At 39.7% G+C, this 144,179-nt stretch overlaps 7 protein-coding genes across 12 annotated transcripts in view; 1 reads left to right on the top strand and 6 right to left on the bottom strand.

The window, feature by feature from the left end:
- steap4 (STEAP family member 4) overlaps positions 1-11,875 on the bottom strand; it is a 16,366-nt gene extending 4,491 nt beyond the window's left edge. Inside the window, exons 1-7 of the mRNA XM_041792594.1 lie at positions 11,409-11,875; positions 10,779-10,886; positions 8,635-8,705; positions 8,421-8,508; positions 5,832-6,110; positions 5,643-5,737; positions 5,423-5,533 (exon numbers count right to left, since the gene is read on the bottom strand). Of these exons, the coding sequence (XP_041648528.1) occupies positions 5,423-5,533; positions 5,643-5,737; positions 5,832-6,110; positions 8,421-8,508; positions 8,635-8,705; positions 10,779-10,886; positions 11,409-11,609 (953 nt within the window). The 5' untranslated portion in view covers positions 11,610-11,875. The remainder of the gene's footprint in view (positions 1-5,422; positions 5,534-5,642; positions 5,738-5,831; positions 6,111-8,420; positions 8,509-8,634; positions 8,706-10,778; positions 10,887-11,408) is intronic.
- A 35,493-nt stretch (positions 11,876-47,368) lies between these two features.
- glipr2l (GLI pathogenesis-related 2, like) lies at positions 47,369-59,895 on the top strand. The gene is made up of 5 exons (XM_041794221.1): positions 47,369-47,727; positions 50,711-50,819; positions 54,165-54,268; positions 54,705-54,782; positions 56,998-59,895. Exons 1-5 carry the CDS (start codon positions 47,715-47,717, stop codon positions 57,162-57,164), a joined length of 471 nt encoding a protein of 156 aa, XP_041650155.1. The 5' UTR covers positions 47,369-47,714; the 3' UTR covers positions 57,165-59,895.
- A 353-nt stretch (positions 59,896-60,248) lies between these two features.
- On the bottom strand, positions 60,249-80,099 carry nacad (NAC alpha domain containing). Its single transcript, XM_041794479.1, has 10 exons — positions 79,792-80,099; positions 74,598-74,881; positions 69,294-74,505; positions 66,742-66,990; positions 65,840-65,931; positions 61,641-61,709; positions 61,391-61,537; positions 61,171-61,305; positions 60,930-61,052; positions 60,249-60,385 (listed from the first exon to the last, which is right to left on the bottom strand). The coding sequence occupies exons 1-10, from the start codon at positions 79,874-79,876 to the stop codon at positions 60,371-60,373; spliced, it is 6,411 nt and encodes a 2,136-aa protein (XP_041650413.1). The 5' UTR covers positions 79,877-80,099; the 3' UTR covers positions 60,249-60,370.
- A 5,096-nt stretch (positions 80,100-85,195) lies between these two features.
- On the bottom strand, positions 85,196-99,234 carry tbrg4 (transforming growth factor beta regulator 4). Its single transcript, XM_041794380.1, has 11 exons — positions 99,125-99,234; positions 95,769-96,313; positions 95,362-95,682; positions 94,979-95,153; positions 92,993-93,150; positions 92,752-92,862; positions 92,516-92,660; positions 88,888-89,130; positions 86,564-86,675; positions 86,325-86,439; positions 85,196-85,730 (listed from the first exon to the last, which is right to left on the bottom strand). The coding sequence occupies exons 2-11, from the start codon at positions 96,192-96,194 to the stop codon at positions 85,629-85,631; spliced, it is 1,908 nt and encodes a 635-aa protein (XP_041650314.1). The 5' UTR covers positions 96,195-96,313; positions 99,125-99,234; the 3' UTR covers positions 85,196-85,628.
- A 1,237-nt stretch (positions 99,235-100,471) lies between these two features.
- LOC121513054 (DENN domain-containing protein 3-like) lies at positions 100,472-121,084 on the bottom strand. Of its 5 annotated transcripts, XM_041792547.1 has the most exons (28): positions 120,978-121,084; positions 118,385-118,513; positions 117,774-117,963; positions 117,470-117,541; positions 116,018-116,133; positions 115,666-115,790; positions 115,189-115,300; positions 114,383-114,502; positions 114,179-114,277; positions 113,836-113,955; positions 112,559-112,674; positions 112,188-112,343; positions 111,516-111,612; positions 111,273-111,376; positions 110,940-111,127; positions 110,638-110,797; positions 110,343-110,538; positions 110,089-110,257; positions 108,008-108,267; positions 107,731-107,901; positions 107,430-107,559; positions 105,620-105,727; positions 104,553-104,692; positions 103,193-103,353; positions 102,918-103,054; positions 102,533-102,651; positions 102,050-102,187; positions 100,472-100,973 (listed from the first exon to the last, which is right to left on the bottom strand). In XM_041792547.1, the coding sequence occupies exons 2-28, from the start codon at positions 118,469-118,471 to the stop codon at positions 100,755-100,757; spliced, it is 3,810 nt and encodes a 1,269-aa protein (XP_041648481.1). In that variant the 5' UTR covers positions 118,472-118,513; positions 120,978-121,084; the 3' UTR covers positions 100,472-100,754. The 5 variants fall into 5 exon arrangements, 2 of the variants coding, with proteins under 2 accessions (XP_041648481.1, XP_041648482.1); XR_005992166.1 differs by lacking the exon at positions 102,533-102,651 and having other exon boundaries at positions 100,837-100,973; XR_005992168.1 differs by lacking the exons at positions 100,472-100,973; positions 102,533-102,651 and having other exon boundaries at positions 102,093-102,187; positions 102,918-103,050.
- Positions 121,085-122,150: 1,066 nt separating this feature from the next.
- slc45a4b (solute carrier family 45 member 4b) lies at positions 122,151-135,661 on the bottom strand. 2 transcript variants are annotated; one of them, XM_041794416.1, is made up of 13 exons: positions 135,525-135,661; positions 133,662-134,548; positions 130,718-130,906; positions 130,455-130,634; positions 129,661-130,346; positions 129,419-129,535; positions 129,055-129,300; positions 128,763-128,882; positions 128,524-128,623; positions 128,287-128,367; positions 128,083-128,213; positions 125,430-125,498; positions 122,151-124,539 (listed from the first exon to the last, which is right to left on the bottom strand). In XM_041794416.1, the coding sequence occupies exons 2-13, from the start codon at positions 133,909-133,911 to the stop codon at positions 124,240-124,242; spliced, it is 2,469 nt and encodes an 822-aa protein (XP_041650350.1). In that variant the 5' UTR covers positions 133,912-134,548; positions 135,525-135,661; the 3' UTR covers positions 122,151-124,239. The 2 variants fall into 2 exon arrangements, with proteins under 2 accessions (XP_041650350.1, XP_041650349.1); XM_041794415.1 differs by having other exon boundaries at positions 133,662-134,041; positions 135,525-135,653.
- Positions 135,662-138,367: 2,706 nt separating this feature from the next.
- On the bottom strand, positions 138,368-143,058 carry gpr20 (G protein-coupled receptor 20). The gene is made up of 7 exons (XM_041793340.1): positions 143,053-143,058; positions 142,717-142,962; positions 142,363-142,629; positions 142,037-142,281; positions 141,702-141,786; positions 138,736-138,861; positions 138,368-138,571 (listed from the first exon to the last, which is right to left on the bottom strand). Exons 1-7 carry the CDS (start codon positions 143,056-143,058, stop codon positions 138,368-138,370), a joined length of 1,179 nt encoding a protein of 392 aa, XP_041649274.1.
- Positions 143,059-144,179: the final 1,121 nt, after the last annotated feature.

Here is a 144,179-nt window from a genome sequence, read left to right as displayed (position 1 = left end):
TGCTCTTTGAGGGGAAAAACAGCCATTTAAAAAGGAGAAAAACCAAGGCACTCTTCTGGTGAAAGTAAGCCTTTATTCGACCAGCTATTTCATTATAAAGCTAAGTAAACAAAAGGTTGCTATCCAGTCTTTTTAAATGATTTGTTTCATCACAAAATATCTGAAAAAAAAATAAGATGGCCTTGTTTCTTTTTTCGGCTTTTTGAAATACTGCCGAAGTGGTCATATTGCTATTTATCAGTGTCACAAAGTTCTTTACAGAGGAGACAAAAGCAACACGGACAGATGCAGAGACAATTAAAAACAGTCCACAGCACACAAAGCAGATCAATCAAAGGCCAGTCTGAACAAGTAGGTCATCAAGTCCCTGTAAAATTATTTTGAACAAAACCTGTATTTTTTGTTTGTGGGCGTGTCAGTTGAATGAGCTGAAGCCATGCCCACTCATGAGGATCACAGTCCTCTCAGGTCAGAGCGCAGCTGATTAAATATACTGTTTTCTGGTAAAAATCTCTCCATTATGACACTGTTAATGACCCATAGTACAGCGTGACTGATAGATTTGGGAAAATGACATTACACTAAGCAAAAACACAGCATGTAGCTGGCTGTTAACTTTGAATGAAGGAAGTGGCATCAGCTAACAACAGACTGTACTGAGATGAACTGCTCTGTGGTTTTATATCATTGCAGCTTTAGGGGGGCGGGGTCATTCTTCATCCAGACTGGTGATGTCATCGGCTCCTACATTTACCCTGCTCAAATAAAACGAAGTCAGGAAAAAGGTGAATAACTTTCTAATGGCCTAAATCCAAAACTCAGTCACACATAGATCTCAGTGTTTTCACATGTTTACAGCAACCTTATTCCAACATATCTAGTGTGTTAAAATAAACAAAATTTGGATTTCACTTGACAGGGACTTTTACCTGAAAATTTTATCATAATGTCAAAATAAAATCATCCACATATTTAGTTTTAAACTAATAGATCTCCAGCCAAACTTACAGCATTTAGTCATTTCTTTAACACATATCAAATTCTCATCAGTTTAAAGATCCTCTCCACTCCAGATCTACACATAACCGCTTTGTGTCACACACGGCTTTAGTGCTATTTCTTTTACAGTTTTTGTGACAAAAACACTGTTATCAGTTTTTTTTTTAACTCATTACTCACTGAAGCCTTTGCTGATTATCACTGCTTTGAATCATTACCATCACTCTTTATCCTTCAGCAGATAAAAAATCAGACTGTTTGGCCAGGCAAACATACTGGTTTTGCTGCGGTTGCAATGGTGGTATGGAGTAAAGTAAAACAAGCCAATTGTGGATCACACTGAGAAAAAATGCCGTCTATAGAAATCAGAGTCTTATTTTACAATGGTTGCATTTGTTGTGATTTTTCCAAATTTGTGAAAATAATGAAGCTGTTGAAAAAAAATAGAGAGGGATGGGGCCGCACACCATTCATCTGAGCTGCTGTATCTCCAAAAATTTGACAGTACGACTTAATTCAAGTTTTAGATTTTATTTTTGTAAGATTTTGAGTTCAACTTTATTGAAAAGCAAAGTCTGGAAGTTACATTCATGAAACTAGAAAAGCACTCAGAGAGCGCAGACCTCCGCCATTAGCCCTATCTCCCAATAATAAAGAATCCTTATAAAAAAATTCCTGGATCCAGACGGTGATCCGGATCACTCCCAAAATCTAATCAGTTCTCCCTTATTCCATTTCTGACATTTCCTGAAAATTTCATTAAAATCTGTCCATAATGTTTTGAGTTATGTTGCTAACAAACTAACAAACAAACCCTGCCGATCACATATCCTCCTTGGTGGAGGTAATAACCAGATTGCAAACATTACATAGGGGATTAGATTTTGTAATGACCCATTGTACAAGTAGTTATATAAACTGTAGCTTACTTTAGCTTTGTTAGCTTTAGCTAGAGCTAACATAGCTATACTAGCTATGCAATTAATATTAATAAGCCAATGTGGAAATGTTGGCTTTAGCGATATGAGTGTTAGCAAATGCAGTTCAAGCTAATGTAGCTACACAGAAAGTGGATCTACGTAGATTACATAGCTGCTTTGCGAGTATAACTTTGGCTACGTTAGCTATGTAGCAATGTTCTCTACAGCTAACATAGCTTTAGCACTGTGAGCTTCATCAAACATAGGTAAAGCTAGCTTAGCTACAAAGATAGCATAGCTACAAAGCTTACGTAGCTGCTTTGTGAGCTTAGCTTTAGCTAAGTAGCTTTGTTTTCTGCTGCGTTAGAATATTTTCATGGAGTGCAGGCTTTTTTCCTGTAAGCAAACTATTTACTCAACTTTGTTAAATGTTTTGTAATCAGGTTTTGCAGGTTATATTTTAGACTTTTAACTTTTGTTATCCTAACCCTTACCTCAACCCTTACCATAACCCTGAATGGAACTTTGATCCGATTTTATTTCAGAAGTTTAAGCATGTATTCTGTTGAGATATGCAGTGTCTCAGATGAACAGTCTGCAGCCAGACTGTCTTGAAAAATGAAGTGTTAGGCTTCATGGCCTCAGCTAGTAAACCACTAGCCCTCTAGTGATGCTTGCTGGATATGAACCTTGTCTCAGAATTCAACCAACCAGCCAACTAGATGTTTATGGATCAAACCACTCTACCACTTTCAGTTCAACCTAGGCACCTAGCTACCATTCCCAAGAAAACTGGAGCAATCACAAAGTTCAGCAGGGAGAGGCACACCTGAGCCTGGTATCTCTTGTGCTTAAATTTAAGGGCAGCAGCCAATAAGCAGACTTAAGGAGAGACCAATCACAGACCTTAGTTTTGGGTCCTTTGACTTTGACTTTACATCACCCACACCTTATACAACTGACTTTACAGAGTCTTCAGTCCACATGTTATTCTGAGTTTTGATCCATATTCTTGTAAATAAATGACTTTAGTACATAACAAAGCCATGTGTCTCCAGTTTTAGTTGTGGCCTAAAAGCCAGGCTGTGACATCTCCCAGTGCCTCTTTGTCATTCTCATCCATGGCTCTTATGAAGTCCTTTCCTTTGTACTGTTCAAACTCTCACCTACTTAAAAGTTTCTGTGTACCTAGATAAATCACAGTTTGTACCAAGAGTCTCTGTAAGTTTATTTATAGTAAATATTTACAAGGACTGAGGGAAATTTCAATGAGTTTTACAGTAATGTATGCTGTTATCCTCTGTGGGGTCTGACCGCTATTAAGCTGCATAATTACCCTACTGTTTTCAGAGTGTTTACAGCATTCAGTAAGTCGCAAATCTATTGGGTATGCCAAGTGAAAAGTGATGCAGTTTAAACAACAGCTCAGTAAGCCAAGTGTAGACAATATCATCTAATGACCTCTCAGAATACACAGCTTTGAGACTAACACAGCACAAACCACAACATCCAATGAAAACATTAAGAAACATCACTGTCATGGGAAAAACTAAACTTTAAATTTCCTGAAAGTATGGCTAAACCTCTGTTAAATTTGTATCAGCAACCAGGACACATACTTAACTGGCAAATGACTTTACTCTGTTAAAAGTGCTCATATGTTTCATTTTTGAATTTATTCATTTCGGTTTATTTCATTCAATAAAACTAAACAATTCATATCAAATGTAAAATCTTCCACTTTGAATGAAAAGGAACAGAATGAAGAATAATCTTAAAATATCTGCCTCTAAATAATGACCAAACTAAATGTATTATTTAATACCAAGTAGTGCAAAAATATATATATGATGATAATACTTGACATAACTGTGAGTACATTTGGTGTCTGTTATGTATTTGTTAGAAAACTAGGCAGAAACTTTTTGAAAGGGAAATCTGATACTTTTAGGAAAACTTGAAATCTTGATTTTTTTGGTATAATTTGGTGTGAAAACTGAATTCTTTGTTAGAAGAACTTTGTATTATTTGTCTTGAAAACTATTTAGGAAGGGTTTTGAATTCATTAATGCAGCTAGCTTACTCTTGAATTAAAGTTGAGACAACTTTGCAGTTTTAAATTTCTTCCAAGAACTTAAACACTTTTAGAATTGAAGTAGGATTTCAGCCACTACTGGTTTAAAATAATAATGCCAATCTTTCTATTGTTCAGATTGATAAAACACAAGAATGTAATATATATGAATATTTTGGGATTTTATGGAATATTTTGCATTAAATCAAATGCTTTTTAAATTTGATTAAAGGGTTTGTGTTTCATGGGAGTTTTGCTTTTTTAAATATATTTGTATTTAATTCAATTATTTTATGTTATGTTAAAAATTTATGATCCAAGAAATAGTTTTGCATGTTGTTATGCTTATTTATATATTGCTTTATTTTAGCCTTTTTAAATCAATTTTTGTATTGGCAAATTTATTCATTTATCTTTGCACAAACCTATTTTCACTTTTTGTTTTAATTTTTTCATTTTTCATGGCTTTGATTGAATACTTTTGCATGTTGTGAAATGATTTAAAGTTCCTTCCATTTTTGCATTTATTGCATATTTTGTATTAAATGAAATGTTTTTGTTATGAAGTATTGTTGTCACCTGACACGCCAGATGGATGTGTTTCACACACAAAAAACTCAGAGTGTGATTGGATGAACGTTCTGTCTGTCACATCTCTATGGGTCAATAAGAGCAACAAAACACGTGACGTAGCAGCTATTGAGCTGCACGTGCACAGCTACCAAGGAATGACACGAAAACATGGCGACTATAGACATGTAAGTACGCCCAGCTCTTCTGCCATAATTGCACTGGCCTCTTGTTGCTGCTTGTTTACGTCACGACTGCCCGTGCCTGAAAGTACTGCCCCTTGTCGCTGATTGGTCCTGTCACTTTCTAACTAGGCCCAAACGGTTCAGATGGGAGCTTTGCAAGATGGATTCGCGAAACAAGGAAATGGCCGTATCCATCTGCTTTGCAAGGTTAGTATTGTTGCATTTTATCTTAAATGCTGTTTTGAGGTGAAATGTTTTGGCTTTTTTAAATAGGAAGTATTTTTGCATTTCATCTTATAAGTTTTCTGTGAAATGTTTTTGCTTTTATATTTTTTGCATTCTCTAAAATTTTTAATTTATTTATCTATTGATATATTTATTAATCTATTTGTTTATATTATTTATTAGTTTATTCACTTACTTATTTATTCAATTATTTAATTGTATCAGTGATTTTTTTATCTTAATTTTTATACAACAGATATATATTCATTTTAATTAATGATTTTTTTTTTTCTTTTTGCATTTGACCTTCAGGGTCACAGTACTGTGTAGCTGGTGCAGCAGTTTTGATAACTAAAGCTATCATTATTTGTTTTGTTGAAAATAAATAGAAATGACTTGCACATTTACAATCATATTTAGGAGGGAGCATAAGTTTGTGTGTTACTAACCTTATGGGGATGAGGAGCGTGTAGAGCACATGTAGTGATGCAAAGCCCAGTGCTAAGAGTCCCAGTTGTTTCCTACACAACATCCAGCGATCCAACCAGTCAGGGAAACGCCTAAAACATCAGTAGTTTCACTTTCATGATGCAATATTTAGAACATGATGGAAACTGTAAACCTCTGTGCAGTCACTAAATATCAGTCCTTCATGTTTTGATGTCTGACCTGTATTTGGTCCCTCTGTAGAGCTGAAGGAAAGCAGCTATAACTCCAGGCAGGTAACACAGAGCCAACATGATGAGGGACACAATGGGGAACACCTTAAAGACAGAAGACAAACACGAAATGTGAGTGTGCGTTTTTTTCTATAAATCCCACCTGGAGGCAAATGAACAAAAGTGCTTGTTTGAAAACCTTGTTGGCCAGTGACACCATAATTCTGAAGGAGATGTTTTTCCCTTGGTCGACATAAGCATAGATGACATCTCTGATGAGGACATAGAAGAAGAAGAAGGCAGTGAGGCCAACAGCAATGCGTAGCGGCAGCCTCCACTCAGGGAACAGACGCAAGGGGAAGTCCTCCAGCTCTCGGGCTGCTGACAGAGACCCTCTATCCAGAACAGAGAAGCATAGTTTGGTTGCTGCCTCAGCTACAGCCTGCTTGGCCTCTGCATTGTTTCCACAGAGAAACACCTGGATGATGGAAGATATACAGCCTTAATCAGCCTTTAATTACTGCATTTTTACTGAAAGCTTACAGCTCCAGTGAGAAACTTTTGAATTGGGATACTTACCAAAGCCTACGTTGTTAAAACTAACTTGGCTACATTGGCTTAAGTAGTAATGTAGCTATGTTAGTTTTAGCTAAAGCTAACAAAGCTAAAGTGAGACACTGTTTATGTATCTACTTCTAAAACAGGTCTGTACGTAATTTACCCCCAGGTTAGATCAGGGCCCTTTTTTTTCTGTTTAATATATGAAATGTCGCTTAGTTTGTGATGTTAACAATGTAATTATTTCATGAATTTAACTGCCAGATCTCAGGTATATTGGGAGTTGTGGAGCACAACACTGTGTAGGCTGCAGAATTCATGTATTAATGTTTATATTTGCATTTATGGACTTACAAATAAACTGAAATTTATGGAAATGCTATTGAGATAAACCCGGGGTGGTTTACTGTTACTTCTGTACGCTAACATGTCTGTTTAACACATTGTCCAGTGAGCCAGCTACTGTGCGAAGTTCATGTGCTAACCTTTTGTTGTGTGCTGTGTGTGAACTGCTGAAACAGGCCAACTGTATGACAGACCAGTACGTACTTTGTTCATGTTCTATTATCAAACAGTAGCATAGATAGACAAACAGAAATACCTGTCTGCGGTGAAAAGACGTCAGGATGACAGAGAAAAAGGTAGAAGAAACTGTGCCAACTTCAGTGAAAAATAAGTGATCAATTATGTAATGATGCAAAAATAGTCAATAAGTAGCAAAAAGAGGTCAGCTGTGCAAAGTGGTGGAAATGAGTTGCAAAAAAGTGGTGATAATGGGTTAAAATTGGCAATAAGTGATCAAAATTGGTTACAAGTAGCAAACCCTATAATCATGTGGTACACTCTTCAGCGCCAAAATGATGTAACTGTTAGCCAGGATGCTAGCAGTAATGCTACTGATCCAACACATATGCATTGACATTGTGAATAAATCATAACTGCAAGGTCTAATTCACTGGGTTTTTCAGGGGCGAAGTCAATTTGGATGTAAATACACAAGTAAACCTTACCACCAAAACAAAAAGGCATAAGAATTGACTTGAGGCGTCATATACAAAGCACAAATTAATTCAAAAAAATACAGAATTATCAGGAATTACCACAAAAAAAGTGTGGCTTCACATCAGGACAGTTAATAGGAGATGTGCTCAGACCTGCTGGGCCTAGAGAAACTCCAGTGACTCTGGAGGTCAGAAAACTTTAAGAATAAATACAGCTGTATGGTTAACTAATTCTTGAAACTAAAGCAACAGAATAAGTGAGCTTGAGTCACATTTACTAGGTATTTTGTGGACAAATGTGTTTGAATTTCTTAAGTGCTTAATTAACAGCTGCAGAAACTATTCAGAAGTGCATGGCTCTGAAACTGTTGGAATTCTCTTGAAAACTGTGTAAGTGGTTTCAAGCAGAATTCTTTTTAAAGCCTTGGTGAATAAAGGCACATATGAGTTGTAAACATCGTCTTTTTTTTGTATTTGCATTATGTTAAATCAGTGCAACAGTACAATGGATTGTATACCAGAGGAATGCATGTAAAAGTACATGAAGATCCTGAATGAGAAATTGATTTAGTAAAAAACAGTGTTCAGTTTTCTCTGCTATGATACCAACTTTGTTCTAAATGCACCAATACACCACAATACATAAGCAAATGACCTCAACAGTACTCTCTCTCTCTCCCTTCCTCTATCTCTCTCTGTCTCCTGTGTGGATTTTACCGTCCCCTGGGATGGTAAAAACGAGTTCCAAAGAAAACCGAAAAACCCACATATGCTGCAGCTTTGCAGTACAGAGCGAGAGAGCAAAGCACGTGATGGAAGCTGGGATCTAAGGGAGACTGTGGAGTTAATTGATTCAAGGATACATCAAAGATGGCACTCACAGTAAAGACAAGGCCGACTCCTCCGATTTGGCTTCTTTTACATGGATAGGGTTTGATCAAAACTTCAAAATGAGATAATAATATAGCTTGGACTGAAATGCTTTCCTCTCTGAAAGGGACTATTATTTTTAACTTGTTGGTCAACACCCTGCTGTGTGAACACAATGGGGAATCGTAAAAAGCTTGTAGTGCTGCAGTGGAAAAAGAATAGACACAGAATGAATTCTAAAATAAGATATGTCCCCATTAGGAAAAAGTCCTAAATAGCAGACAGAGAAGAACGAAGGTTTTGATATTTTTAGACACATTTGACTGGAAATACACTCACAAACTTGACACATTTATTACCTGTCTGTTGGCATCCGAGGGTCCGTTCTGCAGAGCCCAGGCAGACAAAGTGTTAAAAGCTTTAACCACGTATGCTCCAGGGACCAGCCTGCACAGTAAACAACAAACCCTGTTTTGCTTCTTGTACCATCAGTCGTTGGTGATTCAAACCACATGATCTATCAGACCCCCCAGAGAGTTAAGGTAATCATGTTACTGCCCCATTTCCTCTAACCTCTGGAGATACTCTGCATTGGCCTCTGGGTAGAGATTCTTCTTCAGGTTGTTGCTGACGTCCACCAGCACCTTCAAATCAACAGAATCAGAGGAGTGGATAAAAAACTTACAAGGTTTACAAGATCTAACTGCACAAACAGCAGAGCAAAAAATCAAGTCTTAGCAAGTCTGATTTCTCTTCAAAATATCTCTTTACATTTTTTTTAAAGGTGCAATATGTGTAGTTTCTTTTATAAGTTTTCAACCAGTCTTCAAAGCCAGAGAATTTCTTATCTTTTATAGCTGTATCATCAGTGTCAACATTGTTTTGGGGCCCACTTTTTGCCAAAGGAAACTGTATGCATCTTTTACTCTGTATAACCAAACTTCCTGACCAATTCAACCAGTGAGTCATTCTTAAAGAAGCAATGCTCACTGAAATCACTAGAGGCTAATACCACTACTAGGTACCTCACATGACCCAACATCAAAAATACTGCCATATCCCTTTCATGGCGGCCTAAGACTTTTGTATCTTATACATAAACCTCCATAATGTGGCGGTTTTTACTTGAAATGAGACGTTACATCTTAATTCAAGAAACTTAACAAACTAGTTTATCTCATTGTTGAATATTTAACTCATAACAAGCGGCGCAAGCTTTTTTTTTTTTAAACTGAGCTGTGATAATGTATTGATTTACCTGAATTATTATCACTCTTGTCATAGCTACATATATTTTATTATTTATTTATGTTTTAATATATAGTCTTCTACAAAATGTAAACCCCTTTCTTAAAACATACCACACCCATTAAAATGGGTTAAAAAGTGGTGTAAGGCTTTACTATTCAGGGAGTTATAAGCACTATTTTTAAGTAATCTTAACTATAGCTATAGATCTGAACCACAAACAAAAGTGGGCTATACATCTTAAGGTAATAATGATGCACTTTCATCTTAGAAAAGCATCTGTTACAGTCATCATTTATTTAAAGAGCAATTGTTCTCAAAGTGTGCCCATAAATATCAATAATTTTTATGTCTTCTGCCTTAAAAGGGCAAAAACTGTTAAATGTTTATTTTTTTAAACACACACAACGTGGAAAAGGTATGAATTAAGTTCTTAAAAAATAACATATAAAGCAAAATGTGGGGTTCTGGATTTAGAGATATTTTTGAGATACAGAAAATGCTATCTAATACTTGAAACTATTTTTTAATATTATGGTATAAACTCTTATAAGCTAAAAGACAGTTTGATTTTATACAGTTTGCCTACAAAAATAAAATTTCCACATCCATTTGTAAACTGTAAAAAATGTATTTTTGTATTTGTTGATCATAACACTAAGCAGAAGAAATACTTTTCACCATACTAAGGATTCAGGGCTTTTAAGAAGACAAGAAGACATTAGGGGCTAAAGCCCTGTAAGTCATCCCCATGCTCTGCCTATGAGAAGAGGCAAAAAAGTGGTGAAAATGGGATACAAGTGAGAAAAAAACAGTTTGAAGTGGTTGACAGTGGCAAAATGTGTTAAGAGAGGATCAAACTGGCAGAAAAAGAGGAAGAAAGGTTTTCAAGTTGCAAAAATGGGATTATATGTTGCACAGATGTGTTAACAGAGGCAAAAATGAGTTGAAAAGGGGAAACAAAAGAAAGTGGCAAAAAACAGGCAGAAAAAGTGATGAAATACGGTTTAAAAGTGGCAACGGTATCGAAATGAGACTGTGAAAGAAGCAAAAACGGATTATATGTGGCAAAAATGGGCAAAAAAAGTGAGCAAAATGGATGAAAAGTGCAAATACAAGTGGCAAAAAGGTGGGGAAAAGTGGTTAAAAGAGGTTAAAAAGGGTGGCACAAAAAAATTACAACATCAGAACCCAATAATAGCTTAGCCAATTTTTCAGCTCCAAAATGAAGTAACCATAAGCCAGGACACGCTACCAGAAATGCTACTGATTCAACACACACGTGCATTGATATCATCACTAAATCACAACTGGGTAGGGCTCATTCTCTGGGTTTTTCAGGGGCCCAGCCAATTCTGTGGGCAGAGCTGTCTGCACTTCACAGATAAATATGGCTTAAAATATACATAAATAGATATTTTTAAAAGAAATTAGTCAAACCTGCATCATTAGATTTGCAGTGAACGTACCTTCCCCTTGAGTTGAAGAGCTAATTCTTCTAAGAAGTCATAGTGCTCTCTGTGAACACACAGAAAAACCACACTGGCTGACTGGGCTGCTGCTGCATGGCTCATCACCTGAATGACACACAAAAACACAGAACTATTTTTATGCATTCATCACATTTGACTCAACACTACACTCTCTTATAAATGGCTCACTGTGCTGGTTGATGGATCAGTGGTTAAGCACATATTGCATTAAGGAAAACATAGCAAAGTAAATACAGAATCACGTGCAGACAAACCTCAGTGGCCTCGTTTAACTCGGTCAACTTTCAAAGCGTGATAAAGGGAGCTCTATAGGCAAGCCCTAAGGGGACATATATCTTTATTTTTTGCTTTTTATTTTCCTGGGATGTCAACCTTATTTTAAGGGATAATAATGTATATGGGGTGGTAACGACTCAATTTTAGTTGTTATTTAAACATATAAAACATACTTGCATTATAGAACAACAGGTAAAATAAGAACCCCTCACAATCATGTTTTTTTCATGCAGCACATTTCAAATGTATTAAGAATAGAAACATCTCAAAAGGCTGTAGGAAAAGTTACATTTGCACAGAGGAAGATGTCATGCATGCTGTGAGTTGTACCTGAGCTCCCTGAGGCAGAGGGCCACAGCTGTGTGGTCTGCGGCTGCCGTACACCACCTTGTATCCAGACTGGAGCAGACGTTGGCCCAGGGAGCGCCCCATGTCCCCCGTCCCAAAAATGCACAGCAGCCCCTGTTCTGGGGCAGCTGCTGCACCCAGGGGATCCAGCGACACGCTCTCTGTCTTCACCTCTTTTGACATGCTTCTCAGTCTATCCGTCCACAAGTCTGAAGCAAACAGTGAAGATAGGTCCTATTATCACAACAGTCCTTCACAATCCTCTGTCAAGGCTAGGCAGCTGCTCTGAAATATGACAGACTAATGTGTCCAGATCCAAGGCAGATGTAACAAAATAATAGCCTTTAAAGTAAAAGCTCTTGTGGAAATAAAAATGTCAGAAATTGAAGCCCAAGAGTCTGTTCTACTAACCCATTGCTCTTCAGACTGACAGATCTTTCAGTCTTGAATGAGTTTTTGTACTGGCTCACCCCTCCCAGACTGAAATCTGGCCAAACTTGGGAAACTCCATATGCAAAGGTGGGTAGCATGTGTGTTCCTGCTGGCTGGATTACCGGAAAGTGACAATGTTTTCTCTGTGTACACTCTGTGCCTGTCTAAGCTGCTGTGTATCTATTTTGTGGCAACACTTCAAGCATTAACCATCTTCTGGGAAAGCCTCTGATCATCTGTAACAGATTGTGCAACACTGGAAACACGTTTCATGTAGGCTGCCAAAAAAGCTGCGGGTTTTCTGGTTTTACCAAATCATTGCTTGGGCTGAGCAAACATGCAGGGAGGAAGGCAGAAAGTGAAAGTTTATTTAAGGGCACAAGGAATGTGTGCTTTAAAAACACAGTAAACCTTTTCAGACTGAATTACACTGCGATTTCAAATATCAGCAAGTGATTCAGTGTGATTTTCTGCCAAAAATATGTCTTTACACTTACTGTGACCCTGGTAAAAGTCTTATTTCAAGTAATTAAAAGCAAAAAAATCAGGCCTTGATTGCTTTAAAAGAGTAAAAATGTCAATAGGGTAAGTAAATCTTCCCCTTCAGCTGTCAGAAAAAGAGAGATACTTACTAGTTTGGATAGAACACTATAGTTGGTCCCTTGCAGCTATAACTGCTTGCTCTCTTTCCAGAAGACTTTCCACGAGATTTTGGAGTGTTTTTGTGGGAATTTGAGCCCATTCATTCTGTAGAGCATTTATAAGGTCAGGCACTGATGGTGGGCGTGAAGGCCTGGCTCGCAATCTCTATTCCTGTTCATCCCAAAGTCACTCAGTGGGGTTGTGGTCCAGACTCTGTGCAGGTCAGTCAAGTTCTTCCACACGGAACTCATCAGACCATGTCTTTATAGTCCTGGCAGGCCTTCCACAAATTGTTGCCACAAAGTTGGAAGCACAGCATTGTCCGAAATGTCTTGGTGTGCAAAAGCATTATGATTGCCCTTCGCTAGAGATAAGGGACTTATCTCCAGCCCCATACCATTATTTTTTCTTCACCAAACTTCACACTCAGGCAGGTGACCTTTCCCCCGGCATCTGCCAAACCAAGGCTCATCCATCTGACTGCCAAACAAGGTAACATAACTTGTCATTCCATAGCACATGTTTTTACGCATTGAGCCTGCTCTGTGACTTTGCGAGGTCTTCCCCTTAAGGCTGAATTGCTGTTGTTCCTGAACGTTTCCTCTTTCAGGTAATATCACTACAGTCAATTATGGGATATCCATCAGGGATGGAACTTCACTAACTGTCCAAAAGCAAAAGTGGCATCCATACAGTTTTTTTTAAAACTTAGCAACACATACTTGCTAAGTTTTGTGTTCTGCTTTGTATTGCAGGTGTTTGCCAGCTGCCTAAAGAAAGGAATGTCTGGGCAGGCTTAGACACTGACATAAAAATTAAGCAAAGAAGTGGGGACAAAACTGAATTCTTAACTAGAAGCCTAGATTAAATGTAGGTTAGACATTTTTTGGACCAGACTGAGATTAGGTAGCCACATGTGGCACTCATCTGAGTCATGGTATGCAAACACAATATGCTGGAATGCTCCCACCCCCTCCTCTCCTCCCCTGCATAATATCCATTATATTGACCATAAACCTCACACACCCTACAAAGGCCATAATTACTTTGACATGTGTGCAAAACAAATAACTGGCACTTTTATTTGCAGCACTTCATTCGTTATGCACTCTGAGTGAAAGAACCCAATCCTTATAATCATTCACTGATACGGTGGTCAGTAGAGGCTCATGGTGATTCATGTGAGCAGGCAAACCCACCAATTACAGTCTAATCTGCACTCAAGAGTTGCCCTGGTGAGTAATTAATGTTCATAGCCCAGTAACTGAAAGTTAGCCTCTGAATGTGGCCCTTGTTATTTTCCCTGAGGACCAGAATAGCTGCAGTGTTCAGGGTTGAGGTGAACCACAGACCTTGTGACCTGTCCTCCACTGTAATTACTCCCTCTGCTCTGCTCTGCTGCTTCACTTACTGGCCTCTCTGTGTTTGTGTAAGTGTTTGAGTTCATACATGTCATAAGAATGTAATCTTATTTTACTGGCACATAAACACTCTCAGAAGTTAAGGACAGACGGAAGATAAAGTGGTTGAATTTGTCACTGTAATTATTCCGGGATCTCAAAAACAGTGATTCTGCATTTTTATTTGTTTGTTTAAACATTTTTAAGACTATTTTGGGAGGAATTTCTGGCCTTTATCATGTAGGACAGCTTCAGAGAGAAAGGAAATGGAGGGAGAAGGAATGGGGAAAGACATGCACCAAGCAGCATCAGATGTCAAACATGCCAACAGTTAGACAGGGACTATAACACCTATAAAGGGAGTACTTGCTCTTCCAGATATGCTAAACCGGTGCCATGCCTCAGTCCCCTTTCACACATGCACTCTTACTAAATGTTCATAAAAATTCCAGGCATTCAGGTTGAGACATTTAATGGACTTGCCTTGTCACAACAGGAGACTGATGGTGCTGTTTGGGTTCTTACACCCAGAAAAAACAGTTTTGCAGAGCATGCAGAGGGAAGAGGAGTCTCCAGTTATCACAACAATGGATATGTGAATGTACCTGCAAACACAAATACAGGTAGAAGATATAATACTGTAAAAAAAAATCAAAGTTTCGCATTACTGCTTCCAACTCTACCCAGCGTCCTCCTCTCTAGATAAAAGCATAAAAAGACCAATCTTAAAAAAGCAAAATAACATCAGCTAAGTCAAACTCCATGCAGACATTGTTCAAAGGGGCATGGCACTGAAAGACTATGAATCAGCAAAAATATGTATTTTCATTTTACTGTACAACAGATGACTGTGTTTCTGACCACCAGGCTGAATTTTGGCAATGAAAATAATCTCTCAGAGTATAAAATCAAGCTTCAAAATCATGAAAACTAAGCAGTATTGTCTGTTCTGTATTACCACTGGCACGTCAGTTCAATGTGCCAAAATCAAGTCCACTTGTGAGAAAGATGCTTCTCTCTCAACTGTCAAAACCTAAAATCAAAATTCTTCTGATTCTAGCATCCAGGGGGGAGGCACTTGATTTGCAGATTAAGGCATTGCTAGCAAAGCCTGCATACTGTTATTCATAAACATGAAGTGATTCATGATAAATAAGAACCAAAGTTAAGTGCTTAGCTCTTTTGTATCATTGGAGTTCTTGAGAGAGAGATTATGCGAAGGAACCTCAGGCTGTCATCAAGTCTCTGCATTTGGCCAACTCTATACAAATTCTTTAAATGGAAAGTAAAAAGGAAACTTTCATATTTGCATAAAGTTTTTTTTCCCAACATCAGTATATTTAGAGAATGTGTGATTTTGCTTCACATAGACTTTTAAAAGTTTGTTGTAATCTTATATTTAAAGTTGGGGCTGATCAATTCAGAAGTTCACATCTGCAGAGGGCTGAAGTGGGTAACTCTGGGTAAACTTCACCAACTTCCAAGGTGCATGGAGGATGAAGAAAGTCTTGAAGAGAACAGGAGTTCACATCCGCACAAGACAGACTGGCTGTAGACCATAGATCTTAGAGCACAGCTGTGAGACGCCACATCTGTCAGAATGGAATACACGCCAAAACTTTCAAAGTAAAATCAGATTAAACTTCCAGTTAGGGTCAATGTTATGGTAACGATACCAAAAATCAAAAACCTGACCTGCAAAACCTAAATACAAAGTGAGTAATAAAAGGGTGACCAGACATCCAATGAAGATTATTATTATTATCATAAAATTACTTTTCCTTGCAGAAAAAGCATGGGAAGGTTGACAGCTGAAATGTAGTAGAAAAACTGCAGACAGAACTGAAACATTTAAATACAAGCTGAAAATAACATAAAATGTGAAGACTTTCTAGCCTTAAGAACATGTCACAGTGCAGATCAACGAAATCTTTTAAGTAGCAAAATGAACATGTTGTTACATGCAACACAATCCTGTTGCATTGTTTACTGGAGTTAATGTAATTTTAAAAAGTTTTGATTGATCATGGGGGATGCTTTAACAACTGCTGAGACATTTTCTATGGTGTTAAAAGATACAATAAAAAACGTATTGTACCATGACTTCATAAATGTGGGCTTGTACTGAAAATTTAAGAATCTCTATTTTGAGGATTGAAAGTATGTTCACCCTACACTAAAAAAAAAATTTTGTTGATCCTACTTAATTTTATTAATCTTAACAGTTGCACACAATATGTTTATCTAGATCTAGATATATATTTTTTTGTTGGCTGAACTTAATGTTTTTACGTAATCTCAGATGAATAATGCAGGTAAGTGTAACTTAATAATTTTATGTAGCAGGTGCCAAAAATTTTTAAGAAAAGTCAACTAAACCTGGGTTATACAGACTTGAATGAACAGAGTTGAATTAACTCAATTTTATTAATTTTAGCAGTTCCACAAAAGAAATTTGTCTAGATTGCACGTGTTTTTTTTAAGTTAACTCAATTTATTATTTTTAAGTAATTACAAATTACAGGTATATTTGCTCAAATTAAGTACACAGTAAAACAAGATGAGTATATTGTAGGTAACTGCTTACCTTGAAGTGTCAAATACTAATCACTGATGATGTTTTTTTGTGTTATCATTTCCCCCAAGGTGGACTAACTTGTGCAATCATTTAAGGTAATGACTGTAGGTCTTTCACTGAGCCAGTAGTTGTAAAATCAACAGTGTCAATCTGTCATACCTCAGTCATTGACGTTTGCTGCAGTAACATTGGCACCTATAGGTGGGACCTCTTTAAGTGAGACAGCAACTTCACTCATGGTGCATTTTATTGTATTATTTTATTTAACCTCTAAGTAACCAGGAGAAAACCTCTTTGAGATTAAAAATCTGTTTTTCAAGGGTGTCCTTGCCAAGACAGCAGGAGTAAACTGAGTGCATAAAGGTTTAGTGCCAAAAGGCATTCTGGGAAAACTCCAGATTTGTCATGCACATGCTCAGACAGGGCAGTATGTGGTCCTCATTTGAACACAATTTTTTTATGTTCTTGGCACGCAAGTAAAATCATATAGCCTGAACACATTTTTAAATTAAAATCACTTTAGTTTAACACATTTTTTTATGTTATTTTAACACATTTCAAACCAACTTATTTTAACACAGTTTTATTATGTTTCTTTTGCACAATTAAAATCAACTCATTTGAAATGGAGACAGCACATTTTGAGATTATTCAAAAAATATAAGAAGGATTGAATTACACATTTAAATCAGTGAAACAAACTTAATAATTATACGTTACAAATACTAAGGGTCAAAATCTGTTTTTACAGTGTAGTAAAAAAGCCAAGAAAACAGTCTGCTTACATGAGAAAAGCTCATCCTCTATGAAAACACTATGATGCAAATAAAATAGCTGAGGCCAAAGTTACGGAAGATGCTTTGTTAGTTACTTTGATTTCATAGCTACATAGAAAACATAGCTGTTCTGCCCCACACCCTGTGTGTCATTTAAAGACAAAATGTACTGCACTTAAGTTGTTGTTGCTTGCCATCGGTTCAGTTTCACTTTCTGTTGAGAGCACATGCAGCAGTTGCCTACCACCTTTTTGACCTTTTCTCATGTGAAGGTCAAAGTCTGTAAGCACTTTTGTGTATATTATGTAACTCTTTACTGCTTTGTAGATTTTGTGAAGGTTAATCTTTGTCTTGAGTTCTTTGTGTACATTTGTTTTGGATGCTAACTGCATTTACCGTTTAAAAACTGTGCTAAGATTAGCTCAGATGCTAACTAGTGTAACCCTCCTTTCCTGAATAGTTCCCTTTTCCAGTCTCTTCTGGGAGTAGGTGATAAACGGGCTACAGGGTTATTCCACAGTGGTCTTTATTTGGCTCCAATAGACACCAAAACGGCATAACAGTACAGCGTTCCCTTGTCAGTACGTGCTCACAGATACCTGAGTAACAACTCACACCGTCCCACTGTTTTTACGTCCCTCCTGAAACTACGACCGGTAGGAACTAATCTTTACAACAATAGAAAGGGGACTTATACAGTAACTTACATATTACACGTGTAAACATAAATAATATTTAGAGTACAGTGAATGCAAATAAGATAATAGTTGTTAATAATTATAAACTTAATTCTGTAACCCATAAATAATAAGAATAGGACAGAATCACTCCTGCAGTAATAAACTAAATACAATGCAGTGCACAAACTGCTATAATAACCACCAGGAGATTTATGAAGTCAAGTAATATTAATTAACTAAACAAATGTACTCTGTGTAGCAATAATGGTTACAGTCTTCCCTTACTACAAATAGAAATGTCCCCATTTCAACCAAAATCACAAAAGCATGGCCAGAAGCACAGTATGAAACCAGCACTGAAAACAAACAGGTAGGGCCAACACAGGCACAAAACCAATTGAGAGAGAAGTTACCTAAGGCAGGCAAAAAGAGGGACCTGACCACGAACATGTCAAAGAGCAAACAAAACTACAGCATCTAACAATAAAGAAAACAACCTGTAGGGTCTGCAACAAGTCAACCTAAAGCAAATTAAGTGACAAAGTCTCTGTGCCACTGTGGCCGCCTAACCTGACGTCCACAGCGAGATGTGATCTGAGGGGACTCCTGAGAAGATGGGGAAAGCGTCCCAGCATGGCCAGTCAATGAAGAAAGGGGAGAGAGGGAGCGACTGCGGGAATGAGGGGGAGGAGGGGCACTAACTGCAGTGGAAGGCGGCTTCCTTCCAGCTCTGGCAGGCATATAAGGGGGAGTAGGAGGGCAAAAAGGTAGGGCCCCTGACAAGGCATTGAGAGGAGGGGCCGAAGTCACTGAGGTGCTTGCATCAGCCACTCCAGCTGGGGTCTGGCTGACAACTGTGGCAGCTGGCAAAGTCCCTTTGTAGGCTTTCAATCTATCGTGGTGAACAACCCACGTCCGTGAGTCTGTGTTCCTTGGATCCGTGATCTCATAAGTGACACCAGGTTGTCCATTTCTGCACAACCTATGCAGGACCACAAATGGACCCTTCCACCTAGGGGCAAGCTTGTTCCACTTCCGAGCAGGATCATCCAGGAGAACAAGATCACCTGGCTGGTGAGGATGAAACACCATCTTTTTGTCGTAATATGTTTTTTGTTGTTGTTTGGCAGCAGCAGAGATTTTAGATGCATCCCTAAAAGCACGTGACAAACGTGTAGAGAGGTCCTGAGCATAAGCTGCTGGTGTACCTGGTGTAGGAGAGGTCACAGAGGGACTACAGTTTAACATGACATCCAGTGGTAGGTTTGGTTCCCTCCCATGTACCAGGAAGAAAGGGGAGAACCCAGTACTTGAATGAACACTGGAATTGTAGGCCAGCTCAAACTGAGGCAGATACTGGTCCCATTCACCTCCACTCTGTGATATGTACTTGGCAAGTTGATCTTTTAGTGACCGATTCAGTCTCTCAACCATACCATCTGACTGGGCCCGGTATGGCGATGTGCGTGTTTTGTTGATCCCAAGCATGTTGCAAAGGTGCTTAATTAGATCTGATTCAAACTGGCGGCCTTGATCAGTGTGAATTGACTCTGGTAAGCCATGTTGCCTAATATAATCCTCAAAGATGCACTTAGCAACAGTAGTAGCACGCTGGTCCTTCAGAGGATAAAGGTTAACATAGCGTGTGAAATAGTCCATCACTACCAAAGCATACCTGTTTCCTTGTTGAGTGATGGGAAGCTCAGTGATATCTGCAGCAATCTTCTGAAACGGCCTTTCTGCATGGATTGGCTGAAGAGGGGCTCTCTCGTGCGGAGTTGGGGAACCCCGAATCTGGCACGGCAAGCACTCTGTACAAAACTTTTTTATATCGCGCATCATGTATGGCCAATAACAGATACGCCGTGCTCTCTGTAGAGTGCGCTCTGCACTGAGATGACCACTGAAGTGATTGCCATGCAAACCTGACAAAGCTGTGGGGATGAGTGTTGTTGGCAGTAGAACTTGGAAGGTTGTAGGGGTGTGAAGGTGAGGTCTTGTTTTCCTGCAGAGTATTCCCTGATGCAGAGTCAGTTTTGGGAATTCATGCCAGAGTTTCCTCAATGTGGGTGAGGACTTTTTGAGGCGACCTAGAGGCGGTCTTTGGGCATTGTCCTCCAGCCAAGCGATGACCTGGCTAAGACAATCGTCATTGTTTTGTTGTCTACAAAGTTCGTCTTGGTCAACAGACAGCGTGTGACTGAAATCAGGAATATTCGAGGTATCCTCAGCAACATGCCTGTCTGAGGAGGTAATGGTAGAGATGATACACTGAACAGCTTGGTTGCAAGTCTCCGAGGTGGGGCGCCTAGACATTGCATCTGCATTGGCATGTTGTTTACCTTCTCTGTGCAGTATTTTGTAGTCATAAACATCCAGCTCTAGAATCCACCGACTACGTCGACCTGTGGGATCATTGTCCACTGGAGCCTTCCTCAGGCTCAAAAGGGGCTTATGATCTGTGATCACTGTGAATGGGCTACCAGATAGAAAATGTTTAAAATGTCTTACAGACCAAACAATTGCCCAGAGCTCGCGGTCGAAGGTAGACCATTTTCTCTCAGAAGGCTTGAGTGTGTGACTGGCATAGGCGATAACACGTTCTGCCTTGTCCTGTTGTTGAGCCAGCACAGAGCCAACACTGTCCTGAGAAGCATCAGTGTACAACAAGAATGGTTGTGAGAAGACAGGATGTGCCACAATCGGAGGGTGAGTGAGAGAATGTTTTAGTGACTGAAAGGCGTCGTCACATTCATCAGTCCACTTGAAAATCGCTCCCTTTTGGGTAAGAGCGTGAAGTGGTGCAGCAATGACAGAAAAGTTCTTGACAAACCTACGATAGTAGGAGCAAAGGCCAACAAATGATCTAACCTCGGTTGTTGTTCTGGGTGTAGGCCATCCACGAACTTTCTCAAGGTTCCTTGCATCTGGCTGAAGTCCAGCATTTGAGACCACATGTCCTAGAAAGGTCACTTGTGTCCGTGCTAGCTGGCACTTCTTGGCTTTCAACTTGAGACCAGCTGAGCGGAAACGACTGAAAACCTCTTCAAGGCTCTGTAGGTGATCCGCAAAAGAGCGACTGAACACAAGGACATCATCCAAGTAAATTAAGCATTCCTTCCAGTGCAAGCCATGAAGCACAAGTTCCATTAACCTCTGGAAAGTTGGCGGAGCGTTGGTTAACCCCATGGGCATAACTTTGAACTGGTAGAGAGCTCTGCCAGTGTTGAATGCTGTTTTCTCTTTGTCACGAGGGTCAAGCTCAACCTGCCAATATCCGCTGGATAAGTCCATCGTGCTGAACCAGCATGCACCTGACAAGCTGTCAAGGGCATCTGAGGGATGTGGTAGGGGGTATGAGTCTTTAATGGTGGCTGCATTTAACTTCCGATAGTCAATACAGAATCTGTAGCTGCCATCTTTCTTCCGCACAAGAACCACTGGAGAGGACCAGGGGCTACAGCTTTCCTCAATGACATCTTGTGAAAGGAGCTGCTGAACCTGCCTGTCTATCTCTGCTCTGATGTTGGGTGAGGTGCGGTATGCTCTCTGTTTGATAGGTGGAACATCTGATGTGTTGATACTATGTCTGACCATGTCAGTGCGTCCATAGTCTTGGTCATGAGCACTGAAAACATCACTATAAGTCAGCAACAGAGCTTCAAGTTTTTGCCGTTGCTCCTCTGTTAGTGCTAATCCTTCAAGATCAACATCTGGCAGTGTCTGCTGTGGGGTCGAGTCTGTTACCATAGCTACTGTGGCTGCCTCAGCATCAGCTATGAAATAGTCATCCTTGCTGTCTCTGCCTAGGGGATGAAAGTCTCCTAACCTAGTGTCGCAAGGAATCTGCATGTCTGTGTTAGTTGGGTTCATAACTCTGACATAAGTTAGCCCTGCCTGAACAGTGGCTAGCGTGCGTGCTGCCAAAAGACCAGGGAAACCAGGTGGGCCTGGCTCCAATACACCTGTGTAGTCAGTCTGAATATCTGGGATGCCAGTAGTGGGCTGTACTTTAGCTAAAACAGTCATCTGTGACATGGCAGGAACTACAACTGGAGATAAGGTGACAGCGTTACAGCATAAGGGAGCAGTCTCAGTAGCACACAGAAGAGGAACGGAGGCACAAGTGCCTACTTTGAAAATCTGTACCCTCAAGTCCAAGACTGCCCGGTGTGCGAGTAGGAAGTCCCAACCCAATATCACTGGTTCTGTAACATTTCTGACTACTTGAACAGAGTGGGTGAAAACTTCGCTGCCTACCCTGATGGTAATAGAAAGTGTGCCCAAAATGTCTAAATAGTCACCAGTCACTGACTTAGGAAAAAGCTCTGAATGTTGCATGGCTTTCGTTCTTAGAGAGGGGATAGACATTCTAAAGGCCTCACTTATGAGTGATATATCTGACCCTGAATCTATGTAAACTTTGGTAGCAATGTTTTCAATGACAGCCATCACATAGCGTGTGGGGTGCTTGTATGGGGGTGGCTGCACCTGTTGTGGGGCCTCAGAAGCAGTAGCAGCAGACACTTGGCCCTCAGAATCTGCTACCATTCGTTTCCCTGGGTAGAGAGGTCATCATTAAAGCTCACATGATGGATTCTCTCCTTTTGTGATGGGCGTCTGTCCCTGGCAGGATATGCTTGGTGTGAGACATGCTTGGATTGAACAGAATCACGTGGGGGAGAGCAGGACTTATGTCTGCAGGAGTCATGTCTGTGAGTAAATCCCTCAGTGAAGTTGTCAAAGGGCCGGCGCCTATCCGGGCTGTAGCGTCTGACGTGATCCTGACTGCTGGCAGAAGGGCGATCATACTGATGACATGGAGAACATGGAGGAGTAGGAGAGTAGCGTCTATCACGGGGACCAGGAGAGTATCTGCGATGATGCTCATCACTGCGTGCCCTGCTTGATCTGTGAGGGTTGAAGTAGTCACCACGGTCAGGTGACATGGATGGAGACCGACGGTATCTGTCCCTGCCACGTTCACCGTGCCATACACCAGGAGAGTCATACTGATGTGTTGAGTGATAAGCAGGAGAAGCATGGTGACTAGCCAAGCGACCATATTTCTTTTCTAACTGTGTTACTTCAAGCCGGAGTGTCTGAACATCCTGTGAAAGCTGTCTGACGGCATCACAAAGTCCAGCAGAGGGGTCTGGGTGAGGCTTTTCTCGTTTTGTGGAAACCATGGCTGAGAGTGTTGAATCATGTGGAGCAGGAGGAGTGGCTACATGCTGATAAACTGATGGGGGAAGGAGTTTTAATGCTTCCTGAGCACGTTCCCACTTACATGCAATAGCTAAGGCCTCCTCTAGGGTGGTAGCACCATGCTCATGACATTTAGCCTGAAGAACAGGGTCTAACCCAGCAACAAATCTTCTAAAGCGTTCCATGTCAATAGCTGACTGTCCATAGTTAGGGAAAGCCTCCAGCACTAGACGTGTGATTTCAGCAGCATAAACCTCCAAAGGCTCCTTAGGTAAACGCTGACGGGCATTGACAAACGTTTGGAAGTGAAGCATGAATTCTTTCCTCCCAAAAACTTCATTTAGCTTAGCTGCACACTGTTCATAGTCTTTCTGCACTTCTGGTGATAAAGACACCCAGTATGCTAAAGCATCTCCACTGAGGCGAGTAGGGAGTATTGTGGCAATGTCTAGCTGCTGTCCATCCGAACAGGCCTTAACAGCTAATTCAAGTCTTATTTTCCACAGTGAAAAACTCTCCTTGTCCTTACCATCTCCGTGAAAATATGGCGGTAGTTCCACTCTGTAGTGAAGCACGGTCCTAGTATCCCTTTGATAGTTGCCGTGCGCGCCATCCTGATCAGAGAGAGCTCCGTCGTCCTCTGGTACATCCACGAGCGACTCTTGCGACATGCCGAAAACACTGTCCAACTTAAACAACCAGGAGCCAACCGGCGGCTGCTCGTACCGGTTTCCACCGTCCACACGATTGTTAAAAGTCCAACGACTTAAACAAAGTCACAGAAAGGCACCGAGGTCCGCAGCCGCTGTCCGGAATGTCCACTGATGTAGATAGTTGAATGCCTTGGCTAATCGGAGCTAAACACCGCTGCCACCAGTCTGTAACCCTCCTTTCCTGAATAGTTCCCTTTTCCAGTCTCTTCTGGGAGTAGGTGATAAACGGGCTACAGGGTTATTCCACAGTGGTCTTTATTTGGCTCCAATAGACACCAAAACGGCATAACAGTACAGCGTTCCCTTGTCAGTACGTGCTCACAGATACCTGAGTAACAACTCACACCGTCCCACTGTTTTTACGTCCCTCCTGAAACTACGACCGGTAGGAACTAATCTTTACAACAATAGAAAGGGGACTTATACAGTAACTTACATATTACACGTGTAAACATAAATAATATTTAGAGTACAGTGAATGCAAATAAGATAATAGTTGTTAATAATTATAAACTTAATTCTGTAACCCATAAATAATAAGAATAGGACAGAATCACTCCTGCAGTAATAAACTAAATACAATGCAGTGCACAAACTGCTATAATAACCACCAGGAGATTTATGAAGTCAAGTAATATTAATTAACTAAACAAATGTACTCTGTGTAGCAATAATGGTTACACTAGGTCTGTATGTCTGTTAGTTAAGGTTGTTTATCTTCTTAGGTGACAGCTACCTGCTATATTGAGTTATTTTACCATGTGTATGTGCATAAACAATTTGTAATGTCATTATTTCATGTTTTTTACAGTTTAAAAAAAATTTTAAGTGAAGAATCCATACTAAAGCCCTTAACTCAACTCCGGTTTCTTGGGTCTTTATTCTATTGATAAGATGATGTTTGCTACCTGCTAAGCTGTCCAGTTAAGCAAGAGCAGAATAATAGCCAAAGCTAATGAAGCTGCATTAACTATGTTAGCTTCTTAAACTTCATAGATAACACAGTTACATAGCTAAGATCACTAAATCTAAAGCTAAAAAAGAATTTCCTTGAAGGGGATAATCACAATCTAAAACATGTTGAGCAACAACTTTGATTTTTATCCATTATTATTATTATTTTTAATTTTGTAAACAATAGGGCCCCTACAGGAAACCAGGAAAAAAGGCATGCAGTTTCCCCTCATGTCAAATATGGGAAAATGGCTGTGTTTGGTGACAAACAGGAAAACCTGCTAATTTGAAGCAATGACTCAAGAATGAAGGCCTAATATCCTTAAATGCATTTTCTTCTTTTATTGCAATGTCTGGGTGTATACAGAGCTTGCTATTGACATTACAAGTTCAGCTATAAAAAATCAATTGCAACAAAAAGTACCCTCATACGTTTATGTTATTAGCAATAACACAATCAAAATAATAAGAAAAAAAAAAAAAAAATGACCCAAAAAGGCACAAAAAGGCTTGAATGGGATTGAAAAGCGTTCCTGAGACTGGCACAAGAAGCTGTTCTATTGAGGTGCCCTGAGGGGTCTTTGCTGTCTTGTTATTTACCAGTCAGCCTCCACTAAACTGACTTTAGCTCATATGGTGTTGCCAGTGCAAGCCAGCAGTGATATTCTGGCCTCACAGGGAAGATGTGTCCTTTACTTTCCTTCAATGGCTCTCACATATACAGCCCACTCATGTATTGTCTGTTATTTCAAGGGTACAATGCACGTGTGGAAGTAGCTTTTGTCTTCCTCTTGATTCTAAAGCAATGAGCAAAGTGATTTCATGACATGAGGGGTCAAACTAAAAAAGAAAAAATCAAATCAGATTTTTTCATTGGTAGAAAGGAACAAAAGAAAAGGCTTGAAGAAAGACTGCAGGTCGGAGCTATTTATGCACTGGTGAGAGCTGGTTTTATTTTTTCCACTATTGAGTGGTCAGTTATAACTGAACTCAAGTTCCTTGCCCTCTGAAGCCAAACGCAGTGATCAAAGAGTAACAGCCCAGGCAGAGCTTGACCTCGCTGAGCACTGGGGTTGTAGTCAAGTACTTGCGGGCAACAAACAATCAAGGCTCCAACAGCGTGGGTGTTTTTCTGATGATCAAAACAAAACTAAATGGACGCTGCAATCACATATCAAATGTCAAGCCCAGGAAAAAAGGCACTCTGAGGTAAGGTGATGACTGGAGCGTCCAATATTCCCAGGCTGCAGCCATTACCATGATTGGCTTTACACTACACAATATCTGATTGCCTAAGCAGAAACCAGGGTGAATTAGAACCACAAGTCTATGCTAATGAATTCTGGTTCATGAAATGAGGCACGGTGATACAGTAACATCCTGCTCTCTACATCATTGTATAAAAATGGTAGACTTTTTTGAATGTAAAATCTTGTTTGGTTGGATTTTGTGCTATTTCAAAGCAGCTAGCTTGGGTGTGTAATTGTAAACATTTTATGATAGCTGAAGAAATGGAAGGGAGAAGTTATGTAGGCTTTCTACGAAGATGGGGTTATAACTGCAGATGCTCCCCAGGTGATGGATTACCAGATACATGAATAACTGAAGCAATTATTCAGTGGCAAGCATGGCAAGGGGGGTAAATTATTAATAATCTACAGTGGAAAGATTTGTTTCAGAGTGTGATTTCATGTCAGGAAGACAGAGGAAGCTGGGATTAAGGGGGTTGGGTGTGTTAGAAGTCCTGCCAGATAATAGTCCCACAGTCCTGTAGGGGGGGTTTCAGTAGGTAGATGTTGTTGGATCTAAGGTGTGACCAAGCCAAGGATGAGCCACGCCGCAGGGCAGAAACAGAAGAGTGAGAAACATCCAGGTCGTAGGCCGGGGTTTGGTAGAGTGACTTTTCCCTCTTTTCGCTTCACCTCCCCTACACAACACATCTGATGTTTGTGTTTTCCTTGAGGCACAGAGTGTCCCCATATGAGAGCCCTCAGCTATCTTTTTGAGGTTATGTTTGGAGTTTGCAGTGCATGACCTAACACTGCCAGAAAGGCCGCATCTAAAAACAGCTTCTCTTACGGCAGGAATTTGAGAGGGGCCTGGTTGAAAAACATCCCAAATTTTACTCTCATCATGTGCTCAGATAACAGCCAAGTCGTCAGAGCTCTTTATGTTTTTTTGTACAGCGTTTAAATAAATGAGTAACAGGAGAAAATAAAGTCCAGCTGGCTGGTTGGCAGGAGATGATATCCTCAGTGAAACTTAGCTTGGCTTTGGACAGAGTCAGGAACAGTGTAGCAAGCTGTGCCTCTCTCTTTCTCTTACTATCTCTCTCTCTCTCTCTTGGTTGTGTCTGAAATCACAAAAGCAGTCCCTACTCCCTATATCCATAAGGATCTGTCTTTAGTGGGCTATGTAGTAAACACATAGGAACAATAAAAAAACACTTATCTGGACTTCAGCAGTGACATCATAATGATACATAAAATCTAAAAAAAAAGTAAATCTCCCTATAGGCTACCAGGTTCATTGTATAGCCTAACCGAGCCAGGAATAAATCAGAATAGAAGCATTCTGTACAAGCAAGACTTTACTTCAAAAAGCACAAACCACAAGTGTAATCACAGCAACAGTTGAAGTTCATGAACGTATTATTTTGGCTTTTATCAAAAGGGGTCTGGCTACAGAAATACACTCAAAAACTTTCAAAAAAAAATATCATGTTTAAATTCTGTTTTTTGGTTAGGATGAGGGTTAAGGTAAAGGTTACCAAAAATTTACATCCTGATCTGCAAAACCTGATTAAAAAACATTTGATAAAAACAAGTTGACAGTCTGGAAAAAGATGGTCCTCCGTGAACACATTCTAACGCAGCAAGCATAGCTCTTGTAGCTCTCTTAGCTCCATAGATAATAGAGCTATGTAGATAACATAGCTACGTTGATAACATAGCTAAAGCTAAGCTCTTGTAGCAAAAGTTATGCTCACAAGGCAGCTACATAAAGTACATATGTTATCTAAAATAATGATAATAATAATGATAATAATAATACATTTTATATATAAAGCGCTTTTCAAACAAACTCAAAGACACTGCACAACAGCTGAAAATGTAAACTATGTAAATTAGCTACGTTTTCTAAAGCTCATGTCGCTAAAGCTAACTTAGCTGCATTGACTTACTGTATATAGTAGGTAGTAGGTATGCTAGGTACGTAGTAGCCAGCGTAACAACAGTATGTCAGCTAAAGCGAATGCTAACAAAGCTAAAGTAAGCCACCATTTATAAAAATACATATTGTATGCGGCGCATGTATTAGGTGCTCACTCAGGCTTTCTAAAGGACCTGACTTGTAAAGGTACAAGCCAGATGAAAACCAAGCAGTGATGCTGCTGCAACACAGCCGCCATGCACCCAGATGGAAACGGCTGTAAGGTTTAACAATGCTCACTTAGAATTCAGGCACTATGCAAAATACTGTATCGATTATGTAATGCACCATATAGTAAATATGGTCTGATGGCTGTGACGTTACATTTAGTTTAAATAGTGTGAAAATAAGCAGTATCAGACACAGCTTCCCTCTCTAGTTCTATCTCATTCTCTTCCTCTAGTCTATCATTGTGATCGTTGTAGAGATTTACAGTGGAATCTCCCTACTGACCCCTACTGCTCTGGTGCTCAATGAGTGGCCTGTAAAGTTAATGGGTCAGATCCAATCTTTCCTTGTAACACACTTCACTCCACACACACGTACTCATACACACATCCATGCACTACCTTCCTCTCTCTCTCCCTCCGACTCAGGCGACACACACATCCTACTGTCTCTCTTTCTGTCTTGTACAATTCGGAGCAGCGTCAGGACATGGTCTCAGCTTTATAGGGACTCTAATCACAGTGGTTATAAAAGCTGACAGAATGGGCGAGCAGTAGCTCTGTGTTAACAATGATGTACGCAATATTACCGGGACCCTGAGGAATTGAGGCCCTTGATATTGGATCCACTCAGTATACCTACCTGGGCCTTTTTGTTTCTTAAAACTAAAGGCAAGATGATATGGAGTTGTTCAAACAGCTAATCCACCCCCACACACACACACACACACACCCCCACACACACCCACACACACACACACGGACACTTTTCTTACATTTATGATGCTCTGCTGGACCTCATCTGTCAGCCCTATAGCAATCTAGATGGAGTGAGAAACAGCGAGAGCGCACAGCTGAGTGAATTAAAGACGCAGCAGGAGACAAAGAGGGGCAGTGCAGTGCTGGGCAATCCAGGTAGACAGAAACACACAAAGATTATTCAGATTATTTAACAGCACTCATGTTCAAAGTAACTGAGAAACAACACATCCTCAACTCGATAAGTAGATGCAGGCTGTTTATGTTAGAGTGGCGCCGCTCTCCCCTTCCTCACAGCATCAACTCCCCAGGCTTGTATAATTCACTGGTCAGCAAATGTGTTGTATTGAGTCCCTTTATCTTAAATAAATATCCCTCTATCTTAGCATTAAGGCCTTTGCACAGTGATTCTGTTTTCACATTTGAAATTTTTGCATAATATAAATAAAACTAATAAAATTAAATTTTTGTTTACTGTGTAGTATATACTTTACGGGGTTCAGTTTTAATGTAAAGAAACCTTAATTTTAAAAGAACGAATGTCCAAGAGCCCATACATTTGTGGATGCTTATGTACTGTCTGCAGCCAGGCTCTTATGGGCCTTTCTGCTTTAACTTATTTGATCCCCTTATATGTCTGCAAGTTAACAAATATAGCAGAACTGATATTTGTTTTGGCCTCGTCACTCATAGAATCGCATTAAAGGCCATGAAAATCTGTGATTGCAATGAGCTTTTTACTTTGAGCAATGGCCTGCCATTATGCCATCCAGTTATTCCCTGTGACATATACAGTATCTGCTTTTTTTCTTTCCAGGATGTGAAGTTGGTTAAAGGTTGCATGCTTGATGCAATGATCAGGATATTGCAGCATTTTGCTGCTGAATTGTTTGTCCAAAGTCAAATCAGGTTAAACCAAAGACACACGTAGATCTAGTGCATGTAAGGGGTGTGAGGTTCACTGATTCAGCTGCTCAGGGCAATAGATACAAAGGTATCAGGTACATTATGCTTTTGTGATCTTTTATGAAATGTAGCAGCAGCCATAACTTTGGCAGCACTAGTCACAAAATGAGCCATAAAGCAGACAAGAGAGTAATTAGGGCTTTTAACACTTTAAATTCATCTTCTCATTGCAAAAGCTCTTTGGCTGTTTCATTGAGTAGCGTAACGTGTGATTGTGGGAGATCAACTGGAGCTGTCTGCTTGGATTAGCTCTGCAGGCTTTGCTCCATATATGTCATTAAGGATTTATGTTTCATCTTACACAATGCCTGCTGAAAACAGTTACAACAGAGCTATTAAGTAATGTTTAAATATCTTTAGATTATTCATAATAGAAAACCACACTAAATAAGGAACTGAAACTAAATTTAATGGAAGCAGCAAGCCCTGTTCAGCACTTTTTCACTGAGGGTGTGGATGATTCATTGCCTTCCGCAGAGTCATCCATTTCTGTCAGATTACAGGACAGAAAATATCAACTAAAACCATCGAGGGTCACAGTAAAATTCAACCTAAAATTTTGTTAATACACAGTGTGATGGAAACTTTTCATTCCTCAGGCTGTATGGCAGCAGTGCCTGGCGTGCATCTCGTAACCACCTGGGGACATTTCAGACTCCAGTGATCTGTAGAAGTTAAACTTCGCTTCCTCCATGTCTAATGTAATCTGCCTCCCCTTTTCCTCTTTAATCACTCCATTCACTGTCGATCCTGTGTCTTTTTTTTCCTCCGTTGTACTCCCCTCTCTGCCCTTACAACATCAAATCCCACTCTGGAACAGAGGTCCTGATGGTACTGAATTTATAATTCATCTGCATGGCCACACATTGCTGAATATTTTACTTTGACGGTCATGTATAATTAGAGTTGACTCTGTGTCAAACTGTCACTCCAGTGCCCCTCTCTGGTAGTTTTTCCACACAAGCCTTCAGGCCTAAAAATAACACTTTCCTCATCAGAGTGGGCTTCCTTTTCTTTTCTTTTTTCTCTCTAATTGTTTAATTTCTGTCAATTTTTGCCTTTATTTGCACCTGGCCCCACCTCTGATACAACTCACAACTTAAATCAGGCCTACCAACGGAATTTGCTGGGCCCCTGATAAAACCTAGATAATGGGCCCTCCCCAGTTGTGATTGATTAGCTCCGCTAAGGAGGCTATGTGATTGGGTGGGTTTGTTCGTTTGTTAGCAACATAACTCAAAAAGTTGTGGACAGATTTTGATAAAAATTTTCAGGAAATGTCAGAAATGGCATAAAGAAGAACTGATTAGATTTTGGGAGTGATCTTCTGGAGGCAGGAATTTTTTTAAGGATTCTGTACTATTGGGAGGTAGGGCTAATGGCAGAGGTCTGTGATGTTCCCACTTTACACCGGGAGACGGTGGACATGAGTAACTTCAATCCCAGCAGCAGTTTTTGGATGTATTTCTATTCAAAGTTTTGGAGTTTATAGAGTTTGAAAGATGCACGCCTGGTAGAGGAGACGAGTCAGAGCATAACAGAGAGAAAGACAGCGAATTTAGCGAGAATACACACAATGCTGGGAGGAATAGAGCAATATTCACCCTCTGCCATGACTTCCAGTCGTCCGGTGAGACCATGGTTGCATCTCTACATTTCTGTCACTTCTTCTTAAACCACTTTTTGGCCAATCTTTTTTTCTCCACATTTTTGTCCCTTTTAACCCATCAGCCAACTGTGCACCACTTTAAACCTCTTTTTGCTAATTTTCACCTCTTTTTTGCAACTATAAAACCCATTTTTACCACATTTATGCCACATTTTGTCCCTTGCTACTGATCTTTCTCACTTTCTGTTACCATTCACACCACTTTTTGCCTATTTTTGCCACTTTTAACATTTTAGTCAATTTTAACCCAATTTTCCCACTCTCTGCCAAAATTCTCACCACTATTTTGCCACTATTAGCCAACCTTTTGCCATGTTTAATTGCTTTCACATTTCCACCACTTCTTTTTTCTGCCATTTTTAACCCATTTTGTAATTTTGTTTGCCACATTTGCCACTGTTCGCCTATATAGCTTTTTTTTCTTTCTCTCATAAGAAAGATGATTATTTATGTTGAAATGAAACATTTTTATCACAGCCGCACTGTACAATGGACCATGATTTTGCTGACCTCCATGTTTGCTGACCTCCATGTCCCCCCATTTATCCCAGAAAGCTCTCCCTTTTATCCCCTCTTATGCCCGGCCTTGACTAGAATTGTGTTGTAGTGTGCAGACATCCAAGGAATGCATAGCGTGGTGTTTAGGAAATGAGATAAAGCAAGCGGTAACGATCCTCACGAGGGTGGTAATGAGACTTAATGGGAGTTAATGGGGTTACAGTGATCAGGAGAGCAGAGAGACCCCAGGTTAATACAGCTACTAACGGGACAGAGACTGAGCATAGGGGGGATGTATGCACACGCACACTTCTGGACACACGAAAAGCCAATAACAGACCTTTCTCTGTGCTTGTGCAGCCAGAAATCATTAGATCTTTATAACTATCTTCAGTACAAGAATTAAACATGAGCTTTCTGGAAGGTTCCCGTCTTTGATTCCCTTGTCCTATCCTACTGTTAGGGTTATAAAAGCAGTGTGTGCGTGCATGGCTGAGACGGTGTGTTCTTTCAAGTCTTCTGTGCTTAGCAGCAGTTAATGAGATCAGGGTGAGTGTTACCTGTGAGGAGACCTTTGATGAAATATGTTCAGAAAGAGACTGAGAGGGGAGGGGGTCGCAGAGAATGAGATGGGAGGAGAAAGCCAGGAGGAGGGGAGAAAAGTGGAGTGTGTATGTGTGGGGTGATATATAGAGATGGCTTGAAGAAAATAGAGAGGATATAGCGGGGATAACGGTGAAAAAGAGAGGGAGCAGACGCAGGCAGAGCGAGGGAATGTGACAGAGAGCAGAAGGGGAGACATTCATTTTTAATCGAGAGGAAAAGTCAGCTTCACTGCAAAGAGAGAGGCAGATAGACGACGCCGGTTTGCACCCACAGACCCACAATACAGACACACCTAAGAGCTGAACATGAACACACAAGCTCTGAGCAAACATACAGCATCACACTGTTAACAGCAAAACATATTTAGTCTTTCTTAGCTTTGTTTATTTGACTGGAGTGCATAGAATTTGTATAAAGCCCATGAGGGAATATTTGGATTATAGTTTTTTCCTTCATCATAATCAGACTCAAATCCTCCTTTTTAACGCTAATACTTTAATTCTAATTACTCCACACAGGCTTCAGTGAGCTAAAGACTGGGAGGGTCTTTATCCCTTGGGAGAGAAGAGAAGGGGAGAGACTGGAGAAGACAAAGGCAGACAGACCGAACCAGAAAACAGCGGAAAAGAAAGGCAGAGTGTAAGAAACAAGGGAGTTGAAAGGGGGAAAAAAAGAACTTAGTGGGGAAAAGCACAGCCTTGCTCAACACTAAATGACAGGAAATGACAAGCACACAGAGCAGAAATGTTTGAGTCAGAGGCACATTTGATTTCATGTGGTACATGGTGACAAAATTACAAACATGCCTCTTAAAAACCAGCAGGACGTGGCAGGCTGTGGAGGAAAGCATAGAAGGAAAATTTGCTTTTGCAATCTTTCCACAAAACAATATGCTGTAGCTCTCAGACACTAAACCGATGCATGAATGATTAATATTAGAGAAAGGATATTGGCATGAATTTGATTATTTGGAACTGAATGTCAGCGTAAAAGCAAGGCTGGAAGACATTTTTCTAGTACTTCTGCTTTGAGGTTTGTGCATTTTGTCGCAGTTGTAGCTGCTCATTTGAAGGCTTTGTGATGGCACTGATTTATACTGAATCATGTAACAGAATGTCAGCATTAGTCCAAAACGACAAAACAAGGAACCTAATTTGCCTCATTAAGAGATTTTATCTCTGAAGTGGTGGACACTTAGACCTGCCCACAGAATTAGCTGGGCCTCTAAAAAAACGGAACAAATAGGCCCACCCAAGATGTGATTTATTGATGATACCAATAGAAGTGTTGGATCAGTAGCATTGGAGCTAGCATCCTCTATAACAGTGTCCTTATCTTGGAGCTGAAAAGTGTGTCAAACTTCAATTGGATTCTAATGTTAACAATATTTATTCACGATAACTTTAACCCCCTTTTATCACTACCGCCTGCTTTTGATACTTTATGGACACTTTTAGCCTATTTTTGCCTCTTTCAATCCATTTTGACACTTTTCGCCACTTTTTGCCTCCTTAAACCCATTTCTGGGACTTTAAATTTATTTTATTTTTTTTCCTGATTTAACTTTGTTTGCCTCTTTTATTATTTGCCATTTTTAATCCGTTTTTGCAACTTTCAACCCCTTTTAACACTTTTTCTGCTCCTATTTGCCACTTCTTAACCCACTCTCACCATTTCACTGTCATTTTTTCCCTTTCGCTCTTTTATTCTTTTTTGCCATTTTAACAATATTTACCCATTTTCACCCATTTTTACCTTCATTTTCTTCATTGCTGTAACTTTATACATTGATTCTTCTTTGTGTTGTCCACATCTACATTTTGCTGTGGATTTAAGACATTCAAATTCAGAGTATACAAGTATTTACACGTCATGTGAAACTCAATTAAAACCTGTTATTATAAATTCCTCTCGTTATCATCCTGTATGCATAAAATCGATTACTCAGGTATAGCTGTACAGATGTTTTTGACACCCTGCTTTCATGTGATCCCTCTGCAACAACCTTAACCATTACAGCTGTACCACATTCTGAGAAAATACCCAATAGCCAGCTCTCTTTGGATAACACTGCAGCCTGAGACCAGAAAAGCCTAATTTAACACATTCAAAATTATTTTGAAAATTTCAATTTAACTTAAGATTACATTATTTTTTATTGATTAAAAAAAATCTCTAAATATTAATGTTTACATCTTTTAAGCCCTATAAAAACATTGTAAATATGTTAGCCAATAAAAAACCCAACAAATAAGTAGCTACATGATGAAAAATTAGTTGTACCTACATTTGCCATTTTATAAAATTGTTTCCTAACAAAAAAGCTATTTTGAAATAAAAAATATTCAATTTCCTGTTATTTTTGTATATTATTCACATTTTACTGTTAAGGTGGTAGAGAGAAGGTATGTGCCCACCAGTATTGATACCACTCATTCAAACAGGATTTTCTAGATATGAGAGGACAAAATGGAGAAAATAATAGCTGAACATGTTCACACAGGACACAATTAACGTGTTTTTATGCATCACAATATTGAGAAAACCTTGGGCATGAATGGGTTAAGGAGCAGTGGTGGACATGTTTTACATCAGTGTTGTTGGCGGGAGATGCTTCAGTGGCTTTACAAAGGCATACTAAGAAGGGCTATAAAGCATGTGATAAATTGTGATGTTAAAATAAATAAAGGCACTAATTATAGAGCTTCATTAATCACAATAATGCATTATTGCTGACAATCCTGTTTGTTTGTGGTGTCTTTTTAGGAAAGGGCAAAACAAATTAGCTCAAATGCTAATGTCGGTTGCAAAGCATAAGTGTATGTTTCTAACATGCTCCTGTGCAGCTTAACTTTAGATAGATACATTCAGTCTACACGGGTTTAGTAATATTGGAGCATATTTTCCTCTATTTTTCTATTCTTCAAAAACATTCCTATGCTGGTCCAACTGATGCCAGCAATATAAAAACATTTGCTACTAACACATCCCATTTGCAGGTACATACAATTCTCCAACCTGTAGCTGCTGCAGCATTTAAAATAACCGCCCTAAGCTACTGCCAACCTGTACAGACTACAGACAGATGCTCTGTGGGATCTAATTAACACTTTACTGACCATCGGCCCAATGGGATTCCAGTTCAAAACCAGTTCTAAACATAAAACATGAAACAGGATGTTTCGTTTTCCCCGGGGGACTCTCTCTCTCTCTCTCTCTCTCTCTCTCTCTCTCTCTCCCTTTCACCCATTCCCAAGTGTTATCTCTATCTTTTTCCACACTGGCCGCTTTCATCCAGCTCCCAGAGCTGAGGAGATACACAACACAAGAGGGAGAAACACACACACACAGAAAATAAAGGAGGAAGACCATACAAAAGAGGAGTGCACACCCAGGCACGCGCACACACAGGTATATATATACAGTCACAGTGGGCCCTATTTCAGGATTCTGTCAGCAGGGGGACAGAGGCTAGAGGAAACACAGGATGAATTCTCCTCTGCCTCATTCCATCACACTGCCATGACACCCCTATTTACCTCCCCCATCTATCTCCACACAGACTGTCTACCACCTTGTCCTGCCGGTGTATGTGTCCAGTACTGTTTGTGTGCATGGTGCACATGTGCAGCGTGGGTGTGCCAGTGCATGTGCGGGCCTAAGTGTATCAGCACATTCACAGAGGTGGACACTGTGGAACATACTGCACAGGCCGTCACAGTTTGACACAAGGTTTTTGTGTGTGTGGTTTTTTTGGGGGGGCGTGTGGTGGAAACAATCAGTCCCACAGGACAGACTTGGGAAGTTTCTTCATTAGAATTTGTACTGGTACCAGTCCTGAGGTTTCCCAAGCAATCACTCTGCTTGATTCCCTCTTAACTCAGTTTCAATTTTATTTTTCTTGTCATATCTTCAGCCTTGCGAGCCCCCCCCCAATTCGGCTTCACACCCCATATGTCCTGCCTGCAAATATGAGAGAGAGACACTTTCATTGGGGGGAACGAAAAGTGTTCTATCCAATTCCCCAACCTCATTTTGGCTTTGAGAGAAATGGTCCTTTTCTTTATATCCCTCACATGTGCACACACACACACACACAAAATGGTCCCTACCATGCTGTCCTTCTATTCCCCAAGGCTATGGTCATGCATTTTTGCTTCATATTGCTTTTTTTTGTTTGTTCGCCCCTGCTTTCAATGATCCATGACCAGGAGTAGAGCAGGAACGCACAGTGTGAGGAAATAAAATTGATATTAGCAGAACAGATATGCAGAATTGACATCGCCCATGTTTCTGTTCCTCACAGTAATTCCAGGTAGCACTTCACAAAGCAAATAAAAAATGTTGAATTTATGCTTTTTAATGCATGAGCTGTATCCTTCCAGACCGGCATTCTTACTCTAAAGCTTCAATTTCTTTAACAAATACCCACTCCCACTCAGGGACACAGTGTGAATTAGATTTTTTTTAATGCAAACTGAACACTTACATTGAAACCTCGCCTGTTCTCTTTACAACAAGTGTCTCTCAACTGGTTTAGCCTCAGTAGCCACCACCAGGCCTTCCAGCAGATATCCCTGAGCCCCTGACAAAACCAGAGCATGGACCCTCTCCAGCTGTGATTGAATGATGATGTTGACGCATTGGTGCTAGCGTCCTAGCTGACACTTCATTTTGGAGCTGAAAAGTATGTAAAACTAAAATTGGGTTCTGATGTTGAAATTATTGATTTGTGCCCACTTTTTTAAAAACACTTTCTCTGCCCATTTTTGCCACTATTCCTTTCAATTATTTATAACATTTGTGCAACTTTCCTCCATGTTTGCCTTCTTTTTACCCATTTTTGCCACTTTAAACCAATTTGTGCCTCATTTTAACTGCTTTTCATCAGTTCTTTCACCCATTTTTGAAAATGTTTCCTCCACCATTAAGCCAGTTTGCCCCTTTTCATCTGTCTTTGCAGCTGTTGACCCAATTATGGCATTACTACTCTCTTTATACCCTGCTCTTCACCCATTTTTGCCAATTTCAACTTCATTTCACTATTTTGCATGCCCATTTTGTCACTTTCTGTCTCTTTTTAACCACTTTTGCCACTTTGAAACCACATATTTTAACACCTTTTCATCACTTTTTCCTCCCACCCATTTTTGGCTCTGTTGACCCCTTCTCCCCGCTCTCTTCAGCCATTTTATTTTTACCAATTTCAACCAAATTTCACTATTTGCCACCCCCATTTTTTCCAATTGTAACCCATTTTCAAGAGTTTTCCTTCAGGATTTGGCCACCCTGAACCCATATTTGCCACTTTCTATCTATTTTTGCCCCAGTCAACCCATTTCTTCCAACTTCTTTTTTGCTCAACTCAACACACCCACACTTGGATCCAGTGAATTTCTAGAATAATAATTTCCAGCTGTAGTTGAACTTTTTTGTTGCTCACCCACCCTTGTACAGGACTCTAGGGTTGGGAATAAAAATTGGTTATTGGCAGAGAAGAAAAAGACTAAAATGTGTGGTCCCAGATGTAGATTAATTTATGAAAATTTAGAAATTGTTGTGGTGCAGATGGCCTTGTGGTTAGGTCGCACTCCATGTACACGGGTAGTCCAGGTTCAAGTCCAGCCTGTGACTCTTTTCCTGCATGTCTCTCTCTCCCTGTTTCCAACTCTATCCACTGGCCTATTCTATTAAAAAAAATCATAAAAAGCCCCAAAATATACAGCTTTCAAAAAGAACATTTTTAAACAGTTGATAAAGTACACTGCATACTTTTTACCAACACATGGAAAAACTTTCAGGGCTTTAGCCCTAAGCCACCCCCCGGCTCTGCCTATGCTTTTAGACCCCCCTTTTGTTTAGGCACACATTTATGACCCACTGACAACTGCTTCGGCCCCCTTTTTTTTCCCAATCCACCAGTTAGGAACCTCTAATTCTGGTCTTAACTACACCCTGAATGAGTCATGGATATTGCATGGAGTCTTACACAATAAATCTCTATTGAGAAGACAGCACTCAGATCCCTTTAACTCCAGTCATCAGTTAGAGAACACTCTGCTCCATTTATTCATTCAATTCCTCTAATTCTCCTCAGTGCTCCGAGGAGGCTGTCAATTCACAGCATTCAGCAGTTACAGTTACACACAATGCATAAAACCATCACCTCCTTCCACTTTAACACACTCAGATATTTCCCTAAATGTGCGTTGATGCATGTGCAAAACTCAGAGGTTACTATTTTCACCATTAAATATTCATTAACACGTGATATTCAAATACCTCAAGGACATGCGTACGAATTTCCAAAAGTGCTTACTTATGCTGTAATGTGGTTTAAGATGTAATTCCTGCCGGGTTTGCAGCAGTCGAGTTGATTAAATTCAGCCCACAAACTCGCTTCATAATATTCACAGTCTGTTCATCATGACAGCTTAAACACTACGGGGTGACAAATTGTTGTGCACAGGACAGGGCTTACATGAGGGGGTATTGATGTGCATAATGCATGCATGAATATGCATTTGAACAGATTGCCAGTGCTGACCACTGGCAAAAAATACCTTTGCTATCCGTGTCTTTGTATTAGCAAAGCAGGTGATGGCTGTAATTTATTCTTGTGTGTGCAGAAATGTGTGTATGTGTGTGAGGTTGACAGGCTGATGATGGGCTAACATGTTTTTCCCAGACAGCCTATCCTACTGTTTCGTCTCGCCAGAGCAATGGAGTCATCCTCAGCATTGTTCAAGAAGCACCTCATCATAGACACACATAAAACACGAACACGCGCATCGGCAATTCTTATTTAACTGACGGCTTTGTTAAGCTGACCCAGAGCAGCTTAGCATTCCCAAGGCAAGGTCAGAAAATATAACTTATCAATGAAAATACAGCCAAAGAGGCACAATCGAGAAATACTAAATTAGCTGTCTGCCCAGTCCAGCCACAGAAGCTGCCCCAGATGCAGAGGAAAAAGCGCCGTGGGGAGCCCATGCATGAAGCTCGAGGGTGCTTAGTTATTTTCAGAAACAATAATTAGCCTCCGTGGTGTCAAGATTCCTCCCTGGCTTCGGAAATAACAATTTGTATGACAACTATTAAAAGGCATTAAATCAGCTTGAAGAGCTTGTTAGTTATACAGCTTGGACGTAGCTATTTAAATGTGAATATCCATAATACAGAGTGAGGACAAGGAAAAAGAGGAGAAGGCACAGGGAAGCAGATGTTAATGTACGCCAGGGTTATAAGGAGAGGGAGAGGGCACAAGTATTCAGACCCCCCTCCCTTTATTTAGTTTTATGTTGCAGCCTGATGGTTCAGCGGAAAAAACAATTTTAACCTCATTAATCTAAACTCGATCGTGACAAAGTGAAAACAGATTTTAATAATTTTTTGTAAGTTTATTAAAAAACCAAAATATCAGATAAGTATTCAGATCCTTTGCAAAAACACTTGAAATTAATCTCAGGTCCAATTCTCTGGATCTCTATAGAAGCCCTCACAGCCATGAGGTTAGTGGAGCTGCCTGCAGAGTTTAGAGAAAGATTGTTGGAAAGCACGGATCTGAGGAAGGCAGCAAGAAACATAACAATGCACTGAAGGTTCCCAAGAGCACAAAGGGTATTTCCTATTTGATACCAGCCTCATAAATTAGAAGAAAGTCCTGTTGTTCAGGGTTTTTTTGTTTGTTTTTGACAGACAATGGGGAAAAAAGCAAAAACAGCCATTTTCCCACTTTAACGTTGCTGAAAAAATAACAGCAAAATATTTTTTTTTCCTTTTTTTTGTTTCAGTCATGAAAACTGAAAAACAGAAAACCAAATTTTAAAAGTTGGTCTATTTGTTTTTCAATTCAGTTACTGTGTTTTCTTGTTTTAATGTGATACTTGAAGAAAAGGTGAACATGTGAACCAATAGGAAAGGTGAACATTTTAAAATAACAGTCCTCATGTCAAAATCTAAGCCTACCTAGCCATTCACTGTGTTTAACAGTATAATAATATAGCCTATTTGCTCAATAGAATGTTATTAAAAATAATGTCAGTGGTGATTTTATGGACTGCATTTATATTAGGAGGAAAATAAATTAATATGATAAATAAGCCAGGAGTGCTTGAAGTATTCATCCATTTAAACAGCAGGAGTCAAATTTGCAATTCATGTTTGTTTTATTTGGTTGAAAGGTTTATTTATTTTTGTGCGTACAAAATAAATAGGCCTGTTACTCTACTGTGAAACACAGTGGATTGCTGAGAAGGCTAAGAAAGGCCAAGAACCTGACGGTCACTCTGACTGAGCTCCAGAGATCCTGCACTGCAAAAAAAATGAATCTGGGCAAAAGTAAATTTAACTTAAACTAATCTTCAATATCAACAATAAAAATCCAAGTTTCTAGCTTGACATAAGTACATCTAATTTTGTAGTCAGTTTCTTTTGTTAAAAATACAAGACAGTGTGAATTTTTTCCTAAACAAGAATAATTTAGGTAATGTAAGCCAGTCTTCCAAAGTTTATCCACATAACTAAGCCTGACTTTGTTACCTTTACTCATTTTCATTCTTTGTTTCAAAATTCCAAAAAAGCTACATTATCCATGAATAAATGCTCCCTGTGATGCATTGTGGGTATTTCAAATGAGTAATAAATTGCTTTTCTAACAATCAGGAAAAGATGAACTGCTAACTGAAGACATGGCAGTGATGATAGATCAGATTGGTGGGAAACAAATCTGGGGATATGTAGGCAGAATTTTCCTATGATTCCCTGGGCCAGAGTGTTTATATGTGGTTAGATATGTTTAAATGTGATCAAGTGAGTTTAGATGTTGAATGTTGTACAGAGATAACTGCTGGGATTCCTTTTGTTCATCTGTCTGATGGACTATTGTTGATTTTGATGATCAAAACTTTTATACCATGAGTGACAAGAGGACTTCCTGAAAATGAGTTTGACTGCCTGACTTACATTTGTGGACAAAAGATTTAACCGTTCTCTGTTAATTTCACTGATGAGGGAAAATCAAGAAGGCGTGGAAAGAAATGTAGATACTTCCTTTGCAAGCATTGTTGCAGGTGTTTCTAATGAATGCCACTAGTGGGAGGGAATCATAAATTATATTATCCATATTATTTTGTTAGACTGTGTCGAAAGCATGAGTCAGTTTTACAAGCTGAGAGTAATTGAAATTACATTTATTTCAAAGAAAAAATTAAGTTAAACAAAGATTAGTCTTGTTGAATCTACTTAAAAATGTAAGCAAATTTCACTTTGATTTTTTTTTTGTTTGAGAACTAAAACAGATTTTATAATTTTAATCTTTACAAAGATTAATTTGGCTTATCTACAGAAAAATGACGCAAAAAGTTGCCTAGGTTTGGGCTGAATATTTTTATCGGTGTGTGGAGATGGGACAAAGTTCCAGACAGAACAAAATCACTGCAGCCCTCCACTGGTTTGGGCTCATGGCAGAGCAGCTACATGGAAGCCTCTCCTCTGTGAAAACATATGAAAGCCTGCTTGAAGTTTGAAAAACTCTGGGTGACCAGCTCTTGGAAGAGTCCTGATTGTACCGAACTTCTTGAGAATCATGGCGGCCTTTGTGCTCTTGGGAAACTTCAGTGCAATAGAACTTTTTTGTAGCCTTCCCCAGATCCGTGCTTTGCAACAATCCTGTCTCTAAGTTCCTTTGACCTCATGGCTGTGAGCTATAGAGAGGTGTGTACCTTTCCAGACCATGTCTAATCAATTTAATTTACCACAGGTGGACTCCAAACAAGGTGTAGAAACTTCTCAGCAATGGTTGATAGAAATAGGAGGCACCTGAGCTAAATTTCAAGTGTTTGTGTATCACTGTGATTTTTCAATTTTTAATTTTTAATAAATTAGCTTTTGTTTTTAACTGAATCACCTATTGATACAAGTTCAGCATCCTTGATTTTCCCATGAATTGGTACAAAAATGCCCTTTCCTTTCTGGTAGGCTCTGCCTGACTTTGTGATTGCATAATCCAACAATTGTGTGTTGAAAATTTTTTTTTGCTGAAGATGGAGAGATTTTTGACACTGAGAGAGAGCTGCTTTTTCTCTTTGGATGGATGCGTTGAAACCTCCAGCGTGTTATGAGCCATCAAAACACAACATGTCAATCAAAGCCAAGGTCAAACAATCCCCAAACTGTTACACGCATCGCCGTCATCAATCTTTCACTTCCACTCTTGCTCTTGTTTTCTCTCTTCTCTTGTCAGGTCAGGATATGGTTCAGCACACTCTTTATGTGAACATGCATAAATGCATGCTTGCATGTGTGTGTGTATTTGAATGAGGATGTGAGGATAATTTAATTATGGAGCAGATAGAGCGGGTTACCGAGGTTAATATCCTGCATGCACTCCGCTCCTCTCCGGACACAGTAATTGCTTTAAGCACATTAGAAACTTTATTGACTGCGATGGCCTTTTAAGACATTACATTTCTGCTGCTTAGTGTCAGACAAGAGTCGTCCAGCCCTGCACTGTTTCTGTCTCTCTCTATCTCTGTCTTCCTTCCTCTCCTTAGCCTCCCAGCATGCCCTCTGCTCACCCTGTCACTCCCTCCTCTCTGCATGCATCTCCCTGCTTAATTGAAGGCTCCGTAAATATGATGAGATTTGTATAGTGCCTCATCCGTAGAGGCAGCCTGATGAGGTTTGATTGGCAGGTGATTAACTCCTCTTAACCCGCAGAATCATTTGTCCTCGGAGGAACAGTTACACTAATGACACCATAAAAGGCTTCTTGATGTGTCAAACTCCGGAGCGGGGGAGCTTCCAACAACTCCTTGGAAAAAAGTACAGCCCACTCACTTCTCTTTCTCTCAGCTGAGATCAATCCTCTCAGCACTCCATCTGTAGATCTCACCACTTTTAGTCAACTAAACCCTTTAATGAGGATGGAGGTGAATGGAAGGAGTTATTAAAAAGTCCTCACCTTCCTCCTGGGAGTGCTAAAGAGAAATTATATGCAACTAAGTGCACTTGCAGCCCCAGTAAGAGTTATTTCACATTTCTGGTGCCATAAATCCACAATCACTTCAGTCACGACACCAGTGGAAAATTATTCCTAGCCTTGGAATTTGGTGTTCCTTTCTTTTTATATGCGATTCGTAGGAAGACTTTCATTAAGGGCTTCAGGTGAGGGGGGAAAAAAAGGAAAATGACAGATTTGAAGGGAAAAGGGAGGGGATGGGAGACAGAGCGAGAGAGTAATGGGGAGGAGAGGAGAAGAGAAGAACGATGTTGCAGCTGACAGGGAGGGGAGCCAAGCAATAAGTACAGCATATATAGCCAATGTGCAGAGATAAATGATGTAATATCTGCATGGATCGATGTCTGTACTGTCCCTCTAAAAGGGGCTCTCTCTATAAATTACTACACCATCCCTTGCTTTAAAGTGCACGTGTATGCGCACGCACACATGCATTTACACCACAGATGCACACAAATCCACACACTCCACAGCTATCTCAATTAGTAAGAATGAAGATGTATAGCTGTGAAGTCTCAGTGTCTCACAACCACTATGTAAATGTCTTTTTGCAGCTGTCCGGTCCCATCACTGTGCAGATGGTAGGAGGAGGCAGGGAGGGAATCAATTTGTTAAGATAGCACTAGCCAGCTAATGAGAAATCAAGTGGCTTGACTTTTCACATGAATCCCATCATGTCCACTCATATTATGAAACTAAGATGTCATTAGTTGCACTTAGTGTGACTAATAGTCCAGCAGCCTACTTGTTCAGTATCTTTGCTAACAGTCCCACCTTGTGGTGTATATGGTAGTTACACTTAATAAAATCAGACATAGGGGTACCATGCTTTAAGGACAATTTTCAGCATTTCTGGCGGTTCTTTTGACCTCATGGCTTGGTTTTGCTCTGATAAACATCGTCAGCCATGAGGCCTTCTATAGAGAGGTGTGTGTCCAATCCCAAAGGTGGACTCCAGTGTGTAGAAACATTTCAGCAAAGCTTGGTAGAAATAAGAGGCACCTGAGATACATTTCAAGTGTATTTTGCAGGGTACACAGTGTGAAACCCACAAAGACAGACACACTTGTATGACTGTGTTAATAATAACAAACATCAAGTAAGGTCACCAAAAGTGTGAACTTCTGTTTCTGAACAAAAAAACACAAGAGTGACACCACCTTTAAAGCCTTCAATCCAATGGAACTTCAAGCAATTTAAACCCATATCTGTGTGAGCAATGTAACCTACACTCTCACAAACACTGCATGTTTAGACAGCCTTTCAGTCAATGTGAGCGTCTGCTTGTGACCACAGTGTGTTTCTCTGTGAGACTTTCAGTCAGTGATTATTCGTCTTTTTTTCAGGCTGATTAATTTTATTTTAAGTAAATCTTTTGTAAATAAAGAAGTCGCAAAAATGTGATTATTAGATCTCTTTTGAAGTTCAGTCTCAAAGCAGCATTCAGCTAAATGTGACTCACTTGTCAAGCTGTAGGGAATCATAATTTATTGAATTCACAGTCACATGTCAGCTGCCAAGGCAGTAAACATTGAGAAATGTGGAAAAGACAGATGACTCAACATGAGACAGCTCATAGTCATGCTAGTCAATCTGTGAGGCCAAACAGCAGCGGTTAAGCTAGACGCTTAATGGCATGACTGATATGAACTAAGATACAGATATTTAGCAAGTATGATATGTGAGTTAAAATCTGAATCTCCAAACACAAAAGTACAACGGAAGCTGGTGCTTACGTGAATAACTTTTTTTATTTTAATTCACTGTTTTATGTGTATGTCTAGTTTCTATTTTTTTTAAGTTTATTTTATTCTGTTTTTTCATTTGATTTAGTTTTTTATGTTTATTCTATTTGATTTCATTTTACTTTTTTTTTTATTATTTTGATATATTTTAAAATCTTATTTTATTTGTTTGTTTTTATTTTTTTTACATTATGTTTATTTAATTGATCTCTATTTTGTTTTATGTTTATTAAATATTATTTAATTTAATATCTATTCATTTGATCCAATTTTATTTTATTTCATGTGAATTTTATTTAGTTTGTTTGATTTTATTTCAGTTTTTATTTAATGTTATTTTGTTCTATTTTATTTCATTTTTATTTTATTTGATCTAATTCTATTTTTTATTTTCTTTATTTTGTTTATGTATTTATTTGAATCTTTATTGTATTTTGTATATTTTTTTAGTTTGTTTATTGTGTTTTATTTTATTTAATTTCATGTTTGTTTGACTTCCTTTCATTTTATTCTATGCTTATTTTATTTCATTCTTTTTGTTGTTTGTTTTGTTTGTTTGTTTTGTTTTGTTAAGTTTAACTTATTCTTTTTGTTTATTTATGTATTCATTCCTTTTTTTTCTTTTAATTATCTAATTTTATCTGTTTTCCTAAATGTTAATTTAAAGCACAGTTTTGGTGAAAAGTTACATGTATATTTTCGACCAGTGGTTCGTAACTCTTTTACCTTCAAGCCCTTCTACTTGTGTCAAATCGAATTTGTCCCTCTCCAGAATCTACATGAGTGATCCACTACTGTTACAAATTAATATAAGTTTTAATTGTTATAATTGATTAAGTCCTAACAGACTAGGTTTACACACATTTTCTCATCAAAAGACATTTGTATTAACTATTCATAAGAGTTTTAGCTCCCAGCAGACAAGGCCTCACCCCCCCTTAGATCCCCCCCTTTAGACCCCCCCCCCCCAGTCCCGGTCCCGGTCCAATGGTGTAGACTACAATTTAAGAAAGATCAAAGTAGAATTTATCCTCTGGGGGATCATGGATGTATATAAGTATTGAATTGTGTATTGACCTTTATTCATTCCTCCAATAGTGTGAAAAGAGTGGCATTTACCACTCAGAGATTAGATACCTCAGTATTCTGCTGAATCATAGTAAACAACTTCATCAGAACACAAAGGTGCTGACACAATGAAATTTTATTGATTTACCGTGTGTAACAAAAGGTCATTTTTCTCATTCTTCGTACAAGCTGTAGCCTGCACAAGACATGGAGAGAAAATCTCTGCTGAATTATGGGATGCACAGTAAAATATGAGGTAATCCATTTTGAGGCTCTGCTGCATATCATTCCTCCAATTGTTAAAAAAGGTGTCACATATTTTTTTGAATTGATAAATATCCCTGAAGGGAAGTACCAATAAAGCTCAGAGTGAGGTACATCTCACACAGACTAAACAAATAGCAGAAATCTTCTCTGCAGCATGATGATGATTCTGTTTCTACCTGGGTGTCAGCTGCAGTTGGCAAACAGTTCAATCATTGCATTTTCATCCTGGGTGGAGGTAAAGGAATCACCCTGGTGTAATTGTCTGGCTAACTTATTGATTAGGAAGGTATTTACTTAAACAGAGAAATCTGCTATTAATTTTACTATGAGTGAAGCTTAAGTGAAAGTGAAAGGAAAGTAGCTCAGAAATAGCAGCAGGTGTCATGTATAGTGAGCTCTTGGTGATCAGCAGTTTTAAGGTTGTTAATATCCTCAAAATGCTGCATCATGACCACATGGTTTGTAAGGAAGGTGGCCAAGTATCCACATCAGGGCCATATAAGGACATGTGTCTCACAAAGATGATGTCACCAACAACTGCATGGGGCTCCCCTTTCATTTGTAGGAATGTACTGTTAAGACTTAGTGGGTGTGTGCACATGCAGACAGACAGATAGTAGGGTGTGTGGCCTCCAGCGACAGAGGCAGGTTAGCTTAAATGAAGAGAAAGGAAACTAGAGGAAGAAGAAGGTTGCGCAACATCCAGATAAATTGCTAAAGAGGAACTTTGCACAGTTCAATGTAGAATGAAAGAAAGTGGTGTAAACAGAGGCATTTAGCAGCTGTTTGAAAGCCTCAGAGCCACACAGACGGTGCTAACAGAGAGAGGGAGAGACGGAGAGAAAGAGGGCAGGAACAGCAAACAAGAAAGAGGAGAGGCAGCTTTGGTGAGTGCTGATCTAACTGAAGGCTTCCTGTGTCAGCACCATGGGAAAGTCAGGTAAGTGGAAACTACACGCTGAATCTTTTCACTTTGATTTGAACAGTTTGACCTGAGTTACAGCTCTCCCATTAAATGTTGTGTGAGTGTGTGCTCTTTATCTAGTATGCCTGTGAGCTTTACTATCTTTGAAACAAGGCTTGAGAAAGCACAAAAATGGCTTAGATTAAGCTTTTTAAAAAATCTTTTCACTGATTCTTAGCTAAAATTCAACTTGCAGTATGCTGGGTAGTGCCTGCCAGCTTTGGCAACTGTATTGTGTCTGTGTGGCTGTTTCAATGTGCCTATTGTTTGTACGCTCAAGAGACTGTCAGACGTATGAAAAAGGCCAGTGAGTGATAGGCACCACTCAGGAGGGGGGTTGCGTGAATGACGTTTTCTACTATATCATGTGTCAATGAGTTGTGCTTCTGTGCTGAGGTCAGTGTGTCTTCAGGTGCTGTCAAGTTCTTGTGGGTTTTAGCTGTTTCAACATCTGTGGAAGTTTAGAAAAAAACTATGGAAACAAGAGATGACATAGATAACTCAATCTACCCTCTCTAAATTCTTTCTGTCTTTGTGTTGATAGTAGGTTTATAATTTATGAAAAGCATTTCAACATTTTCACCTTAGTAGGTTGTTAACCTTGATGTGAAGAACAAAATGGACAGAAAGCAACAAGTTAAGTACTACTGTTCTTAGAAAAAAGACACTTGCTTTAGTTTAACTCAAGACAAAATAGAGAAAAAATCTCATCTAGAAAAAGTCATGTGGTTCTTTGCAATTTTAAGACACAAACAAATTTGCAGATGCACTGAAGCATTGTTATTCAACTTAAATTCTTTTCATTTAACATCAAATTGGGTGGGTTAGCAATTTGACATCATAAGTTGAAGAAATTTGAATAAAACTTGAAATTAAAAATACCAACAACTCTAATTAGAAAATGTACAGAACACAATTTTATCTGTTTTTGTGCTAATCACATTAACTGTAATGAATCTATTTAATTCTGTTTGCTTGGAAATACATTCAAAGTTATAAGTGTAATATGAAAATTTTAAATAATCTTAGAAAACTGCCATCAGTTCTACTTAAAATGAATAAAAGTAATAGGTACGATATGTAGAATCATTTCACTACATTTATCAAAAAAATGACTATTCCATTGTATTTATTTTTGGCTGATTTCTTGTATAACTTCAAATAAAGAGCCTATAACAAGTATTAACCCCCTTGGGTGTTTTACCCTTTTATTGATTTCATAATTGTTTCATGGTAAATACATTTGGGCATTTCTTTAATGTCAAGGTGAAAACCAATTTCTATATAGTAATATCAATTAAACAAAACAAAACAAAAAAGTAACGTAAAAGAAGTGACTGCATAAATATTCACTTCCTTTAAAGTAACTGACCTAATTCAACAGACATCCAGCCAACTGCTGCTAGTAGTCTCACAATTAGTGGAATGGGGATCTCCTAGTGCAGTGAACGTCTCTCAAGCGATTGTAGTATAGACACCTGTGTCTGGAAGGTCCATTCACTGGTTAATCCATATTCCTGGCTACCATTGCACCATGAAAACAAAAGAACACTCCAAGCAATTTTGAGTCAGGGGATGGATACAAAATAAATTACAAGGCTCTGAATGTCTCCTGGAGTTTACTTAAAACATCATTGAGAAATGCAAGGAATATGGTACATGTGTAAATCTGCCTAGACCAGGCTGTCCTCACAAACTGCAAGTAGGAGACTAGTGAGAGAGGCCACCAAGACACCTACAACTACTCTGAAGGAGTTACAAGCTTCAGCAGCTGAGATGGAAAAGATTCTGCATACAAAACAACTGTTGCCCAGGTTCTTCACCAGTCAAAGCTTTATGGGAGAGTGGAAAAGAAAAAGCCACTGTTGAAGAAAACTTATATCACATCTCCAATAAAGTTCACCAGTGGCATGTGAGAGACTCCATGGTCAAGTGAATCGAAAGTTCTGTAGTCTGATGGGACAAAAGTTGTGCTTTTGGCCATCAGACACCAAACATTGCACATCACCACAAACACACCATCCCCACTGTGAAGTACAATGGTGTCAGCATCATGATGTGGGGATGCTTCTCAGCAGGCAGCCCTGGAAGGCTTGTAAAGACAGAGGGTAAAATTAATGTAGCAAAATACAGGAAATCCTGAAGGACAATCTCATTCAGTCTGCAAGAGAACTACAGCAGGACAATGAGATGAAGCATACAGCAAAAGGCACACAGAAATGGTTTAAATAAAACACAGTAAGTGTTCTAGAGTGGGTGAGTCAAAGCCCAGACTTCAATCCAATAGGGCATTTGTGGCTGGACTTGAAAAGGGCTGTTCACGCTTGATCCCTGTGCAACCTGACAGAGCTTGAGCAGTTTTGCAAAGAAGAATGGAGTAAAATTGTAGTGTCCAGATGTGCAAGCCTGATTGAGATCTATCCACACAGATTCAGTGCTGTGACTGCAGTCAAAGGGGCAGCTACTAAATACCTGAAAGGGGTGAATATTTATGCAGTCACTTATTTTACCTTACATATTTTTATTTTATTGACATAACTTTGTTGAAATCTTTGTTTTATTGTATTTTTTATGTCCAAAAAGCTCAATGACATTGACCATGATTAAATCATAAAATCAATAAAAAGGTAAAACATCAAAGGGGGTGAATACTTTTTATAGACACCGTAGGAGAGTATGTCATCCTTGGGTTTTTTCTTGGCACACATCTTCCAACCACTGAAACCAGCTCCCTGACACACCCTTGGGGTCCCAACCCACTGATAACCACTGGTAACACCCTCATACTCAAGCCAAACACCGGCATTAATAAGGCAAACAACAAAAAATGAGACTCTACCTCATGCACAGTACTAGCTCCAGTTTTTGCTCTGTATCCTCATGTTGCATCATTATGTCTTTTTCTCTTTTTGCCTGTCTCACCTCTCCTTCCGCTGTCCTGTCTTTCTCTCTCTCTCAGCCTCCAAGCAGTTTGCAGAAGAGGTGCTGCAGTGCCACAACGAGTTCAGGAGGAAGCATCAGGCTCCTCCACTGAAGCTGAACAGCAAGCTGAGCAGAGAGGCAGCCCGGTGGGTTAATGCACGCATGGATCAAATTAGAAAGCTAATTAGCGAGGACTCTGCATACCAGTCATTGTCAAAGTGCTTAGGATAACAATGACAGCTCCAGCATGGCCTGTCAAATCAAATAAGTACAAAATATAATGCTGCATTGAGGGTGGTGGTTTGTTTCATTGTGATGCCCGGTTGTGATAACTATTTATTTGCACTAATTGCAGCTACATGATTAATACCACACAAAGACATTTGTTTTGCTAGGTGAATGGAGTAACTGTCTTAGATGATTTTCAGTCTGTGTCCTACAGTATGGCCAAGTAAAGCAGCAGCATTGCACACAAATCACCCGAAATTTAATTAGACCTGACACCAAGGCATGCTGTCATATTGAGACCTGAATAGATTATGGGTCAAGAATAGTAATTTTTTTCTTTAATGGATTTAAATATGATTAAACTGTATTTAAGGGTTGGGCTTCTTCCTGTACTTTGTTGCAATTCTGCAGTGTAATTTAGCAGAAGCTTTGGTCCGAAGTGACACAGGTGTAAGAGTAAGTACAACACAAGCAGATATCTAAACTGAAAGTAACATCAGGAAGTGCCACAAAGTGCTTAAGTTCAGGCATTGCACATAGTGAACAGACACCAGGGTTTTTTGCATGTCCTAATAAACTTGGCAAGAAAAGTAAGGAAATTTGTGTTTGATAGATTATTTCTTTGTTGTAAAAATGCTTCTTGGTAATACATCTTATACAGCTGGAAAGCCTTTTTAATTCTCATTAAAATTTTGCCACATTTGTAAGGAACATGCTTTTTTGGGATGAGCAGCAGAGCTGAACATGGGGGTGGGACCCATGAAAAATTTGCCAAATCTTCTCTGCCAGTGCCAAAAAGCTTATTCTGCTGTGGGTTATGACTCTTTATGTGCTGGTGATCATGTGCCTCATTGGCACTTGATTGTCAACACCTGTAAGTCAAACTCTGGTCTCATAGGGCTCCCAAGAGCTCTGCCATGACTGCTCTTCACCATCAGGCTCATTTGCGCTGGTGTCAGCAACACACGTCCTGAACCTGAACATGCATAGGAATGTTACATTCAGTGATGAGTTAAGATTCTGCCTAAGGTAGTTGGATCATAGGGTCATATTGTGGCAAAGATGCAAAGAATGCACTGATAGAGTAACAGTTTTTTTCGCAGAGGCAGTGTGGTGGTGTGGGGAGACATCTTCCTTACTAGAAATACAAGGTTTGGCATCATTGGAGGCAATCTCAATGTCGAGAGATATCAAGATGAGATTCTGCAACCAGTGGTAATCTACATCTCCACAGTCTGGGACCGAACTCTATCCTCCACTCGCCCCCACAGAGCGGGGTTTATCAGAGACTACCTCCAGAATTTGGGAGTGGAGAGGATGGAATGACCTGCCAGTCCTGACTTTAACCCCATTGAACACTTGAGGGATCAGCTTGGGCCTGCTGTTCATGCCAGAGTGACCAACACAACCACATCAGCTTACCTGCGACAAATGCTGGTTGAAGAATGGGATGCCATCCCACAGCAGTGTTTGACCAGGCTGGTGACCAGCATGAGGAGGAGGTGCCAGGCTGTTGTGGCTGTGTATGGTTCTTCCACACGCTACTGAGGTTCCTGTTTGTTAAATGGATAAATTGTTAAATTGCGAATGTGTCTTGTTCCCTCAGACTTCAATCATCCAATCCACCAAACACCAAACAAGAGTCAATGGCAGAATCAGCTGTTTGGCTCTAGCAGAGAAGATTTGGCAAATTTTTCATGGGAGCCACCTACATATTCAGCTCTGCTGCTGATCCCACAAATGCATGTTCCTTACAAATTTGGCAGCATTTAAAAGGGAAAGACTTTCCAATAATCAATCAATCAATCATTGGTTGTATAGTGAGAATGATTCATAACCCAAGTTATCTCAAGACACTTTACAAAGAGAGCATAATCTCTGATGTGGCCTATTATAATAGACCAGCACTAATCATTAATATTATAATAAAGACTAAAGCCTATCATAAGAAGACCAGCATTAATTTATGATAGCAGTGAAGTATTGCTCTTAGATTCAAAGAAACTGTTTTACTAATGATTATAGATTTAAGAATGATCTTAAAAGAGGAAGCAATGATCGCTGTTACACTAGCATTCGCAAAAGTACTGGTGCTGAAGAGGAAGGTGTATAGCATAAAGGTGTTAATAGAAATGCAATTTTAGCCATTTTCAAATTCACTTTAAGATATGAGATAATTACAGTTGCTACAATCATAATAATAATGAGATTGATATTTTTTTATAATAATAAGAAGAAGACAAGGAAGAAGAAGAGGAAGATGGAAAGGAGGATGAAGAAAAAGGAAGAAGAGGAAAAGTAAGAGAAAGAGGAAAAAGGAAGAAGAAAAGCAAATATTTTTTGCCAAGAGGCATTGTTACAGCAAAGATATTATCTTCCAAAAATAAATTTCCTCACTTTTTTTGCTAAGTTTATCATCATTTAACAACCAACACCTCTGATTATATGACTTTTATATTGTTCACTGTTATTACTAATGCTGATGAGTACTGGATTGGAGTTGTTTTAATGGTGCTGTTAGCTCTACCTCTGCACAAACAAGTTTATTTTCCATGGCTCAGGAGGCTTTATTTGGTAATTCATTTCCTTTTTGTGGTCAAATTAATCAAAAGTTTAGTTTTAAACATAATCCAAAGGAATTGAAGCAAAGATCACCAGGCGTATGAAGAAGCTAAAATCTGTCTTGTCTAGTCTTACAAAATGCAACAGTACCTCTTGAGATAAAGGACACACCTAGCCTGAGTTTCAAGTATTGACATGGTTTTCACAAATAAGTCTACAAAGGACAGGCAATGATCTGTCTCTTTAAGGCCAAGATGTTGGCCCTTGCAGATATACGTATGGCTATTAATGTACGTTAACAATGCAACTGCACTGCAACAGTTTTAATCAAACCAACACATAAGAAAATACCTTGTTGTCTTTATGATTAACCCTTTGCTTCATCTTCTGTACATTTGCATATAGAATTACAGCATAAGCCCTAGATGGTTGTTTAACCAGTTCTAATATCAGCACTAATGCCAAAAGCTGCTAGATAAACTGTTATCGCTGCCTTCACCAAATATTTACACAAAATACAAGGTCTAGGTTGATTTTTCACTGTGTACATGGAGGGCGGAGGCTTCTGGGAAGCTAAATCTTAAGACATGATGAGCTTTAAAGTTTACACAACCACTCAAGGCAGCAATCTCTCCAGTGTAGGAGTGGATTTTCTAGGAGTATTAAAAATGAAGAAGCTGTTTCATTTTCTCTCTCCCTAGTTATGCTGAAAGTCTGGCCAGCACACGGATCCTGAAACACAGTGTGGAGTCCAGCAGGGGGAGCTGTGGAGAGAACCTGGCATGGGCCTCTTATGACCAATCAGGTACAGTATATTCACACATTCTCTAAACTTGAATGATATTCTACAAGCCTGTGTATATGAACCTATTAAGAGAGTTAATAATTGATTTAAGATCTAATAAGAAACATCCCTGCCTGAATATAGTATCATACAGTCTTTAAGGCTTGAAGCCCCTGTAAGTGAACAGCTGGGATCTATTTCCCCTCCGCTTTCCCACTGTGTTGAGACACAATGACTCACTGCAGAAATATGTCAGCTAGGACGACGTGATTCATAAAAGATCTACAGTGCAGCACTGGGTGATGAGAAGTGCACCAATGTTCAGATGTGCTCAGAGGGATTAAATCTCCAGGGTGCAGTCTGTTTTACACTGCTGCCATTCTTATTAACATGTATGAACATGAGACCGATCTAATTTCCCATGATGCAAAGTTGACACTGTTATGTGCTCGTGCAGGAAAGGATGTGGCAGACCGCTGGTATGATGAAGTGAAGCAGTACAACTTCAACCGACCTGGATTCTCTTCTGGCACTGGTAACATTCACACCAGAGAGTCTGTCTCTTTCACTTTGTCTCATATTTTGGTTGGTGATCAATCTCCTCTGGCCTGCAGCATAATTACTACAAAACAATCTGGTATAAATAAGGGAATTATATTTTTGGATCTTTCTGCAGCTCAGAGTTCTTTTCTTCCTACTTTCACTTGGCAAAATGTTGCCTTGTGCTGCACTTATTGATGATTAGGTTGGGCGTCCCTAATTATAATAAAAAAGTATGATCAAGTCTTGTGACAACATTAATATTCAATAAATAGGTTACATGCAAAATGATTAAGAGCTGAACCAAACAGTGGATTGGTCAGTCTGGTAATAGGATGAAAACTATAGTCATTCATGCATTTTAAAGAAAAAACTCAAAGTTCAGCAACAATCAGGGTCGTACATAAGGGGGGATAAAGAGGAGAGCTTTCTAGGGCCCAGCCAAAGTTAAAGAGGCAAAAATGGGCTAAAAGAGGCTAAATATAAGCAGAAAGTTACAAAAATTGGTTTGTTTGATTCAGATGTTTCCAAAATCCAAATACCACCTACAATTATAAACCTGAAAATAAAACTTTTGTGAATTTTGAATGCCCTTGTATTTTGAAAATTGATTTACAGGAACTCTGTGACAGGAAGTAGAGTTATAGCTTTAAACTTGTTGGCAAAATGACTGTCACCAAACACTGTTGTGGGAATGTGTTCAGGACTTGTACACATAAAGCTTGGGTCAGACTGGAGCATTGAAAGCTGAGATAAAAACTACTTCCTGATTCATATCAAATCATGCTAATTAGATGGTTGTCATGACCACACTTTGAGTTTTGTACCCAAACAAAATTAACTTTCTGCATCAAGTTCTCTTGCTCTGTTGGAGCAGAATTGGATTAACATGTGGGAGGGGTTCATATAGTGCTTTCAGACAGAAAGCCATCTCTTTCACAAGTTTGGCATGAAAATTGCTCTTTCTTGTACTACTCTCCAGTTCCACCTGGAACTCTGACAATGCCCAGATCACAACCAACATTTTGTCTCCTCAGCAGACCACTTTTTCTCCGTCTCCATCATCTTCATGACCTAGAATATGACATGCCGACTGACGATGTCATAGTTCATGCGGAAGAATCAACTATCTTTTGGTTCCAGCTGAAAACCAACTTTTCAGGTTCTGAACCAATTTTTTTTTCAGTCTGAAGGCGTCGGCTAGTTCAAAATTAGGTCAGGCAACTGGCCTGACAGGCCTAATAGAGGATCTCTGGAAACATTTTTCTTAGAATTTAAAATGACTGACTCCACTGGAGATAGGGTTTGGGTCCAAGAGTCTTTTTTTGTATATCTCATTTGGCTGCGTATGTTCACCAAATTTCATACAAGTAGGTGAAAGGAGCCTGTACAGGGACCTCTGTTTTGACAATTGCAAATGGGCATGAGCCATTTCCCAGAAGTCCTCTGCACAGCCACCAAGTTTTCTTATTTTTCACCAGGCCTAAAAAAATATGACTAGTTTGGCAATTTTTGGCACATGTTCAGGCCTTCAAATGTTCAGTTATTTCAACAAAATAATGTGATCCTAAGGGTTTTAATAGTGTCCTTTCACCCTCAGTGCTCAGGCCCTGATAATTCTTTGATGAAGAATCACAGGGTTACCCATGGATTAAAGTTCTCTGTTTGGCTAAAATGTGCAAACTTTAGACATCTGTGTCACATGCAAAATATTAGTGATTTTACCCTGTCACATTATATCAAACTCTATTTTTGCTTATTACTGTTATTTCCTTTTATTTCTTGACATTTTATGTCTACATAGGAAGGTTGCTGTTTTTACTGAGCAGCTCTCATACCTTAGATTGCAGAAGGACTCAGTGACTGGTCATGGGGAAACTGGGAGAATCACAGTCCTCTGTGTCACTCCTCATATCATGACATTTCCAGCCTGCTCTCAATCCTCCAGATGGTTTTGTGGTTTGCAGTAACCTCAAAGTCTGATTATGTTAATCCTACTGACTGATTATATAAAGTTTCCTTGACAGAGAAATAAAGAGAGAAGTTGGCGGCATTTAAGACTAAGTGAGAGAGAGGAATTACAACTACTAAACTTTAAATATTTAGAGGAGCTCAAATCTGTGTGCACTCAGCTTCAACCATGCCCTCTATATCTCTCTCTCTCTCTACTCTGCTTTTAAATCCACTCTATTTGTGTTTCATCATCCTAGGCCACTTCACAGCAATGGTGTGGAAAAGCAGCACAAAGCTTGGTGTGGGTAAAGCCATAGCATCAGACGGCTCTTCCTTTGTGGTGGCTAGATACTTCCCAGCCGGGAACATCACTAACCAGGGACACTTTGAGAATAATGTCCTTCCTGCCAAAACCACCACCTAAAGATGTCTAAATCCCCGACACTTGCCTGAAGGCATGTATTCAATTTTTCAGGAGAGTCTGAGGTTATGGAGGATACTCAGGAGATCACCACTTCTTACCCTACAGAAAGAACGATGTTGTTTGGATTTTGTACGAAGAAATGCACTCTGGCTTAGAGTCTGAAATTATGTCTAAAATGAAGGATTACTGACTTTGACATTGTTAACTAAACCTTTTCAGATTACCTTACCATGCCTTGAATGGACATTTTAATTACCTATGACAGTATTTTAATCATTAACACCTAATGATTCCTCATTCATACACTGTAAACATCACACACATCTGTATTTGTATGAGACGGGGAACGTAAAGAGTGAAATCGGATAGTTATCACTTATGAATTACAAATGTGTTCATATTAGATTCTGTTATCACAACAATCTGTCCAAGTAGAACCAAGCAGTCAGTGTGATATGTTTTATGCTCCTAATATTTTTGTACTATGAAGATAATGGATTTTTTGGTGTCTGCTGGCAATCCCTTGTATTTTCTATATTGTGTGACATAATAAGAGTACAAGGAATAGAAGAAAATTAGTGTTTGATTTCATAATGGCACTTTTCATTTTGATTCTTTATTTAAAATCTGTCTGATTTGTAATTAAGTCAGATCAGACTACATCTACATTAGATCAGGTTTTGGTCTGATTGCATCATCACAGCCCATTGTCAAATACTGGGTCTGAATCTAAATATCGGGACAAAAGCTCTTATAGTGTGATATAATCAACAATGAGTCCCGGACTGAACTTTTCTTACAGCTTCTTTCTAGTTTGACCCTTACTTGATGTCATCAATGTGTAGCCCAACAACAGCCTATTTTTGTATTGTCATGTAGCGTACGCTCTTTTCTCTCCCCATATATCTTCTAAGAGAAAAGTTAGAATAGCTAGCGCACAGGCTAATTCTTGTGACGTTACCACATTTGTACCTCAAGTTCTATTTGAAGGACAGCCAGTCTATATTGTGCTATTCATGACACAAAGGGACGAGTCCACAATCAGTTATTTGTAGTTTTATTCTTTTCAGAGAGCAAGACCACGAGTCTCATACAGAGAACTTCTTTTGTAGATTCTTTAAGAGGGGTCTGGCTGCAGACGGTAGATCTTACGCCCCCACTCACAGACTACTAGTGTGAGACACTGCATCTGTCAGAATGGTAATACACATTAAAACGTTCAAAATAAAATTGGATTAAAATGTGTTAGAGTAAGGGTTAAAGTAAGGGGTTAGCATACCAAAAGTCAAAAGTTAAAAACCTGCCCTGCATAACCTGACTACAAAATGATTAATAAAGCCAAGTGAACAGTCTGCTTATAGGAACAAAGCTGATCCATGACATGACTCTAATGCAGTAAATGCAGCCTACATAGCTCCATCGGCTGTGTAAGCTACATAGATAATGTAGCTAAAGCTGCAAAACTCATTGATATCTATTCTAACAAGGCTACATAACTGCTGTTAGCTATGTAAGCTACGAACTTACGTTAGCTACGTAGGCTTTAACCACATTTGCTGGGGCTAAAATGGCTACATTGGCTGATATAGTGATGTTTACTATGTGGCTTGAGAAGCTATGTCAGTTTTAGCTAAAGATGACAAAGGTAAAGCAAGCCATTGTTGGTGTCTATTACTTAAACCATTTTTTATCAACCAATTTTTGTTACTTTTAATCTTTTTGCATTTTGTCAATTATTTCATTAATTTTCCCTTGAAGTTCTTTCAAATTCTTCTGCTTTATTTTCTGCTGTCCTGATGTTTGTGAAGATCATGGCTATGATGTTACTTTCCAAACTGGTGTATACATGATTTACCCCATTGATTTTTCTTCTCTGTTTTATTTTAAAATGTTGCTTGGTCTTTAATGTTTTCATTGTGGTTATTTTTATGAATGTAATTGCCAGAGTTTGTTCATGAATAAAGTTGACTTTTTTAAAACAAAAAATTCTAAAACTTGAAATTCGTTGTACAGAAAAATTACGGCACTTCCATTATGACAGCGACAGCATCTCACAGAACCTGTCTGCAGCTAGACTGTTTTAGCTGGTTGACACTCCTTGACCCACCTCCAAGTTGACCTATGAACTTGTGTCACCAAGACAGTCATGACATTAGCATGTGATGACTGGTTGGGCTCATGACAATTCTTTTACCAACCCATTTTGCCCTTTTTAACCCATTTTTAAACCTTTTTTTTTTTTTTACAGTTATTACCTTTTTTTCCTCTGTTACAACTTTACACCACTTTTTGCTGGGCAATTTTTGCAACTTTTGAACTGTTTTTCACCATTTCCTCACCCATTACTGCCTTTCTCAACCCATTTTTGCAGCTATAATCCCATTTTTTTTCCATTTTTAACCTATATTGCCTCTCTGTAGCCACTTTTTATCAACCAATTTTTGTTACTTTTAATCTTTTTGCATTTTTGGAACTATTACATTAATTTTCCCTTGAAGGTCTTTCAGATTCTTCCACTTTATTTTCTGCCATCCTGATGTTTGTGCAGATCATGGTTTAGCTATGATGTTACTTTCCAAATGTCGATGTCCCCATCCACCCTGTTAACATGACCTATAAAAAGGTAATTCTGTCATAAGAAAAGGGGGTTACATTTTGAAAAAGGCTGTATTGTGCATTTTTGTTGTTTTTATTGGAATGGTTATTGTTCAGGTTAAAAATAAAATTTGGTTATGGCATCTTAACTTTACAATGGCTCATGACTTTTCCCCATTTGACCGGACCCCAGAAAGCTCTCTTCTTTACCCCCCTTTATGGGTGACTTCGGTTTTGGTTACACTTGAATCATGTGGAGTTAATTGGTTCAAAACATTTAAAAATTGCTTCTTTTATTTTGTGAGGACTTACCATAAGGGGAGATAAGTATAATGACCTGGTAAATAGGTTGACAAATTCTAAAAAGGATAAGCAGAAAGAGGCTTGTGCATCTGCAGAATATTGCAGATCAATCATAAGACTGTGCTGGTCAAATGTTGATGACTCTGCAACCTTTTCAGTAACAAAGCAGTCACGGCCCATGTTGGAACAGACTTTATTTAGCAGATACAGGGGATGCAACATACAGTAGCAGCGATACAGAAGAGTCAGTGGAGTTTAGGCTTCATAGGCTGTGGGAGGGGGGTCAATGGTCAAATCCTCCTCGCCACTTACATGGTCAGCTCCTACATGAGAGAGAGAGACAGAGAGGAGATCGATAGGAAATAGATTTAGTAAGCACGCTACAGTATATAATCAGAGAAACTGCAAAAAGAGAAAATTAAACAAATCTGATCAAAATTATATACTACAGTTAATCTATCTTATTGTAACCTTAAAGAATACCAAACACTGTTTTTTGTGTTTGAAAAGGGCACAAACTACTCTATGAAGCTGCAGTTTTTCCATAAGTCAGTTTAGATTTAAAGTTTTCATGATCTCAACAGTTCCCTCTTGCCTTCTACCCAGTCAAGCCAAATTAATCTGCGTCACTAAAACAACTCCATTATCTCAGTGCGATGCTGCCACCTAGTGGTTATCTAATCACACCGATGACCTAGAGAAGTGTAGAGGTTGCTCAGTTACTGGGGAGAAATTCTTCTTGTCATTTGTCCTCCACTCTTTCTCCTTTACTCTCCCCCTCTGTGCACTGTTCCCTTGCCATGACTCATTATTTTGTTCACCATCTGCCCTCCCTCCACCTCCTCTTTACACCCCCCTCCTCCTCACCATGATTGCATTCACAATGTCATTCTTGTTGTGTTTCAGTGCACGGACGGCTTTGGCTCGAGACACGTTGGCTTGAGCCATCACCAACTCAATGTCCCTCTGCTCCAGACCCCCTTCATCCACCTGATGATCAGAAAAGACAGGAAAAATATTAACAAAAGAATGAGCTGTTAACTACATTTTTTAAATAATTACATTGGCAGTAGTGTGAGGGTTATTCAGAAACAATATTTAAGAGTACCTCTTCCTCCTCCTCTTCACTCTCCTCTTTGATGGTGAGGCTGGGTGGAACAGGTGGGGCCAAAGGAGACGAGGTCACAGGCACCTTGAATTTCTCTGCAGCCGCTTTGTGTGCCTGCTGTGATAGGTCCTCGATCTGAGAGGAGAGGAGAAGAGAGAGTGAGAAACAATAAGGTGTTACTGAAAGAAAGAAAGAAAGAAAGAAAGAAAGAAAGAAGTACCTTTGCCTCTCCAAATACAATATAGATGTCTGATGCAGGGCTTTTGAACACGTCTGGTCTGTTGATGACAAACAGGATACTCTTGGACTTCCTGATGGTGATTCTGGTAACACCATGGACTGGCTTCAGACCCAGTTTGGACATGGCCTATGTGCACATACAGCAGCAGAGAAAAGAAGAAATTAATGAAGAAAACTGGAAAAATATCAGCTTTCTAAACTTTATTCATTAAATCTGATAGAGGTCAGACCTTGCGCGCCTTCTTTTCACTGCGACTCTGTTTTGGTCTGTTAAGCCCTTCATCTGCAGAGGAGATAGACTGAAGAAAAAATATACAGGATCAATTAGTTTACCTCATTTACTCATATATTCTATTAGATGCAAATTTGCCATATGTAAATGTTGCAGGTAAAACTGGATCAGCCAGGCAGGTGCTCGGTGTAATGAGAGGCACTATGGCTTAATAAAGAAAAAGTAAGATCCTTAAACTTGTGTAACATATCCAAAGTTTAAAAGATAAGTTTAGAGTAGATTGACTGTGGGAAATGTAGGAACAAAATCAAACATATATGATATAACTACCTATATGTGGGGAAGAATTTGTAAAAAAAAAGAAAAGAAAAAAAAAGAAAAAAAAAATATTACACCAAATAATTAATTAAAAACCTAGTTTAATTGGACCATAGACTGTATAAAAAGATGGTAAACATCCCAGTTCCCCATGATTGAAATCTGAACATTTTCAGCTCTCCTGCACGCTGGCTGCATGCAGGTCATGAGCTCCACCACTTAACCAATCCCAGTGAGCACTGGTTATGATTTAAGCACTGAATTTATTTATTCATTTAAAGGTCAAAATCAGGTCTAGACATCTGAGACCTAGTGTCAACCGTTTTACAACCGGCTAAATGTGTCTATAACGTCAGCGTGTAACAAAAACTAAGTTTCCTTTATTTCCATTTGGATAAACTGTTCATGTGAGTGTTGAAATGAGGGTGGTGTATAATGTTTAAAATAACATTTCTCCTAAACCAGTACTTCCCAAATACCAGCCATTAAATCTTTTAAAAAGGTAATCCCTTTTCAAATAATCCAGAGGTGGAAAAAGTACAGGGCTACTGTACTCAGTTAAAGCACATTTATGGTGGTGAAAATGTATTTAGTAGAAGGAAAAGTACTTGGCAATTACAAAAGGAGAATAGATCTCCACCAGGTTGTTCAGTTAAAGTCACACCTCTATAATATAGTCAAAAACACAGCAAAATTAAAAGTGTTTATTAAACGCATATAGTTTTATTTAACACTTTAAAAATGTGTGTTAGTTAACACTACATATTGTTAAAGTACACTTTTGAAAGTGTTAAATATATTTAGGGGTGTAACGGTTTACAGGGGTCATGGTTTCGTACGGGTTTGGTTCATCGATAAAAAAGAAAAAGTTCCAGATTTTTAATCCTGGATTTTTTTCTCTTACTAATGTTAGTGCAGCTAATATTTTATTTAAATTAGATGTTCAAAATATAAATATGAATCAATCAATCAATATTTAGTTCCATCCAGTGCTATTAAGAACTATCAGTGACAGTTGGTACAGCCTGTGACGTATTAAACATGAGACAAAAAAAGAGGAAAACAAAAATCTGCAAAACGGAGAGCAAACCTGGAAACAGCCCAATATCTCCTGGTTTACAAAAGTAAAATAAATACATTTGCAAATTAAAATATGTTTTTTTTTTTAGAACAATGCGTCATATTGATAATATTTTAAGAGTGCTGTCTCACCGTTTTGAATAAAAATAAAAAATAAAAAAACAAGCCAGTGTAGTTATTCCTCATGCAAAATCCTGACTTATGTGTGTCAGTGAAGGATCCCAGACTAGCTCATGTAAACACAGGATGGGACGTTACAGCAGAGTCTGAGCAGAGCGCTTAAATAAACATTTGCAGTCCCTGTTCTCTTCTTCTACTGGTCTGTGTATAGTCTTTAAAATGTATTAGCAGTGGTTATATCTTCGACCCTCTCTGCTTTCATATCTGGAGGTTCTTTAAAAACAGCGAGGAGACGAGGAGAAAGAGAAAAGGGCAGCAGGTCTTTTGCCTGAACTTTGCCTGAACAAACTTGTGAGTGCACAAATGTGCAGATATTTGTTTTTGATAAACACTTTTTGCCATTTTCTTCTTAGCTTTGAAATTGTGATGGAAATGATGATTTGTAGGGATTTCTTTTGAATCAAATTACACAGCTGCATTAAATTCTGTCTACACAAAAATGTAACTTCTAAACATTTTAATTTTAAACAAAAATCATGAAACAGCTCCTTTTAAGCTGTGTGATCATAAGATTAAGGTTAAAAGACACTGTAAAAAGAACAGTAACATTATTGGGAGAGAAAGAGAGAGTATACACTGCCTGAAAAGGTACTTAGGCTGTACTGCTCTGACTGATGCTGACATAGCTGATTAATATCTGACAGGTTCATCTGACCAAAGCAGATTTGTGGCCAACAGGGTTAAGCAAAGGTTTAGAGAGCAAGAAACAGCAGGAGTGACAGTGATACTGTCTCAATAACTGTGATACACTCAATAACACAAGTATTTGGCCACACTTGTAAATTATTGAAATCGGGTGTTTTAATCACACCTGTTTCCACGGGTGTATATAAAAAGCACCTAGCCATGCAGTCTCATCTGCAAACATTTTGATACAAAATGGGTCGTTCTGAAGAGCTCAATGACTTCAAGTGTGTTATGTGTTGGATGCCACCTTTGCAATAAGACAATTTGTGAAACTTTATTCCAGCTGGATATTCCACAGTAAACTGTAAGTGGTGTTATTAGAAAGTGGAAGTGTTTAGGAACAACAGCAACTCAGCCACGAAGCAGAACACCACATAAAATTACAAAACAGAGTCAACATCTGCATAAAACGTCTGCATAAAAGTCACTCTGCTGAAGAGTTCTGAACTTCCACTGGGATTAATGTAAGCATAAAAAATCTGTGTGCTGGGAGCTAAATGGAATGAGCTTCCTTGGCCGGGCAGAGCATGCAAGCCTCACATCACCACGTCCAATGCCAGGCATTGGATGGAGCGGAGTAAAGCACACTAACACTGGACTGTGAAGCAGTCATGTCCTGTAGAGCGACGAATAATGCTTCTCTGTTTGGCAGACAGATGGACAAGGCTGGTGGATGTCAGAAGAACATTGCCTGCATGACTGCAATGTGCCTACTGTGAAGTTTGGTGGAGGAGGGTTAATGGTCTGGGGCTGTTATTTAGGGTTCAGGCAAGGCCCCTAATCTCCAGTAAAGGCCAGTCTTAATGCTTCAGCATACTTAGGCATTAAGGACACTGCTGTGCTTCTAACTTTGTGGCAACAGTTTGGGGAAGGCCCTTTTCTATTCCAACATGACTGTGCCCCAGTGCACAAAGCAAGAACTATAAAGACATGGTTTGATGAGTTTGGTGTGGAAGATGTAGACTGGCTCGCACAGAGCCCTGACCTCAACCCCATCGAGCAGCTTTAGGTTAAACTGGAACAGAGATTGTGAGCCAGGCCTTCACGTCAAACATCAGTGCCTGACCTCATAAATGCTCTACAGAATGGATGGGCACAAATTCCCACAGCAATACTCCAAAATCTTGTGGAAAGCCTTCAGAGAGTGGAGGCTGGTAGAGCTGCAAAGGGGGACAAACTCCATATTAAAGTACACTTATTTGAATACAATGTCATTACAGTCCATGTTGGTGTGATGGTCAGGTGACCATACTTTTGTCAATAGTATATGGTAGATAAGACTTGAGATTTACTGTTAATATGTGATTAATCTTTTGATTGAAACAGATTCACAGTCCACAGACAGACATTGAAAAAATGCTTTTTAAACCAGTTTTGAATGTGTTTTCAGTCTTTTAAATGTCATAATTCAACCAAGAAATTCTCACTGGGATCGCACATAGGTGAATTTATAAAACTAAAACACCTGTCCAAAATGTTTCTGTCAAACACACAGATGGAAGGGATAGAAAGTTACAGACTAACACAAGAGTCAATCAACAGTCCAAGCCAAAAACAAAAAAACAAGAACCTGCTCCGCTAAGAGCCTTATGGCTCTTTGTCAGCTAACTGAAACATAAAAAGTTTGTTTTTGTTGAAGGAATTGATCAGATGTCAAAATCATGGAAGAGTCTAGCGCCTCAGTCTGGCTTTAAATAACCATCACAATACGCCAGCATACATTGTGGGGGTATTCTGGCTTCACTTTCACACAGTAGGGAAAGCAAAGATGTGTGGTCCATCTTTTTAACAGTCAGTGATTTGGACAGAAGAAATCCACTTCATAAATTTTAACATGGCGAAGGAATAAGAGGTTCTTTCTATTTATTCATGGCTGTAAATGATCTGGGTCACTGTGCACAGAGAAATGTGTTTCAGCATAAACAGACTGACCTGAGGCTCAGACGGTCTCAGTGGCTCTGGCTCTTCCAGCTCAGGTACTGATCCCTCGCTTTCTGACTCGTTACATGAAGTCAGCACGGAGCCTACAGATGCACATATTGAGGAACATGTAAGTGAAGTGTATCGCACTGATATTGCCATAGAAACTAATCATCATAGTATCAGTAATGGAGGCATTACGGGGATCTGTCTCATTAGTGATATGCTGATGAGGAGTCTTAATTTACAACACAAAAGCTCATCTAATCAACACCAGGGAATTTAATTAGCCCGTAAAAATAGATGTAATGAAACCTCTATACTATGTGATTTTCACATTACACACAATGTGCCATTGAGCGGGCTGCATGGTGGTGCAGGGGTTAGAGCTGTTGCCTCACAGTAAGAAGGTCCCTGGTTCTCTCCAGGTACTCCGGCTTCCTCCCACCACCAAATACATACTCATTGGGTTAACTGGGGACTCTAAATTGGCCATAGGAGTGAATGTGAGCATGCCTGATTGTCTGTCTCTATATGTCAGCCCTGCAATTGACTGGCAACCAGTCCAGGACCCTGCCCCTTGCCCAGTGACAGCTGGGATAGGCTCCAGCCCCCCCACCCCCACCCCGTGACCCCCAATGGGCTAATCAGTATAGAAAATGGATGGATGAGATGTTATTGAGCACAAGACACCCTTCATTCATTATTCAAACTATGATTTTACAATGCAGATAATTTACATTTCTTGTGATGTTGTTAGTCATGAAAGCAGAGCTAGTTTAAGCTGTTTCTTCTTATGTCATTGATACTGAAATGTAGGACTGAATGATAAGAATTATGTATGCTTTTTACAAAAAGAAAGAGGCATGAAGAAAGGCAATACACTTAATTACAAAAGGTCAGAGACAACTCACAGTTATTTTTGAAGGAGAGGTTGATCTCTTCAGAAATTGTGTGTCCATGGTTGATAGGACATCCTGACTGTCTGTCTGTGATTTGGTGGGTGGAGAAAGGTTGTAATTCCCGCTGATTAGATGAGCCACACTCGTTCTGCATGGATCCATTTTTGTTTCCTGTAACTCCTCTGGGCTGGGATCTGTGACCACGTGGCAGCAGTCCACTATCATCCTCACTGTCTGTCTCTTCCTCAGCCAAACTGGGACCTTACAGAGCAGACATTGATGCGATTTGTACAAGGAAGCTCATGTTTGACAGTATACCTGACTTATGTCCTCACAAAAAGCAAAAATATTAACAAATGCATGCACACAAAGCAGAAACAGCCACAACACAAACTCATAACACTGATATTGTAAGACCTTGAACAGTTCTCCACACACAAGCACAAGATTATGAACACACACCTACACATTTAAAAACATTTACTACTCTTTCATACATAAACACACAGCAGCGATCAGCATTTCCTCATGTTTTTGTTTTGTTTGTTTTTCAACTTTTCTTGTTAACCAGATCATCAACTTGACATTCTAGGTATACTGACTATTTCATTCACAGTTGTTAAGTAAATGACTTAGTTAAAGTTGTATGAACTGAGTCTTATTTAATTAAACTCTAATGAACTGAACTTTTTCTATTTGATTTGAATCCAATTGAATTCAATTAAACTGAGCTGTGCTGAAATGAACTGAACCAAATTGAACTGAACTGAATTAAACTACATTAACTGCATTGGTTTGAACTGAATTTAGTATAACAGTACTGAATTAATATTTATTTTTCTGAATGTAATAGACTTGAATTGATTTAGATTGAACTGAATTTATTTGAAATAAACTGAACTGAAACTGAACTCAGAAAATCTATGCTAAACTGAAATCAGATTGAAATTAACTGACCTGAATTCAATCTAGCAGCATGAACTGCATTGAGCTTGACTGATTTTGACTGACTTAAACTGACCTTCAGAGAACTGAACAGAATTGTACTGTGATAAATAGTGTGCAGGCCCACCCATAGAAATGGCTAGACCCCTGAAAGCCCAGTAAATGAGGCCCTTCCAGGATGACTTAATAATTTTAATGTATCAAAATTGGTCATGTCAGCACTAGGGATACTATATTTTCCAGACCAAGTATAAAAATTTAAGTACCGTACTTAATAATAGAATAAATATTCTTGAAATTATTTTGAGAGTTTGTTTTATTTTCATCAGATGTTCTTCACTTCGCATCTTGAAATTTATCATTGCATAGTTTTTATTCTCCTCTACTTTTGTCCTCTTAATTCATGTTTAAATATCATCAAACTGCAAACATGGCTCCAACTTAGACTGCATACTCACACAATGAAAGACTACAGTAACATCATGCTTTAAAATGATACTGAGTACAGTATCTGCAATGTTTTATGAGTATGAGTATGTGTACTTAGACTTGGTATCGGCACCGATACCCAATGCTGATATGGGTTTGTGCATCCCTAGTTGGCACTAGCCTCCTAACTAGCATTTAACACTTCAGCCTGTCTCTGATCAGGTTTTAGAGCTAGAAGAAAACATGTTTGAAAGAGTATACTTTGGGGTCAAACTCCTTAGCCAGGCATTTTATTTTATTTTCTTTCTTGGCATTCCTGACGTTTTGTGAAATTCCTGGCAAGGTTTATAACTGGACATTAATGGACTAACAATTACCTGCAATCAGTGCACCCAGTATTTAGATAAATATGAACTCTTATCATTTTAAGAAGAAGAGAAGTGGTTTACTTTGTAAAACAGGCAACAAATACATGTATTTTGTTGCTCTGTAAGAAATGGTAAATATTTAAGTTTTGTAATAAAATTCGGTGGTCATTGCTTTAATTTAGGATGGATTGAACTGAACTGAACTGAAATTGAATTCAACTAAATTACATTAAATTAAATTAAATTACATTAAATGGACTGAACACAATTGAATATAACTGAATTTATAAAACTGAACTGAACTGAATTGAACCAAATTAAATCAAATTGGAATTAAAAGAATTGAACTGAATTGGATATAACTTAACTGAACTGGAATAAAACAAACTGACCTGTACTGAACTGAATTAAACTGAATGTACTGAACTGATCTGAGCTGGACCAAATTGAACTGATTTGAACTGTACAGAATTTAATCGAATTAATCTGAACTAAACTGAACTGAATTTCACTGAATTGAATTGAATTAAACTAAAGTGAATTGAACTAAACTGAACTGAAGTGAACTGAACTGAATTCAAATGAAATGAAATGAAATCAAATTAAACTGAACTGAACTGGAATGAACTGAATTGAAATAAGCTAAAGTGAACATAACGGAATTGAACTGAATTAAATAAAACTGAACTGAACCAAACTGAATGGAACTGAATTGACCTGAACTAAACTGAACTAAACTTAAATGAATTAAATCAAAATCAATTTAATCGCACTTTGATAAATCACATCTAAATGTACGGGCATTCTCATGTCCATACTCACCTCTGCATCTGCCTTGTGTACTGGATTTGTGACCCTGCTTGATTTGTTTCTGAATGTTGAGATTAGGCTGAGACTCTTGACAGGCCTGAGATTTGGTTGGGGATAAAGAGTCTGGAACCCATTCTGAATCAAAAGTCCCAGACCCAGGTGAAGAGGACTCCTGGGTGGGCAGAGAGGGGCTCAGTGGCAAGGCAGTGGAGAGTGAGGGTGAAGAGACACTTGTGGTAGATGTAGTTGATGTATAAAGGACAACAGTGACCTCTTGGAGGTTGCTGTTAGGAAGAAATTTGGAATTGGCTTGTGTTGTGGGGGAGGTTGAGAGAAATGTAGGGGTGATGTGGCACACTGGCAGTGAAGACTGCTGCTGGGCTGAAAGGACAGGTTGGGACTCCTGCACAGGTGTGGGAAGATCATCTTCAGGGTCTGCTGAATTTAAGTGCAGAGGAGAGGAGGAGGAAACAGGAGATGCTGAGGAAGAGAGTGGAGTCAGAGAACATGATAAGATATCCTGGGTTGAAGGGACAGTATCTATGTTGTTGTCATTAATGTCTACTGTAATTCCTCTCTGATTATCAGTCAGTGGTCTGTTATCAAGAACCTCCGGTTTCTGATGTAATTCATGGTTTGTTGTCGTCCCAGCATTGAGGTTGTGTGAGGTATGTGAAGATAATTTGCAATATCCTGGGGTAGGATTTTTGACATCAGGAATGGGACTGGTATCCCTGTGCATCTGTGAACCAGATTGAGCTTTGTCTGCCTCGGTTGTACTAAGATGACAATCAGAGGCTGAATCTCTGCTGTTAGCCTTTTGGCCTTTCTCAGTTTTAGAATCGTCTGTGATTCCCTTTGACCATCCATCTGCTGTGGTTTTCAGGGGAACAGATGGTTCCTTTGGATCTTCAACAAAGTCAAGGATAGGGTCAGCATGACTGCCCTTCTGGGATGTCCTGTGTTTGTTTTGCTTCCCTCTCCTGCTTTTCTTAGAAACATTTGGTTTATCTGTACAAAGCCCCTCGTGCTCTGGGTTTTTGTGTGCAGAAGAGGTTTCTATTTCCTTTGTGTTCGTCATAACTTTCAGTTGTCCGCTCTCTTCTGCTGTCTCCTCTTCTTTTTCCTTCTCATCTTCGTCCCCTGAGTTACAAACAACACACTGCTCTCCTCTAAAGGCATCTGTTGTCTTTGGTTCATCAACAAGTCTGTCAGCCACAGGAAAGACAACATCTTTTTGGTGACAAACAGTCTGAGGCTTCGCCATCTCTGACTGAGAATTATCATTTTCCATCTTGTCTTGACAGGCCATACTTGGTTTGGATTGATTAGTTTTACACTTTGGAGAAAAGGAGCCAAAGGACCCTTGTAGCAAAGGAAACGGTTCATTACTCTCTTGAGTGACTGCTTGGACCTCTGGGCTGATTTTGATGTCAATCAGTGGCATTATTGATCTACCAGTTGGGTCTTCATCTCCAGAAATGGATGAAGAGATCTGAGGTGGTATCTCTTCAAGTGGAATATTGGACACAGATTCTCTAACACTGGCACTGGCACTCTGTGGTCTCACTTCCTCCGATAGAGCATTCAAACCTCCACATAAGGCTACTTCAAAGGAGTCAAAAGCAGGGTCACTGATATTGTCAGAATGTTTCCAAGTGTCTTGTATTTGTATGTCTGTGTTATCTTTATCTTGGTCAGGATTCAGATTACTGACATCATCCTCTGGGAATCTGGAGCTTCCATCTTCTCCTCCTCCTGCTTCTGATATCTCCTCAATGGACTTCCATTGAACTAAGTTGGACTCACAAGTTCCCTTTTCTACCAATTCTTCATCTGCCATCATGTCTCTCTCTCCACACAGACTGTTATCGTCGTCATCCAAAACAGAACCCAGAGCATTGTCATTATTGTGGCATAATTCACTGCTCATGGTAGGAGACATGGCAGTCTGTGTGCTTTGGCCCTCTGCATCACACATCAGCAGACTTTCTGCTTCCAACTCATACCTCTTCCCCAACGAGAGAGAGAGAGAGTCCCCTGCTCCCCAGACACCTAATTCAGGCCCTGACCCAAATCCCTGAAGTAGTCCCAACCCAATCCTGTTGTCACACCATGCTGTAGCCCCAGAGTCTATTTTTCTGTTTGTGTCTGTTTCTGAGTTTTCCCTTTTCGGGGAAATGGCAAGTGGAGAATGTGGGGATCCAACAGCACCCAGCACACCATCATCAGTACTTAGAGTGTTTTCCCTCAAGTTCTCCTGGGTGGAGTCACTGGGGCAGTGTTCAGGGGTCATCGGCAGATTGTCAGCATGTTCTGGGATAATCTCTGGAGATGCAGACACAGGGATGTTACTGGGGTTTTGACATGGGTTGGGACTAGAGCAGGAGAGAAGAAGAACGCCTTTATTCAAGTCATTGGTTGCAGTAGCCACATTCATAGAGGACCCCAAATCAATGTTTGTACAGTCCGCACTCATTAGCTCTGTTGAAGCATTCTCCTGCTCAAGTTCAGTGTCAGATTCCCTTTGTAAAGTTGACCTACACATAGCCGCTGCCCCTCCAGAAAAATCATACTTGTTGGAGAAGGACTTTGATAATGCAAGTCTACTTGCTCCTACAGTCTTTTGACTCTCTGGCTGATTGTGGCGGGGCTTGATGAGCAACTTAAAAGAGTCTCTTTCTGGTTCCTCCTCTTTCTTCTCTGAGCTTTCCTCAGCTGTCTTTTCTAGCACAACTGATCTGAAAATGTCTGTGGTCTCCTGTGAGAAAGTGGCAATAGGAGGAAGAGACTGAGTGACATCCGGAGCTGTGGAGTGATTAAAGTGAAGGTCGTCATTTTGCTGCTGAGCAGGTTTGGAAGAAACAGAGATATCTATCTCCCCTTCACTCCCACCTTCACCCAAATTGCTTGAGGACTTGGGTCGACAAGAAGTTACTACTGCATGACTGGACAGTTTATCTTGCTCCATTGGTTTATCTGTGAGCAAAGGTGTCATCTGATCTATTTCACAAGTAGATTCCAGTTCAGGGTCTGACTTTGATTCAAGCAGTTTAGGTTCATCCAGAGGTTTGGGTGGTACTTCATTGCCCTCTTGATGGGCTGCATCAGATTCAGGAATACCAGCAGTTTCAGAGTGATCTACATGTTCAGACTGACACATTCCAGTGGACTCCTGTTCAAGTTCTGGCTGGATTTCAATCTGTTCAAATGCATCCATCGCCGTGGGTTCTAGTGACTGTGCATGCCTCTCGGTGCTGTATAACCGCTCATCTTCCTCCCCATTATAGGAGGCAGAATCTAATGAGTCATCTGTATCGTCTTGGAAACAGAAGGATTCATCCAACCCCTCATTTATAGATGTTTCTGAAAGTGAGTGAAGGAAGGATGCTGAGCTATCCTCGTCTGAATTATCTTCCACTGCTTTGCTATCACAATCCTCCTCATCTTCTTCCAGCTCTTCTTCCTCCTCTTCAACCACTTTTACCTCTACCTTAGCTTCCTCATCTGCATCTTCCTGATTGTCACTGTCATTATATTCGTCATTGTCTCCATTACTGTCAGCAGTACTGTTAGCATTGCCATCACCATTGTCATCAAAATCAAAGTCATCATCATCTTCTTCATCTTCATCCTCATCTTCAACATCTGCCTCCTCCTCACCTGCTGCATATGCGTTCACGTCTCCTTCTTTATGTCCATCATTGACTTCTTCTATTTCATTCTCTTCTTCAGTGGGGAAGAGGGTGATTTCCATTGAATCAGCCTTAAAGATGAGGCTAGTGTGGAGGGGGAAGGAGATGAGGGAGGCAGGGATCATTCTTTCATCATCTGGTATGTCATCAGAACAGGCTGCCTGAGAGAGCAAGAAAGAGCGTGGGTCCAGCCTTCCAAAGGCTCCCGGGCAGAAGGCATCCAAGGGGATGACAGGTGAGTCAGGACCAAGGCTAGAAGAGGCCATACTCATGTTCTCTGTGTCAGGAGTCAAGGCAGTGGAGGGTAAGTCTGGGTCGTCATCCATTTGTCCGTAATGCTCTTCTGATATACATGTCTCCAGCTGCAGTTTAAGGCCTGTCTGCATGGGGTTCACAAATTCTGCTCCCCTTGAACCAGACTCTTCCAGTGGGCAAAGAGAGGTTTCAGATTCCACCCCATCCTCCTGAGAATCACTGCTACGGCTGCTGCTGCTTCTCAGCGGGGAAGTATCTTCAGTTACCCAGCAAGGACGACAACTTTCTCTGGATATCTTCACCTCCTCACCTTTAAGAGCTTCCTCTTCCTCAAGTATCACTGTTCCTGTTATGCCCATCCTTGAATTCATGACAAAATCAGGAGAATGATAAACACAGAAGTCCCCTGCTCTCTCTTCCTCCCGCTCTGGACCTCCTCGGCCTTTGTCTTCCCCAACTTCATCTCCAATCTCTGACAAGGAGCCCACGAAGCAAGCAGGGGCTTCCTGCGCCTCTTCAGTGAGGAGAAGGTTGGGGGAGGTGGAGGGGGAGGTGGAAGAGGTGTACGAGGAGGCCCAGCTGCCACCCTCTGCTGTGATATAGGAGCCAGAAGGAGAGGTGAGAGGAGAGCAAAGATCCTCACTGTCTGAGGGAGAGCCAGGGGAGAGTGGGCATGCTGGAGAACCAGGATATGAATGGTGTTTGAGGTGCGAGGAACGGGAAGCCATCTTGATTGGGGTAGAAGGTGCTGTATAATACAAGTCGGGGTCAAGAGATGAGGGCACACCCACTCGTAGTGGGTCAACTGTGTAGGCCGGCTCAGAAAAGGACAAAGCAACTGGACAGGCCAGGTCAGAGAAAGACTCGGAAGGCACTTCATTGTCAGAAAGGTTTTGATCTTCTTCCTCGTTTTCAACCACATTGCCATCAATTACGATTGGCTCCAGAGAGGATGAAGAAGAGCATAAGGTGCTGTGAAAAGGAAGGGAACTTGGAGGTTGCACAGGCTCTTTTTGCTGCTCCTGCTGCTTCTGAGGGCTTTGGGCTTGGCTTTGCTCTTTGCTGAGTTCCAGCTCAGTTTCTTTTGCTTGTGAATGTGGATCTGAAAAGCTCGGAATAGCTGGCAAGGGGATAGCCAGGGCCCTTGGCTCAAGAAGAGGTCTCCCTTTCTGGATTTCCATAGTTTTGAGCAGTGTCTCTTGACCCATCACCACCCTTGTGTCAATGGCCTGGGGTTCTTGATAGTCGCTCTCTATCTCTGAACCAGTCAGAACCTACAAAACACACATGGAACATACATATCAAAGTTAATGTCAGAAAGAAGCTACATCAGCTTGAAATATACTCATCAATGCATAACTCACACCTTAATTCTCTCCATTTTGACAGGGATGTGGCGGCCACATGGTCCATGACCACCAAGCTTTCCAGACAATCTGGGTGTGTTGATGCGATGATCAGAGCCTTCGGGTTGAGGTCTCGGAGTGCCAGAAGAGCTTGGTGTTGCATGATATAGGCGTGGTCCAAATGGAGAGTTGCATGCTGGGAGTAGCTTCTGAGGAGTACTAGGAGAGGGACTGGAACCACTGTCGCTTGGGGAGGAGCCACTGTCACTAGGGGTGGAGTCAGTAGATGGATGTCTTGTCATATCTGAGGAAACAAAAAATTGAAAATTTGAAACATCACTTTAAGTGAAGAGAATAAAACTTCAAAAAGGAGGAGACTGGGATTTTTTGCCAATCATCATGGGCAAAGAAATGAAAGATGAAACAAAAACAGGGAAATGAGAACAATCATGCTGCTGGACACTGGACACTGTGTGCAAGGTGACACCTCCTTTAGTATAAAATAAACGACTTTCTAACCCTTGGATGAACATTAATATCCTCTTGCATATGAGCTATGGCTATTTAATAATGAGTTTTTTATATGGATGTCCAAAACAATGAATGTTCTGGGCACCCATGCACATCAAAAACATCTGAAAAACTGTTCAAAATGACCAGCAACACAGTATAAGAATGATAGCATAAATGGTCTTCATTGATGAAGAGATAGTTCGGCAAATTTAGCATGAAAATTGGAACGTGACAACAGTGTGTGCCAAAGTTGTCCCAAAACTTCTGACTCCTGATCAAAAGGAAAAATGCAAGCAAATTTGTAAAGACATTTTGGAACAACGCTATGAAATAATAACGTATAGTTATGTAACATTACGACACATGAAGCAAATGCTCGGAACTACTTTCTTGAGTAAACCACTGGGTAGAGTGACACAGTGCGCACCTCAGGCAGTACCGTAGTTACTTGGTAGTTCCAGCTTTGCATTTGCCTTTAAAACAACTCTGTCTCGTAATGTTCCATAATTATTTCATAGCGTGGTGAATGTGCAGGCCACAACTTGTCCACGAGAGCGTTTTGGAGTTGTTGGATTGTGTATTTGATGAGTTTGATGAGGGAAAGCCGGAATACCATAAGACTCCATAGCATTGGCAGAGCAGCTCGTATCTCAGCCCCGCCGATCTAAAAATAGCTTGCACCGACAACAAAAGGTAACAAACCTATTACTAAGACTTTAGAGATTATGGCAACGGGCGAATTTGCCAAAATGTTGAAGTATCCCTTCAAGGGTATCAATTTGAGGGAGTAGGTTCAAGAAGGATCAACAGTGAATCAACACTATTACGCAAAGATTCTAGGAAAACTGTGAGGAAGGAAATGTTTTTAGTCTGTGACAGAAGTTAAGAAAAGAATGACAGAGGTTCTGACACAACTGTCCAAAGAAGACCTGCTGTACTGACTTTAACAGTGGAACACCTGAATGAAGTGGTGTGCTGATGCAGAAGGGGAGTATATTGAAGAAGAAAGACACTGAAAAATGTTTGTGTTCAATAAAACTGTATTACAGCATTAGTCTTGTTCTTTAGGCATACCTCTAATTCTTAGCAAGGTTTAGAGGTAATTCATATCTCTAATCCTTGGTTCTTTACTTGTAGGTGGGGACCCAAAAGTGGGTTGTGGTGCCTGGGAAAAAATCTGTCAAGAATTCTATGTTGTGCTTTTATTTTGAAGGCTATATCTCCATCTCTTTGTTCCAACACATCGTTTGTTCCAACTGCCTCATTTTCCACTGGAAACATTAGGTTGTGATTGGAAAAGTGAAGGAATATGGGCCGCAATTTGTCTTTAACGTGGGTGATGGGTCCCGAAGCTAGACCAGTTGAGAACAAATGATATAAGCAGTGGTTCCCAACCTTTATTCCCCGGACTGGACCCCCCTCTACTTGTATCCAAGAAAAGCTGAGCACCACCCCAGACTCACACACACAATAAAAAGTGATAAATTGCTTTTAAAAAATTAACATCAGTTGTTATTGTTTCGTAGACTAAACCAGTGGTTCTCACCTGGTAGGTCGGGACCCAAAAGTGGGTCGCAGAGCTATTTTCAGTGGGTCACGAAATTGTCTTGTCAGTGCCTTTGTTCCTTTGTTTAAGTTTTCAAAAATGGGAAGGAAATAATAATAATTGTTTTCTAGATTTTTTCTCCTGAATTCTGCAAGAAGTTTCATTGTGAAATGTAGAGTAGTTTTCTCAGAAAGGTTAGGGATTTTTTCCTGGATTCTAAAAAAGCTTTCTTTAGGCATTTTCCCTGAAACTTCTGATACTCATCTTGGGAACTTTTCCTCTAAATTCTAAGAATATTTCACATGGAACAAGGGACTTTAAGGACTTGCCCAAAAACTTTTAGCAATTTCTCCAGTTATATTTCAGAATTTTTTAATGGAAACACTAGGGATATCTGGGGATTTTTTTCTTGGAAGTGCCTTGGATTTTATCTGGGATGTTTCCCCAGTAGCCTTTAGAAATTCTCTTTGATACTTTACTGGAAATTTAATTCTTAATATTATGTCTTATTTTCTTTCGTCTTTCTGTTGTGTACCATTTCTAACTGGGGTCTGAATAGCACTAAGTTTTACTAAAAAAAAATCCAATTAATTGACAAATATATCAGCAATTTGGGTCACAATTTGTCATAATGGAAGTTGTGGTGGGTCCCAAGGCTAGACCAGCTGAGAACCATTGGACTAAACCATATGAAAATTGGTCTACATATGTTTACCATACTAAGGGTGAGTAGAGTTTTGCCATGATCTTAGTTAATATATGCCACTGTACCAATGATGCATATGCTTTCTCCTCCTCTTTTTCCCAAGTAATTAAATTAAGCCATTATTAAATGTTTTTTTTAAGTATTAGCTGAAAACCCCTGCTTGAAGTGATTAACATAAGAAAACAATGCTTTTTCCGGATTCTATGGTATCGTGCATTTGCTTCAAATGAAATTTAGTCTTTCTGAATCAACATGCCCAGTTATTATGCTAGCCAAAGGCAAGAGGTCCTGTTATTGAGTAGTGTACTATTTTTCCACCAGACTCAGAACAGTCACTAGTAAAGGGGAGATCACTGAGGGGAAATGACAGAATATATGAAGGAAATGGGGTCAGAGTTGAGTGATGGGATTCTTGTGTATGTGCAAGCAAGGGAGAGTGATAGAAATAAACAGCCAGTTCCACTTTGTAATAATTCCAGTATGAAGAATTGATTACCATAATATAAAGCCATACATTTACTGAAATCCCCCTAAAGGGGGTGATGTACTCTCGGATCTCTGTATCCCCCAGAGAAGGAACAGAACCTTCATTCGCTCTCTTATCTGGGACATTGCCACAGTGACCTCAATCCACATGATGATTGGTCATTAGAACACACAATTGGCTCAGCTCAGTGCCAGCCACAAACGCACACACAGCCTAACACATGAATAGACACACTCGCTCTGCCAGGAACCCAGATATCACTTACTAGCTAATTCACTCTCTGTTCTTTGTCTCCTGAAAAATGTTCCTATCATCCTTCTCTCTTTCTTCCTGCCTTCGTTTGACATTGTGACTTTTTGCCTCTGCTTCTCGCCTTCATGTGTTTTTTTCTACAAACTATTTCTGATGTGCTTCTCCTCCCTCACCGCTTTCCTGTGCTGCCTGTGGTGGATGCAGCCATCAGCACATCACAGACCTGCATGATCAGAGCCCCAATAATAAGCTCTAGGTGTGTTAGTGTGTGCTGAGTCATGCCTCTGGGGCTAGAATCTGCCACTAATCAGAACGATGCGCAGTTAATCATGCACCAAGAGCAGACTCCTGCTCCATATGTGTGCAACTGAGTCAATGGGTAATGGATAGCATAAGGGATTTAGCACAATAAAACACAATTTAGCTTTGTCTTACTTACAGGAAAAAAAATGCAACTACATGGAGCAAAGGAGGGAGGCATCAGCATCACATGTAAGACCTGCATATTTTTAAACCACTGCTTAGCTAGGCTGCTAAGTAACCCAGTGCATATCTTATTTCTGCTAGCATCACTACCAGTGTGTGTTCAGTGCAGCATTCAGAGCTTTCATTTTCCTTTCCTGAGAGTCTCCTCTGGGGGAATACACTGAAATCAAGCACCAGGCTTGCTGTAACAGGAACAGGCCGCATTAAAGCTCAGCAGACTGGAGCTGCGTCACAGAGGCTGCAGCGTTGGCCTGTCAGCCTAAAGGGGAGCTTCTATTTCAGCTAGGTTTAGCCAACCCACCTAGAGTTGTATTTTACATTTACAGACAATTTCTGTTATATTTCATCATTCCTCATCATGCTAGTGCCAGAATAGAAGTTAGGAGTCTGAGCTTTCCTCCTAGCCCTTATTATAGCAGCCATGACTGTTCCAGGAGTACTGTACTGTGCTTCTTAAAGGCTATATTATGAGCTATAACTGTCAGTGACAACTTTCTTACTCTGTTACTTATTGCCTGACTATATCAAGAGGACATAAAATATCTTACAACTTTGGGTATAAAGCAGAAATATTGACAGAAAATAATGGACACGATCTTAAATAGCAGGATGTGTTTGTGTGTTTCTCCAGCCATGCTGCTGTGTCATGTTCCTGCTCAGGCTGGGGGAAGGGAGGACACACTCCACGCTGCTTTCGCATCTAGCAAAAAAGGCTAAAAGGATGTGGACAACACTGGGTGGCAACAGGGCCGAAGACTGGGCAAGAGTGAAAAGGGGTAAGGAGGTCAGGGTTAGGGTGGGGTAAGAAAGGGTGGGGGTAGCTACACAAAGGATTTAGAAGTCACTTCAGTGATTCAGAATTGGGGGCTCTGGCACGAGGAGAGCACAAGGGTTTGAGTTGGAAGTTTGGGGGAGGCAGTGTAAATTTGAAGCAGGAACGGGGAGTCAGCATGCAGTTAAGTAAGGATGCTAGCATGCAGCTGAATCACAGCTTACTCAGCTTGCACATGTCAACAGAAATGACAGACAGGAATGACCCTGCACTAAATCCACTTGGGAGTTTCAAGCAGATCGTCTCACACTTTTGTTCTTTTCCAGTCTTTATATCCTAACTCCCTTCATGCGCTAAACAATCAACCTGCTCTACATTCATCCTCTTTCCTTGAATATTTCCTGCTCTGTCATCCATCCCATTCTTCCATCCCCAAACCCCAGAGGTCCTACCTGGTCCAGGGAGCCCTGTCTCCTCAGCCCCCTGCTCAGGATGCTTGTCGGTGGGGACAGATCTGTGAGTGCTCTCCCCCGGCATGCTTCTCGCTGGCTCTCTTTGGCTCTGACGCAACAATAAACCATACAGCCGGAACAGACAAGGTGAACAGGGAGAGAGGGAGAGTGGAGAAGGAGAAGAAGTAGGGGACGGGAGGGGGGGACTTGAATGCTCAGCGACCCAACGCTCAGATCTTCCCTGCAGCACGTGTGTCTGTATGTGTGTGTGTTTGTATGAGACAGAAAGGAAAAGAGATTGGAGTACACTCTCTCCTGTCCCTCTCTGTGGTGCGGCGCAGTGATGCTGCTGCTGTGGGTGTGTGTTTTCAGAGCCTCATGATCCACTTCATCTGCATATGTGTGTCTCTGTGTGAGGGTAGAATCTGAGCTGCAGTAGCGTCTCTTGATGCCCAGTTCCTGCTCTCCTCCTCCTTCATGCCCCTCCCTTCCTTTCCCTCCTCCTCTGTCCCCCTCCTCTATCTCTATCTCTCTCTCATCCAAGCTATGACTGGATCCTGGGAGATGATGTCAGCAAATTTCCTCAGTTGTCTCAGTGCTGCCATCAACCTTGAAGGAAAGGAGCAGTACTGCAATAACAAGAAGAGGACAGAGAAATTAAGCAAATGGGGATTTCAAGGACAACGAAACAAACAGGAAAACATCAGCTGATCGAAAGGGCAGAAATGAAACCTTAAGGTAAATCTATGCCTCTGGCTTTAATTGCATCCACAGGTACCTGGAAACATTCCACCTATGGAAGGCATAAATCACACCTGTTTGCTCTCTCTTTGGCACTCTTTCCTTTCACTTCTTAACTTTCAACACAACAAAAGGGAAAATCAGAAAGAAAGAGAAGGACATGGAGGGGGCGGCAGCATAGAGCCAAGTGATCAGCAAGGGTAGTTTCCATGGCAACCCAAAACTTCCCCCCCGATGGATGTGCCAGCTCAGCAGAAGTGATTGCCACTTTACTGGATAATGCCCTAATAGCCTCAGTGCAATCCGGGTGACCTCAACAGATAAAGCTGCTGATAAACCCACAGCTTAAACCTGATTCTAGCTGCCCTTTGCACCCCTTAGACTTTTCAGCTATCAGGCAGAGGTAGAGCTGGAATGATACGTTTTCACAATACTGTCTGTTTTCCAACTAAATCCTGTTTTATATATTTGGACTGAGGCAAGCATCGCTGTTTGAAATGGGCTATACGATTTCTACAACGTAATATCAATTAAATAGAAATATGTAATGTAAAATAAGTGACTGAATTAAAATTCTCTCAGGTTGTGAACAGCCCTAAAGTCTCTATTGGATTGAGGTCTGGGTTTTGACTCAGCCACTCCTGAACGTTCACCTTGTTGTCTTTAAACCATCTCTGTGTAGTTTTGGCTGTATGCTTCGAGTCATTAACCTTGCAAAGCAGATGGATACGCCAGTTTCCTTGTTTTTCACAGGCGAATCCATCTTGCAAAGCTCCCATCTGAACCGTTTGGGCCCGGTTAGAAAGTGACAGGACCAGGACTGCTGGCGCAGTTATGGCGCAAGAGATTAGCGTGGATGCTGCTAAAGCGCCAGTTTTATCAGAATTTGACGACATTTCTTCGTTAAAAGAAGAACAAAGAACAGCAGTGAGTTGTTTTCTTTTCAAAACGACAAAAGTCGAATACTTACATGTCTATAGTCGCCATGTTTCGCGTTAGTCCTCAGTAGCTGCGCACGCGCAGCTCAATAGCGGCTACGTCACGTGTTTTGTTGCTCTTATTGGCCCGCAGACAGAACGTTCAACCCCTGAGTTTTTTTCAAAACCTCTGCCTTTTCCTCAAACGTTTCCTGTTGAAGCTTTTCCAGATGGATGTGTGAAACAAGTCGGGTCGGGTCGGGTTTTTGTTTTCCTGGAAATACATCTTCTCCCAGGTCATATTTCTCTTGCAGACAGAAAAAGCTCATCCTCCAGGATTTTCCCATATTTTTGCTACTTTCATTTTACCCGCTACCTTTACAAGCATTCCAGGGCTGGCTGCTGAGAAGCATCCCCAGAACATGATGCTGCCACCATTGGTCGCACAGTGGGGAGTGTGTGTATGTGATGATGTGCAGTGTTTGTTGTCCACCAACTATATCTTCTTATCAAACATTTTGGTCATAAGAACTCTCCCCCATTTGACCATGGAGTCTCCCACATTCCGGTGAACTCAAGTAGAGATTTAATGTGATTTTCTTTAACAGTGGCTTTCTTTTTGCTGCTCTCCTGGACTCGTGAGGAACTCAGGCAACAGTTGTTGTATGCAGAATCTCTCCCATCTGAGCTGCTGAAGCTTGTAACTCTGATTGTAACTGATTGATTCTGAGTACCAGTGGTTCTCAAGTGGTGTGGCAAGACACGCTGGTGTGCCTTGAGCCAAGTCTTGTTGTGCCGTAGCAATTTCTACAACCATACATTATTACTGCAACTCTTCAGTAACTTAAGTTTAGTCACTTAGTCAAGACACACACATGATTTGCGGTTATAAATAGTTTTTCTTTATTAGCAGTTGTTGCAGTTATGCTTATGTGGGTGTTCTAGGAAGGAGGAGCTGGGTGGAGGTAGGTTGTAAAAAGAGGTTTTCAGGGGGGAGCAGCAAAGCATTGCCTGGCTAGAGCAGTTTAAATATGGCAGAATGAGTATGACTAGCCAATAGTGTGCTTAAAAGTGAATCAGCTGGCCATTGGCTGATGAGGGCTTGCGTGAGATCAGCTGATCTTAATTATATAGCAGTGCTGGACTCCGTGGCCTGCCTGAACTAACACTATACGCAAATTTTACAGCAACATATTTTTAATAGGCAGTTTTATATCGACATGGACTTGGTGTGCCTTGAGGTTTTGGCTTCTTAGGTGTTCCATGGGCAAAAAATGGTTGAAAGCCACTGCTGTACATCATGGGCCACTGAGGTTAATAACAAATCTAAAGTCCTGAACTCATCGTTTGCATTCATTATGATCAAGTTGGTTAGCCTTCATTAAGCACACAAAGGCTAAGTCATTGGAATATCCTTATTGATAGGGTGATACTCAATGTTCCTCATGCTTGTGTGGTTTTATTCATGTGGAAAGTTCTGGGAGCTACAGCCTTCACTCTGTGACTCAGTCACTAAATTTACTTTTGCTTTCTTTTCCCAAAGTGTGTGTTGAAATGGGTAAAAGGAGTTTCAGGAATGCTGCTTCTGCAGCCTGGAATCTGCTACAGGTGACCTCATGTCTCTTGGAGCTGGTCTCTTTAAATTTTTTTAAAGGTAGACTGAAGGTGTTGAAGGAAGATGCATCAGGTTGAAAATGTTTCCACTGATGACTTTCTGCTCTGTGACTCAGGATTTATTTTTTTCCTATAATCATAACCACTCTAGTTTTTTGTCTATGCCATGTTAAATGTGCTGCTGCCTGTGTTGGCCAAGAAACTCTTGTAACTGAGATTCTTAATCTCAGTGAGATTTTCCTTATTAAATAAATACAATGCATGTTGAGGAACATGTTCATAAATAGTTCGAATGTTTGTCTAGACATTATTTTCCAGTCTTTTCTTGCTCTTGTCCCACCTTTTTTAGAACATGTTGCAGGCATTAAAATCAGAATGTATGACTAGCTAAGAAAATGTTGAAATGTTGAAAGAAGTGAAAATGAGTTTGAGTTTCAATATCTTTGTCTTTTTGGCTGTATTCAATTTGAAAAGTATTTGCAAACCACTGCATTAGGTTTTATTCACATTGTACAAAATCTCCCAACTATTTCGAACTGGGGTTTGTACTTTTTGTGAAAATTTTAAAAATAAATGTACATGTAGGTTGGTATTGTTGTGCAATGAGCTCTGGGTAGCAATGTCATGTTGTTGCATTGTTCTTCCCACATCTTTCACTAAAACTGCTCTTGGGTTAAAATGATAGAAAAAACTTGAAGAGTGAAACGCCAAGAACAATGTAACCATTTGACATCACGACCATAAGTGCAATGAACAACAACAGCAGCCAAAATGTTAATGTAACTTTGTAGATTTTCAAAGTGAAGAAATCTAGGATGTTTGTGCAGCAAACATATAAAAGATACTAATGTCTTAAATGCAGGGTTCATTTTAAGAAGTGAACGTCCATCAGTGTACTTCATTTTCTTTTCATTCGCCTGGATACAATGGTTGCACACTGCAAACACATCATGCAGCAGATACTATGACCAATGAGTTCAATACTTTTAGTGCAATCTGGGCTCTTTGTCAAGTCCATCAATCGATCAATCCATTAAGCCTTAAAATATTGGAGAGACTGACGTAAGCAGCATGATTCTACATTGTTGCATTATCAGAGCTACAATTCATTGCTATGTGTAATTCCCAATTGCCTTACTCGCTACTGTGGATCTGTTTCATCCTTTGCCCTCTGCTCAGTTTGTCTCCTTTGCTCGGCTCTTGCCTGCAGTCTTGAGTTTTTCTTCGCTCTGACACTTAACAGTGTCTGATGTCAGAATGCTGCTGCTGCTGCCCTTGGTGTTGTGTAAGCAGTCCTAGGTCAGCAATGTGTGCATCTGAGAGTCCTTCACTTGCAACGTCCTTAAAAGAATGCTGTTGATGTTCAACAAGGCAATTGATGCATAGATTCATTAGGGACCAACACATCTGTGACATCTTTTACACACCTTACCACTATATTTTATTTATGTTTTAAATAAACTTTTAATACTGGTCCAGCCACTGGTTGATCAGTATTCCTGGCTACCATTACACCATAAAGAAAAAGGAACACTCCAGCAAAGAAAAGGGTAAGTGAAACGTATAAGACAGGACACGGATACAGAAAAATCCAAGGCACTGAACATCATCCAAGAGTTCAGTTAAATTAATCATGAAGAAATGGAAGCAATATGGCACATTAATAAATCTGCCTGAATCAGGCTGTCCTCCCAAACTGAGTGACCATGCAAGGAGACTAGTGAGAGAGGCCACCAAGACACCTGTAACTACTCTGAGGGAGTAACAAGCCTCAGGAGCTGAGATGGGAGAGACTCTAAATGATGTCACCATTTGGTAGACATATTATCAAGTGATTTTTTTTTCTGAAGACTCCTCTGAAAATCTTCCATAGTCTGATCCAATAGGTATCTAAAAATACTGATGCACCCACAAACATCAGTATGCCAGAGGAGAATGTCATTAGCTGATAGATGTGAAATGAAACATGTTCTTTCTGAATACCACACCACTGATACTCTAATACAGCACAGTCTGATGTTCAAGCCCTATTAAAAGTTGCACAGCATGTATAAACCCAAAATGTCTTCAGTATCCTAAAAGGCATATTCTGCATCTTCTGAAGATTAAAATAAAAACAGAAATAGTAAAAATAGCATTAAAACTGTTTATTCCATCACAAGTTGACACACATTCACAGAGATAATTTAGTTATTTTAATGTTTCCACATTCTGATATTAAACAATTGGATCTAGTTCTTCTGTTTTGACAAGTCACTCTTTCTGGTGGATCATATCATTCCTGCAGATGGGCTCGTCGATGTGTTTATTTCTGTCTTTCTGTGTGCCTCCAAAACCCTCGCTAGTCATCACCATGGAAACAGGGAAAGCCCCATACGTTGCCAAGGGAACCAGAGCAAAAATATGATTTTTTTTTTCCTGACAAAGTACGGGAGAGCTTTTCTGCAATGCCGCTCCACTCTGAGTGTGAGTGTGGGCGTACGTGTGTATTCCCTGTCGTCCAATTTGGGCTGGAAAGCTCTAATTTAGCTGAGTCTGCAGTTTTTGTTGCTCAGACTGATGGGCTCATTTGGCCATGTCCTCCGCCACAGCCTTCCCGATTTTATCCTTCAGGTATGCCACTTTCTGCCAGTCTGTCTTCAGCTCTAGCCACTCATAATACGGTACCTGGAAGAGGACAGAAAGTGTGCATTTGTGAAAATTTCACCCCCTTATTGGCAAATACATACTCATTTAAAGCATCTCAGGACAAAAACAATTCTAAATCCATTTATGATCATATGTTTAAAGAGAGGTGATGATTTTTTTTTCTTCCTGTAGAACCTGAGAGGAAAGTGATGCTACAATAGGCGAAAAAATTTGTCCTAGATGAGGGAATGAGAGTTTGGATTGGCCTAGATGAGGCAGAGCTGTGGCTGGAGCTCTATTTATACCGCAGTCTGCAGAGAGGCCCACCTGACTCTACAGTATAAGGTTCATTGTTTGCATAGCCTCACTGTCAGATAGAGGAGCAGCACTGCTACCTTGGTTTGTTGAAAAATTACTGCCAGTAAACACAATGCAGAATGCTCCTTTCACACTGGCTTCAGTGAGTGTGAAAGAAAAACTGCAATGCAGAGCAAAAATGTGCAATTTAACCTATTAGCAGAGATGGAGAAAATAACTTGGTAACTGTTTAAAAAGGCTTTTACTTTGAAGCAACTACAACACAGTCAATCACTGCTACAAAGCTAGGTAATCCCATCTCCTCCTGTTCACTACCTCCACTGTGATGAAGCCAGCCAGCTGGAGATGTCTCTTCATCATGGTGAAGCGTCCCAGAAGGTCTTTACTCTTCGAGCCAAAGTTTGGAAACTCCCAAGCCAAGAAAGCAAGCCTAACAAAAATGCACAGAGATGAGTGGAACAGAGTGAAAAATAACTCCAGACAACTGGAGCAAAAAAGTGCAGTAAAAAAATCTTCAACAACCCGAGCCTGGATGAATCCCCTGTATGACTCACCGCCGGGCCCCTGCAGGTAAAGCCTGGTTTCCTCCTCCACTGGGTAGATGAGGGGCTTTCAGATGTGACATGTCGACTGGTTTGTTGTCACAATCCACTACCAGCTCACCCTCTGATAAGAGAAGGGCATGCCAGGTGGAAAAAAGGTTTGACTGAATGACACAACAAAACACTTCTTCATCTTTAAGCTTACAAAGAGATTGGCAGGATGCTGTTGACTGTTTAAGCACAGTTTCCTCTAGCAAAACACCCAGGGAAAGTAAAAAATTCTCAGTTTTGTTCATTAAACTTTGTTTGAAACAAGATGGAGCCAAGCGTGTCATATTTATGTTTTAAAAGTTACAGAGAAAAAGAGAATAGCATTCATCATTTTTTAACAATGTAAAAATACAATTGGTTTCACTTATGTTCCTCTATAGCCAATGCACTTAGCAGAACTATCAAACTTAAATAACAGGGGACCTTGGCTTCTTTTTTTTTTTTTTTTACTAAGTTATGGAATTCAAACTGCTGTATAAACTGCTTTTGTGTAGTACAGGGATCTTTAATGTACCTCCCCATGATATGATTTGCTTTACTGAAAGGTAATGTACAGCATCTGTACAGAAACACCTGAATGAGCCAATCACGGACTATGTCTCTGGTAAGAGTATTAACCTGTTAGCAAACAGATATGGCTTCTTGACCTGAAAATCCTCAGGACTCAATTCATAGCTTTCAGTCACATGACCATCATAAAGACCTGGAGAGCACAAAGTGCTTAAGACAGTTGCAGCTGTTCATTGTTCTGGTACATCAGACAAGAACGGAACAACATTCCTCTCCTAAAACTCCAGCGACTGGTCTCCTCACATCCAAGATGTTTACAGACTTGTTAAAAGAGGAGGGGATGCTACATAACAGCAAACTTGAATTCTTGAATTTCCTTCGGGATCAGTAAAGTATCTATCTAAACATCGCCCTGTCCCGAGATGTGTTGCTGCCATAAAATTCAAATTGAGCTAAAATTTTTTCTGGAATGGTAAAATATCTCAGATTCAACATCTGACATGTTGTTTATGTTCTACTGTGAATAAAATATGGGTTTAAGAGATTTTAAAATCACTGCATTCTGTTATTATTTACATTTTACACAGTGCCCCAACTTTTTTTGGAATTGGGGTTGTATTAATTATGATGCACTACATTTATTTACATTTTTTATGGCCATAGGGCATGTGGTTATAGATGGTTATAGATGTGGGCTATAAGAAAAGGCAAAATATGCAACCAATAATACTAACTTTATTTTATTTTTTTTTTGCTTGTTTTGTATTTTATTACATTGGTTTGATGTTTTATCAACATTTTGCTAACTGTCCTTATAACTGAACAATCCTTTAGAAATAAAAGTAATGACAACTGATGCTGTTATAATGTAGCTATTAAGGCTAGAGGCACTGTTGGAGGTGATGAGGGAAAGACTGATGTCAGTTGTAGTGATGATGTATACCCAGTGATACAGTTTTCTTTCACTGTTTGTAAACCTTGTTCATGTACATATAAGTAAATAGCTTTTAGGTGAGTGATTATACCTCAGTTTTTTAGGCATAATTCTGCTGGTGACACCCTCTCTAGGCTGTCACTTGTATGCCTGAGTGGCATGTTCCTATTGGTAGAATACCACTTCAAAAGAATCTACTGCTTCCTAGCTTATGTTTTTTTTTGACTTCTTGATGAAGATTTGAAGCTGAAACCCGACAAAGTGGGTTTTTAACGGTACTCCAAGAAAATAAAGGTATTTTAATGTCTGAAGAGAGTGCCTTGGAGTTTTGACTTGTTAATTCATTAATCACTGTCTCTCATTTAAACAATTTAAAGAATGGTTAAATCACATGAGTGGCTGTCAACTTCTCCCTCATGTATAGCAGTGGAAAGCCATTCTTGCCCACCAGAGGGTGTTTCTGTAAGTGTGAGAGGTCACATGAAAGCTATGAATACTTCTTACTGAACTAAGGCTGAAAAATAAATGACCTTGCCACTGGAAGACTGATGACTTTAAAAAAAAGGAAATGCACATTTTATTCCCTCCTCTCTTAGTGATTTGTTTCCCTTGATGGACCATAGCTGTGTTTAATTTCTTCATATGCAAGGGTCTTATTCATGCTACATGTTGGTTAACTCCCATGTTTAAAAAAGGGACCCTATGACTCTCTGTAAAACCGTTTACAGGGGAAAATTGGATAAATGATGCTTTAAGTCTTATGAACCTCTAGTGATAAAAAACAGCAAACGGTGTTAAATAAGTATAATTTCAGCATTAAGGACCACCTTGGCCATCTTACCAATAGTCCATCCATACACAGTGTCGACCCCGGTGCGAAGTGTCTCTGCTCTCCCACCTACTAAACTCTGTAGAGTCTCCCTCAGACCGCTCTGCAAGGGGGAGAGCGGGGAGCTTCTGGACGGGACCGAGAGTGCACTCAGGGAGGAGTGAGAATCGGAGACATCTGGATGCTCTAAGAGGAGTGTAGCAGCAATGTGGAGGATCTTTAGCTGATAGTTCTCCACTCGAGCTGCACTGCCCTCTACAGAAAGAAAATATCACAGAGAGAAATGAGTATTAACACTCCAAATAGTTATTAATAGCTAATTGTTCCTTTCAAAACATTTACAGGAATGTGTCAGTATTTCATTCCGTGTTTCAATTTTGTAACAGAGCTGGATTTATATGACCATCTGCCTGGAAACTTACTGGTGTTGCACTGCCCCCTACTGAGTAAAAATATTTTGACAGGCAGCCCTCAACCTGCAATATAGCCGATCAGAATTTTCAACTAGAATGAACATATTATTTTTGTATACCACAGCAAATCACTCAAGTTTTAAATCTGCCCAGGGGCTAGGGGTAAACCTGCATGGTAAAGAATTTGAAAAACACTAATATTCACTTTAATAAACAAGATTGTTTTTTTCTCTCATTTCTTTTACCTCTATACCATTTTCTCTTTTTGTTTATTTCTCTAATTATGTAAACTTATTTTATAATCTCTTTCTAAAACCCCCAGCACCATGTTTTACATGGTTTTTATGTGGTGGCACTCGACTCGTTGCATTTTCCTTTAAAAATAAGGGAAATTATAAATGAAAACATGAACCTGAACTAAATTAGAAGTACGTTCTGGCTATTATTCGGAAGTATACACAACTACCGAACAGTGACAATATGGTGGTGGGCAAGGCTGCCCATAAGATGGGATGAAGGGGAGAACTTTCTGCGAGATTAGGGGGTTCATGATCCATTGTAAAATGGATCAATAAAGCCTTTTTGAAGATGTAAACCCCTTTTCTTATAATAGGATCGCAAAAATGGTGGAAATGGTTTAAAAGCTGCAAAAAATGGAAAACATGGGGCAAACAGGCTAATAATGGCAAAAAAACAGGCAAAAAGGTTAAAAATGGAAAAAAAATGTGCAAATATTAGACCTTAAGTGACAGAAAAAGGTTACATGCATTAAAAGTGTAAATATTAGCATAAAGATGTTTAAAGTAGCAAAATGCTAATAGTGGCAAAAAATGGCAAAAACAAGGTTAAGAGTGGTAAAAAAAAAAACATGGAAAAATGAGTTAAACGTGGCAAAAGAAGTGTTTAAAATGGTTGAAATATGTTAAGATTGGCAAGAAGACACATAGTGGCAAACAAGTGTCATAAGTCAGCTAACAGTGACAAAAAAGTGGCAAAATTGGGTTAAACATGGCACAAATTGGCAAATTTGGTTAAAAAGGCAAAAATGGGTGTAAAAATTGAAGTAAAGGTGTTAAAAAGTGGCACAATTAAACTGTTAACATTTGACCCAATAAAATCTTTTATCATCTTCAAACAAAGGAAGCTGTTAGCCATGATGTTAGCACCAATGCTGCTGATCCAATACACAGGTATTGACATAGTAAAGAAATTTTTACTGGGGAGGGCCCCTTCACCTCAATGACCATTGACTTCTGAAATGTAATCCATCCATCCATGTGTCAAAGCGGATGTTTGAGCAAAGTTTGAAGAAAATACCTCAAAGTGTTAAGATATAAGGTTCAGCAATAAGGGGTAGAAAAGGAGGCAGTGACCATGCCCTCTCACCTCTAAATCTAATCAGTTCATTTAAGAGTAGAAATTTTTGCAAACCCAACAAAAGATTCTTTAGACATCACATTCACAAGAATAACCTGAATGGATTAAGGTATGGAAAACACAAAGGTGCACTATCACCAGTAATTAACATGTCCCTTTTTTTGTGACTGACATAATACCAGAAGATACAGTCATGGATGAAAGTACTGGCACCCCTGGAATTTTTCCAGAAAATACACCATTTCTCCCAGAAATTGTTGCAATTACAAATGTTTTTGGTATACATGTGTTTACTGCCTTTATGTGCATTGGAACAACTCAAAAATCTGAAGAAAAAAGACAAAATTGACATAATTTTACACAAAACTCAAAAAATGGGCTGGACAAAATCATGGGCACCTTTTTAAAACTGTGGGTAAATCATTTTATTTCAAGCATGTGATGCTCATTTAAACTCACCTGTGGCAGTAACAGGTGCAGGCACTATAAAAATCACACCTGAAGCCAGTTAGAGTGTATAAAAGTTGACTCAACCTTTGTGTTGTGTGCCTGTGTGTGTCACACCAAGCATGGAGAAGAGCCGAGAATTGTCTGAGGACTTAAGAAGCCAAATTGTAGAAAAATATGAAGAATCTCAAGGTTTCAAGACCATCTCCAGAGATCTTGAAAGTCCTTTGTCCACTGTGCGTAATATAATCAAGAAGTTTATAACCCATGGAACTGTGGCTAATCTCCCTGGACAAGGATGGAAGAGAAAAATTGACAAAAGAATGCAACGCAGGATAGCTGGAATGGTGGATAAACATCCTCAGCCAACTTCCACACAAATTCAGGCTGTCCTGCAGACTGAGGGAGCAAAAGTGTCAGATTGGACCATACGTCGTAATCTGAATGAGATGAAGTGCTATGGCAGGAGACCCAAGGAGAACCCCACTGCTGACAAAGAGACATAAGAAAGCCAGACTGGAGTTTGCAAAAATGTACCCGAGTAAGCCTCAATCCTTCTGGGAGAACATTTTGAGGACAGATGAGACTATCAAAAAATTTTTGGCCGCAATGTAGGGCCTAGTGTCAGAAAGCTGGGTCTGCGTCAGAGGTCATGGGTGTTCCAGCAGGACAATGACCCCAAACATACCTCAAAAAGCACCAAGAAATGGCTGGAGACAAAGCGCTGGAGAGTTCTGAAGTGGCCAGCAATGAGTCTGGATCTAAATCCCATTGAACACCTATGAAGAGATCTCAAAACTGCAGTTGCAAGAAGCACCCTTCAAATCTGAGAGACCTGGAGCAGTTGGCAAAAGAAGAGTGGTCCAAAATTCCAGCTGAGAGGTGTAAGAAGCTTGTTGATGGTTCAAGGAAGCAATTGGTTTCAGTTATTTTTTCCAAGGGTGTGCAACCAAATATTAAGTTGAGGGTGCCAATAATTTTGTCCATTTTTTGAGTTTTGTGTAAAATTATGTCAATTTTGTCATTTTTCTTCAGATTTTTTGTGTTGTTCCAGTGCACATAAAGGCAGTAAACAAATGTATACCAAAAACATTTGTAATTGCAACAATTTCTGGGAGAAATGGTGTATTTTCTGGAAAAATTCCAGGGGTGCCAATACTTTCGTCCATGACTGTATCTGTCGAAAACCTTTCGCTCTCTGTCTCTTTGCTAAGAATGTGATGGTCAGTGGACTCCCTTCAGTTAAGGGGACTTTTTAAAGGTTTTCTATTGAGGCCTCACTCACATTTTCTTTTTGCCTCAGGAAAACCATGGGAAAACACCTCAGAGGAGGCTATTCTTACCAAATACTGGAACCAGCAGTTTACTGGAAGAGAATGAATGCTAACAGCACTGTCTCTTACCTGATAGTTTAGTAAGGTGGCTCTGCTGAGTAAGTGGAATGAGGTAATGAGGCTTAGCCTGCTGTAGCACACACAGAGCCCAAACTACATCTGTCTGCAAGAAGGGCTCCAGGCCTGAGAGAGAGTCCTCCAGCACAGAGTGAACCTTTGCAAAAAGGCAAGCATTGAGAATACTTTTAGAATAGAAGTAAAAGCCACATATAAAGTCAACAGACGACCTTTGGTGCCATCAGTACCTTAGTATAAAACTCTTCTCCTTTGCTGGGCTGAAAGTTAAGTCTGGCGAATGTCATGAGTAGATTACAAAGCTGAAGAGTGCTGTACTCCTTACTGTTGACTGTGTAGTGCTGGGGGAAAAAAATACAAAGTTACACAATGGAAGAGGAAAATATGATACTAAGTTACGATTAAAGGGAAATTAAGCATTTTTTTAATTCACTGAAGTTACACCTAAAAAAAAAAAACTGTGCGACTGACCTCGGCAAAGGCCTCAAAAAGAGGCAAGTGGAGCCACTTGAGGAAGCCGAATGACTTAGCACAGCGTGTGACATCAAGAGAGATGAGCTCAGGAACTCTAGGTAATAACTCTGCTGCCATTCGCTGAAAAACCTGAGTCTGGTTGAAGTTCAACTTCCCTGGAGAGGAGTTAAGACAAATTTGTCACAGTTAGCAGTATGCATCAAGTTACCCGTCCATTCTTGACCTTAGTTGGCCAGTAATGAGAGCGTGACATTGACGAGCATGGTGCTACTCCAAAAGTTAGCTTTTTCAAATGAGAGTGCTGTTAGTGCAACTAATGGCAAAGGGTGTGTATGAGCAAAAAATAGCAACCATGGACTCAGGCCTTAATCTGTTGCAACCTTTCATAAGAAATGTAATGCTCATAAGGACTGAGTATGGAAAACAGTGTGATCAAGTAAATAAATATTCCTTTTAGAAAAACATTAAATATGTTAAAAGATGAGAAAAAAGCAAGTTCTCACATAAGGGAGTTAAACGTCTGTACAAATGGAAATTGACTAACTTTCTGTGGACTAGTTTATTTTTCTCTGATTCTCTGGGGTGTATTTCCACTCTGGACTTTAAAGACTAAGATAATCTTATATGAAAAGTTCAAAATGTAGGATAACTACAAAAATAAAACAGTCTGTGAACAGTCAGAGTTTCTCTGATGACCACTCAACTAGGAACAGGCGGTAATACAGTAATATCATATCCTGGGGTATTAAAAAATAGCCACGGTATGCATTAATTACCGTCATGACGACGGCGATGAGTAATATGCGCACATTTATAACAAAAGCCTTAAGAAAATGTGTCTTTTTAACCAGCAGCACCACTGTCTGTGAGTGAAGATGCTGTAACAGTAATGAAAGAACTCCTCTTAATGATGTTGGGCCAATTTGGGAAAAAAAAAAACGTGCACATATGTACCAGTGCATAGATACTTATACGCCATAGCTTAGTACAGCTCTGGCACCACGATGCTATTCTCTAAAATCAAAATTATTAAACTTGTGCCGTTTACTTTAATGTGCTCCACCACAGTGTGAGTTTAAAAACATTTGAATTCTTCTTTCTGGGTGTAGATAAGTAATGAGAAACTGTGAAGTATATTAATATCCACAGGTGCAGCACCTGTAACCTGCAGCAGCCACACCAGGCACAATTAAAATCATCGAAGGTTTTAAAAAATGTTTAAACTTACTTTTGCCTATTTTTATGTGACATATAGATGGCGTTTATCAGTGCTTTTTGCTTAATTTAGCCATTAAATTATTCTATAACAGATAGTGAGCTTGTGGCAGGACGAAATAAATAGCCTGATATTTACGAACTAAATAGGCTGATATTTAAGTCCAATCTTTATCTCTTTACAAACAGATGGAACATGACTTCACATTCCAAGATCCTATATGAGACAGTTGATTATCATTTCTCATATAACTTCTGGGAGGAAGGGAAGGAAGAGGGAGGAAAAGAGCACATGTACTGTATGAGCCTCAGATGAGAGAGGAAAGAGGGTGAAACTTCATCTGCTCTTCTGTCCTGATGGAACTTATGTCTTCAAGTTTAATTAAAGCATAAGAGCAAAGCTTCAACTACACATCACTTTCAGTGCTCCTGTAAACATTGCCTTATAATCGTGGGTTTTTTTTAGACTCAAAGCATTTTGATAAAATGGATTAAAAGAAGCACTATAGAGGTGCACGTTCGTCTCACTGTGCTTGCACATGCACGCCAACGAGTGCTGGTATGACGTGGCTTTTAAACACCTGGCGGTGGTACCATATACCCCGGTAAAATTTAGGGAAAGTAGGACAGCATCAAGAAAAGAATACTGCACAATCCTACATTCAACAATCACAGAGTGTCGGAAAATAAGACTTTAATTTAACAAGCACCTTAGCCCTGCTTAATGTAAATATCCTAGCAGTATAAAGACATAATAAGTGCAAATACCATATACAAAGGCCATATCCAGGATCAGAGAGGTGGTGAAGTCTGCTGAAGGTTTCTGCAGTAGGTAGTAGGACAGAGCTCTCAGCAGCGGGACAGATCTGTGTTTCTGAGAGGCCAGAGATAGACAAACTTTACGAATATCATCCACTGAGAAGCTCTCAGCCAGCTCCAAAGCCTGAAAGATAGAAGGATAAATAGGTGGTACAATAGTTTAAATTCACATTCGCTTTATATTGTTTAACACACTTCAAAAGGTCTTGTGTTATTATCTGTCAATTCTGCCTTCAGAAGGAAATAGTTTTCAGTTTGTGATTAAGTCCTGACATGTTTACTGCTATTCTTACTTTGTTTCACATGCTAACATGCATTTTTGATTCCCTTACCTTGTCCTCCAGTTTTTCTAACAGGGTAGGTGACATTCGATGTCCTTTCATGATGAGACTAGTGACAGTTTTAGTGTCATCGATTTCAGTCCAGCGCAGTTCCAACTGTTTCAATGCAGTGTTCACTATGTTCACATCCTGCACAGCTTTCCTGTTTGCTCCCCATTCTACAAGGAAGGTCAGGTGTTTGCAGGATAGCCTGCGGATTCTCCACAGGACCTCATTCTGGACAGAACTGAGCACTGGCTCAGTGCTGGGGGTATGTATGATCCAGAGAGCTCGCAAGACAGACACTAGGCTGCTGTTCCACACTTTATTCACCTGGAAGTTAAACACATGAAATACATTAGGAATGCTATGGATATTAGGTGGGCACAGATACTCTCCTCTGGGTCTGGCTTCCTTACCGCCTGAGCGACAGTGTTGATTATGTTCAGTAGCCTTGGATCTGTCATCATGTCTGGTGCTTGTTTCTTAAAATCTCTATTTGTCTTTTGTACCAACTGAGCCCATTTTACTAGAGCATTAGCAGCCTGTTGACTACTTCCTCCATACTCCGCCCATGCCAGCAGGATGCTTTCTGGATCTTCTGCCTTTTCCACCAACTCATCCAGCTGCGTGCGTGCAGGCGTGTCTAGGTGTTTTTCGTCCTTAGGAACTGTCCTTCCTTCACACATTAACCTCTCTGTGACCCATGGCCAGCCCTGAGCTCTCTGCACCTCTGCAGGCTCAACCACAGCTAGAGGCAGGCGGGCAGCAGCAGTAGCAGCTGGAGCCTGGGAGGAGGCCCTGCAGAACAGACGGGCATACCTGCCTAAGAGGCGGCTGGCCATCAGGCCTCAGAGACAAGACAGAGCCCACAGGTAGGGGAGGAAAGAAAAAGGTTCTCACAACTGGGTAGTCAGGGTCACCATCTCATGTTCAACTTGCAGAGGGGCAGTAGAGAGTTCAGCTGAAGGTTAGAAAGACAGTGTCAGGTTTAAAGAAACATTTCAGCAATGAACTAAGACTGACATGATAGCAGAATGTCAAACTTGCGTTGCTTAGTGTCAAAGCTTTGCAGTTACAAGTGCATTAACCAGATGTCAAACCAGGTGCTGTTCTAGGCCACCATGGTCAATAGTGTGTGTCTGAATTAACAGTTTTGTATGACTGAAAGTGTTTGAAACACTGCCAGGTAACACTGATCTGATGGGAGACTTGAATGCAACTGAATGCCACAGGACTGTCTGCTAGAGGCAAGCGTAAATACTTTGGCATAAAATAACAGAAATACTGCAACAAGTCCAGAGTAGTGTCTGGCACTAAATTGTGACAGAGGAGCTTAAGTAAGGAATGCACGATATAATCAGCATGGTGTTATTGGTATCACAAGATAAAACTTAAAATAGTTCATTATTGGAATCATGGGAGTGGAATGTTTCTGCCAATATTGACATCTGATAGAGAGAATGAAACTGATTGAGTTTATGCAGCTACCATAGACCTTCTTCAGCTAAAGATCTTTATTTCATCCTCATTCATTAAAGTTTACTGTCAGACTTTAGTTTAAGTCTGAAATAAAGTTAGAGTCATTTCTTCTTGAGAGGATTTAGCTCTTTGTCAGATTTGTTTCAATGATCCACCCTACAAACCTGTAATGCAAACAATAAATCAATTGTTTGAAAGTATAAGCTCCATTAAAAAGGGCACCATTTTATTTAGGTTTCCAGAGCTTAATGTATGTCAGCAGGTTGTTACAGTGTTTGGAGCTCTAAAAACGGCACAATAACACTTGGTTAAACGGCTACTATACAACAAGAACAAAATGTATTTTTTAACAATAATGTAAAAATGCATTTTGCATATAATGTGCATATAATCTAACGTAATCAATTAAGTTTTCATTATTGAATGTCTGTATTTAAAGAAAAAGGATTACATCTATCATTTAGAGTAGAATCAAACATTTTTTTTTCTGGTTTTCATATTGGATAAAAAGGTTTTTTGAGCATATTGGATATTGAAAAAAAAAAAAAAAAAAGACATTTTCCCTCCCAGGCCAAGATCACCAAAATATTTAGAACTTTAGGCAGGTCATTGGTAGAGGAAAATCTTTTTTTCCCAAAATATAACAATGACAAAATTTCAAAGACAACTTTTTAGTCAAATGTGTTTCAGAGGTAAATGGTTTGATATCAGTGTCACTAGAGGTTGTTTTTCACTTCCTGTCACAAGAATTCAAGCTATCGAACTGTTAAGTATAGAGGTATGAGAATAAGGACTGTTTTTTAGTCAGATATCGCAAATTTAACAAGTAAACTGTTTTTGACATGAAATGTCGCAGAAACTCTCCCAATAGGTTTTTGCTCAAACAATTCCAATAAAGAAAAGTAGAATATCTTGGTTATCTTAGTAAGCCTTTATGTTAGTGGTTCTCAAGTGGTGATTTGGGACCCAAACATGGGCTTCAAAGCTGTTTCCAGTGAGTTGTGAATACGTGTCAGGAAATTAGATGTGTCAAAAATGTCTATGATGTGCCTAGCCCCAAGAGGACACTGCATCCATCCTTTTTTTTAGGTTTTCCTGTGATGGTGAGTAATTTTGGGTTTTTCTTTCCAGAAGACCAACTTATTTATATCCTTTTCCACGTATAACAAAGAAAGTTTTTCCAAGGCATTTATGACATTCCTAAAAAAGACAACTAAACTATCTTGGGAAATTGCAACGTTTGCATGCGTGTTCTTCTGTAATGATGTACTTTTTAAACATGCTTGATCGATCCTTTACTTTTTTCAGGTTTTGTTCCATTTAGTGTTCAAACTGCAATAATCTGAATCACATATTTGAGTGATTGATGTTTCTTTTTCCATCGTGATTCCTCATAAGGAGGTAATGGGGAGTCCTGATGTCTGACCAGTAGAGTGCATCTGTGTTATGCTATCGATAATTCACTGTTTGCATGGTTTAAAACCAAACATTAATACTCATTGTTATATCGAACTGTATTTTAAAGATTAGATAGATAATGTGAGGGAATTTGAGAAATAATCTTTGCAGTTATTTTATCTTTGTCTTCATGGTTTGTATTTTAGCTGTCATTATGTTTTATCATTCCTGTTGCTTTAACAATGATTTTCCATTTCCATGGCCCTTTGATACTGTTATTTGTGTTGAATTTTGTTTGTATGTGCTTAACCCGGGAAGAGCAGTTGCTACTTTAATAGAGGCATACAGATTAAAAAAACAATAAAATAATTAGAAAATCGTTAAAATAAAGGAGGGTGTGTCGTTATAAATCCGTCGTGTTGTAAACAACGTTTCACAATTTTGACATACCTATATGAACTGAATCTCCATTTTACAAATGTAATTCAATATTCAACTCTAGAACTTTAATGAAACATAATACTAAGGTATTTGTGAGAGTACAGTTATAAAAGGGGGTACTGATTGTGTAACCATAACGCAGGCACAGTAGCTATCATGCACCAAGGTTATGTCACACAGTATTATTAGCCATATCTGCAGCGTTGACTGTCACATAACTAACATAATAATCACGTTGTGATTATAAAAACTGAAAGAAACCGGAGCAGCAAAGCAGATCTTAGGCTGTCATGTAACATGTCAATCCTGACCTTGTCGCGGTGAACAAGAGTAAAAATGAAACACCGCTAAACAACAGAGCCTCGCTCCTCCTCCTGTCTACAGTTTTATTTGCAGAGGTAACAGGTAAATGGATTCATGACAACAAAAACAATCAAGAGGACAAATAACTCACCGATATTTAACGATAACTTTGGTTAAAACCTGTTCACATGGACCATTCTGTCAAAGACCGTCGCAAGATGATGACATAACGAAGCGGTATCATATGACCCGCGGACACGGCTCTGATTGGCTGAAAGTGTATGACTCTGCTGTGGTCTGTTCCAGAGCCTTTTAATATTTGCGTTTAATTGTCTTGTCAATGGCACTGGTCTGGACTCTACAGAGGAACTAACAAGCTCACATTTGGACCGTATATTTCTGTTTTCTAACGCCTGTGGGTCGGCCCCGTTTTCTGTCACAACTGGCGCTACAGACATCACATTTAAAAAATAAACTGAGACTAGATATCCCACAAATTGCGCAGTTTATCAGGCTAGCTTTAGAGAGGACCTTACATTTTGGCTTTCCTACAACATAGCGATAAATTCAGCAATGAAATTTCTGCAGTTTTTGGTGTATCTTTGTATAGTTTAAGAGTTTGATTCGAACATTTGATGGGGGGTTGTGCTGAAATTTTCAGGTAATTTCATTGAAATTTGGGGAACTGAAAATGACATGGAGCAAAAGAGCCACAGGACAGATTTAAAGGTCACATATTTTACCCCTTTAAGACAAGTTTATAATGTTCTCAGAGATCCCAGAAAATATTCCTGTAAAGTTTGTTGCTGAAAAAACACTCCAGTATTGGATTTTTGCATGTTTATAAACTCCTCTGTTTCAGCCCTGCTCAGAATAGCTGTTTCTGTATCTGTGGCTTTAAATGTTCACGAGCTATCTGACTCCACCCCTCTCCAGAAAATGGATGTGGCTCTTCTGATCTTCCTCTCACCTCACAGCTGAAAGGAGGATCAGGAGAGGAGGGCAGAACTTTCTTGCAAGCAGGGAGGGCCAATCGAACCTGGGGGTGGGTCTAAATCCCCACATGATATCATGAGGGGTAAAATCTTAAAACAGCTTGGTTCAGCATAAATTTTCTGAAAGGTGGAGAAAGGGTTGAAGGGAATGGATTTTTCTGATTCTTGAGGGGATTGTGGACAGGCCAGGGGTGCATATTTTTGTTAAAAAAGCCTGAAAAAGTGTATTTTGCATAATATGTGACCTTTAAACCCCAGGCACCCTCATACATAGTACATGACCTAACCACTCAGCCATCACCATCCCACATTTTTGTGAATTTTAATGGAATTCTTGGGAAAAGTTTACTTTAACTCTTTAGGTTATTTCAGCATCTTTGGAATAATAATAACAGCATTATCCTTTATATCAGTTCCCATAAGACAATTAAATCATTAGGCTAAATCCCAGTGGAGATGACAAATGAGACAATCACAGAACAACAGGACACTAACACACATAATTTTACTTAAAACTTTATTGATATTAAGTGTTGTGTATATATGTTTATAAAACAGAACCCACAGAAGTTTTGACACAAGTCCAAGTGTGTTCCAAAAAAGTCTCAAGAATTAACCTTAAGGCTGCCTTTACCACTTTTTTGTTCCAAGTATTTGATGATTGACTTCAATTACCATTTAAATATTACTACCACCTTCATGAGCATGTCTCATTATCATGTACAAATATCTAGCATTTCTTGTGCTTGTCCTTTAAAGTGCTACTTCTGCTCTTTATCTTGTTTTCTACTCAACTTTCCAGATGGCAATCTTTCCATCACGGTATGTGGAACCACTCAGGACATAACGATCCTCAGCAGAGCAAAGTGTCTGAATGCTGTCTGAATGGGCCTGCAGCTCCTTTGACACAGTTTGGCTTTCTGGATCCATCACCAACACTTGACTCCTCAGCTGACCATCACAGTGACCTCCAACAGTGCTCCAACCACGACAGCCCACCCAGATCTGAGGGGAGGAGAGAGGATCAAGTAGAAACAGCAGTGGATCAGTGATGATCAGAGAGGAGGGGAGCAGGAAAAAATAGCAAACAAAAACAGATTGAAAATTGTGTCAGGCACTAAATTTACCATCAACACTTCAAAAACATGAGCGGTCAAGGGCAGCTACTAAGGGTGTAACGGTACAGAAAAATTTTGGTTCGGTATGTACCTCGGTTTTGAAGGCACAGTTCGATCATTTTTGGTTCAGTATTTAAAGCCAATAAATAATAGATTTTTTAAAAATTAAATTATATTAAAATAAATAGGCTGAATAAATTACATTTAAAATATAAATAATGCTACAACTACCTTCCAAAAGGCCTTCAATGAATAAAAATATTGATAAATAAATACATTTTTGAATTACCAGTTCATTTTAATTGATTAATTAATTGAATATTTTATTGACATATTTATACTGGTTCTTTAAACACTAAAATTTCCCAGTCAACTTGAACACATCATCATACTATCATAAGTTAGCTTGTTAAGTATGCTAATTAGCGTCTATCCTGCCGATTTCAACACAGACCTCCACACTGGATTACTTTTTTTAACCAGTGGGACCTACTACAAAGTATGGGGGAACTTTTCACAGCCCATTTTGGCGAATAAAAAGGTTAGAGCCATGTGAAATCTGAGGATAACTTTACCAATGACGCAGCTGCAGACATGATGGAGTCCCTCTCCCCTTCCTCCGAGGGTGACGGTTGAAGGTACAAGTTTAGAATGAATTTGATTCACAAAACCAGAGCACCGGTGTTATAATAAAAGATCTTAAATCATGAGAAATTCATGGCCGGCTGGTGAGACTTTTTGTTTTTCGTCCTTGTAACAGTGACGTTCTTGTTTGAGTGAAGCCTTTTCAAATGCTTTAATTGATCCGCTGGACGATGTGCTGTCAGCAACACACCTGCTGAATAATATCAGCGCCAATGTACTACCAGTGTCTACTTTGCATTCCCATGAGTCTTTAGCCAAAATAAAAATTACTCAACAAGCATTACAATTTTACATTGTTAACAGCTGTTTGTTCTTCACCTTGTCCTTAACTGGTATCATACAGGTGACTCCTGAACAGCCTGGTAGCCAGATCCTCTTTGTAGGATGCCTGGGGTTGTTAAGTTGCCAAAGACACAGATCGCCAGAGTCTGCACAGCCCGTCCACAACTCCCCTCGCTGGAACACACACATTTAAAAAGCACTTAACCCCTAAAGAAATACCCCTAAACACATTGTTACCATGGCTAACAAGTTGTAACACAAACCAACACCAACATCTTCAGCAACCAAATTACAATGATGGTTTGTCTGCAAGTTTGTTAATGCATGGAAAGTTGTTTCAGCTCTCAAAGTCAAAATCAGGACCGTATTTGTCGATAAATTCTTAATTGTACTGCCAGCTTGCATTACTGTTTTATCAACTAATTGTTTGAAAAATATGTCACTGACTAAACAGCTGATTCTGTGAGTACAACTGTTATTTAAGTGTTGAAGGGTGGGACAAGTTATTAGCATATTTACCTCTTGGATGACGACAAAGCAGCTAAATCTACTAGGCATGCTCCGTATGTCATCAGGAATTTCATATCTTCTTTGTGGAGTCCCACTCTTTTTCAGTTCCATAATGCTGTCACCACAACCTTTACACACACAGACACTTCTGATCAATTAACTATTCTAAAGGGTTCATGTTAGAGTATTGAGCTGAGATCAGAGAGGTTTGTGTATGAAAAATGAGGATTGCTGTGAACTTCAAGTGGAAAATAAGGAGCTATTGACTGAATATGGTACATTTAGCCAGCGAGCAGCAAATCTTTCAAAGAAAGTAGTGAAATGCCACTGTTTGTGAAACAATAAAACACAATGTTAAGAAAACAACAGAATAAGTAGAAATGTGAGCACTCACAGCACCATAATGTTCCACCGTAGATCTGTACGGAAAAGAGACGGTCACAGCTGAGGTGGAGTTGTCGCTTTACTTTAAGACTGGTAGAGTCCCACTGCAGAATTGTCCCATCACTGCTGCATGAGTATGTCTGCTGACTGACAAAGAGTCAAGCATCTTAATGCCTTTGAACAGTCCTGCATCATACCCATGTACACATTTAGATTCATAGGTACAGCTGTTTTCACATGTTTATTCTAATAAAAGCCATAACTCAACAGTATGATACCTCTCACCTGTTGTGCTGATCTCTGGTCTCCGCTGTGAGTCCAGTCACCTCATGTCTGTGCTCAGTCAGCTGTTTGTTGCATAACATGCTGTGAGTGTCGATGATGTAGATCACAGAGTCCTGAGAGCCAATCCAAACCTGTTCCTGATCTAATCCCAGCATGCAGTTCTACACAGAAGAAGATGAACACAGGAGCTCAACTTTACTTGGTTTAATAAATGACAGGCTTAAGCATCTTTCACATATTTCACAGCCCTGGAATTTTACTTTCAGGCAATCTGTCCCGACTTCCTTGTGCACATTTTCATCAGAGCAGGAAGTTTTCCTGCAGCTTCCTCATTTCTCTTGACTGTTGCCAAGATGTTTCTATGCCTTGGTTGGCATCCACCTGTGGTTTTAAAGAACTGCTGCTACACTGAAGGTTCCCCAGAACACAGTGGCCTTCATAACTCACAAATGGAAGTTTGGCACAACCAGCACTCTTCCAAGAGCTGGTTGTCTGGCAAAACCAGGTGATCAGGGGAGAAGGACCATAGTAGGAGAGGTAACAGTGAACCATGGTCACTCTGAGCTTCATCCCTGCAGCCCTCCACTGATCTGGGCTTATGGCCAAGTGGCTGGACAAAGCCTCTCCCCTGTGCAAAACACATGAAAGCCCACTTGGTGTCTGCAAAAAGCAAAAGATTTAAGAAAAAAGACTCTCACACTGAGAAACAAGATTCTCTGGTCTCATGAAATCAATCAAGGCCTCAGTTCTTAGCACTATTTCTGGAGGAAACCAGGTACTGCCCATCACCTGCCTAATACCATCTCAACAGTGAAGCATGGTGGTGGCAGCATCATGCTGTGGGGTGGTTTTCAGTAGGAGGGAGACTGGACAGAGTTGGGGGAAAGCTGGATGGAGCAACGTACAGAGATATCCTTGATGCAAAAACCTGTTCCGCAGCACTCAAGACCTCAGACTGGGCCGAAGGTTCACCCTCCAACATGACAAAACAGCCAAGACAACACGAGTGGCTTAGGGGACAACTAGGACTGGGAATGTCCTACAGTGGCCAAGCCAGAGCCCTGACTTTAACCCTATGAAACATCTTTGGAGAGACTCAAGAATCAAGGCTGCTTTTGCTGCCAAATGCGTTCAACTAAGTACTGAGGAGAGGGTCTGAATATATATGTCAATGTGATATTTCAGTTTTGTCTTAACTATAAATTTGCAAAAACAATAAAAAAAATCTGTTTTCACTTTGTCATTAAGGGGTGCTGATTGTACATTAATCAGAGAAAAAATGAGCTGAAACGATGGTAGCATCGAGCTGCAACATAACAAAGTTGAAAAATGTGGGAGATCATTGCATGTCTGCTCTTACCAGCTGTGACTCTCCGACCTGGATGCAGTCCTGAAGCATGGACCAGCTCGCTGCATCAAACACAACCACTCTGCCCCCACTGAGAGCAACCCACAGCTTTGGGTTCATCCCACCCATGGAGTCACTGCAGGTCAACTGACCTGAAAAGAAGTGAGGAAGAAAAGGTAAGAGAGCAGAGGATCATTGATTGGATGAGTAAATGTGGGAGCCTACTGTAGTAAAAGCACATTCCCCAACTGATGGTTTTGTGTGCTCACATGAAATATTTCTGTTACAAGGCTAAAGTATTTATAAATGTCTCAAGCAGAACTAGAAATAAGAACACTCTTTATTTTGATTTTTTTCAATGCCCTGATAAACGAGCTATAAATAGATAAAGATTCATCACGCTCTTTATCAGGGCATACTTCTGCTTCTATTTTGATTTTTTGTCTGTGACCTCTACCACTCATAAAATCTTTTTCTGCGTTGTTTACCTCTTTGAACTCTGTTATCTTTTTACATCAGAAGCCTTAGGATGTTTTTATTTTTCAGTGCCACAATGTCAGAGACTAACAAGGTAGCTATTATGCACCCTGCTTCTACAAAGCAACAAAGGACACAACTCCTGTGAAAATGTTTGACTGGAGGTACTACTGTGACACAAATACAAAGTTTAGAATGACTGGTTAAATTTAGATAAACCATGGGGACACATGGAAACATTTTGTTTTATATTCATTGTTGTACTTTCTAGTATTTGTGTAGAACAACTTAATGCAACTGAATTTCCCAGTTGGTGTCTTGTGACTTTAACATGAAGTTTACAGCAGACATACTACATCTAGACAGAAAATTAATCATAGAGAATAAAGCTGAAAGAAAATGTAAAGCACATGATAAATTCTCTGCTCACACAGGGTGTCGTTATTCATCACTGGTAACTATTACACACATAACTAGATTATGACTAAACAGATGTTTCTTTGGTGATTTGAGCTGTAAAGGACATACTATATGACAAGGAGGTAATGTATCGTGTAAAACTGGGGCATTTGAAGAACACTCTCACTTTTTTAACTCTGTACCTGGTGTGTAAAGAAGGACATGCACAGTCTGAGGTTCAGCCAGGGCCAGTGATGGGTTGATCTTGTGTTTTAGAGTCTCCAATGTCGTTTCAGACACCATCATGGGTGCTGGTCAGAGAAAAATATGATGATGAATATGAAATAGATTGTGAAGATTATTATAAAGAGAGACACAGGCAAATAAGAAAATCACAGAAGATCATCTAGAAGCTACTGGATTACTCATAAATCCATTAATTGAGCAATATATAAAGCCAAAAGGCAAAATATTTATCAGCTTGCACCAGTGGGGATTTGATGCAGGATTTGTATTTTCAAATTGTAAACATGATGATTTTTTAACTTGATAAATTTTGTTCATGAACAGGAACAGAAGCAGTGGGAGAAAATGCATTCATAAGTTAGATTTTGGTTGTTTCCTTAATATCTTGAATTATTTATCTTGAGTATACTTATTTCTAGATTTAAAAAAATAGTATAACAAATGGAAACCAGTATAGATGAGATAGGGTAATGCTGGGAATCAGCCATGTGGTGGACCACAGAAAACAAAGACTCAGCCTCCATGGCAGTCCTGAACTGCCATGGAGGCAGTTTTTGTAGTTTGGAGAGAAACAGCAATCAAGTGATGCAGAAAGCCCGCTAATATCCAAAGAAAGATACACAACTCTTCTCCTGCCTCAGAAGGATGATAGGAGCCCTGTTCCCATCCCATTTACTTGCTGAACCAGTGGAAGGAACACGAATGGACTGCCCTTTGCTCACCTCTGGATCTTCTGAACATCAGACTCTAATCACATGCCATGGTTACAAGAAATAGACTTTCATCTGGGCAGAAACAACTTGGGAAGCATTTGATTTGCATTTATTGAAAACTACATCTGTTGTCTTGTTGTGTCACCTTATGTGTTGTTGATTTACTTTGCTGTGTCCATTTATGTCCTGTACAGGGCCTTCACCTACACAAAAACCAGTGTGACTGCCATTAAAATCACAATCTGGCCGCTTGGTTTCTGTGTGATGAAGTTGTTGTGCTGATATTGTAGCTGAAAGCTAAAGTTTCTTTCTCCGTCTTCTGTTTGAGGTCCACCATCTTTTAAGTGCAAAACCAAATGTGACTTTAAAGACCATCAGCCATCTTGTTTCTCTACCTCTCTCTGGCATCTTCAGTATGCTTTGCTTGTAAATATTTTGTTTGTTGTAGTTTAGTAGTTATAATAGTTATTTATTGAATTCATTGTCATTGATAACAATTGCTGCTGCTTTGTTTAATAAATTCTATTACAGATTCAAAGATAAGTTATCTATAATTATTGTGCACGAATACTGTTATAATTTGCTAGTTCAGAGGGTCAGCCAGGATTTTAGATATTCTATTTAGTATAATACCAATATTTATAAAATAATAATATTATTAATTAAATATTAACTCCAAGACTTTTGCTCCTTTTCATTGTTGTTCCTTGTTTTCAGGATGGTGCTGTATTTTTAGTCTTGATAAATATTTTTATTTATTAATTTTAGTGATTATAATCATTATTATTAATACTTTGATAAGAACTAAAATATAGCATTAAAACCACAACAGTAGGTCAAAATTTGAGGAAACAAATTAGACTGACTTGTTATCACAGCAAAAAAGAGTGAAGATAAAAATAAAGATGCATCCCTCATAGAAAAGGTTTTGGTCCGTTGATATTTGTTAAAAATTTCTGCCAATATTCTTGCAATTTAAATACATTTTTCCTTCAATAACATCAAAATAACTCAGAAAAAAAACATCTTTAAAACAAGGTGCATTAGCCAATACCTTCTTGTTTGAGCTTATCAAAATAGGCCAGTTTTGAAGCAGCAATGATGGACCTCTGGGTGTGCAGACAGCCCACTACTGCATCCATTAAGAGGACATTAGTCAGGGCTTGAGTCATGTACTGAGGGTCCTAAAGAGAAGATGAATAAAGCAAGTGTTAAATCTAAGTACAATGCCTGTTATTCACAGAATATGTTGCACACAATTTTCTGTGATTTGTTAACTTCATATAATTCTGAATTGTTGAACTGTGTCTAGCAACAACAGCCATAATTTTACATGGACTGTGACTTTGTTAAACCTTGTGCTGGTCGGCCATCCTGCGTCCAGCCCACATTTCTTTAACAACAAGGTTCCAGAGTTCAGCCTCTGTCTTCAGGTTGGCCTCAAACACCTCAGGCCTGCTTTTGGTCTTAATACGAAGGGAAGGGATACGAACAAGAAGCACAGGAGCTGAGGCAATCTTCACCTCCTGCACATAACAAGAAGAGTTTATACTTAATTTTTGTTTTAAATAAGAGGGCAAGGTTGATAAGTAAAGTTTAAATGAAACAACATTGAAGAGAAAGGAATTTAACCTCTATGTCTCTGAAGTTTGTGATATCCAAAAATCCTGGTTTTCCCTCTGTAAGTAAGAACAGACGCTTCTGTGTCATGGCTATTTTACCAACACCATGGGAGGTCTTGACACACGATGACAACTTGTATACACACTCGCTATTGTCCAGACAGTCTATGACCTCAGGGGGCAGGTTGACATCTTGTGCCTCTGCTTCCATGTCTTTCCAGAAGGTGTAAAAGTGTTTGAAGAGTCCAGGCTCCACCTGCTTTGGCTGACCTGGGAAATAAAAATACATATTACTATGAGATGTTAGCAGACTGACGAGCTATTCTAATCATACAGATTGGTGTTTAATCCTGTTTTAGTTTTAGTGGTTGTTCCTACATTTTGCCATGCTTGGCCGTCTTCTACGTGTTTAAAAAATGTAAACAATGTCTGCTTGTCTGTCTGTGTGGAGTTGAAGCCTCATCACAACTTAGTCTCGATCAGCTTTTTGACCTCTCTCACAGAATATCACCTTTATTTATTATTCAGAGTTGCTTAATATGAATTTGTGGCATTTGATTTACCACCAAAGATTAATGAAAAAGGTGCACTCCTTATGTTATATCGCATGATCTAGCTTTTGTCAGAATGAAGTACATAAAATAATGCAAGAGATTGATACATTTTGCCCATCGGTTGTTCTCAGAACATAGAAAGTCCAACTTACCAGTATGCCTACTGATATCCTTGCCTATTGAACCAACCATGCATTCATTTGAAGATTTGCCTCTAATTTTCCAGTGAATCCAGTATCAACTCTTCTTTTAGCTCAGTTGTGGTCTCAACCACCTTCCGAGAGAAGTCTCAGGTTCATTTTCTAGATGCTCTGCTGTGATCAGTAGCTTGAAACCAGCAGAGCTTGTTAGCTCTCTGTAGCAAGGTAGATAGCATTCACAGTTTTAGGTTTTCAATTTTGATTTTTTTTGTCACTGAAGTTCTTTCCAATCGCGTGTGTGCTACACAGATGATGGCAATGAGGCCGAACCAAACCAATACAACTATCATCAGTGGACTGCAAATTTCAAATAATGGTTCACGAACCTCATTAATGCTGAGGATTTTTGCTCTTTCAATGCAGCTTCAACCAACACATACAAGAAGTAAGCTGTCCAGGAAAAATTGAGATGGTTGAATTTTTCTTCAAATGACAAAGGCTGGTGTGCACGATAAAGATTGTTAAACTACTGGAGGCAAATTTATATTTGTTTCAAAATGGTAATCTGATTTATTCACTAGGGTTATTTTGAGGCCCAAGGGTTACAAAAATACATAACGCTTTATTTTTTACAGTCAAGCCATGTTAAAGTAAATGAAACCAATGAATAGCCTGGACTAAAGAAAGCATGCTGTAAAGACTGTATTTAATGTGTATAGATCATTAATGGACTGAAACAAATCAACTGAAGCTGCTTGATCCCATAATGTCACCATTAATTGAAGATATCAATCAAAATTCCTCATGTAAAACGGTGGTGTAAAGTAAGGACTTTCCACTGAGAGCGAGCTTTCTCAGACCACCATTTTTATGAAACGTTTTACTGATTTACTTTGTAAATGGTGTATTTTTGTGGTTTTATAATAGGTATTTTTTGACTGAATGTCAATGATTCTGACTGATGCTTTGTTAAATAAATGTTTTTACAGATTTAAAGAGAGGTTGTCTGTGTTTGTCAATGCACACTATAACAATCTGAAACAGAGAGAAAAGTCCATCTCACACCTTCTATTTTTTAAATACCAATAAAATAACTATAGTATTATTTGAATTTTAATCTTAATTTTTGAGACTGATATTTGCTCCATTATGGTTGCTGTTCCCTGTCTTCAAGGTGGTGCCCCGATATTATTTAATCTTGATTAATAATTGTATTTATTTACATTAATAATTATTATAATTAATAAAATTCAAACAATGACCAAAATCTAGCATTACAAATACCAACACCCAATACAGTATTCAATACTGCAAGGCCCTATACAATGAATGAATTATCAGATTCAATAAGTCAGTTTTGAATTGAATACATCAGTATTACTCTTGTCCTTACCTACCGTCACTGAGAGCATCAAATAACCGGTGTATCGTGGCTACATCCTTTATAATCCCACACTCCTGAATACATCGCACAAACTCCTCCTGATGCAGATTCTTTCGGGGGAGCTCAAACTTCTTGACATGGTCATCAGGCTGCACGGATGGCTTCTCATTCTCTGTCTGCACCTAACAAAACAGGTTCACATCCATCACTATCAAATGGGGAAGGCTGTCATACCTCTTTAGAGACAGGGCTAAACTTTTGACAGACTTTGAGGATGAGTCTTTTGAGCTCAGGTCGTCTGTCGGCTTGATGTCTCTCATCTGTGTTTAGTGAGTCCACAAGCCATGAGACTAGCTGAGTGGGGAAGATGGCGGTGTCTGTCTTGTAGAGGTTCTGGAAATCACTGAGAGCATCCAGCCGCCGAAAACACAATGTGTTGATAAAACCACGCAGGTAGTAGAATCTGCAAAGAGCAAATAATTACACTTAAATCATATGGGTTTGGGGTAAAAAAGATACACATATGAAAGAAAAAAGTAGCCAATAATAATAAGGGTAATACCTGGCCAGTAGAGTAGGATTCTCCTTTTGGGCAGTGAAGATGGCTTTGCCAAGCTGCTGGATCAGCTCACTGTAGTAGCTTTGGACTGAGTGAAAAGATAGGGAGTTTGGGAAATCTGGGAGTTTAAACACCTTTACCAGCGTAGGAGGAGTTCTCATCACTAGAAATTAAAAGATAGGAAGAGCAAAAGCAGGAAATATTAGAATGCGATATATATATATATCTTTTGACAATAAATATCTTTTGTCTAAGTCTTGACGATTCACTCATCTGCTATACTCAAACTTCGTCTCCCATCTCACCAGGTTCAGACATGACAGTTCTGTTTGGCTGCGTGGTCCTTTGGAAGTTGACAGTTTGGTCATCTCCGAGGTTAGGGAGGCTCATACCAAGTCTCTTACTCAGCTTGCCCTCTGTAATGGAGCTCTTTCTGCGGGCTTGAATCTCCTGTATGGTGGGTCTGCGTGGGACTTCAACCATAGCCTTCATCCTAGACAGCATGCAATAGAATCAGTGGATTTTCTGAGCCTTTTGAGGCCAATACAAATACAAAAAATATGAAGAAAGAATTAAAAAGGATATTTATTTTAGATTATCAGCATTTTTTAGCCTTTTAGATAAGTTGAATATTTTACTTTTGTCTCTCTGAACGAGTGTCAAGTTCCATTCGAGCAAAGTCATCCATTTTCCTGTTGAGACGCTCTTTGAGGAAGGAATGAAAAATGTGTGTCTCCAATACCTGCAACACAGCCACAGAAATTCAAGGATAAGTATCTGCTGGTCCTTTAAGTCTGCTTAAAACAGACAAATAACTTTTCCCCTACTGAAACAAATATAAAAGATATTTCACTCATTTTCATTCTTTAGTTAGTGTTCACCTTCTTGTAAAACAGATTTTCAGATGGCTCTCTTGTTTTCAGGAACTCTTCACTGTTAAAAACTCGATGTTCATAGTTCAAATGACAGCCAACATCCCTGTTAAATACATATATGCACATATTAGTGTTTTTTAACTGTCCTATTAAAACACAGTACTGTGCATACACTTTAGGCATGTTTGGGCCAAAAATTGAGGCAGAGGTTAGGCGTAGATGTGGCGAGTAAGCCACTATGGGGAATAAAGGATTGCCACAACTCAGGTTGTGCTTTGGATGTTCTAGCATATTACCAGAGGCATGGAAAAATAACCTGCAGAAAAAATAACAGTCAACAACTTTAGGGAGGAGTAAGGGGTGTATGTAACCAGCAAGCATGATCTAGGGTAGCATCTTGGCATGTAGTAGGGCTACCACGACCCCTGGTCATGCTGTGGATGTCTCTGGGCACATTATCAGGTATGAAAAGGTCCGGACAAAAGAAACCATCAACCATCAAGTTTGATCTTGGCTGAAGAGCAACACACGTGTGTCGACACGTGTCGAGCTTAACTCTGGCTGTCCTCCCCCTCTCCCCAACCCAAGGCTGTGGCACATTATGCCCAGTGGTGCATGCTTACCCTACATGCCTAAAACTTTTGCACATGAATGTATAGAAAAAGTAAAAAACCAAACCTGAATATGTTGACAATCAGCTCCAATGTGATCCTCTGGATGTTGTGGTTCATGTTTTGTTGCCATGCTCTTCTCTGCGTTCGCTGCTCACTGATGTCTGTACAGCTTGTATGGCTGCACTGATACAGGTCAAAATGGATCTGCAGGGACTGGCACCTGCATAAGAACACTCATACTTGATAAAGAAATAAAAAAAATCTATTCTTAAATATTTAAGAGTTTAAAAAGATTGCTAAATCAGAATGCTTGTTTGCATTTGAAGTTTTCTGTATGTATCGTTTTTTGTGTTAGTTTTCTAGGCATGCATTAATCAGCTGTAGTTGTAATATTATATGAATCATTACTGATTAATTTACAATTAATAATCGCACCTCTCTATGAAGCACTCTGCAGCAGCCTTTGGTATCTCTGGTAGGTTGAGTGTCTCTGAGTAGGAAGTTGTGACAGTCCCATTGTCAATGTTGACAAGGATCAGGTCATTTGTTTCCTAAAGAAAGATCCAGAACAAAATATGGTAAATCCTAATTATCTGGATTCCCACAATCAAGTACATTCCTGTGATAGTCATTTAGTCCAACAGTGACCACAGCTCGCAACAAATATATCTACACTTTCTGTACATTCAACATTTAGTGGGTCTGAATATTTTCTGTATGTACCGTAGATGTAGCAAAACAATTCCAAAGGTGCCTTGGTCAAAACAAGAAATAACAGCAATCCAATCCCATCTCCCTTCACGGGACAATAAAGAGATTCAGATTCTGATTCTGATGAGGCACTCTGTATCTAATATTACCATCAGCACTGTAGGTTTAACAATCATTCATCACAAATAATTCCCTGTTCCATTATCTTTCCACTTTCTCTTAACAGGACACACCAAATATTTTGTATCACAAATTCTGGCATTGGATATATTTCAAATCCAACTGGACAACACCCCATTGACAATGTCTGGGAAGGGCAGAACATTTCAGAAAAAAATACCTAGAGGGTGACTGGAGGAATGTTCTGTCACTTTTTAATGACAGGCTAATTGAAGCAAAAAACAAAAAAACAAACAAAAAAACCACACCCACACACCCACACCCACCCACCCCCACACACACACACACACACACACACACACACACACACACACACACACAGAAATTAGTAGAAATGCTGTCCAGTTCTAACAGCTGCATCCATGCTAATCTCTTCACTGGCTACCATTGTATACAGACTTGTAGTCAGAGTGGCCTACTGTAAACCATTGATTTCGTCTGTCGGGACCCAAAGTGTGTTACAAAGCCATTTTCAGTGAGTTGTAAAAGTGTGCCTGGAATAAAATATGAGGTAAAAAAACCTATGATGTGCTTTTATTTTGAAGAATAGGTCTAATCTCCTTTTTTCCATCACATATTGTGTTCCGTTTTTAATCCATACTGCACCATTTTTCATTAAAACACTTAGATATGATTGCAAAACGTCGGAGTTTTGGTTTGCAATTTGTCATTAAGGACATGGTGGTGGGTCCTAACACTTTACCAGCTGAGAACCACTGCTCTAAACCATGTTCCTAGCTACCGCCTCTTTGTTTGTCTTCTCTTCCTTTTCTCTAAAAGCTCTCTTGAAGTTTAACTCAGTGGGTTTGTTGTGTACTCACATCAGCAACTTCTTGAAAATGGCTGAGATGGCAGCCCATGAGAAAAGCAGTCGGAGCCATGAGGAAGTCCAGCATACCTCTGGCCAGCACAGGAACATAAGGATGCTGCCATGACAGAGGCTTGAGGAAAAAAATCAATGAGGCAAGGATGGACAAATTAATGGATCAACAGACCACAGATAGAGGTTGTGTATGAGGACTGTTAAGAAACTCTTGAACTCTGGCAACTTTATAGATATGCTGGTTAAAGTTTTTTGTTTTTTTTAATAAATCCTGACACTAAGGTTAGATCCAACAAAGGCATAAAACTACTGTGGCATTTGCAAATACAATTTTTCCTAACCTGTAAAAACAGCAACAAGCTCTCAGCTATCAATGTGAGTCTGGCCCAATCAGCAGAAAATAACACCACCCGCTGTTCCTGCAGGAGACTAGACATCACCTAAAGAGAAGCAAAAAAAAGAATTAGACACACGAAGAGTTTTGAGTGTTAATTTGAGCTTCTTTGATTTCTTTAAAGCATTAATGCTGTATGGTTCTGAGATACCTGCAGGAGCTGCTGTGGTCTGAAGCAGAGGAACAAAAGATGGAGCTCTAAATCAATAGCAGGGTGGTCTTTGTCTTCTCTGGATGGTAAAACAATTGTCAGAGGACGCAGCGAAAACGTCTGTTAAAAAAAGATACATAGTTATAATTTGGTTTGGCTGTGTCACACCTACTGATGTATAGACCTCATTTATGCTGACACTAGTGTGCTGCTTACAACTGACAGTACACTTTTACTACCACTAACACTTCAGGCTGTAATGTATACAAGTATGTCACATCAATAATACAGACTCAGAATATCTGGCTCATGAATTTTTTGCCTCTTACATGTCGCAATATATGACAGCAAAGACATAATGATTACAGATTGTGAAAATCAGGGCTGATGCTGATTCCTGTTACCGATGCCAGTGACAAATCTTTTCTTTCACATCTGACCACAAAAACAGATCAGTTTGTCAAACAGGGGACTTTTTGCCTGATAAAATAAAGGTCCTTGCTGATTCAGTAGTTAGAAATACTAGTCACTAGGATCAAAATAATACAACACAAGAGAAACAAACTGATATTAATATTTGTTCAAGCTGTACTGTTGTGTATTTCTAGTAATGATGGGAAAAAGTAGTTATGGCCCTGCTGCAGACTGCACTGTATAAAGATCAATATCACCATTTTCAGGAGAAGCACAACACACAGCCATTTAATTCTTACTGGGTACACAGTGAGGACATAGTTGAAAATGTTATCCACACAAAGCCTCCTGAAGCCCTAATAAAACTGCACACACACAAGCACAACACCCACCAAATGGAGATGTCCAGGAGGGGGGATAGGCACCAGCACCAGTTTAGCTGCAAACTCCTTTACTCTGTCCTCCATGTCAGATAAACGACAAGTTCTTAGCTGGATTAACAGACTGACAGAAAAAAGAAAGAGCTATTTAAAGAGAGATAAGAAACAAGACAATCAGTGCAAACAATTAAAAGTACAATAACTTCAAAATTATTACAATATTTGATTTATTCATAAAAAAACAATTCTTAAATCATAAAATGTTGCAGGTAAATAACCCATCCCCCTGTTGACAGCAAACCTGAGCACTCACCTAAAAGAAACCCAACATATAATAGACATTAATGTTATTCTAATAAAGATAATATGACTTAACATGAAGGGTTTCTTCTCTTGGCTAAACTCGGCATCAGCAAACATCCCAATTTAAAGATTTGTTTGAATTATTTTTTAAAAGTTTTATCAACAGTCAAGCAGGGTGCTTTTTACCATGACAGACAGTCTTTGAGTGCAGTGAAGTAAGGATATTTTGATACCACACAGACACCGTAGGCAGAGAAAAGCTTAGAAAACTTAGAAGCCACAGCTCCATTTTGGAAGACAGATGTCCCTTCCTGTAAAACCACAGACAAGAAAGTCATTTGGTTTCATTTCAGTTTTGTGGTGTTGTAAAACTAGATCATGTTATTTGCTGACACTTGCTGATTGGTTAGGTGCCAGTGAACAAGGTAGCTGTATAATATTAAGGTTTTATGCTTTGGGTGTGGCACATAAACTGTTAGGATTTGCAGTAGGTAAAAAGTGTGAAGGTTAGTGAAGTATCGTAAGTGGTAAAGTGTACCAGTATCGGCCGGTAACACCGCATTACAACTCCATGTGTCTTGTTGCCAAGGACATCAGTGAAAACCAGGAAGTGGAACTGGTCATCTCCCTGTTTATTGGTTACTTTGAGTCCATCTGATAAAGAGAAATAAATATAAGAACATTATTGCACGTGAATGTGAAATGCAAAAATGGTTCATTCACACCAAGTCTCGTTGGCACATAAGAACATCATAGACGAGTGATTTTAAAACCTTATATTTTCTTAGAATTGCTGATGGGGATCTATGATGGGGTTTTAGGATGGCAATATATAAAAAGTCAATCTTTATCAGTGTGGTAAAAATGTAAGCCCTCACTATAAAATAAAATCTATGGCAAAGGAACGAAACATTAAAGAAGTATCATACTATTACAAATCACAGACAATATTAAGTTTCACATTAAAAATCTATCTTAAACTTCCCTTCAGTGTCTGCTTATATTGTATATACCAATTATACACATTAGTGTTTGACAAGACAGACTGGAATCTTGGTGCCATGACTGGTGACCAGCTAACCTTCATGGTTCATGTGGCCTTGATTGTTGGTCTTACCAATTGACTCTATATAACATCGAGAGGATCAGACCCTACCTGACAGAGCATGCAACACAGCTCCTGGTAATATCACGCATACGGCAACTCATTACTGGCAGGCCTTCCTACATGCACATTTAGACCTCTGCAGATGATGCAGAATGCAGCAGAACCTCTGGACTTCAACCACGCCAAAACAGCTCATGTCACTCCACTGTTCGTCTCTCTCTACTCTGGCTTCCAGTTGCAGCTTGTATCAAATTCAGACCTCTATTGTTCTGAATAGAATATATTGCTTTCGAAGCAGTAACTAAAACTGCTCCTGTTTACCTGGAATCCCTCATCCAGGTCTACACTCCTTCTTGCCCTCTATGCTCTGCCAGTAAAAGCCACCTGGAACTTCCATCAAATCAAGGCCTTAGTCTCTACCTTGACTCTTCTCCTCTGTTGTCCCCAGATGGTTGAATGGATTACCCAGCTCCATTCGATCCTTAGAATCCCTTACTACTTCAAGAGAAAGCTAAAGACTTAGATCTTTGAAGAACACTACGCACTTAGTTAGACTTCTCCGTTGTTGTCTCCAGTGGTAGAATGAGCCTCCCAAACATGGTTGGCTCGCACTGTCCCACTCTACTTCTGAGAGTTTTTGCACCAAGCCCTCTGTGAACGACCCAGCATTTGGTACTTTGGTCACTATTTGTTGATGGAGGCATTTTAATTGATGGTGAAGGAGGTCTCACGTAAATGATTCATTGTTTCATTGCTGAGGTTTATAGTTAAAACAAAAAGCGTCTTTCATATTTTCTCTTGTCATATTTATTCTGTGATGCACATTACTTCGGACAAACGCATCTGCTAAATGACAGAGTAACATTGTATGACAGAAAATACCTGGGAAGCAGAGCTGAGGCAAAGCCATGAGGTCAATGTCTTTAGGAACGCTGATATCATCACTTCCTGGGGCTACAAAGGCAGAAAACCAAAAACAGCCAAATCAGTGATGACAACAAGGCAGTAAGTGCAGTGACAAGACAACTTTCAGAAAAAAAACATGTTTTCTGTATCAAAAAAGATATTGTGTGGCTACTTTGTATTTGTATCTGGGACTCCCTGGAGATGTCTGCATCTCAAAGGGGAACACTCCTGGCTAAATAAAGTTTTAAATAAAAAAATACCCGATGAAGCAGGCAGGTACCTTGGCTAGCAGCAGCTGAAGCTGAAGGAGGTTTTTCTCTCTTCTTCTTAAGAAAGGAGCGCCTCTTCCTCCAATGTGTCCTCATCGCTTCACTCTCAGCATTAGGTCGACAAATGAAAGGAGGCACCAGGACATGCAGTACCTCTGGATCCAACAGGAGCTGCTCTGGAGTCTCATTACCGTTAAAGGCCTGAGTTGGTGACAGAAAAGGATTTATGGACCCACGGTTGTTACTGTGGCTTTGACACATGGTTCATAATTTTGACTATATTACACAGAGAGCATGTTTTACCTATTTTTGTGACAAGATATTCTTGCATTTGTAGGGAAATGTTTGGTTGTGTGGTTGTTTTTCTGACCACAGAACCAGATGCATGGCTAGATAATTGGATTTTATTAAAACTAACACTGACTTAGTTTGATATTTTGGCATTTAAATATACCACTGATGTGAAGTTTCAAGTCTGAATTGATGCCACTTTCTAAGTCCTTGATCTTACTTTTAAATCTCTAGGCTCTAGAGAATAACACGCATAAGACAGGAGATTCACAAGAAGCTTAAAGAGCATTAGTCACGTGTGTACACGGGGAATAAATTCAGAGGCAAATACCTGGTTAACCTCTCTGAGTTTTTGGCTAGATGCTCCAACCACCACACAGGCTTCAAGCAGAACAGGAGGTAGATGGTCAGCCATCATCAACACCAGACCAGGGCCACTTCAGACCTGCTGGACCAGACTCTTTAGATAACAGAGAAGGAACAGAAAGTTCAGACAACAGAAAGTGACAAACTACATTATTTTCAGCTGGCGTGTTAGTAAGGCAGGCAGTTGTTTCAGTTCATCTTTATTGTTCTGCATTAGAGCAACACAATCAGAATCACTATACCTCTAACAATAAGACTTTGTTAATCACAGGATCCTTTTAAGGCCGTAGAAATTACTTCTTTAAAATTACAAGTTCAGCTTTAACCAGAATCCAACCTTATTTTCCATAGCAGCAGAGATTTCATGGCATGATAATTAGATCTTTAAACATCTACAAAGTCACACACCACTATGTTACTCAGTATAAACTGCAAAGCTATAAAAAGCTCAACTTTGACACTTTAAAGCAGGGCTAGAATTTTCAACAATCTTATTTTGAAAGCAATTTGAACATTTCAAACCTCCCAATGACATTAACTAAAGGCCTAACGCTTAAGTGTTTTAGAGGAATAATAAACCAACAAATGCCATGGGTTTACATCTAAAGTTACTGTAATCCAAAACCAATAACCAAGATAATGACAATAAAGGCAATTTTGAAGGACATAGTAAAATAAAGTCACAATAAAGTTGATCTGTACAAAGAATGCTATCACTTCATCAAGAGTCTACTAGACAGCTGTGCTGCTATTTCTCCTTTGAAGAGGAGTAGAACTTTTTGAGTTACTGTCAAATGAGATTTGTACTGTGACATTGAAGATTGACCAACAAAATCCAGAGTCCAGACAGGTCCATCTTGATTCACTGAGTCTCAAATCTAAAGATAGTCTCACAAGCTATTGATAATAATCAGCTCTAAAGCATGTTCACACATCTTTCAGATAAGAAACCATTAAAGTGTCTCCAGTAAAACTTCTTATGAGTCTTTCACTCACCAAAATAAACTAAAATATCTGTACACGGGTTCATTTTCCTACTATAAATTCACAAAATGTGTTTAGCAAAGTTCACTCAGTTCAGAGTTTAAATTACTTAATAATATCCAAGTAGCAAGAATGTACAAAGTAAATTGACTAATAACCATGACAGAGCGATCACATGACCTGCTGCAATTCCTTCATTTACCATCCAAGAATGTTTAAGAGACGCCATAATGTACAGAACCCTCATATGATCCTTGAAACTGGGAAAATTCAACATTCATTCCATACAGACGTTAATGATAATATCACAGTGCATTTAATGCAACACACAACCGTCAAACTTTTTCATAGCTGAGCTGTTAAATGTGCCCTCAGGATGCAGAAAAGTTACTATAAAATGCTGGAAAAGGGGCATTATGGAGACAGGTATGTGAAGAGTATTTGTTATTTCTTCACCGAGCTGATGAAGAGGCATGACCTTACATTTCCCCTGGCCTTCACAGTCTATAAGAATGAAAACAAAGTGAGCAATAAACACGACTCTTAAGTTAAGTTTAGACAGGGTATATGCAGGAATCTTGAAGTTAATTTTAATACCTTTTAAAGACCTTTTCAAGACCTTCTCAATATTTTTTAATACCTCACCGCCACTTCAAGCTGTAACCATTTACATCAGTGATATTTTAACTTAACAGTTTTAGTTTGTGATAAAGACTATAGACCACTATGATACAACAAAACTCAAATAGGCTGGGATAGTAAATCTTTGTGCTTCTGAATTTCCACCTGCCCACTCACTCTGGCACTCTCAGAGACACAATAGCCTAGTTTTTTATGTACCCATTCATCTTTGTTTATTAATAAAAATAAATAAATTCACACACTTTTATGATGTTTTTGGGACTCAAACTCTTGGACAGCTAATTCAGAAAAAAATACTTTCAAAATTTAAGACTTTATAAAGTCGTGATAAGACTTTTTAATAATTTGTAAGGATCTTGATTTTCCCAAATTTGATGTATCACCTTTTTAATACTTTTCAAGACCTCGTGGATACCCTGTTAGAGATACTGACATAACTTCCTTCCACTAACTCCTTTTTACATAAGAATGCTGATAATACAGCTATTCAGAAAATCTCCTGAACAGTGAAAACTTACTTATCAACACTTGTTATGTTAGGGCTGTGCCAAAAATAGTTCTCAGCTACTTTACAACACCCAAGAGAAGTATGAAGTAGGCTAGTTTGCTTATTCAGGCTCCGGTGTGTCGAGTCAAATCACTGTCGTACTACTAATGACTCATAAACCCGATACATTTAGTCTTTGCGCGTCTTAATACAACTAGGTTCAAACGTTAAGCAAAAATAATTACAATAGAGCGAAGTTTAGCAAGTTGAAATTGTGATCGATTTATTGCCTGCGCAACATGTGAGTGTCACAAGCTGTACAGGTGAGAGGATGCTTTCACTCTCGCGACTTTTCAGCGCTACTTGAGTACTGCAAAAACAAAACCTCAGAGAAGACGATAAAACTAAAACTAAAACTAAACTAAGACGTTTGTGACTGACCTACCTCTTCAAGAACCACCTTGCGGCTTCTCATTCATCTTTCTCCGCTTTCATAACAGCAGCTAATGTGACCCCATCTGCTCAGCACACACCGGCGGGACTGAATGGCACGAGCTCATCCCGTTTGTGTTTACAGTCTGTCACTTTGCTTCCTGTTTGAGTGTGTAGAAGTACAAACATGCGCACTGGAGGTCTGAGGCAGTGGATTAAGAAAATGTTCATTCTGATAAATTGCATAAAATCTTGCGGCCTCCTGTAATTTCAGGGCCAATTTTACACCACAATTTGGCATATGGTTTTGCATGTTTTTGTGGAGAGATTCTGAAAGTCGATGTTGCATTATTCCTGGTAAAAAAATAATAATAATAATGGACAAAAAAAGAATAACGAACCCTATAGATATTTACTTTAAAGCTTGGATGGCTTATAATTTTAATAAAATATATGAGTAAATATTGACTATGGAATCGATGTGAGTCGCATGAAGAATTTTGGAAAGTTTGATTCTTTTGTAGTTGCTCATACTGGCCTGAGGGTGGTGCTAGTCAACCAATTAGGCATAACACTCCATTTTTGCAGTTTTCAGTGTTTTTTATCAAAAACAATACAATGAAATAAAATAAAAGATAAGACAAGATTTATAAGGTACAAAATTATGTATACTCTGGCTGGTTTCATTGGCTTTGTTACAAAAAAAAAAGGAATGAAGCAATTCAAAAACATTTTATCTCCTGGCATTATCTGTTATTCACACAAAAAACTTCAATAAAATGTGTATTAATGCCATCATAATATTTTCATATACCCTCTTTTCGTATACATACTATTTGATCATATTTTCTATTCATTTTTCATTTTTAATTAATTGAGGAGGACGGTAGATTTAATTGGAAACGGATAAAAAGTTGGTGAAAGGTAATATTTTGTTTCATCAAATATGAAATATCAAATTCATTACAGTTTGTTGAGACAACCCTGTTGTGAGTAAAAGCTATGTTAAAAAGGGGCCACACTCAATATACTTTATGCTATTTCTAACTTATTAACTTTGAGAGCTTGCAGCAGTTTTAAATCTATGAGTCAATTTATCCTCAAATTTGTTGCTTATGGAAAAGATGGAATAAAAATTATATGTAAAAGACAATATATGGGTGACAGAAAAACACAGACACAAGTGAAGAAGGTGCATTCTTTGTATTTTGTCTTCAAAAAATTGCTACAAAATACTTGGTTTTCTTTGTATAAACTCTGTACAGCAGCAAAGAAAACTACCAATCACAAAAACAAAACATCATTGATCGACTTTCAAACCAAAACATTGATTATCAGCCTCAACCAAGTCCTAATATCAGCATAAAATCAAAATAGCTTTAACATGCCAGTTTGTTAAAGGCACATTTTAAAGACTGAGAACAGTTTCCAAAGACCACAACAGCACTCAAGTATAATCTGTAAATTATTTACATGACAAAAGTGAAAATTACATATTTTTGGTTCTCAAAAAAACTATCCCTTTAAATTGGTGATCCAAAACCTTTATACTTCTGGTTAGTCAGGCTGTGGACACATAGTGCCTTTAGAACTTCAAGTCTCAAGAGTGTATGACAAAAGATTTCTTGTTCTCAGCCAAGTCATGAAAGAAGACAATATTATGTTGTGGAAAGAAATCTGTGAAGTGATTTCACAATGACCTAATTTAAGGCCTTGTTTCCACTGAGCTGAAAAAAAACTTTTCAGCCAGGAAAATGAACTGAGAAGTTCCTCTGTTACTCCTTTAGGTTCATTTGGTTATAAAACTCCAAACAAAGGGGACTTCAAGATTGCATAGATCAGTCAATGGCCTTTCATTGTAGTTGCTCCATGCTACATTGAAAAATGCAGCATAACTTTTGTGAGTTTTCTAATTGAAGAAGTTGTGCTTTTTTGAGCAAGCTTAAGGTACACAGCAAATAAAAAAATTCTCATGGAAAGACGCTTTGATAACAAGTCTGTGGGTTAATACGCTGTGCACACTGTACTGCTAATGTGCTAAAATATGTCAGAGACACTGCAAATGACTTTGCTGGCTGCTCAGTGATCCCACAAATAATCTACAGTCTAGCTGCTATATCTTTTGTTGTTATTCTGAGGTAGACAGAAGCATGGCAGTATGGGAGCTATATGTCTTAACTTAGACAGCTGTGAAAAACAAAAAAGTATTTTTCTATGTTGTAGTGCATAAAATGATTTCACTAATGTGCAATGATGAACATTTTGAATATATCTAACATTTAACTCTGTAAGGAATGTATTTCTCATAACACTTTTAAAAATAATTCAAAGTCAATATAAGCACCACCCTGTTTTACAAATAACACTGAAACCCAAAACCAGTTGAAGTTATGTTTCATATACCAAGATTAAAAAAAATGCTTGTGTCATTATTTGAATAAATATTGTTAAAATTTTCCATGTCTCATAACAAACCAATGAGTGAAATGGCGTTAAGGGCTTCAGAGTTTCAGTACAGGCAAAGTAAAAACAGAAAAGGGCACTTTATCTACACACTAGCCTGCTTTTTAACAGAAATCAACATCTTAAGTGGGTTAAAAAGTTGAAAATAAAATAAAAAAAATACTTGAATACACAGCAATAGTAAAAGGCTTTATCTTTTTATGAAACACAATTTATAATGAAAAATCCTATTAAAACCTGGAACAAATACATCTGTATCCGTCAACAAAATCGAAAGAAGTATAAAAAGTGTCATTTTGACAAATTGACGATTGTCTTCTAGTAAATATGGAGCAGCTGAAGTAAAAGTCACAGTTTACGTCATTCTGCTGCCCCAGGGTTACAGTATGTTCAGTAGTGAGACAGAAAGTGCTCTGTGTGCTTCCCGCTTTGTTTTGTAATTCAAGCGAACATTTGTTTCAGTAGCCTAAACTAACCTTGTCTCAATAAAATCTGACAAATTCAGTGTCATGTGGCTTGTTGTTTATCAATGGCTTACGTCTCTCACCATTCAAACCTTTATTCTTTTTAGGAATGAGGTAGAAAATTCAAGCAGAGCAGCCTAAGAGAGTTTTTGTTAGTTTTATGCTCTGGGAAGATCATCCATCCAAAAACATCCAACCCAGCTTTCTGCAGACAAGTCACCAACTTTCTGACTTTTACTTTGTCTTTGTTCCTTAAGAAAGGCACTGACCATCAAGTCTGAACAGCTGGGGTAATCCCCACATGCTGTGACTTGTACACAGCGAGGATAATTCTTTGCATGTTCATACTCAGGCAACAGAGTGATTCTCTGTTTTCTTCAAACTGTCTCCATCTGTGAGGCCCAGCAGAGCCACCCTCTGCCCGCTAACCTTTTCTCCATTTGAATCTCCAGGTAAACCACCACAAACCACAGCCTGGTCCTGCTCGGAGCTGCTTGGCTCCACATCAGGATAGATGATGAGGAAACAGGCCGTAAGGAAGCCGAGGAAGGAGCCCCCAGAGGCCACAGCTGGAATGACACGCACACTGCCAACTGCTTCGACCACAGCTCCGAGGGCCGATGCAACCAGAATCTGGCTGATATAGACCTGGTCATCACCCAAAAAATAATTATTCAGCACAGCATCACACTTGAGTACCCCTCACCCCCCATTAAGCATCTAAATATGACACAAATAATAAAGGTTTCATTATATTACTAGAACTCACAGCCCAAGCTTGAATGGATTGAGTTTTGAGCTAGTGGGATATTATTATTCCTTAAAGGGATACTTCAACATTTTGGCAATTTCGCCCATTGCTACAATTCATATAGTCTTAGTAATAGGTTCGTTTCCGTTAGTTGTCGGTGCAAGCTATTTCTAGATCTGGGGGGACCGATATCGATACCAGCTGCACAGCTAATGCTATGTAGGCAGACAGTATTTTTTGCTTTCCCTCATCAAACTCATCAAACACACAATCCAACAACTCCAAAACGCTTTTGTGGACAAGTTGTGACCTGCACATTCACCATGCTATGAAATAATAATGTATAATTATGTAACATTACGACACATGAAGCAAATACTCTGAGCTATTTCTTGAGTGAACCACTGGGCGGAGTGACACAGTGCAGCAGCCATGTCTGGAGTGTAGTTCCGGCTTTGCACTTAACTTTTTAACATCTCCATCTCGCAATGTTCCATGACTATTTCATAGCATGGTGAATGTGCAGGTCACAACTTGTCCATGGAAGCGTTTTGGAGTTGTTGGATTGTGTATTTGATGAGTTTGATGAGGGAAAGCAAAAAATACTGTCTGCCTACATAGCGTTAGCTGTGCAGCTGGTGTATCGACCCCCCCCAGATCTAGAAACAGCTTGCGCCGACAACTAAAAGAAACAAACCTATTACTAAGACTATAGGAATTATGGCAATGGGCGAATTTGCCAAAATGTTGAAGTATCCCTTTAAATACGTGAAGCATGAATACAAACCTGGCAGGATAAGATAGCACAGTCAATGCCAAACCCTCTCCTAGTGTTTGCCGGGCTGTGATGAATGTACTGAGGAGGAAAAACAGGAGAGAAGAGATTTATTTAAATTGCACGTCCAATGGTCTGTCTAGTGTTTGTGGGTACAGTCATAGAGCTTGTAGTTTTTAAATAAAAAAAAACACTCAGGATGAATGCTTTGGGTCAGAAGCTTCTTAAAACCACCATTTTAGTAACAATGACACCATAGACCGTGTCTTCAGAGACTATATGAGAACAACTGTTTCAATGACTTCAGCTGCTGAAGTGTCCATGCTTGGTGACTGAATGAATTCATATGAATATCAGACAATTAAACAAATATTTATGTATCTATTAACTCAAATCATGTACTTACAACGCCTGAATGAACTCTCCCCTACTGCAAGTGGAAAAAAACAGTAATTGTCTATTTTTTCATCATTACTATCATGTAAAGCAGTGCTACAACCTGTCACACAACAACATTTTGCCTTCTTGTGAATTCAAAACCCAAGAAAAGAAAATAATGACAACCGAGAGAGAAAACTTGCTACTGCCAATACAATGCTAATGGGTTGGACAAACCGCAGTGGCTATCAACATGGTGGATCTCAAACAAAGCATTGCAGCATGACAGCATGATCCCAAACCCTATAGCTAAAGCCTGGCACACACTACAAGAAAATAATGCAGATTCCCCATCCAACCAAAGTCAATGACCCATTTAGCCAATGGTTCTAAAGAATATCTCGCCAGATTTCTCTGTAGTGTGTTAGGAGTGATCTTTCCCTCTCTGGTCTGCTCAGAAGACAACTGGAGCTGCTCAAACTCAAGATCTTTGATATTATAAACATGTCCAATGTTTACAACCAGAATTCCTTTTGTGTGGGGGAACACCAAGGCTGGCCAAGCAGGCACGAGCAAGATTGTTATGTGGAGCAGAATAACAGCCAATGAAACGATCTAACTGCAGGAGGAAGCATAACAAGCACAGCCGTTGCAAGGACTGTAAGCATGAAGTTAGCTAAGTTAGATGTATGTCAGAAATAAATTTTTCTATTTTTCTTGGATTTCTGCATAAATTGGTCATAAAATGTGTTCTGATCTTCATCTAAGTCACAACAATAGACAAACACAGTCTGCTTAAACTAATACAGCATAAAAAATGATATGTTTTCATGTTTTTATTGAACAAACCATGTAAACATTCACAGTGCAGGGTGGAAAAAGTATGTGAACCCCTAGGCTAATGACTTCTCCAAGAGCTAATTGGAACCAGGAGTCAGCCAACTTAGAGTCCAATCAATGTGATGAGACTGGATGTGTTGGTTAAAGCTGCCCTGCCCTTTAAAAAAAACACACACCAGTTTTGAATTTGCTGTTCTCAAGAAGCATTGCCTGATGTAAAACATGCCTCTCACAAAAGAGCTCTCAGAAGACCTACGACCAAGAATTGTGGACTTGCATGAAGTTGGAAAGGGTTACAAAAGTATCTCTAAAAGCCTTGATGTTTATGTGTCCACAGTAAGACAGACTGTCTACAAATGGAGAAAGTTAGCACTGTTTCTACTCTCCCTAGGCGTGGTCGTCCTGTAAAGATAACTGCAAGAGCACAGCGCGGAATGCTCAATGAGATGAAGAAGAATCCTAGAGTGTCAGCTAAAGACTTACAGAAGTCTCTGGCACATGCTAACATTTGTGTTGACAAATCTACAATAAGTAAAACATTAAATAAGAATGGAGTTCATAGGAGGACACCACAGAAGAAGCCACTGCTGTCCAAAAAACACATTGCTGCACGTTTGAAGTTTACAAGAGAGCACCTGGATGTTCCACAGCACTACTGGCAAAATATTCTGTCCATAGATGAAACCAAAATTGAGTTGTTTGGAAGGAACACACAACGCTATGCGGGGAGAAAAAAAAGGCACAGCACACCAACATCAAAACCTCATCCCAACTGTGAAATATGGTGGAGGGGCCATCATGGTTTGGGGCTGCTTTGCTGCCTCAGGGCCTGGACGGATTGCTGTCATTGATGGAAAAATGAATTCCCAATTTTATCAAGACATTTTACAGGAAAACCTAAAACCATCTGTCCGCCAACTGAAGCTCTACAGAGGATGGGTGATGCAACAGGACAACGACCCAAAGCATAGACAGAAGAACATACACCTTCTGGAGTGGCCCAGTCAGAGTCCTGACCTCAACCCCATTGAGATGCTGTGGCATGACCTCAAGAGAGCGATTCACACCAGACATCCCAAGAATACTGCTGCACTGAAACGGTTTTGTAAAGAGGAATGGTCCAAAATTCCTCCTGACCGTTGTGCAGGTCTGATCTGAAACTACAGGAAACGTTTGGTTGAGGTTATTGCTGCCAAAGGAGGGTCAACCAGTCATTAGCCTAAGGGTTCACATACTTTTCCACCCTGTACTGTGAATGTTTACATGGTTTGTTCAATAAAAACATGAAAACCTATCATTTTTTGTGCTGTATTAGTTTAAGCAGACTGTGTTTGCCTATTGTTGTGACTTAGATGAAGATCAGAACACATTTTATGACCAATTTATGCAGAAATCCAAGAAATCCAAAAGGGTTCACATACTTTTTCTTGCAACTATATGCACTTACCTCTTTAATTTCATGGTACTGCCCAAGTAATGCATAGGGACAGTAGGAGATACTCATGGAGATGATGCCCATGCCACTGATCATGATCATGGCCACATAAACATTGGGGAAGATTGCCATAACAGCAGTTCCTAAGATGGAAGGGAAAAAAACTTTTACACCATTTACTTGACTCTATGGTCTTCAGCTATTTTGGCAACTGACCTATTGAAAATCCCAGAGTCCCAACGATGTAGATAACCTTAATGCTCAGATCAAAATTATCCAGGTACTTCTGAAGGATGGCTGAAAAAAGATATGGAAAGTGAGAGACAGAGACACATTTACTTTAAGAGGCAAAGCAGGAAAGCACAAATACATTAAGGCAACCAGCTGTGCTGTATCACTAGTTGATTTGTAACTACACCAGTAGATAATAGGAAGCAAAGCTGTTTCTGTTACCAGAGCAGGCAGCAGCAGTAGCAGCATACACCACCAGTCCCCAGCAGCCCATCTGTACTCCTCTGTGATAGTTTTGGAGCTCTGTGGAATTAGATGGTGCCTATAAAGGGGAAAAGTTTAACATGTTAATATATGCTTTACTCCACAGATGGACTGAATAGCTGTGTCATTTAGCATACGTATAAACAATAACCTATGAAAGCATGAATGTGTGTGAGTATATCTAAGCATTTGTGTACCTGTGGATCTCCGTGGTAGATAACTTGCCCCATGAAATCAGTATAAAACACAGCTTCAGCGATAATGGAGAACCATGTAAGAAGGTGACACACACACAATCTCCACAGCTGTGGAGGCATCTGTGGAGGACAGAGAGCATAAAGTGAGGAACTGATGTTAACATTTCTGAGAAATTATAAAAAAGATTTGTTTTGTCAGAAGAAGCGTTAAAATCTTGTGCACATAATGCAGTACATATGACATAGAGGATGAAAAAGCCAACATGTTAAAGCCTGTTCAAATTTACTCCACCTTCAACATGGACAACCACAGCAGCCGTACAGTAGCACCCCTGCTTGCCTCCTCTATGCTAGAGCCCTCTGATGAGAGACTGCTGGCTGAAAGCTGCAGTTCTCGCCTGTCGGCACGACGCTGAAGTTCAGTCAGATCATTCAGACTGCGAGAGGTGGTGATTGGCCGAGGACTTAAAGGTGCTGTCCGCCTGAGTCGATAGCGCTGGGATCCCACTCGTCCATAGTAAGAGAAAGTAAAGGAAGGCTTGAGAGGAAAAAAAAAAAAAGATTGACTGCAGGTTTTATCAACTGAATATGATCTCAGACATCACAATGTTGGAACAGCAACAGATAGTGATTCTTAAAATGTAATAAAAACTTACTTGTCTGTAGAAGGTGTGGGGGTGAGGCCGTGATGGCACAGCTGAGTTTGAGGGCCGGGTCAGCAGCCTGTTAGAGCCATTGCCTTTAATTGCATTGACACCATTGGCAGCCTTGATCTGGGGTGACAAATTACAGACACAGATACAGTCCTTAAAGACAGAAAGGGAAAATAAAGACATTTTCTGCCAAAGAAAATATCCATATAGTGCACACTTTCATCCTGGCAATGTTGTAATTTCACCTGTTTTGTCAGATGGGAGTCTGCTAAACCAGAACTGATTTTAAGAACAGAGGGATGACTGTGCTTTGAATCCTTTAGCGTAGAGCTGTCTGGATCTACAGGCAGTAAGATCACCATCCCATCAGCAACAGGCTGTAGTCCACCAGCAGGATGTGACGGCTCAGTACTGCTGTCTGATGGTTTGAAAGCATCATCATCCAGCTCGCCCTGCACTTCTGGTAAAAAGTGGTGCACCTCTGGCAGAAAGAGCTGTCTGTCTGGGTCAAGGTCAGGATCCAACTCGATTGTAGCATCTGGCATAGCCAACACCGAATCGCTTTTACTCCGCACTCGCTCCACAGCAAGAAAGTCAATTCCCTCTTCTTCAGAGTCAGATTCATTGTCATCGCGGAAGGGGGCTCTAGGAAACCCGTCATCCTCTGCAATTACATCCAGTAAAGGAGGTGTGCGGCTAACAGGCCTTAAAGATATTTGGCTGGTAGATTCACCACTCCCCGTGACTTTAAGTTGCTGTGATGGGATTAAAGGTTTCTCGGGAATACTGAGCATGTGCAGTATGACAGAGATGATGAAGATGACGGCTGCAAACAAGAAGAGGACCTGCTCTTGGGATTTAAATGCTCGGCCCAGAGCTGTACCAGTCCAGTCTAGACCTCCCAGCATGTAGCCCACTGCTCCACCAAGCCCTGTAAACGCGTGCAGACACCGATAAACATGCTATTTATTGAACTCTGTCGACAAAAAAGGAATATGTGTTGTTTATTAGGTTTATTTCCCTGTGTGGGGTTCCCTACCCGCGGAGAAGGCATGAATATTCAGGGCCATATCTTGCTCCTCAGTGTCAGCAACATCAAGGAGGTAAGCTCTGATTGGCCCCTCAGAGGCATCAGCACAGAAGTCCAGCACCACCACACCCAGAACAGTGAGGACAATACCAATTGGCTGACTATTCGGTCTGTCGCCAATAGAAAGGCCTGAGAAAATAACAAGGATAGACTTGGTTAAACAGGAATACATTTAATCTTTACTGATGATCTCCTTCTAACTTCCAACTCACCAATTAATGATCCATTTAAAAACAATGCCACCCCCAGCAGCACACCCACGCACAGAGCCAGGATGAATGGTCTTCTACGGCCCCATCGGAGAGTACAGCGGTCACTGGCTGAGCCAATCACAGGAGTGAAGAGGAGACCCAGGATAGGACTGAGGAACCAGGTTAAACTGTAATACTGTTCAGGAAGACCTACAAAGGTAAATTAAAGAAGTAGTGAACACTTTAACATTTTTTTCATCTGTGCACTTAAGTATCTGACTGAATTAAGATAAAACACATCAATGCTGGTGCTATTTCTGATATTTGCACCAAACTGATAAAAATCTGAATTTAAGGCTTTTAATTAGCTCAAATGGACATCTGCTTCAAAAAATCTTGTCTGAAAAGGCGGGGCTTATGTGACGTAGAAACCCACCATCAGTAGGTTTCTACATCACAAACTCAAAGGTAGAATGTTACCGCCTCTAACTAGCTTTACCATTCAGAGACCACTCCCATCCTCTCCTGCCTGCACCTCCTCGGCTCCGGCTGTAGTAACACCGGTGCTGGAGCAAACAACCCAAACAGGTAGTTCAGGACACCCACAGTCCACCTCCACACTACAGCCTGCATCATGGGAGGGGAAAAATCCTCCACATCAAAAGATCACTATGAGACAGCAGTGCTGCGGGACTCTGGTGTGCCACTCTCTGGCTAGGGGACGTCACTGTCACACCTGCCTCAGCTGGAAAACCCCGTCCTTTTCCCCTTCCTCCTCTCAGTTCTGAACTGCTTACTTTTTGTGCAATTTTTGAATTACTGAAGTGGGTGGAGTTAGCTTTAAGCTGGGGGTTCAGTTACACTTAAACAACAAAAATGTCAGATTAAGTCAAATAGATCAAAGAAAAGAATAACACTGGCACACTGTTGTAGAGAACATTTCCTCTGATGATGGATAAATCTCAAAAGAAAATCAAATGCAACTAACAAAACAGAAATCAAACCTGTGATAAAGGGAGGATAAAAGACTACACTGTTCGTTTGTTCAGGCAGTGAGTACAAAACAAGCCTTTTGTGTTTTTTGTACCTTAGAGACTCTTTATAATAAGGGCAGATGCTTGCCACATGCTTTACCTTATGATGTTAAATTACATCAGATAATTTATTTGATTCTGTTTTTATGTCTTTTGCTTCGACTATGTTGCTACTGAGTGATGGTTCAGAGTTGAATTACTCATTCACTTGTCCTCATTCAGTCATCCTAGTTGAAATCTAAAACTTAAAGATACCGATCAGCACTGTCATGTCAGACCCTGTAAGAATAATTTCAAGTATTTCTGGAGAAAAACAAATAACAGGTCTTGCTTTCAGAGTTTAAGAGTCAGTATTGCCCTAAAACAGCTTCCCTTACCACTCTTGCTTTTAGAGTGGCAGGAATATGTCAGATAAAGAAGTGGCCTGTTACAACAATTCCACCTAGAATATGCAACAATCAGCCAGGAAAGCATTGAAATCACTTCCTCCTGACCCTCTGATAAGACAGAACTAAGCTACTGCATGTCATGAAACAGGAAAGATTCATTCAAATAGCTATTTAGATATTACTGTGATTCCAACTTCAGACTGTAATGACCTTTTCAAAAGATATGTTAAATTTTTGAGCAATAAAAGTAATACAGATGTAAGTTTTTCAAAGGTATATTTCTGCCACAAGAGTATCCATATTTTCCGACCCTTATAAAGAAGCTGGCTGGGTGAGCAGGCTGGTTCTCACGGGAACAACATGTTACCCACACTGCCTTGCACTGCTCCAGCCTTCCCTCTCCCTAAAGTCAACAACACACTAGATGACTTATTTTCAGTAGGAAAATGACCTTCCTTCCTTTTTCTGCCTTTCCCATTGCTACCCTTTCAGTTGACCTACAGCATCACTAAATCACCCTGTGGACTTTTTGACCTCTGGTAGCTCATAAAGTGGTTTCTTAATGAGTACCTCTGTCTTTTGTTCGTTTTTAATGCACTCAAACAGGGATGCAAAACTCAAGAGGCGAGCAGTGCTGCATGTACTGCACGTGCAGCTACTGCACTGAAAATACGCAGCTAATGTTTAAACAATGCAAACAAGTAGTAGGGCTTCACAAGTTAATGTTTCATAATGAAGTGTTGTCAAAATGATGCAACACTTTGTATGTGACACAAAAATGAATATGCACTGTATAGATGCTCCTTTTCTCTTCTGTGTATCACCTGTGTTTGCAGTTCACAAAAACATCGTGAATGGGATATGGTTGGAAGTTCTTTTAACATAATCTTTCCTACAATAATATGAATAGGGGGAGACAGTGAGACTGAAATGTGCTGTGTTTAGCATTCTTGCCATACCTAGCCAGGGAAAATGCTTTTGTTCACTTTCTGCTATGGTGGCAAACCTTACATCTAACTACATTCCTCGTGGCTGGCTATGTCTGGGCAGTGGGCACACAGGTTACACCACGCGGAGATGCAGCAAATTGATATTAACAGATCCAGTCTAAATAATGCATTTACTGTATTCTTCTATAATGCTGCAGCAAACTCAATTTAAGAAGATGGAATTTAGACTGACAGGTATCCTTGCTGAAGAAAGTTGGTCCAACATTGGCACAAATCCAATCAATTATTTGTTGTGAATAGTAAATTACGAGATACTCACTCACAGCTTCATCCATGCTAAAGCAAGCCCACCTAAGATTCTTCTATTTTACCATCTTTAACCAAGGAACAGCGTTGAAAGCTGATATTTGTAAGATTCCTGTCATGGTTAACAGAATTAAAACCACACTGATGGTATTACTGCAGCACCACTATGTATTTGCAGTTAAAGAGGAAAAACCCGCCTTGCTAGTGCTGCCGAGTTTCATGTGTAAATATGTGAAAGAGTTTAAATAAGAATTAGTTTCCACATGACTGTAGTGCATCGCATTACCTATCTGCAGCAGCACTGGTGTCACCAGAGCAGTTTCCATGGCATAGCAGAACTCCCGTCCAAACATCACTGCTCCGTGCATCACCCAGCGATGAAGAGGGATCTTCAAACCTTGTCCTTCCACCTCCACATCCATCTCATTCTCACTGTCTTCTTCTTCCTCCTTGAGTTTCTTTTTCTCTGGAGGGCCTGAAGCTATCTGTTCTGCTTCCTCTCCCATTACACTCTGATTTGACTTCAAGGGAACCATTTATACAGGTGGATAGCTTGTATCCCTTGGTGTGTATCACATATATCTTCTCATATACAAGTAAACAGAAATATCCTCGTTATATGTGAAGAGAACATGTAGCACCCATGGTTTTCATCCTGATTTTTTCCTGGTTAAAAAGAGAAATCCAGAAGGTTGAGATTATCTGCAGGTCAGAACCTTGCAGGTTCAAAGAACTGTTAATAAATGAAACAGAAGTCATTGTTATAATCCCCAAATGATGCTGTAAAATACATTCCATACATCTGATCACGTGGAAATCAAGATGGACTGTTAGGCATGGCTCAGTAGCTCAGTGGTGTTCCTCGCTGTGGCTTGCACAAACAAAAAATCAGGAAGAGCAGAGAAGTTCTGCACAGCCCCGAAGGTATGTAGCAGGCAGGCGTGGGGGAGAAGCAGAGGAGGTGGGAGTGGTGAAATGTGTGCTACTGGTTGCAGTGGGAAGCTTGTAAGTTGAAAAGGTCTGAAAAAGTTTTTTCTGTGATTTGTCTGCATAAATGGAATTTGGATTGTGCAAGTTGAGAGTGTGATTCAGCAGAGGTTGTGCATGCATTCATGCAAGGTCATGGTCAAAGCATTCAGAAACCTCGCAAGACCCACTTAGTCATGCAGCAACCTGCAAAATAAACAGTGAAGTGGTTAGAAAGTTGGCTTAAACTATGGCAAAATGTAGAAGCTGGATCCATCATTTTATCAGTGGTCAAGGTCATGTCTAAACTGATTTTCTGAATTTCTGTTTACACAATTGACAGTTGGGACATACTTGGGAATTTAATGGTCAAAGAACAAATCAACCAATCAAAAATAATACAAAATCAAAATCAATATTCAATGCAAATCATTAACTGCAGCCCTAAACTATGTAACCCCAAACTTGAAGACATAAAATAGGCAAGCTACAAGGTGAAACCACAAACCCACTGCAGTGGTTCCAGTGCATTCTTGTTATTAGTAAATATAGTTGGACATTATCAGCATCCCCACTTCAAATAAATTACACATATACAAATTTGCTTACATTTTTAGGTCAAAGTTCATCTCAATTGCTCTGTCATCTTCCCAGTCAAACAAAGGACAAGTATCTCAGATAAAGGTCAAGTCACATGTAAGTTAATCTTTATACAAAATAAACCGAGTCTTAAAACTCGGATACCAATGAGGCAGGTGCCAGCGCAATTTACTGTCGTCATAACTCACAGAGTGATAAAGCAACCTGTTCCTGTTTGTGGTAACTATAGTTTTATACGTGTTTTAATCTCCATAGTGCTAAGGTAAAATACGTGTTTCTCACAGGAATGCATGAAGGCTGGCTTGCTGAACCAGTTCAGACATGTTTCTCTCATACGTGTCTCTGTTCGTGGTAAAGTTGTCTTACCTGGGCTATCCTCTAACCTGTTGTACATTAGGGTACGTAATTACATTGTATCGAGTATGGTGAGGGGGGTACAGACCAGATCCCGTACACATTCAAGCTGCCTTACATAGAGTGACGCTAACGTCACCACAACGAGCTGGTTTGGCTAATAAATCATATGGCTAGCGGTGATAAGTTAAGACGAACGGCTTGTCTTAAGAAAGAAAAAAAAACATACCTTTTAATTTACCCAGCCAAGGTTAGGCCAAAGTGACTCCGCATTGTTAAATTCTCGGTAACATGACAATAAAAACTCTCCCTTTGGGTTAGCAATTTGGCTAACCTTTGCCAGCTAACTGACCATCTGGTTTACTACACTCATCAATCTCATTGGTTTCCACAGTAACAAAGCGAGGCGTGGTCATGGGGGCACTCGAGATACGTCATCACCCCCTTCCCATAAGAAGAAGAGGGGGGAGTCACAGTAGCCCGACGGCGCTACTGTAGCCTAATTATGATTTATTCACAGCTGGATTTCCTATGAATGAATAGATAAGAACCTTTCAAAATAATGAAAAACAACAATACCCATCATGATTTTAAGCATAAACTAAGCAAAGAGGCATTTTCATTTCTTGATTGAAACAATGAAACATTTAAGTTTAATGATTTCAGTTTCGTTTTCAAGGTCAACATTCCCAGACATTACATTTACAAACCAGAGACATTATATAAAGACGAGAGACCAGGACAGAGATGGCCCATTCACAACATTTTCTGCATTTGTGACTTATTCTTCAGCCATCCTATCAAGGAGACAACGTCATAAATTGTGAAATTATAAGATCAGGCCAAGATTTTAATGCAAGATGACTGCTTGAACATCCTTTTTATTTTCCCTCAGAATTCCATTTACAGTTGCTCTCAGTCACCCAATAAGTTTCTTGGTCAGTTGCAATGCTTTCTGAGGTCTGTAAGTGTTAGTCTTTGAGAAGAGTGCAATACTGTCCTCTATTGGACAAAAGGATTATTAGCTCCAAATAGATTTTTTCCGGCTCCTTCAAAAGCAATTTTATTTATGCTTAATTTTTACACAGTATTAAACATAGCCCTCTTCTCATAAATTGAAAATATATGTAAAATGCCAAATGTATATATTTTTTTTTTACTTTTCAAAGGTAAAGGTTATAAGATTTTCAAAATAATGAGAGTCAATGCTCACTGCTACTTTCTCAGTAGCAACCCTGAATGTTCTGGATGTTTGCCATTTTGAGTTAATATCTATTATGTAGAATTACTCACTGGTAAAGGAGCACGTAGATAAAGTTGTCTCTTGTCAGGGCTGCAATTCATTTAAGTGGTTTAACTCCAAGGGAAGAAATTATACCATGTGTGTATTGCCACTCTCCAATAAAGCTTTGACTGATGAAGAACCCAGGCAACAGTTGTTGTATGTAGAGTATCTCCCATGTCAGCTGCTATAGCTTGTAACCCCTTCAGAGTAGCCCTAGTCTCCTTCTTACACAGTCATTCAGTTTGTAAAGATGGCCTGATCTAGGCAGAATTAATCATGTGCCATATTTCTTCCATTTCTTGATGGATTTAACTGAACTCTGGGGGATGTTCATTACATTTTTTTTTTATCCATCCCCTGACCTGTACTTTTCAATAAACTTTCCTCTGAGTTGCTTGGATTGTTCTTTTGTCTTTATGATGTAATGGTAGCCAGGTATACTGGTTACCAGCGACTGGACCTTCCAGAAACAGGTGTTTTATACTACAACTTGAGACACATTCACTGCACTCAGGGGATCCCCATTTCACTCATTGCTTTGATGACTTCCTAAGAATTGAGCCCCACCCCACCCCAGCTCTTTAGTAACCTAGGGATGTATTCTTGGGCATCAGCCATGATACCAGACTGGGAATCTGCCCAGAGACACTAAGGATCTTGAGAGATATCTGGTGTTCCAAGAGTGGCCGTGTACACCTGAGTAACATCTGGCTCCCCAAAGTGAGCAACATCCAATCTGATTTTACCAGAGTCAGCCTTCCCAGGGCACCTCAGCAACAATTTCAGGGTTGCAACCAGAGGCTGATGATCCATACTGAAGAATTAGCCACTCCTGACAACCCAGTAGTCCCTAAGCAGCCTCCAGCATCAGCTTTAAAGTACATGGTTGATCTTCTTCATCACGACACAGTCATTGGAATACCAAGCCCAGCTTCGGGCTTTGCCCTGCCTACCTCATGTGACATGGCTGACTGGGTGCAGCAACATCTTCATCTGCAGCGATCTTTCATTTGCAGGTGTTTACGTGCAATGTAGTTTAAGGGCTTGGGGGTGCAAACCCATGCCCTGAGGCTCCGGTGACAAGGTACGCCAACCCCCTTAGCAACCGTGTTCATTTGTCATTACAAATCTAAAGTAGATGAAGATATTTCTTCTCCTCAGGGGGCAATCAGGAACAGGGGAGCTGGATTGGTACTTTGTCTGTGCCTCAAACAAGATGGAGCCACCATTGTGTCTGTTTAGCTGTGCAGAGTGCTGTTCACTGCATAATGAGTTTGGATGAACTGTTCTAACCTTAAACACCAGCTCCAGCTCAAACTTTAGAGCAAGTTAAGAGTAAAATGGTCAAAAGATGGACACAATACTAGGGATTTTTTTGTTTTTTAATGATGAAACATAGCCAAATGACTGACTCCACATTATATACAACCTTTTCTGTTTTCTGTTGCATTGTAGTTCATGTTATGAAGACGATCATTTCATTTATCAACCTGGTTTGGGATTCATATCTCCCCTTTTTTCATTAACTCTTACCCAGTCCCCATATTAAATAGACTTGCACTTTTACTTTAGAACAAAATTCTTGTTCTCTTTCCATCCATGCTGAAACAGCCTTTCAGTCCTTTATTCTGTGCCTTCTTGCTCCTTGTTACCGTTATTATTGGAGCCAGTATTGTCTGCTGATCCTTAGAACTTTGCACTGTGAAGTTACACACTGGTCAGCAATGCTGCAGAGTCCAGATATATCAACCTCTTTTCCTCATGTTACTGTACTATCTTCATCACTTTCAGTTACCTTCACTCTGCATAAAAGTGTGGTTCTTTCCCACATTGTCTCTCTGCAGGGAAGTAGAAATCTTGGTCATCATGATCACATCCTTAGTGATGGCGTTGGCCATCCCTCCCGAGGCCTTGGAGCTGTGCTGCATGCTGATGATGTCACCACTGGTCTGCTCGGGCTCTGCGCGACGGAAGATGTTCCTCATGGTGGCCTGAGGAGAGAAAAGGGCAGTGAATTATTCAGAGAATCGATGAGTAAATAAGAGAATGGTTAAGTGATGCATGGGTAGATTTTGACTGGAAGGAAGACAGTTGAAAGGATATTTTTGGATGAAGAAAAGTGAGGAAAGGACAGGCAAAGCTTGTTCAGTCTCACCTGGAAATTATTTGTAACAAAGCAGTAAACGATAGGATCCATACAGCTGTTCAAACTGCTGAGGGTGACCGTCAGGTGGTAGACTATTACATGATGAGGCAAGTCAGGGTAGAAATACACCACCACCTACATCACACATCACACACATTAAAAACAGAGTTATGAGTCTACACAAGATTTCCTACATTACAATGCATTTTTTTCTGATTCATTTAAAGGTGACATATCATACCTCTGCCCACCCTTCTTTTAAAACAGTCCCTCGTAATCTAAATAAAACATCTGAGCTGTGTCAAAATATTGTATCACAAGAGGAGGTGTTTAACCCTGAATGGGCCAGCATTAAACAGTCTACATGATATCATTTTTCATGTCAATATTGACTTTGTTGAGCTGGCTGTTAACAAAAGTGACAGTGTGACATTTTAGCATTTGATCCATACATGGATTTGTCCTAGAAGTGTTAAAGAGTTAGTGAACACTTTAACATTTTTTTTCAGCTGTACACTGAGTTATCTGACTGAACTATGATAAAACACATTAGTGTTGGTGTTAAAGCTGAAATTTGCACCGAAGTGATAAAAATCTGGATTTTATGGCTTTTAATTAGCTCAAATCACACATCACACATCTGCCTTGAAAAATCTTTTCTGAAAAGATTGGGCTTATGTGACGTAGAAGCCGACTATCTGTAGGTTTCTACGTCACAAACTCTCTCTCTCTCTCTCTCTCTCTCTCTCTCTCTCTCTCTCTCTATATATATATATATAGTAGAATAAGGTGCTTTTATGTTTTTGTGCTATATATTTTGTAAAACCAAAAAAGTAATAAATATATTAAAAAAAAATCCTCTATATAAAAGATAGAGCATTACCGCCTCTTACTGACTTTACCATTCAGAGACCACTCCCATCCTCTCCTGCCTGCACCTGCTCTGTCTTGGCTCTGAGAGCTCCTGCTATAGTAACGCTGCTACTGGAGCCAGTGGACCGAACAGGTCTTGCTCAGAACCACCACGGTCCACCACGACACTATAGCCTGCGTCATGGGGACTCTAGAGGGGAAAACTCCTCCACTTCAAAAGATTGCTATGAGGCAGCAGTGCTGTGGGACTCTGTCTGTGTCTCTCTCTGACAAGGGGACATCACTATCTCTCCTGCCTCATCTGGAAAGCCCCGTCCTTTCCCCCTCCCTCCTCTCAGAGCCAAACTGCCCACTTTCTGTGCATTTTTTGAATTACGGAGGTGGGTGGAGTTAGCTCTGAGCCTAGGGTTCACTTACACTTCAATGTTTTTGTTAAGAAGAGTATTTGGCTGCCTAACCATTACACCAACAGAGACTGTAATGACATTGTGGGCTAATATGTGTACTTTGATTTGGAGTTAGAGCCTCTAGCTATAACAGCCTCCACTGTTCTGTCAAGGCTTTTCACATGATTCCAAAGCGTTTCTGTAAGAATTTGTGCCCATTCATCTAGTAGAGCATACATGAGGCCAGGCAATGATGCTGGACAAGAAGCTCTGGTTCACAATCTCTGTTTCAGTTCATCTCATAGGTGCTCATGGGGTTGAGGTCAAGGCTCTGTGTGGGCCAGTCAAGTTCTCCCACACCAGATTCATCAAACCATGTCTTTATAGTCCTTGCTTTGTGCTCTGGGGCACAGTCATGTTGGAATTGAAAACAGCCTTCATCAAACTGTTGCCACAAAGTTGGAAGCATAGCATTGTCCAAAATGTCTTTGTGTACTAAAACATGAGACTGGCCTTCACCCGAGATGAGGACTCTAGCCCAAACCCTGAAAACAGCCCCATACCATTATCCCTCCTCCACCAAACTTCACAGTTGGCACAATGCACTCAGGCAGGTAAAGTTATCCTGACATCTGCCATATCAAGGCTCGCCAGTCTGACAAACAAAGAAGCGTGATTCAGCACTCCACAGAACATGTTTACAGCACTCCAAGTGATGCTTGGCATTTGACTTGACTTGGTAGCTTGCATGCAGCTGTTCATCCATGTAGACCCATTCCATAAAGGTCCCACCAACACAGTTTTTATGCTCACATTAATGCCAGTGGAAGTTTAGAAATCTCCAGCTTTGGAACCAGCAGAGACTTCTCCACACCATGTGCCTCAGCAGTCATTGATCCCTCTGTAATTTTACTTTCACTTCGTGGTTGAGTTGCTGTTGTTCCTAAACACCTCCACTTTCCAATAATATCACTCATAGTTGGTCGTGGAGTATCCAGTACAGATGAAATTTCACAAATTGTCTTATTACAAATGTTGCACCCATCACAGTACCACCTGAAATCACTGAACTCTTCAGAATGACCCATTTTGTGTCACAAATATTTTCAAATGGAGACAGCATGTCTAGGTGCTTGGCAACAGGTCTGATGGAAACACCTGAATTTAACGATTAACAGGTGTGGCCAAATGCTTTTGTCCACATAGTGTACTGTATGATTTTTGGTCCATTTCCCTCCATTGCCCTAAATGCATTAAATACTGTCCCCTACATGTCAACTGTGCAGACTGGGGTAGCAAAAAGCCAGCACAACAAGGGTTGTTAGTGGAAACCCATCGTCACCCTGTTTGCCTCATGACGCCTCAATAGGGCTGAACAGTGAGCTCAGGTGTCCAATATAACCTTCCTCCATGCTAGCTCTCTGTGCCAACACAGAGACATTATTTATCCTACCTACCCCACCATGGTCATCACAGCCCAAACAGCAATGCCACCTTCAACAGACCCATGTACATGCAATCTGCAGGTAGTGGCAATGCTGATCGTACCCTAGTACCCTGTTACTTTACACAGTCATTACAAACAGATGACTATTCTTGGTGTCAACTCTAGTCAACAGTATGATGTTAAAATATGTCCCCACGTGACACTAGCTTGACAAGGGACTGCTTAAAAATGATGCTGGTATTTTTTTCTAAACAGTATCTCTTGGTTACCTGTCTGATATGGAAAGGAGTGAAGCAGACAGTGAAAATGATCAGCACTGTGGTTAAGAGCTGGACAGCCCTCCGTCTCCTCTTCCTGCAGAAATTCAAATCAAACAGAAAACAAGGTAAGCTCTCATCAGCTATACGCCTGCAGTTCTTACAGTGCTGCTAATGTAAGTTATTTTTTTATTCATTTTTATGCCATCTGTTCTTTTTGTAAAAGCTCAATCAGCATACTCTGTTAAAGTCAAAGCTGCATGGCAGATATACTCAGAAATGGGTAATAATAATGTATAGACAATAAAAAGGCATGTTCAAAAGAGAAAAAAGCAAAGGAAATTTACCTGCTTTGCTGCATCAGACGAGGGTCCGCCAGTGCCCACATAATCCTCACTGTGAAGACCACGATGATGATGAGTGGTAGGAAAAACTCAAATATGGTGAGAAAGAGCAGCTTTGACAGGCAGCAGCCCGGATGCTGGAAAGCCGTGGAGAGGAAGGAGTAGGTGACCACGATGGCAAAGAGCCAGACAGAGACACAGACACATTTGGCCACGCTGGAGTTTCTCCACCGTCTGGAAGCTTCAACCTAGAAGAAGACAAGAATATATGCAAATCCCTTCTGGTTTTGAAGTTAGGGTGTTTTGCAGGTTAGAAAAACCAAACCCACTTGTACAATGGCAAGATAGCGGTCGACACATATGCAGGTGAGAAACAAGATGCTGCAGTACATGTTGACAAAGTAGCTGAAGATGTGCAGGTAGGAGCAGGTGAGACAAGCTCCTCCGCTGTAGTAGAGCAGGATACGAGTGGGCAGAGACAGATTCACCAAGAGATCCGTCACTGCTAAGTTAATCGTGTAGATCACTGATGTGGTCTTCTGCCTTGTACGGAAACAGAAAACATAAAGTGCAACTGTGTTGAGCACCATCCCCACCTGGGAAAGAAGAGAGGAGAGATTACACAGACTTCTATATGAGTTTTAAAAGTCATATAGTAACTGAACATCTGCCAAAGTGCCCACCAGGAATATGAGAGAGTTTATGACCATGAGAGCAATCCAAAGTCCATAAAAGTCATTGTAGAGCCCCTCATCTAAATGAGCCAGTCTGAGAAGATACGCCTCCATGCCACTTCTGTTAGTGGTCCCGGCTATTACAGGCACAATGGGAAATGAAGTATTGATGGAAAGCCAGGGCTCTGTGCTGTTAAAGTTCATCATAATGGTTCTTAGGATTTTGTGGATGGTGATCTTGGAGTGGTGCAGAAACTGTAAGACAAAAAGATACTACATTTGGTTGTGTGGTCACTGCAATTAATAGTGAAATTTGTGTCACATTGTCCATGTGTTTATTTTTACATCCATTGAGAGCTGTTAAAGGGCTGCAGGTTATCCCAGCATGTATCAGACATCCCAGAAAACCAAATAGCTGTTGTTAATGTTTAAACAACTGTTCAGTTAATGTTCAGTTCTTTCTCAAGAACTTAATCCACATATGTTGGACACATTCTTTTGCAGTAAAATTCCCCTAAAGTCCTATTCTTCATTATAAATCCGACCTAAAATAATGAAGTCCGTGAAGCTTTCTCCTAAAACCATTTTCACCCCCCTTTAAAACAAACACATTGTGTCCTCTGACTTGATGTTGCTGTTGGCAAGGCCAGACTAACAAAGACGAACCAATGTCAGCTATATTTAGACTATTTATTTCTACTATAACTACATTTATTTATGCATCTGCGATTCTCCATGAACGGCCTGGTAAATATGTTTCAAACAATTTTAATAATGATCTGAAAAATTCAGATATTGCTTCCTTGAGGAAAAGTATTTAAACACAGAGATAATGTCAGTGGATGTTTGAGCAAGATATGGCCCTCTGATTCAGAAAGCAATCCTCATCTGTCAGGTGGTTGTGTTCATTTACCTCTGAGAATTGATCATTACTGTAACTGAGATAAACAAGATTGATTCAGGTCAATTAGGTAACCCTAGGCTATGTTTGGACCCCAAACATCACAAGTGTTAGGACACACTGCACATCACCATAAACACACTATTTCCAATGTGAAGCACAGTGGTGGCAGCATCATACTAAGGGGATGCTTCTCAGCAGCCAGCCCTGGAAGGCTTACAAAGGTAGATGGTTAAATGAATGTGAAAAAATATAGGAAAATCTCTGAGGATATCTTATTCATTCTTCAAGAAAAATACGGCTTAGGAAAAGATTTATTTTCCAGCAAGACCATAACCTGAAACCTACAGCGAAAGCTACAAAGAAATGGTTTAAAGACAACAAAGGTGATTGTTCTGGAGTGGATGAGTCAAAGCCCAAACCTCAATCCAACAGAGAATATGTAAGTGGACTTGAAAAGGGCTGTTCATTCCCAATCTCAGCGCAACCTGACAGAGCTTGAGCAGTTTTGCAAGGAAGAATGAAGTAAAATTGCATTGTCCAGATGTGCAAACCTGATTGAGACCTATCC

Source organism: Cheilinus undulatus, linkage group 8 (assembly GCF_018320785.1).
Source record: "Cheilinus undulatus linkage group 8, ASM1832078v1, whole genome shotgun sequence".
NCBI classification, from domain to species: domain Eukaryota; kingdom Metazoa; phylum Chordata; class Actinopteri; order Labriformes; family Labridae; genus Cheilinus; species Cheilinus undulatus.
The sequence above is the reverse complement of the archived record's forward strand: the minus strand, read 5'-3'. Positions and strand labels throughout refer to the sequence as shown.

Bases quoted from the DNA above. Each gene is read 5' to 3' on its own strand.
- nacad (XM_041794479.1), bottom strand. From the start codon at position 79,876: ATGCCGGGGGAGAGCACTCACAGATCTGTCCCCACCGACAAGCATCCT. The intron at 74,506-74,597 runs GTGTGAGTTATG...TGTGTTTTGTAG, and splicing joins TCAAAATGGAGAGAATTAAG to GTTCTGACTGGTTCAGAGAT. The intron at 61,538-61,640 runs GTCTGACCTCTA...ATGTGCACATAG, and splicing joins GTGAAAAGAAGGCGCGCAAG to GCCATGTCCAAACTGGGTCT.
- glipr2l (XM_041794221.1), top strand. The intron at 54,269-54,704 runs GTACAGTATATT...GTGCTCGTGCAG, and splicing joins GGCCTCTTATGACCAATCAG to GAAAGGATGTGGCAGACCGC. The intron at 54,783-56,997 runs GTAACATTCACA...TCATCATCCTAG, and splicing joins TGGATTCTCTTCTGGCACTG to GCCACTTCACAGCAATGGTG.
- gpr20 (XM_041793340.1), bottom strand. The intron at 142,630-142,716 runs GTGGGCACTTTG...CTTCTTTCCCAG, and splicing joins TAAACTCTCTCATATTCCTG to GTGGGGATGGTGCTCAACAC. The intron at 138,862-141,701 runs GTAACCAAGAGA...TGTGTGATGTAG, and splicing joins CTCCTTTCCATATCAGACAG to GTGGTGGTGTATTTCTACCC.
- tbrg4 (XM_041794380.1), bottom strand. From the start codon at position 96,194: ATGGCCAGCCGCCTCTTAGGCAGGTATGCCCGTCTGTTCTGCAGGGCC. The intron at 95,683-95,768 runs GTAAGGAAGCCA...TTTAACTTCCAG, and splicing joins TCAACACTGTCGCTCAGGCG to GTGAATAAAGTGTGGAACAG. The intron at 86,440-86,563 runs GTGAGTCATACA...CATTTTTGTTAG, and splicing joins TTACCTGCAGGGGCCCGGCG to GCTTGCTTTCTTGGCTTGGG.
- LOC121513054 (XM_041792547.1), bottom strand. From the start codon at position 118,471: ATGATGGCTGACCATCTACCTCCTGTTCTGCTTGAAGCCTGTGTGGTG. The intron at 105,728-107,429 runs GTATTGGCTAAT...TTCTCTGACCAG, and splicing joins TGATAAGCTCAAACAAGAAG to CACCCATGATGGTGTCTGAA. The intron at 103,354-104,552 runs GTAAGAGCAGAC...TCTTCTGTGTAG, and splicing joins AGGTCGGAGAGTCACAGCTG to AACTGCATGCTGGGATTAGA.
- slc45a4b (XM_041794416.1), bottom strand. From the start codon at position 133,911: ATGGTTCCCTTGAAGTCAAATCAGAGTGTAATGGGAGAGGAAGCAGAA. The intron at 128,624-128,762 runs GTACACAAATGC...TCCCCTTTATAG, and splicing joins TCTACCACGGAGATCCACAG to GCACCATCTAATTCCACAGA. The intron at 125,499-128,082 runs GTAAGTGCATAT...TTTCCTCCTCAG, and splicing joins AGTACCATGAAATTAAAGAG to TACATTCATCACAGCCCGGC.